The sequence below is a fragment of the Pongo abelii genome, chromosome 15 (assembly GCF_028885655.2).
Source record: "Pongo abelii isolate AG06213 chromosome 15, NHGRI_mPonAbe1-v2.0_pri, whole genome shotgun sequence".
NCBI lineage: Eukaryota > Metazoa > Chordata > Mammalia > Primates > Hominidae > Pongo > Pongo abelii.
The window spans coordinates 109,193,429-109,329,034 of record NC_072000.2 but is presented as its reverse complement, the minus strand read 5'-3'; the positions used below and the strand labels follow the sequence as shown (position 1 = coordinate 109,329,034).

Genomic DNA, 135,606 nt, shown 5'->3' with positions numbered 1-135,606 from the left:
ATGACAGATGTCCACCACCACAGTTAACTCCATGCTCGCCTCCCCGACTCCCATTCACTACAAACACTGGGAACACTTAGTGTCAACTTCTCTAAGCTTCACAGCAGCACTGGACACATGACTTGCTTCTGGCCAGTGAGCTGTACGTAGAAGCCTACCGGTGAGCCTCTGAGAATTTTGCTTTCATAATAAAGAGATAAACATCTCTGTAACTATCATTTCCCCATTCTTACAGCCGGAACATGGTGTGATGTCTGGAGCTGTGGCAATCCTTTTGTGACCACGAGGGAAAGTCACAGAATTGCAAAGCCTGGCCCTGCAATTGCTGGCCCTTACAGCACTGGGTTGCTGAAGTAATGCCAGTCACATCTACCTCAAGGATTCCTGTTATAGGAGAAAAATAAATCCCTATTGGTTCAAATCACCACACTTAGAGTTTCTGCTGTGAAGCCAAAAGTGCTTCTGATACATTATCCATCTACATATCCATCCATCCTATAGTTAACAAAGTTTTTATTTATTTATTTTTTAGAGATGGGGGCTCACAATGTTGCCCACCCTGGCTGGTCTCCAACTCCTGAGCTCAAGCGATCCTCCTGCCTCAGCCTCCCAAAGTGCTGGGATTATACATGTGAGCCACCACACCTGGCCTAGATTTTAAGCAAATGAGTGACATGGTTAAACTTGCTTTTTAGAAAGGATTAGAGGAGGCCGGTGTGGTAACTCATGCCTGTAATCCCCTTTGGGAGGCCGAGGTGGGCGGAACACTTGAGGCCAGGAGTTCCAGACCAGTTTGGCCCACATGGCGAAATTCCATCTCTACTAAAAATACAAGTGGCACTTGTAGTTACTTGGGAAGTACTACTTGTACTTGGGAAGCTGAGACATGAGAATCAGTGGAACCTAGGAGGTGGAGATTGCAGTGAGCCGAGATCACGCCACTGCACTCCAGCCTGGGCAACAGAGTGAAACTCCATCTCAAAAGGAAAAAAAAAGCCTCTCTGATCCCAGCACTTTGGGAGGCTGAGGTGGGTGGATCACTTGAGGTTAGTAGTTCAAGACCAGCCTGGCCAACATGGTGAAACCCTGTCTCTACTAAAATTACAAAAATTAGCCGGGTGTGGTGGCAGGCGCCTGTAATCCCAGCTACTCGAGAGGCTGATGCAGAATTGCTTGAACCCGGGAGGTGGAGGTTGCAGTGAGCCGGGATCATGCCACTGCACTCCAGCCTGGGCAACAGAGCGAGACTCCATCTAAAAAAAAAAATTAAGGATTGGAGGAAAGAATAGAGGAAACAGAGCGGGAACGCAGGTGAAGGAGCTTATTCCTGAGGTGTCAGCCTGTAGGAAGTTGTTAACTGTTACCAGGACTAAAGAAATTAAAGTGTTGAGGGATTCTCAGATTTGCACCAAACCAAGCTCTCTCAGCCCTCTAGAGTAGGGATATTTTTCCCCCAGACCTGGCGTATCTTGACCTTTTGAGACGGGGTCGGGATTCTCCCTCATCCCATTGCTGCCTCTAAACCATTCTTCTGCCACCCTGGAGAGAAATCCATGTTCCACCTGGGCATCATGCCGCTGGTCGCCTCACCTGGGCTGAGGGCCAGGGTCAGTCCAGCCAGCAGACAAAACCAAGAAGGTCTTCCCCAAAGCTGGGCCCGGTCAGGCAGGTGGACGGCTCCTCTCCACAGAGGCTTGGCAGAGCACAGTGGCAAGTGCAAACTCCCTTGGGCAATGCCGAGGGTCGGGCAGGAGTATCCCCTGGCCCGTAACCAAGAAGTGAGCAAGGGGAACGCCGTCGATGGTCACCCGCAGGGATGGAGAAGCAGCGCCACAGGGCAGCAGCGGGGCTCAAAAGGGGGCGTGAGGCCCCAAGAAGCTCGCTGACCTCCGGGAGGGATGCGGCCCGCGCCTCCCTGCAGTTCCCCTCTGCCCGGCCCTGCGGCCGCGCGGCGTGGCCTCGGCGTCCGGGAGAACAGCCCCTCTGGGCCGACTCCGTGTTCACGCCTCAGCGTCAGTGACGGCGCCAGGGGGACGCAGGGAGTTTCGCGTGGGGCTCGGGATCACCGCCGAGTGCGCCTATCGCACCAAGTAACGCGCAGCGGACAGCCCCGCGACACAAAGGCGAGGAAATCGCTGGCAGCGCCAATCCTCGCGGCGGCGCCTTTGGGAGGGGAGAGCGACAACACGGAAGTCGGCATGGGATGACTCCCGCGCAGCGCCGGCGATAGAGCCCGGCCCAGGCGGAACCCCGCTCCGCCACTGCTCGGGTTTCCTGGGGGGGCGCTTCCGGGAGCGGCGCCACTCGCGGCCCCACGTGACTGGCGAGCGCCGGGAGGGGGTGCGCAGGCGCGCGCATGCGCTCCCGCCCGCCGGGTCTCCTCAGTCTGGTGATGAGGAGGCGCGTCTGTCTACTCCGCGGGCAGGTCACGTTCGGCAGCAGGCGTTTGTCGCGTCCGTCCGGCCTTGGCATCAGCTCGGAGAAGGCGGGTGGGAGGAGCAGGCCGTGATGGGAAGGAGGGGAGGCCCAGGAGCCGGCGCCGGCCCTGAAGAGCGGGACAAGGAGCCCGCCCGCCGCCACGAGCAGGCGCCCGGGACAGGGAAGCCCCGGCGCGCTGGGGCCTTGGGGAGGCGAGGTAGGAGGCAGGCGGCCCGGGCTGCGCGGGAGCAGGGACGGCCCAGGGCTGTGGCGTGGGAGTTGCGCAGGCGGGATTCGAAGAGGGCTCCCGGCGGGAGGCGTCAGTCCGGGGGTATACGCGAGAGATGGCTGTGACCGCAGAGGGAGAGGACCAGGCTTCCTACAGCGCCGCCGCTCCCCGAGGAGACAGCCGTGGCCCGAAGCCCGAGGAGCACCGGCAGGTGGACGGGAGGAGCGAGACTCTGTCTCAGAAAACATAAGATAAAATCATAAAATAAAATAACGCGTTATGATGCTCCATTTGGTCCAGCCGCTTAGCGTGGCTGCTGACGAATGCAGACACAGCAAGGGAAGGGAAACACCTCCACACGTGGGGGAATTTATATGTGAGGTTTGCTCCCAAGTCAGCAGGGGTAATAAGTGACGTTGCTTGGCAGGGCGCGGTGGCTCACACCTGTAATCCCAGCACTTTGGGAGGCCGAGGCGGGTGGATCACCTGAGCTCAGGAGTTCGTAGACCAGCCTGACCAACATGGTGAAACCCCGTCTCTACTAAAAATACAAAAATTAGCCGGCGTGGTGTTGGGCGCCTGTAATCCCAGCTACTCGGGAGGCTGAGGCAAGAGAATTGCTTGAACCCAGGAAACGGAGGTTGCAGTGAGCCGATGCGGTGCCACTGCACTCCAGCCTGGGCTACAGAGTGACTCCATCTCAAAAAAAAAAAAAAAAAAAAAAAAAAGTTCCTATGTGATATGGAAAGATCTCTACAATCTCACTTTTTTTTTTTTTTTTTTTTTTGACGGGGTCTTACTCTGTCGCCCAGGCTGGAGTCCAATGGCGTGATCTCGGCTCACTTGCAACCTCCACCTCCCAGCTTCAAGCGATTATCCTGCCTCAGCCTCCCGAGTAGTTGGGACTACAGGCGCCTGCCACCATGCCTGGCTAATTTTTGTATTTTTTAGTAGAGACAGGATTTTGCCATGTTGGCCAGTCTGGTCTCGAACTCCTGACCTCAGATGATCTGCCTGCCTTGGCCTCTCAAAGTGCTGGGATTACAGGTGTGAGCCATCGCGCCTGGCCTACAATCTACTTTTAAGTGAAAAAAGCAAGGTGCAGAACAACATACATGGTATGCTGCTTTTTGGGTGGTAATGGGGGAAAATATTTGCTTATAGTTGCGAAAATAAACATTGGAGAATACACAAGAAACTAATAGTGGTTCCTTGAAGGCAAGGAAATGGAGTGGGGATGGAGGTACAGGGTAGGCAGAGAACACAGACCACAGGGAGTCTCAATGTCTGTTTTTTTAATGACAAAGGATAAAGATTAAAACAATACTTAGGAAAAAAGAAAAGAGAAAGTACACTGAAGTGGCCAGTCATGTGAGAACTCTTGCTGGAAAGGGCAGAAAAGTGGAAGGAGGTAAGGGATAAAGGAAGAAGTTTTGAATTTTATTTTAATCTAATCCATTGAATTGATAATTAGTGATTGGTAACATGGTTCAAAAGTTTAAAAGTTACCCTCTGTCGTTTTCCAGCCACCGAGTTCCCTCCCCACAGGCAACCAAACCTCTTTTGATCTGTCCAGAAATATTTCATACATGTGAAAATACATATTGTGTTCATGTGCATCCAATTTCCCTTCTCTTTACACCACGGGAGGAGAGGGTACAATCCTACTCCCTATTCTTCATACTCTTTTATACTCAGGACCCCATCTAAACCTAATGACCTCCCAAAGGCTGCAAAAGAGTGCCTTGGTTTTTGTGACTATAGTATTTGGCTCAATGGATGGACCATGATTTATTAGCTGGCCCCCTGCCCATGGACGTTGAGCCTTTTCCAGTGCTTTGCTGTACTGAACAATACTCCAACAAATACCCTTATACCGAGGTCGTATTGCTTATGTGCAAGTTTATGGGATAGAATTTCCAGAACTGCTGGGTCAAAACACTTATGTAATTATAATGTGGACAGCAGTGATCAAATTGCCATCTGAATTAGGTGTGTGCCCATTTATACCTTACCAGTAATGTAGTAGAGGGTGCTGTTGTCCCATAGCTCCCCCAGGAATGTATGTTTCAAAGTTATGGACTGCATGTTCGCGTCCCCCCAAAATTCACAGGAAATCTTACTATCTAATGCGATGATATTTGGAGACGGGACCTTTGGGAGGTCGTTGGGTTCAGGTGAGGTCATGAGGGTGGAGGGACTGATGTTCTTACGGGAAAAGGAGACTGGAGCTTGCTCTCTTTGCAATGTGAGGGCACAACAAGAGGGCTGTACCCACCAGACACCAAAGCTGCTGGCACCCCTATCTTGGACATGCCATCCTTCCGAACTGGGGGAGAAATTTCTGTTGTTTAAGCCACCCAGTCTGGTATTTTGTAACAGCACCATGAACTAAGGCACAAAGTGTTTATCTTTGCCAGTCTGATACCAAATGGTATCTATATTTTTTCTTATAAACATTTTATTAAGGAAAGTTTTTGTTGTTTGTTTTTTCTTTGTTTTTTTTTTGAGACGGAGTCTCGCTCTGTCGCCCAGGCTGGAGTACAGTGGTGGCGTGATCTCAGCTCACTGCAAGCTCCGCCTCCCGGGTTCATGCCATTCTCCTGCCTCAGCCTCTTAAGTAGCTGGGACTACAGGCGCCCGCCACCACACCTGGCTAATTTTTTTGTATTTTTAGTAGAGACAGGATTTCACCATGTTAGCCAGGATGGTCTCGATCTCTTGACCTCGTGATCCGCCTACCTCAGCCTCTCAAAGTGCTGGGATTACAGGCGTGAACCACCGTGCCCAGCCTACTAATTTTTGTATTTTTAGTAGAGATGGAGTTTCACCATCTTGGTCAGGCTGGTCTTGTATCCTGACCTCGTGATCCGCCCACCTCGGCGTCTCAAAGTGCTGGAGTTACAGGTGTGAGCCACCGTGCCCGGCCTCTTTTTTTTCTTTTTTTTTGAGATGGAGTGTCACTCTGTCACCCAGGCTGGAGTGCAATGGCGCGATCTCGGCTCACTGCAACCTCCACCTCCCAGGTTCAAGCGATTCTCCTGCCTCAACCTCCTGAGTAGCTGGGATTATAGGCACATGCCCAGCTAATTTTTGTATTTTTAGTAGAGACGGGGTTTCGCCATTTTGGCCAGACTGATCTCAAACTGCTGACCTCAGGTGATCTGCTCACCTCGGCCTCCCAAAGTGCTGGGATTACAGGCATGGCCACGCCTAGCCAAAATGCACGAATCTTAACTGTAAATTCTGAAAATGGCTGCACCTATGTAGCCCCCCCGCCCAAGAAAAATCTAAGCGTGTCCATCACCCTAGAAGTTCCTTTGTGTCCCTCCCTCCCAGTCCCTGCTCATGATCTTACCCTAAGGCAGCTGCTGGTCCCCTCTTTCTGCCGTGGATGAGTTCTGCCTCTGTGAGGACTCACCAGTGGGCAATCTTGCAGCAGGCTTCTCTCCCTCAGCTCAGGGAGCTTCATCAACATCGGGTGCACCGCCAGCTCCTCTCTTTCATCCACTCGTCAGATCCTGTTGTATGAATACTCTGCAGTTGGTCTATCCGTTCTCCTGTGGGTGGGCACAGGGATTGGAGGAAGCTCCTATGAGCGTTAGAGGACACAGCCTTTGTGGTCACACCTTTCACTTGTTTTCTGGATGACACCTGGGGGTAGAATCTTCAGGTCAAGTGGCAGGTGCGTGTTAACATGTTAACAGTGCTTGGTGTTGTCAGTCTTCAGAGCTGGTATGTAGTGGTATCTTGTTGTGGGACTTTTTTGTTTGTCTTTTGTTTTGTGACAAGGTCTCTCTCTGTTTCCCAGGCTGGAGTGCAGTGGTACAATCATGGCTCACTGCAGCCTTGATCCCCCAGGCTCAAGCAGTCTTCCCACTTCAGCCTCCCGAGTAGCTGGGACCACCGGTATGCACCACCACACCCAGCTAATTTTTTACTTTTTGTAGAGACAGGGTCTCACTATGTTGGCCAGGCTGGTCTTGAACTCCTGGGCTCAAGCAATCCTCCCACCTGGGCCTCCCAAAGTGTTGGGATTCTAGGCATGAGCCACCACGACTGGCCTTGGCGTGTTTTGTTTTGTGTTTTTGTTGTTTTCGAGACACTGTCTCGCTCTGTCATTCAGGCTGGAGTGCTGTGGCCTGATCCCAGCTCACTGCAACCTCCACCTCCCAGGTTCAAGCGATTCTTCTGCCTCAGCCTCCCAAGTAGCTGGGATTACAGGTGCACGCCACCACGCCCAGCTAATTTTTGTATTTTTAGTAGAGACGGTGTTGGTCAGGCTGGTCTCAAACTTCTGACCACAGGTGGTCTGTCCACCTCGGCCTCCCAAAGTGCTGGGATTATAGGTGTGAGCCACGACGCCCAGCCTCTTGGTGGATTTTGAGTGGCATTTCCCTGTGACTAATGATGTTGAGCACTTTCTCATGTGTTTATTAGCCATTTGTGTAACTTACTTTGTGCAAAGTCTATCAAATCTGCTGCCACAAACACAGAGACCTCACCCGCCGCATTTTGTTTTCGAGGGCAGCCTCCTCTCCAGCTTCCACCTGTCTTCACCCGCTCTCCAGTGCCTTCCAGGAGTTTTTTTTAACATGTCTATTTTTGTTCAGAATCATCTTTGTTATCCATGGGAGGTCAGTCCACCCAGGCTGCTCCACCATTGCTCCCTGTGGGGCGAGTTTACTTGTTAAAGTTATATTTATTATAGATGGTGTGGAGATGCTTGCCCTTCCTTTTCCCTGACCTGTGCAGTGAAGGGAATGTGTGGGTTCATCCAGGTTGGGTCTTGGGAAGTAGTTTGATAGAACAGGAGGCGAGGGCTCGAGGCAGGGGCTCGGGGTCAATGTAACGATGGCCAAGGCGCTGAGTCGAGAGGCAGGCAGGAGAGGGCAGGAGACAGACTCGTGAAGGTGGCAAGGCCAAGAAATGGAAAACCACGAAACGAAGGAATTACTGTATAGAGAAATTACCTGCTTGGTTAGGTAAACAGGAAAATAGCAGCTTGTGTCATGAGTGAGGGTACCTGAAGCTCAGATTCCAATGGAGCCGCGGCCACTGGAGACCTGGGAAAGACCACAAACCCAGGAGTGGGGGGCTGGGGTGGGATGGGAGATGAAGGAGATGGGGTGCCCAAAGCTGCAGCCTTGAGCAAATATGGGGGAGACAGGGGTGGGTCGAGAGCCCCTCAGAGAGGAGGAGGGTGTGAGCCTCTGGAGAGCCGGGCCTGGGTAAGCGGGAAGGGGTCAGGGATGCACCCACCTTCCTTCCTGACCTGTTGGTGGTGCAGGCGGATTCTGCAGGGGAGCAGTGCATGGGACAGCAGCGGGGGCAGCTGAGTGTCCCGGAGAACAAGCACAAAGGGGACCTGGACTGTCCCACACCCCGGTCTGCTCTGGGGATGCAGGGGTGGGGTGAGCAGCCAGGGAAGGGCGCTACTGGGAGGGCCTGGGCAATGGAGTTGCCTGGGTTTTCTTGGTGGGTGAGGCTGTACCCCCTGACTGTACCCAAGTGTCCGTGGGTGTACCTGGAATATTGTGGGACAAAAATGGAAACATGAACAAATGTTACTGATGAGAAAACTGCAGTGGCTGGCCCAGAACTGGCAGAGCCAGGATGGGATCTGGGCCTCTGGCTCCAGGCCAGCATCCTTGGGCCTCCATGTTCTTCTGAAACATCAAGGGTTATGGACTGAATTTTGTCCCCAACCAAATTCGTACATTGCGGTCCTAACCCCCAGTCCCGCAGAATGTGCCTGTATTTGGAGATGGAGCCTTTAAAGAGGTGATGAAGGTAAAATGAGGTCATTGGGGTGGGCCTTAATCCAATAGGACTTGTGTCCTTATAAGAAGAGGAGATTAGGGCCAGGCACCATGGCTCACGCCTATAATCCCGGGACTTTGGGAGGCCAAGGCGGGTGGATCACCTGAGGCCGGAAGTTCGAGACCAGCCTGACCAACGTGGTGAAACCCCATCTCTACTGAAAATACAAAATTAGCTGGGCATGGTGATGCATGCCTGTAATCCCAGCTCCTTGGGAGGCTGAGGCAGGAGAATCACTCGAACCCGGGAGATGGAGGTTGCGATGAGCCAAGATCGCGGCATTGCACTCCAGCCTGGACAACAAGAGCGAAACTCCGTCTCAAAAAAAAAAAAAGAAGAGGAGATAGGACACACACAGACGGAAGACCACGTGAGGCTGCAGGGAGAAGACCGCCCTTTGCAAGCTGAGGAGATAGGGCTCAGGAAGAAGCAACCGTGCAGATACCTTGAGACCTGTGAGACAGTAAGTGTCTGTTGTTCAAGCCACCCTGCCTCTGTCTGTGGTACCTTATTATGACAGCCAGAGCCAACTACTACAGCCAATAAAGAAACAAAAAACATACCCCAGCGTCTGCTTCAGAAAGCAAAGAAAGGGATGCCTTGGGCCTGGCGCGGTGGCTCACGCCTGTAATCCCAGCACTTTGGGAGGCCGAGGAGGGCAGATCACGAGGCCAGGAGATCGAGACCATCCTGATTAACACAGTGAAACCCCGTCTCTACTAAAAATACAAAAAATTAGCCGGGCGTGGTGGCAGGCACCTGTAGTCCCAGCTACTCGGGAGGCTGAGGCAGGAGAATGGCGTGAACCTGGGAGGCAGAGCTTGCAGTGAGCCGAGATGGCGCCACGGCACTCCAGCCTGGGCAACAGAATGAGACTCCGTCTCAAAAAAAAAGAAAGAAAGGGATGTCTTGACTTCAGACTCAGACTTCTGCTAAAATTAGTGAAAACAAAACCAGGAGGGTTCCACAGGGGGAGGTGAGTCCCTGGCTCTCCCCCAGATCCACTGCCGCCTCCGATACCAGGGCTATAGCTGGGCCAGCAGCAGCCTTGGTGCTCAATCATTCCTGCCTGGCAGGGGACAGTCCTCCATGGCCTGGGACCTTTCTGAACAGCCACCCTCTCCACCTCAGCCACAGGCTCTGGCACAGGCTCCAGAGGCAGCATTTTCTGCTGCTGCCAGCCCGTGTTGGGAGCGGCCCAGCCCTCCAGGCTGCTGTCCCTGGACTCCTCACCGCTGTGGTGTACCCCACCATCCTCTGCAACAGCTGGAGGTGAAGGGGTGTGGAGGGAAAGCAGGAGTGGGAGGGGAGCAAGAGGCTGCCCGGATTAGGGGAACAGAGCCAGGCCAGGGCCGGATTGCAAAGGTCCACAAACCAACAATGCCCAAGCACACCTGGCGCCCCGGGGAGCCTGGGGGTGCTCTGTACGGCCTTGTTGTCCTGGGGAGTCTGGGGGTGCTCTGTATGGCCTTGTTATCCTGGGGAGCCTGGGGGTGCTCTGTACGGCCTCGTCCCAGGGAGTCTGGGGGTGCTCTGTATGGCCTTGTTATCCTGGGGAGCCTGGGGGTGCTCTGTACGGCCTTGTTGTCAAAGGCTCCTCACCCTGGTTCCCTTCTGACCTGGCAATGGTCTCAGAGGGAGGCAGGCAGGTGTTACATTTGTCAGCAGCAACGCTGCCAACACTTAGTGTGGATGTTATCCTATTCACCCGTCAACGGTTGTCTGCCATTCCCATTTCACAGGCGAGAATGCTGAGGCTGAAGAAAGGGAGTGACATGGTTACGAGCACAGGACAGGTGGCTGACGGGACAGGCACTGGTGGCCCTGTGTGCCATGGAATTCCTGGGACTTGCAGGGGCGGCCTTCCTTCTGTGCTGTGTGTTCAGAGGTGCCAGTGGGTATGCGTGCAGAGAGGTACAGACCTACTTTCACAGAGATGCAGACTTTTCTTCTTGTGTATATGGAAGGGTAGTGGCGAGAGGGAGGAGGTGCAGGGAAACAGAAAATACCCTGGAACTAGCCAGGCTCCATGGCTCATGCCTAGAATCCTAGCTACTCAGGAGGCTGAGTGGGGAGGGTCACTTGAGTCCAGGAGTTCAAGACCAGCCTGGGCGACACAAGACCGTGTCTCAAAAAATAAAAATAAAAATCCTGGAACTTGAGGGCTACAGAAAAGGGAAGTGCAGATACTGAAGCTCCACTGAGTGAGGAGGGCAGATATTACCCCTTTCTCCAACCACTTCTCAGCTTGAACATAATCAAGCCCTACTTCCTCAGCCTGGAAGCTGACCTAGAATTGGCTCAATTTCTTTAGGGATCTTCCATAAAGGTGGTGGTGGTGGTGAAGGTGGAGGTGATGGTGATGGTGAAGATGGAAGTAGAGATGAAGGTGATGATGGTGGAGGTAATGGTGATGGAAGTGGAAGCAATGGTGCTGGAGGTGGAGGTGATGGTGGAAGTGGAGGTGGAGATGATGGTGGAGGTGATGGTGATAGAGGTGGAGGCTATGGTGGGGGTAGAAGTGATGGTGGAGGTGGTGGAGGTAGAGGTGATGGTGGAAGTGGAGGCAACGGTGGAGGTGGAGGTGATAATGGTGGAGGTGGAGATGATGGTGGAGGTGATGGTGGTAGAGGTGGAGGCTATGGTGGGGGTGGAAGTGATGGTGGAAGTGGAAGTGATGGTGGAGGTGGTAGAGGTAGAGATGATGGTGGAGGTGGAGGCGATGGTGGAGGTGGAGATGATGGTTGTGGTGGAGGTAACGGAGGTGAAGGTGATGGTGATGGAAGAGGTGGTAGATGTGGAGGTGATGGTAGTGGAGGAGGTGGAGGTGATGGTAGATGTGGAGGTGATGGTGGAGGTAATGGTGGTGGAAGTGGGGGCAATGGTGCTGGAGGTGGAAGCAATGGTGGAAGTGGAGACGATGGTGGAGGTGGAGGAGATAGTGATGGTGGTAGTGGAGGTAGAGGTGATGGTGGAGGAGGAGGTGGAGGTGATGGTAGAATTGGAGGTGATGGCAGAGGTGGAGGTGAGGGCAGAGGTAATGGTGGTGGAGGTGGAGGTAATGGTGCTGGAGGTGGAGGCGATGGTGGAAGTGGAAGCAATGGTGGAGGCGATGATGGTGGAGATGGAGGTGATGGCGGTGGAGGTGGAAGTGATTGTGGGGGTAATGGTGGAGGTGCAGGTGATGGTAGTTGAGGTGACGGTGGAGGAGGTGGTGGAGGTGGAGGTGATGGTGGAGGTGGAGGTGATGATGGTGGAGGTGGAGGTGATGGTGACGAAGGTGATGGTGGAGGTAATGGAAGTGGAGGTGATGGTGGTGGAAGAGGTGGTGGATGTGGAGGTGATGGTGGTGGAGGAGATGGAGGTAATGGTGGTAGAAGTGGAAGTAATGGTGCTGGAGGTGGAGGCGATGATGGAGGTGGAGGTGATGGTGGAGGTGGAGGCGATGGAGGTGGAGGTGATGGTGGCGAAGGTGATGGTGGTGGTGGAGGTAACAGGTGGAGGTGATAGTGGTGGAAGAGGTGGTGGATGTGGAGGTGATGGTGGTGGAGGAGGTGGAGGTGATGGTAGAGGTGGAGGTAATGGTGGTGGAAGTGAAGGCAATGGTGCTGGGGGTGAAGGCAATAGTGGAAGTGGAGGCGATGGTGGAGGTGGAGGAGATAGTGATGGTGGTAGTGAAGGTGGAGGTGATAGTGATAGAGAAGGTGGTGGAGGTGATGGTGGTGGAGGAGGTGGAGGTAATGTTGGATGTGAAGGTGATGGCAGAATTGGAGGTGATGGCAGAGGTGGAGGTGATGGTGGAAGCAATGGTGGTAGAGGTGGAGGTAATAGTACTGGAGTTCGAGGCGATGGTGGAGGTGGGGGAGGCAGTGATGGTGATGGTGGATGTGAGGGTGATGGTAGAGGTGAAGGTGATGATGGATGTGGAGGAAATGGTGCCAGAGGTGGAGGCAGTGGTGGAGGTAGAGGAGGTAGTGATGGTGATGGAAGTGATGATGGATGTGAGGGTGGTGGTAGAGGTGGAGGTGATGGTGGATGTGGAGGAAATGGTGCTGGAGGTGGAGGCGATGGTGGAAGTGGAGGCAATGGTGGAGGTGCAGGAGATAGTAATGGTGGTAATGGAGGTGGAGGTGATAGTGATGGAGGAGGAGGTGGAGGTGATGGTGGATGTGAAGGTGATGGTATAGGTGTAGGTGATGGTAGAATTGGGGGTGATGGCAGAGGTGGAGATGATGATGGTGGACGTAATGGTGATGGAGGTGGAGGTGGGGGAGTTAGTGATGGAGGTGGTGGAGGTGATGGGGGATGTGAGGGTGATGGCAGAGGTGGAAGTGATGGTGGGTGTGGAGGTGGAGGTGATGGTGGAGGAAATGGTGATGGAGGTGGAGGTGATGGTGGAGGCAGAGGAAGTGGTGATGGTGATGGTAGAGGTGATGGAGGTGGAGGTGATGGTGGATGTGAGGGTGATGGTAGAGGTGGAGGTGATGGTGGATGTGGAGGTGGAGGTGATGGTGGAGGTAATGGTGGTAGAGGTGGAGGTAATGGTGCTGGAGGTGGAGGCAATGGTGGAGGTGGTGATGGTGATGGAGGTGGAGGTAATGGTGGGTGTGAGGGTGATGGTAGAAGTGGAGGTGATGGTGGATGTGGAGGTGGAGGCGATGGTGGAGGTAATGGTGCTGGAGGTGGAGGCAATGATGCAGGTGGAGGAGGTGGTGGAGGTGGAAGTGATGGCAGAGATGTAGGTAATGGTGCTGGAGGTGGAGGTGATAGTGGATGTGAAGGTGATGGTAGAGGTGGAGGTGATGGTGGTGGTGGTGGAGGCGGAGGTAATGGTGCTGGAGGTAGAGGCAACGGTGGAGGTGGAGGAGGTAGCGATGGTGGTAGTGAAGGTGGAGGTGATGGTGGTTGGAAGTGATGGTAGAGGTGGAGGTGATGGTGGAGGTAATGGTGGTAGAGGTGGAGGTGATGGTGCTGGAGGTGGAGGTGATAATGGAGGTGGAGGCAATGGTGGAGGTGGAGGAGGTGGTGATGGTGGTAGTGGAGGTAGAGGTGATGGTGATGGAAGAGGTAGTGGAGGTGGAGGTGATGGTGGAGGTAAAAGTGGAGGTGATGGTGGTGGAGGTGGTGATGCTGGTGGAGGTGATGTGATAGTGGAGGTGATGGTGGTGAAAGTGGTGATGGTGGTGATGCTGGTGGAGGTGATGTGATAGTGGAGGTGACGGTGGTGGAAATAATACTGACGGTGGAGGTAAAGGTAATGGTGGAGGTGACAGTTGTGGTTCCATGGAGGGGGCAGTGATGGTGATGATGACCATGATGACAGCGTGGGATGTGTTCATTGAAGATGGGACTGAGGTGGGGATGAAAGAAGTCATAGAAGACCAGGGCAGAGCCTCTGGGGGCTTGGAGTTCACCCCTGAGAGCTGGGACAGCCAGGATTGGAGCCATGTCTGCACTGGGTTTGTTTGTTACCAGACTCCCCAGGGGTGTCTGTGGAGTGGAGCCTCCCACACCGGGAAGGATCAGCACCATTTAGGAACACTGGGAAAGGTAAGACCAGGTGTGTGTGGCAGTGGGCAGGAGCTGAGGAGGTGGCAGAAGGGAGGGGCCAAGGCTGCCAACTCACCTGCTTCCCACTTGCAAGGCAGCCTCCCCAGGGTGGCGTCCACGCACCGGGGCTGACATGATCGGGCCTCTGTGGGGGGCCAGCCCCTGCCTGGTGCCTGTGTCCGTGTTGTCCACTCGCAGACTCCTGAGAGGTCACCCTTCCTGGGGAGCCTCCTGGGATACCTCCTCTGCAAAGTCTGACCCTCTCCTTCCCTCTGGCCTCGTCCTTGCTGCCCCAACCTGCCACCATGCCTCTGACAGCATTGGTGCCCTGTGCCCAGCACTGTGGGTAAACAGCTTGAGGTTTCCTGGAGTTTGTGGAAGGAAATCCTGGATTTGCCACCAACTGGCTCTGGGACCGTAGACCAGTACTGGTCCCTTCCATGTGCCTCAGTTTACCATCCAGCCAAGGAAGCCGGCTGGATGGCCTCCAAGGAGGGTGCCAGGAGGCCCACCCTGGCCAGGAGTGGGACTGAAAGCTTCCGCGACAGCTCTAGCAGTCAGCTGAGTGTGAGCACAGTGTGGCAGAGCTGGGCAGGTTGCAGGGTCCCCAGGAAGCCCCATGCCCCCTAGGGGACAGCAGACCATCCTCCTTTCCTGCATGGTTAGCATAGCAACAGCCTCCTCCTCTGGGTTGAGAAGGCCTGGGCTGAGTCATGGGCCCAACTGGGAACATGAGAGGGCCTCCCTGCAGGACCGGGCACTGGTCCAAACTCAGCAGGAGGCACGGTGGGTGTGGGAGGGGATAGGGGAGGAGCCAGCACCACCTCCCAGAAGGAAGGACCTGCATTTGGGGTCAGGACGGGGAAGGCGGCAGGAGCTGGCCCAAGAGGGGCAGGCCCTTGCACACCAGCTCAGCCTGACTTTGAGGACTCTCTGGCCAGCACCATCCCCACCCTGTCCTGGGCCTGGGGCTTACCCTGGCTCTTCTCAAGCCAAGAGGGCACTGTGTTGACACAGCACATGTGGAGGCCCTGCCCCATCTGGTCTGGGAAGGAAGGCTGTGCTCCCCGCATGGAGGGCTCAGGGCTAACGACCCCCTGCAAGGCCTCTGGAGGGAGCAGGGCAGAGGAGGAGGCGTGGAACTGCCCACCCCAGCCTCATCAGCCCAGAGCCCAGCCCAGCCTGGCACAGGGCTCTAGAAATTTCTGTGCCTTCTCCCACCCGCAAGAGGCCAAGGGCGTAGGGTAGTGGGGAGGGCCATGGCATCGCCAGGTTCACAGGTTTCCTCCAGGGTCCAGCCTCCTTCCCCAGGGCAAGAAACCACTGTGGCCTCCTCTGCCCAAGCTGGCCTGTGTCCTGCGCCTCCCTGACAGATCTGCCTCCCTGGACTCCCCTCCCCCAAACGCTGGCAGTTGGGGACAAACCTGGGGAAAGAGGAGGTGCCACCTCAGCCCTGTCCCAGCCTCCCCCATCCACGAGCATGAGCACGTGGTGGCATCTGGGACACCTGTTCCCACCCGTCCTCAGGAATAGTCACTGCCGTTTCCACCGGAGGTGGGCTTTATTACTGTCACCATGATGTGAAAAGAGGAAGACAGCACCCATTCCCACGCCTCCTAGACACTGTGCACCAACAACTGTCTGCTGGGGTTAGCACGGAGCTGTCCCCACCCCCAGGGTCAGAGCACCCACAGGTGCCGAGCTGGCCCAGGAGACCCCCACACTGCTAACTCTGTTTGCCTTGTGTCTGCACAGGCCTCTACTAAACTCTCCCACACAATTAGTGTCTTAAATATATGTACACGTATATATTTCGTCCCAACTGTGTCAGTTATAAAATTAAAACTGACCACTTCTCCTTACGTTATCTTCACAGTAGCTGTGCAGAAGACAACAAATCCAGTGTTGATAGCTCAGGGCAGGCTGCCCACCCCAGCAAAGGGAAGTTCTTCCCCCATGGGACCCACTGGGGGAACCAGTGCCGCGGCCACATCTCCGTGCTTGGGCGGCAGTGTAGCTGCCCATCTACAGGGTGCCGGGTTGGCTTGGGCCTTGCCATGTGCCAGATGCACACACACACACGCACACACACACACACCTTGCCATGTGCCAGATGCGCGCGCGCGCACACACACACACGCACACGATTATGTAGCACATCACACTGAGCCCTTGCAGAGGTGGGGGCTGGGGCCCAGGACAATCAGAAGCAGGGCCCCTCCCCCAGCTGTCTTGAGACCAAAGCCATCCAGGGCCTCTGAGCCCTGGGGCATCACCCAGAAGCGCTGGGCTCCCAGGCTGGCACCCAGCACACCAGGAGCCCAGGGCACGTGGGAGATGCGCTAGGGATGGTCTTTCACTCCAGACCAGGCTGACTAATAAATATGACATCCAGTGTTGTCAGGAGAAGAGAAAATAATGTAGACTTGGCTGGACTCTGTTGTCAAGGCCATTCCCAGTCACAGAGGAAACATCCCAGGTGGTCTCCAGGCATCCAGGTGGCTCTGCACCTGCTGACCCCCAGAGGCCAGTGAGGTTCTGGCAGCAAGATGTGCTCGATTAGGCAGGCAAAGCAGGGCGACCTGAACCAACAACATGTGCGGGGGTCGTGGTCTCCACATTCTATGCACGTTCGAGGAGTGTCAGTCTCCCAAGGCTGCAGATGGAGGCCCCTAGGGTGCTGCAACTCGCCATGGCCACTTTCACCCATGCCTTGCCGTGGGGAAAGGAAGGCCCGCAAACCCTGCCCCTGGCGGACAGGGCAGCCTTTGCCTCTGCTCAGTCAGTGCTTGGAAATGCCCACAGCTCCAGGGAGACCCCTTAGCAGGCAGAGTGACCTTCAAGGTAAGGCCCACGGTGGCCCAGCAGCAGCACAGAGCTCAGTGGCCCAGGCCCCACCCTGGGGGATGCCCAGAGGCTTCCTACACCTGCACTCAGGCACACAAGCATGTGGCTGGGTGGCCACCAGCGGACATCTGGCCGCCTCGGGAAGCTCTTCCTCAGTCTAAAGAAAATCCAGTCCAAATTCCCACTTTCTCTGCTCAAAGTTACAGTGTGGTCATAACTGCACGCTGTCATGGACCCACGTCCCACCTGAGTGACAATGACGCCACAGCTACTCAGCTTCTAGCTGGCTCTACTCCTGCTGCCTTAGGATCCCTGCTGGGCTGCACCCCCCCACCCAGAGACACCAGCTGTGCCCAGATGGCCCCTGCTGGCACTCACTGTGCCCCAGGCCTTCCTGGCAGGGGTTCCTGCTGCCGCTCCCCAGGAGTGTCCTGTTCCCTCCCAGCGCCCCATTGGGACGCACACCAACAACTTTTCTGACATGTGAATAATTCGCCTAGCATGGGGCCAGGCTCATGAAGACCTCCCCAAGCCTGCCAGAGAGGTGGTCAGGCAAGTCCGGGGCCAAGAAATGGATGTGCCATCTCACACGCAGAAAAGGGGGCAGAGCCAGGTGCTGGTTGGACACCCCTCAGAACTTGGCTGGAGGGGACGGGAGAGGAAGATAATGTCACAGCCTAGGCAGGGCACAGCCTGGGGGCCGGGATGAGTTGGGGAGTGAGGGGAAAGGAGAGGCAAGACGAGAGGAAGGCTGCCCAAGTTACCGAGTCTGAGGCCAAGTTCCAGGAAGCAGCAGCATTCTCTCTGCCAGGCGGGTAGAGCCATCCGGCCTGAGCAGGGACCTCCACTTGGCCAGGCTTCACACCCCATGCTGTGTCCCACCTGGGAGGGCCCATCCCTTCCCTTCCACCCCACCCTCAGGACCCACAAGGATGCATCACACCAGAAGGGACTTGACGAGGCCACAGTGAAACTTGCGGATGTGGCGGTAGAGGTCCCCAGACTGCGTGAAACGGCGCTCACACCACCGGCAGGCATGCGGCTTCTCTCGAGTGTGCACTACGGTGTGCCGGCTCAGGTTGTGGGAGTACTGAAAACTTTTGCCACACTGCACACAGGTATAGGGCTTCTCACCCGAGTGTGTCCGCTCGTGCCTCTTCAGTGTGTATGTGCACGAGAAGGTCTTCCCACAGAGCGGGCAGGTGGGTGCCACGCCGTCAGGGGAGAGCCGGGCCCGGGTGCTGTCTCGCTCACGGAAGTGGGCACTGAGGTGCAGCTGCAGCACGTGGGAGCTAGGAAACAGCTTGCTGCACAACGGGCAGATGCAGAGCGGCCCACCAGGCCCCAGCTCGTCCTCACTCGCCAGTCGCCCTGCATCCAGCTCCAGCTCCCGCCTGCCCTCTCCGCTGACAGGCAGCGGCTGCAAGCCCACCACCAGGCCCTTGGCTGCAGGAACAGGAGGTGGCTTCGGGGGACTGTGGGGGCTCCTAGAGCTGCTGCTCTCCTCCTGTTCGGACAGTGAGTCCCGCTCGTCCTTCACCAGTGGCTGGGCCCCTGGCTGCAATTGGCTGCAGAGGGGTGTCTGGAGGACGCACGGTGGGTGGACCCGCTCCTGCCTTGGGCCAGACTTCAGCGACAGGTCCAGGGCCTGGTCTGACTCTTCTGGGACCTGGCAGGGAGGAGGCCCAGATGCTCGAGGAGGGAGGGCAGCCTTGACCCCAAACGGGGGGAGCTTGGCCTTTCGGGCAGCTGGGCAGAGGTCCGCGGTCCAGACAGGCCAGTGGCACGGTGGCTGAGCAGGTTCTGCCCCAGGGGCAGGGTTCCCCGGGTCCAGACTTCGATCCTTCTCCTGGAGCCTGCCCTTGCAGACCTTGACGATGTCATACATGTGCAGGTAGCTGGCGGCCGCCAGGACGTCCTCCACAGGCAGGCTGCGCAGGTCCAGGCGGCCCTCGTACATGAAGTCCAGCAGGCGGCCGAAGGCGGGCGCCGTGACGATGTCGCCGTTGAGACGCACCGTGTCGCGACTGCCCGCGGGCCGGTCCCTGTAGAAGAGATGGAAGTAGACGCTGCACGCGGCCAGCACGGCACGGTGGGCCGGGAAGCGCGCGTCGCCCACCAGCACGGTGCAGTCGCATAGGAAGCCCAGCTCGCGCTGCTGCCTCAGGCGGCCCAGCAGCCGTCCGCCGTGCTCAGGGAACTCCATGCCGCCGCCGTCATCACCTGGGCACAAACGGGACGCCCGTCAGCGCGCCTGGAGACGCCCACGAAGCGCCCTTCCCGGCTGCAGGCAGCGCGGAAAGAGCGGCGCGGGAGTGACGCGCGCAACCTCCCGTCCAGAGCCGCCGCGGGCACCTGCCCCGAGCAGGAAAAACTCGATCGAAAGTAAACAGTAGCGGCTCCGCCGCGGGGGCGGGTCCCGGGACTCAGGCGCAGGGGCCGGAGCCGCGCAAACCTGCGCGCGTCCCCGCCCGGGCGCTCCTGAACTTCACCGCCGGGCGGCCGCCCGCTCGCGGCGTCCCCGACGCCCGGGTGGCTGCGCCGCCGCCCGCCCCACGCCTCCGCACCGCCTCCAGCTGCCGCCCGGCCCACCAGATGCCGCCGCCGCCGGCCCCATTTATGGCAGCGCGGCCGCGGGGAGCGGGCCGGCGGGAGGGGCGGGCTGAGCCGGGAGCCCGCCCCCCGCGCTCACCTCCACCGCCCCGATCTCCTCTCCGGTCGCCGCTCGCGCGCGCGCCCTCCCCAGTGCGGCCCTGGGGCGCGTGGAGCTGCGGGCAGCGCGCCCCGGCGGGGAGGGCGCGGGGACGGCGAGGGCGCCGGGCGGGGCGCGCTCCAACTTGGCTGGCCCAGCGCCGCCCGCAGCTCGCCCCGCCCCAGAGAGAGCGAAACTCGGGGCGGGGGCCGGAGGGGGCGGGCCAAGCGACTTCCCGGAGCGGCGGAACCGCTGAGGTCACCCTCGCCCCCCCTTCCCTGTCCGCCCCACCCGGCCGGGCCCCGCGCGCAGCCAGCAGGGGCGCTGGGGTGTGAGGGGGGTTTAGGGCACTGCGCGGGGGCTGGGGGTCTCTCGCGATACTTGGCGCTTTGGCCTGGGTCCCCCACCTCCCAACCTTTCGCGGCATGGGGTCCTCACTGCGCCAGTCTGCAAAAGGAACCCTTCCGAGGGTCCGCTTCTATCCCAGCCCGCGTTGGGCAGTCACCCCAGGGTAAACCCGGGACCCTGGCCTCCCGCCACCTCGCAGGGCGCCGGCCTTGGGATGGGGTAGGGGCTGCGTGGATTGGGGGTCGTTAATTTTGCAAAGATGACACCTCCTTCTTCCTTGAAAGCCTCTTTTTGAATTTAATTCAGCTGGGACCCTCTTCCAAACATTCAAGCAGGATCTTGATCCTGGAGTCCAGAACGGGGACTTCCACCCTCTCCACAGACCCCAGCCAGCCCAGCGTCTATGGGGGACCCAGCGCAGAGAGGCACGGAAAACGGGCACCTCCCAGCGGACATGGTGGCATGGGGGAACAAACGCCATAATAGAGAGAGTTGGAAGCCCTCCAGAGCCCAGGGTAGGCAGGAACGTGTTCAAAGAGGAGGAGACTCCGGACAGGGGCTGGCGTGGGTGTGGGGGTAGGGAGGAGTGGGGGAAAGTGTTCCAGGGCAAAGAAGCATTGAGAAGATGTGAGGGGGACGCCTGGTTGTGGGAGAGGGAATCGCCAGAGGAGTAGAGAGTGTGTTTGGCGGGGTTAGGGTCCCTCCCAGGCAGGTGGAGCCTTTTCCCACGGGCGCAACCTGGGCCGCCCTTGACTGAGCAGGTTTGAAGGTACTCTAGACCACCGGGTCATCTTCACAACAGTCCCATTAACTAGACGCTCTTATTTTCATACCTTTTTGGTGAGAGAGGTTAGGTAAGGTACCCAGAGCCATGTATCAGGCAGTAAGTCACTGAACCACGATTTGAATTCAGCCAGTCTCATTCTTCTCTGCCTTGGAGTCCGGGAAATGGAGAATGTAGTGGAGGAGTCACCCCAGTCAAGGCCCAGCAGTGGGGTGCAGGTGGTGCTGGAAGAGGGGCTGGATCACAGAGGACAGGACCCAGCCAGGTATGTGTGCGCAGGAGGAGTGGAGCCCACAGTGCGATCTGAAGTCTGGGAAGGAAGGCCTCGTTGTTACACTAAAATATCATTCCTTGTTTCACCGGATGACCTGCATCTTTATTTCCTAAACGCGGCAACTGCAGCTTGGACTCCTGGAATGACACTGCACTTACAGCCACTGAGACCAGCTTAGGGACAGCAGAGGCCTGGCTCCCATTGCTGCCGGCCATCCACCCTAAGGACCCCTTCCCGAGGAAGGTCAACTCCCCTCTCTCCACCCATTTAAATAATGATCTGTCTTACCCTAGCCACTAGCAGGAATAGCTGAATTCGAGTAAGTTAAGGGTGAACAGATGTGACTGCTCCCTTCCTGCCCTGCCTGGATCAGAGCCCTGCCCCGGCCCCTCCCAACCTTGAGCACGACCAAACTTTTAACCTCTTTGAACCTCAAGAATCCTCATCTGCAAAATGGGAGTCAGAGTGCATCCCAGGGTCTTTGTGAAAATTAACTACAGGGCCTGGCACTCAGCAAGCTCTCAGGTTCTGGAATGTTCTTCCCGAAAGAACCCTTCACTAGTTTCTCTTCATTCCTGTCTCTGCTGAAAGTCCGCTCCTTAGTCAGGGTGGCCATTCCTGCCCACCTTAGCTAAGCTCCCTTGCAATCCCTTCGGCTGCATACCCTCCTCTCCAGCCCATTCCGGGTGTCCTGTGATTGTGGGATATCCCATCTCCTGAAAGGGAAGGGGCTGTTTTGTTCACTTGGTGCTTAAAAGTTGGCAGGACGCAAGTGGGTGTTCAGTAAATGTTTGTTGAGTGAATGCGTGACGGTTGCTTCTGTGAGTGATAACGATGGTTCCACCACCCCTAATCCTGAGTCCTCTGTGGCAACAGTCCAACTCTGCCTGCCCACACCCCCAGCCCCTGAGCCTTCAGAGCAAGTAGGGGTGGCCTGCCACACTGGGGCTCTGGGCAACAGGCTGACAGCTCCCCAGTGCAGGCTGGGAGCAAGCACCCTAGCCTGCCCTGCCTGGCTAGCGGGACAGAGAGAGCCTGGACACTTAATGGGGGTTGTGGTACACAGGGAGGGTCAGGATGCTGCCTTCAGGAGCCTAGGGTAGGAAGGCGGGCCCAGCTAGGAATGGGCTAGAGGAGGGGGAGGGGACAGTGGGAGAGAAGCTCCTTGTCCCTCTCAGGTCGGGATGTCTGGGTTCAAGTCCCTCCTGCCCCACACTGATCAGGGAAGGGGGGCTGTCCCAGGCAGAGAGCGCCCAGAGTTGGTGCTGGGATCCCGGCCAGCCTGTAGTCCTCAGAGCCCCTGTGACTGGCTGGGTCTCAGGTGCAGGAATGACAGGACACCGTCACACAGCCACTGTCGCGGCAGTGGTGGTTCAGGCAGAACCTCTGCAGACTCAGGCGGCCATCTGGCCTGGGAGCTGCCCTGAGGCCCCGCCCTGCAGCTGCTGCCGGGACCTACACAGCCCAGGGACCTCGAGTCCTGCCCCCCGCCAGCAGCTGCAGAAGGTGACAGGGCAGGAGGCCCCTGAGCTCTGGGAGGAGGCAGCCGGCGGGCCCTCCCCTGGTGCAGCAGTTTTTGTCGGAAACATCTGGCCACAGAGCACCCCAGCAGTCCCAGCAGCAGCCGTGGGGCTGGGTTCTCTCCTGACCATTCTGTCTGGGGTGGGAGGGGGTGTTCTTGAAGAGAGGACTCTGCTTTCCCTCTGGGAGGCCAGAGGAGAGGGAGCTGGCCCTGCCCACTGGGAAACCCCCGTCTTTGGGGGAGGGCAGTTCATGCCAAGGTGAAGAAGACAGGACTGGAGTGTGGGGCCCACTGCGGGTTGCAGACACCAGCGGATGCCAGGGCACCAGGCTGGGAAGACTGGGAGGCCTCCTTGGAGACAGCTGGTGCAAAATAAGCAGGAGGTCCGACCACTTCAAGAACAGCCCGCAGTGTCACTGCCTCTTCCGTGAGAGGGTGCCCTGCTCCCTTCCACACCCCCCCCAGCCTCGGCCACTTGCTGGCCTTGTCTCATGGCCCTCTCATCCTCTGCTTCCTCCCTGAATTCCTTTCTCCATCCTTGCATGGCAGAGCCCAGGACGGTAGACAGATACCAGGAAATCTTCCTGGGGGAGCAGTGGGCAGGTGGGACAGTCCCAGAGGGAGCCCCAGGTGGCCCATGGTGCAGGTTTGCTGGGTGAGAGACAGACACCAGACGCCCAGGCTCTGGGGGCAACCCTTGGGTCAGGTATCCCACCCAAGCGGCGCAGACCGCTGGGCCTCTGACTTGGCCCCCTGGAGGTAGGGCCCTTCCTGGGGTTACAAAGTCTGAGCTGGGAGGGAGCAGAGGTGCTCAGGGAAGAGGGCAGGAATGGGGAGTCCCCCGTCTGAGGAGCGAGTGCCCCCATGCAGGGGGAGACAGTCCTTCTCTTGGTCAGCCCCAAGAGGCAGGGATGAAGCCCCAGTTTTGGCTGCAGACTCTGTCCTGAGCGCTGGGCCGAACCTGCTGCCTTTGTCTACATCTCCTCCCACCCCCTCCCCTGCTGCCAGCTGAACTCACTCTGGCTGAAAATAAAAATGCTCCCCCCACCCCAATACTTAGCAGCCTCAGGAAGGTAACTCACAAGAGTCCCTCTTTCACAAAAGGGTTATTATCAACTGTTGGCCTCTGGAATGGGGGAGGGGCAGTTGTTGGAGGAACTTCTGGCTAGGAATGGGTCGGGGTGGCAGTCACCTGCATTGTCCTGTGAGTGTGCAGGAGAAAGGGGTCTGTGTCCCACTCACTCACTCCATACCAGGGCCATCTGCCTCCCAGTGGACTTCAGACTGGGTGTCCGGGCCGACCAAGTCCACCCAGCAGGGAGGGCCCTGGGCTCTCAGCTGTCACAGCCCACCCTAGACACTGCTCCTCCTCTGTCTGGTGTCTGCTCCCAGCTTAAGGTGGGACCCAGGCAAGGTGTGCCCCTCCTCTCCCACTCCCCAGCAAAGTCCCCCTTTTGTGAGTGTAGCTGCCAGTACCTAGGTGAATGGTTGAGTCCCCTCGGAGCCTTCCTGCTCCTTGGAGGCCCACCTCCAACTGACCTCCTGTCCTGGCATCCTCCCGCAGTTTCTCCAGAGGCACAAGGTCTTGGGATTGGGCCTTTTAGGACACTCTTGGCCGCCCCCTCCACGCCCCCCAGAGTGGGGCAGCGCACACGTGGGGCACAGCCTGAAAGTCAACCTAAGCCACCCCCGCCCCGCGCGCGGAGGCAGAAGTCCGGGATTCGTCCCTGACCTGTCTCGGGCCCCTTCTACTAGGGTCACGGCAGAGCGAGCCCAGAAGCGCCGAGTCACTTTACAGACGGGGAAACTGAGGCCAGAGAGGGCGTGGCCCCGGGACGGGCTGGCTCGTGGCCGGGCTCCGTTAGCAGCCCAGCCCAGGGCCCAGGTCGCCTGAGGCTGCCCCTCAGCCCGGCCGCGCGCTCCCCGGGCGCGCTCCGCCCTCGCCGCCGGCCGCGCGGTGGGGACGCCCCGGGCGGCGGAGGCGGATGTGGGCGGGCGGCTCCGGGCGCGGGGCGGGCGCGGGGCGGGGAGAGGGCGGGCCGGCGGCGGCGGCAGGACCGAGCGCGGCAGGCGGCTGGCCCAGCGCAGCCAGCGCGGCCCGAAGGACGGGAGCAGGCGGCCAAGCACCGAGCGCCGGGCACCGGGCACCGAGCACCGAGCGGCGGCGGCACGCGAGGCCCGGCCCCGAGCAGCACCCCCGCCCGCCGCGGCCTCCAGCCCGGCCCCGCCCAGCGCCGGCCCGCGGGGATGCGGAGCGGCGGGCGCCGGAGGCCGCGGCCCGGCTAGGCCCGCGCTCGCGCCCGGACGCGGCGGCCCGGTGAGTCCCCGCCCGCCGTGGCCGCCCGGGCCTGGATTTCCTCCCCGCGGGCCGGGCCGCTTTGTTCGCGGCCGGTCGGGCCGGGGCGCGAGCCGCGGCGCCGCCAGAATGGAGGAGCGGGAGCAGGAAGTGGCCGAGCGGGCCTGGGCGGGGAGGGCGCGGGGCGCGCGGGCCCGGCCAAGGGAGGGCGGCCCCACGCCGGGCGCCGGGGGCGCAGGCTGCCGGCCCCAGCCTCCCTCATGACCTTGGGGAGGCCGCTCCGCCGGGCGAGGCCGGGGCCCGGGAGAAGGGACGCTGCCGGGCCTGGAGCTGGGGCTCGGGGTGCCCCTGCGGGCCGTGGGGCTCCCCGGGCGCTGGGCCAGCGAGGCAGCCGGCGGAGGTGCCCCGGGGTTGGAGAAAGACTCGCCGCGGCCGGCCTTCAAGTTTGTGGGAGGGCCCCGGAAGGAGACTTCATTTCCCACGGACAAAAAGTTGTACGTGGTGGCGGGGTACCCAGGCTAGCCACAAAGGGCTGTGACCCTCCTGGGCCCCGGAACTGCTTCCTGTCTTGGGTGGGCCCTGGAGGTCCTGCCCGCCCATCCCAGAGGCCAAGGCTTGGAGGGCAGCTGGGGCTTGTCCCTTAGATTGAGTATCCTGGGGCGCTAGCGAGCTTGGTCGTGTCGGGACGGCCTCTGAGTGCTGCTGTGGTAAGCGGGTGGGCTTGGGCCCCTGCTCTGTAGCCAGAGGCCGCCCCACATTCACTCCTGGGTCTCTCGGCCTTGCTCCAGGTGGCCACTTCTTGACTGCTTTGAGTCCCTCATCCAAGCAAAGGGCGGAGTGCACTGGTGGGGGTCCGGTTCCCTCTCCCCGGAGCTGTGTAGACTTCTCATACACCAGGGTTCTGGAGGCAGATGGAGGAGCCCTTTCGAAACACAGAGTATTTTTTTTTTAAGTTGTGACTTAAATAATAATAGTAGCAAGAATATGTGCTTATGGTAAAGGCAGGCGGCAGGTACAGAGGCTGTGGGAAGTTGGGGTCCCTCCGCCCCCACAGGCAGCCCTGTGCTGGCCTGGTGTATACGTTTCTGTGCAGACGTACACCACCCTGCGTGTGCACAGATGTATTTTTACACATGGCTCTGGACAGCTGTCTGACTCTGTCAGCAGCGGGCCTTGGAGGGGCTCAGGCCCGTGTGGGGGTGGGGGGACATCCAGAGGTCTTTGAGTCCAGCCCTCTGCCTCCAGGCCACGCCCACTCAGTGTCGTCAGAGCCCCCTGTGCCTGAGGCGTGCGCGGCTTGGAGCCCTGCCCTCGGAGTCCTGCGGTGCCTTCCTCGAGTCTGGCCTGCTTTCCATCGTGCTGAGTACTTGGGGCATTTCCCTCTTTGGGCAAGGTGTGGTCTTCCCTGTCCTGGCATTAGACACAAGGCAATGGGCCTTCCTGCCATTCTAAATGTAGCTTAAGACAATCAGTGCAAAGCAACCCTCTGTGGGTGTCCAGCCCTTGCCTCAGGAGGCCAGAAAGGTGGCCTGGCGGGAGAGCATCTAGGCTGGCTGTGGAAAGACCCATGTTGGGATCCATTCCACAGAGGTTGTCAGGGGTCTCTGCCTGGCCTGGAGGTCCCAGAGAGAACCTTCCTCCCCTCAGGAAGGCCCATCTGGAAGGGTAGCAGAGGACTGCTCACAGGAAGAGCATGCCAAATGTTCTTTCTGGGGATGCCTGTAGTTGGTGATGTGGGAACTGGGTTTTGAGGGATGCCTAGGAGTTCATCCATCAGAGGGGAAATGAGGAAGCCATGCAGGATCAATGAATAAAGTGTGCTTAGGTGAGAGTTGGCTGGTGCAGGATCAATGGATAAAGTGTGCTCAGGTGAGGGTTGGCTGGTGGGCCACTGCAGGGTGGGGGCCTGTCCAGTGCTCCTCTACTTACTTGCTGCCTCCCGACTGCTGTAATTATGGGTCTGTAACCACCCTGGACTGGGTGCTCCTCACTGACAGACTTGTCTGAACCTCTCTTTGTCTCCAGCGCCCAGCACTGGGCCTGGCAAAACCTGAGACGCCCAGTACATGTTGGCCAAATGAATGAACCAGATTCAGACCGGCAGGGGCGCTGTGGTTTAGGAGGGGTCTGGGGTTTCTCCCAGGAGGTTTTTGGGCTTGCCCTGGAGGGCTCTGGACTCCTGTCTGCGCCAGTGGCCTGCATCGTGGTCCTGCCTTCCTCATGTTTGAATTTCTTTGCTTTCCTAGTCTGGGGAGCAGGGAGGAGCCCTGTGCCCTGTCCCAGGATCCATGGGTAGGAACACCATGGACAGGGAGAGCAAACAGGGCCATCTGTCACCAGGGGCTTAGGGAAGGCCGAGCCAGCGTGGGTCAAAGAAGTCAAAGGGGCTGCCTGGAGGAGGCTGCCTGGAGGAGGCAGCCTGTCAGCTGGTGCATCAGGTTAGGGAGGCTGGGAAGGCCTTTGGGGATGGGGGTGATTTGTCCAAAGCCTGAGGGAGGTGGGAATGGGGAGGTGAGCAAGGCAGCAGCTCTCAGGGCCTGACTGTTGGGGGTGGTGGTGGCAGGGGCTGGGGGCTCTAAGCCTAGAATGAGGAGAGGCCCAGGTCCAGGGAACTGTGTTCAATTACATGGATTTTACACTTGGCAGCCGTGAGTGTTTTAGGGAGAGGTAAGGCAGGCCGGCAGATGGGGGTCAGAGAGCCTAGAGGGATGGCAGCCCACCTGGGAAGGCAGATGCGGGTGGAGCCCCTAGGCACGTGCAGTGGGTCTCTGGCTCACCCAGGGCGAGGATCTGCCCTTAGCCGGGCATGGCCTCACACTCAGCTTCCTTTGCTTCTCCCAGAGGCTGTGGCCAGGCCAGCTGGGCTCGGGGAGCGCCAGCCTGAGAGGAGCGCGTGAGCATCGTGGGAGCCTCGGGCACCATGAGCGACGTGGCTATTGTGAAGGAGGGCTGGCTGCACAAACGAGGTTAGTACCCGCTGCCGGGGCTGGACCTGGGGAGGGAGGGACGGGGGTAGTGGCTGTGGCCCCAGGGTCTGTGAGTGCTTGTGCCCAGGCCTGCTGGGTGGGAGGGGCTGCCTCCCCTGGGGCTCCTGGGCTGGCCTAGGGTGAGTGTCCGGTGCCCCATGTCTTCCCATGGCATGGAGGGCACGGCCTCGGGGAGGCCAGGAGGATGAGGCCCTGTGCAGGGCCGGCCATCTGAGTGGCTTCCTGGTGTGGGCCCTGGCAGGCGGGGGAGCTGCTGCCAGCCTCTCTCCTGGCTTTCCTGGAAGGCGGCGAGGACACTGGGCTGTTCCAGGGTCTGGCACGCTGGCGGCCCAGGGCACTGCCCAAGGGCTCCTGAGGGCAGGGCAGGGCTGCTTGTCTTGGCCTGGTGCCTGCTTCAGGCCTGAGCTTTGGGGGTGGGGGGAATCCGTACCGCCTGGGCGCAGGGCATGTTTGCCTTGGAGCTGCAGAGCTGGCTGAGCCGAGGCCCCCAGCCCCTGTGTCCCCCTCCTCACTCATTTGGCCCTGCAGCCTATGGAGGGGGTGCTGCCCGAGGGGCCTGGCCAGCAGCTGGGTGGGACGGGAGCTGGGGACATAGCCCCACCCCTTCCAACCCTGCACAGGCCCTTCTGCCTTACCCACCCTCCATTGCTCAGGGGGGTGCAGTGGAGGCTGGGTGGCTGTTTTGCTCCTCTGTCCTGCTGGGGTGGGCTTCCTGTTCAGGTCCAGGTCCTCTGGCCAAGTCACTCTCTTCTGCCCCAGGCGGAATCGGTCCACCCTCTCCTGAGTTCTTTTTCCAGACTTGTTCCCTCCTAAGTTCTGGTGATCTCATGCCAGCAGCCCCCACGCTTTACGTGTACCCTCTAGCAGATGGGTTTCACATCTGGTAGTGGGGAGACCCCAAACACAACTGGAGCAGACAGGGAGGTGTGGCAAAAGTGGGTGTCACAAGATGGGGCATTGTGGGATGTATAGGAGCTCACAGAAGAGCAGGCCCGAGGAGCCACAGGAGCCTGGGGGTGGGGTGAAGGAGTGACGGAGATGAGATGCTGGGGGATCGGGGGTGTGGCTGGCTGTGTGTTTGGAGCGTTTGAGTGGGTAGCTACCAGTGACGGCACGCGGGGCCTCAAGATGAAGACAAGGAGGCTGCAGAGGCCTGTGGTCCTTGGGGAGCTTCTGGCCCAGCTTCCCCTGAAGACCTCCTGCCCCATCCTGCCTTCTCCATCCCCTCCCTGTGTGCTGTCCCCGGCTTGTTCCCCAGGAGTCCTGCCACCTGTGCCTGGAGGTGCTCTGTCACCTCACCTCGCAGCCCTCTTTGGTGTCAGGGACCCCCTGCCCCGACCCTGGCCCTGTTCCTCTCTGTGTCACACACAGTCTGCTGCCTGGGGCTGCTGCTTCTTTATCCTTGGCAAATGTTTGTTTGTTGATAGACTCTTGGATTTAGGGCTGACCCAGGAGATGCCAGGGCCTTGACTGCCCCGGGGCCCAGGCCTCAGTTACTGGGGCACCCATCAGCCAGCTGGGTCCAGGCAGGAGTGCTCCCCCGAGGCCAGGGTGATTTTCAGGTTGCTGCTGATGTCGTGCCTTCAGGAGGGGCCTGGCAGGGACAGGACATCCGGCCCAGTGGGGCGTCCAGAGAGCTGAGTTTGAACCCTGGTTAGCCACTCATCACCATGTCCCTTTCCAAGGGCAAGGTCATTGAGCTCCTTGGGCCTCAGTTTCCCCACCTACACCAGGGAGCGGTGGTGGGAGAGAGACCTGGTGGAGTGGAGAATGCCTTGTGGGGGGCCCTGAGCTGGGGTCCAGCCAGCCTCAGCAGGCTCTGGGCTCTGTCGCCTGGCCCCTAGCCTCAGGCCAGGAGAGAGGGTCCTGTACCTCTACCCCCGGCTTTTCCTCCTCCATCCCCAGTGTAGCGGGCGCTGAAGATGGGAGGTGTCGTGGATATGACATATGCCCTTGGCAGGCATAGCCCCTCTTGTTGCCGAGAGCAGGTGGGCGTCCACCCGCATGGCCGGCCGCTGCTTGCGGAGGAAAGCTTGTCCTCCAGGGCCTGCTGCATTTCCCCACTCCCGTCCCCAGGGTCCCCTGTGTGTTGCAGATGTGCTCTGCCACCCTGCTGGCAGGGCCAGCCCCATCCGCAACACTGGTTGGAGGTACCAGCTGCCTTCCTGTCCCTAGCAGGGCTGTGCTGGGCTGACCCCACCCCTGCTTCACAGTGGTCAGGCCTGGCTGGGGGTGGTGAGGGAGGGACGGACGCAGTGACTGTCCTCCAGGCCCGGCCACAGCCCCTTGCAGACGCCCTGTGCCACTCCCCCCGCTTCCTTGCTCCTGCAGGTTAGGGTGCTGTCCCGGAGGCTGGCTCGCACCTGTCCCCTTTGCCAGGACTCCCCACGGCCATGGCCTGGGGCACTTTGGTTCTCAGCTGAACCCCCAGGTGACAATCCCACCACGGCTACTTGGGCTGGCCACACATGGCGTGATGGTGCCTTCAGGGCTGATGTGCTCATTGAGATGAGAGGGGATGAGTATGCCCTGTGTGTGAGGGGTGGGGTGGCAGTGTCTGCAGACCCCAAGCCCAGGCTCCTTCTCCTGCTCCTTGGGAGGTGAGCGTCATCTCTGGGAAGTGGCCCAGGCTGCTTTCTGTTGTTCTGATGTGTGTGCTCTGAGTCAGAGCAGCTTCAGGGACAGAAGGGACCAGGCATGGGGACACAGGAGTTCCGGCTGCAGGCCTGTGTGGACCTGTGGCTGGACCCAGGCGAGGCCTCTGGGTCTGTGCATCTAACAGGGAGATGGTTCCTGGAGGGTGAGCTTAGGCTGTTAAGGGCAGGAGCTAGTGAGGAGGCTGGTGGGGCCTATAGGGACAGGGGGCCAGATGTCCCCTACTGTTTCGGCTGTCTCACTGGATAAGTGGCCCAGCTCAGCTCTGGCCATTGGTGGTCTGGTGGGCTCAGTGTTGCTCAGATGTTTGCGTTTTCACAGATTTGTTCTGTTGTGTGAAGTCTCCTGATTTTTGAAGGTTGACAATTTTCAAAAATCAACCCTGGGCCAGGGCACAGGTCTGGCTGAACTCGGCCTCCAGCCTGCAGTTTTCCTTCCTTTGATAGCTCCGTGCCAGGCTTTGGCCAGAGGCCACACGGCTCTTTTGAGGTGCTTTCCCCCAAGAGCTTGCTCACCTTGCCCGCTTGCCCCAGTGCTCCTGGGGCCGCGCACCAGCCTAGCTGCAGCCTAGCCCCGTGGAGAACTGCCCTGGTGCAGCCCCGGCCTGTGGCCCGTCCTTGTCCACTCGCGGCTGTCTTCCTGAGCGTCCCCCCGTCCACTTGGCTGGACCAAGTGGGTCAGGAGAGGGCTGAGGCGGGTGGCCGGGATGCTGGGACCCAGGATGAGGCGCTCTGGGCTCTCGAGAAAGGGCTGGGCTAGGCCAGGAGCGTGTGCCGGCCGCAGGGGCACCTCCTGGACTCCCTCAGGCTGGTCGCTGTCTGAGAGGGACCGGGGAAGAGCCGCGGGCCTGGCTGCCTTTGGCAGGCTATGACCCCGCAGGCCAAGGCCGAGTGGGTGGGGATTGAGGGAAGCTGCCTGTGGTGTATGGGTCTACGCGGCAGATGCTCCTGAGTGTGCGTGGGTGGCGTGTCCAAGCCACGGATCTGGGTGCCTGGCTGGGCCCGGGTGACACGGGACCGTGTGTCCACACAGCTCACGGAGGGTCCAGTCTCCGGACATCTGAGTCCTTGCCATGCCCCACCCCGGGCCCATGCCTGGCATAGACCCCCCAGTCCAGGCCTCAGGGCAGCCCCCTCACCACTCCTGCTGAGTTAGCCCCAGGCGTCCCGGTGGGGAGTATGGAGGCTGGTCTCTGACCCCAAGCAGGTGCCCAGGCTGGGCCTCCTTCCCACCCCCTCTCCCCGCCTTGAGGTCCTGGCACTGGCTATCCCTGTGGGGTGCACTGAGGCAGGGAGAGAGTGGTTCTACCCCAGTGTGTTACTTCACATTGGTGAGTGACACAGACCCTCACTGCAGCCCCAGCTGCTGCTCAGCCATCCAGCTGGTCCTGGGGTCCCTGCGTGAGGTGGGGGACCTCAGAGGGTACAGCCCATTCCCCTTCATCCTGGAGGAGGCCTTGGCTTTGCTGAGTAAACACCCTTGAGAAGAGGTCTGTGGGGGGCTCCGAGCCCACTCCAGAGAGCAGCTGCTGCGGAGGGCCCCGCAGGGCTAATTGTCTGTGTGCAAATGGAGGCTGCTCATTACCCTGCCAGGATGAGGGGCCCAGCAGGACCCTGAGGGAGGGAGCCCGCAGACTCTCCCCTCAGCCTGTGGGAACCTTTGGGCTCCAGGCCAGGGCTGCCTGTGCCTCCTGGGCCTCAGTTTCCCAGGCTGTCAGGTGAGGGTCAACCCCAGGCTGCGTCTGGGTGGCTTCAGTGTGAGTCCCGCGGGCCCTGGGCTGGTTAGTGCCAAGCTCCGCCTCCCCTGGGGGAGCATTGAGGGTCTGGAACAGCCCCCGTGGGCAGGCCAAGGACAGAGATTGGGAGGCAAGTGTGCTGGCTCCTGGTGGGAGGGCTGGGCAGAGAGTGGGGGTCCCAACAGCCCTGGGCCTACCTGGGAGAGGGGCAGGAGGCACAGGCTGGTGGAGGTCATGGTGTGGCTGTGGTGGAGGCCGCCAGCATCGGGGAGGTTCCTGTTTTGGGAGCTTGTTGAGTTCTCACTTCAGAAACAACAAAAGAGGAAGCCGAGGTAGCCTTGAGTGGGGGTGAGGGGTCACTGCTGGCCCCAGCCCTGGACCTCAGCCCCACGCCTGGTGGCTCCTGAGTGGACAGCTCTTCTTCCTGTTTCTTGGTCACTGGCCCTCTCTGGACAGGGATGCCCTGTGGGGGGCTGGACTCCAGGAAGGGAAACTGAGGCCCAGGAGAGTGGACAGAATGCGGGTGGAATAGTTCCTGCGCTGGGGCCTAGACCCCTGCACACCTTCCACTCTCAGAAGAAGCCTGGCTGGGTTGCATCAGGCCGGGTTCCTAGAAGTCCTGCAGGAGGCTGAGCGGAGGGAACTGGCGCGGCCCCTGCTGGCGTCCCCTCTGCCTGGGCACACCCGGCCTGGCTTGGGGCCAGCACCCTGCCCTCGGGCCCTCCCATAGCTAAGACTGGCGGCCGTGGCTCTCGGCCTGCTCCCCAGGCCACCCTTGGTGGGCAGATGCCTGCTGCTTCTCTCTGCTTGGACCACTGTGCCCAGTCCCATGGCCTCAGGAGAAGGTTCCCCCAGCCCAACTCTGGGGCCCCGGGCAGGTTGGCAGAGGGCCCTGGGGCTCCAGGCCAGGATGGGGCTGTTGGGCGAACCCTAGGCCCCTCACTTCCTCATCTCCAGTGGGAGTTCCCTTCCCTGCCATGCCGCCTTTAGGTGTGTTTTCCTTGAACCTTAAGGAATGATAGGTTTGGATTTCAGAAACATTGGAATTGAGGGGGTTGGGAGTTCATTGGTGACTCTACTGCCAATGTTGGGGGCTTTGGGGTGGGATCCTTGGGGCGCTGTGTTTGGGCTCACACACCCCCCGGCGGGCCCGGTGACCGCAGACCCCACCCGTACCCTGTAACCTGGCAGGCCCACCTGCCCAGGCCTTCAGCTGGTTGTCCAGCTCAGGGGTGGAGACACCCCCTGGGCAGGCCTGGCAGGGAGGTGGCTGCTCCCTGGGCCTGGAGAATGCAGAGAGGCCCTTCGGCTGGCCAGGGACTGGCTGGCTTCCCCACGGACTGGGGCCAGGGGCACAGCAGCCAGGCGTAGGGCGCGGAGATGCTGAGCTGCACAAGCTTGGTGGGGTGGGGGGTGGGGCCGTGGGGGTCAGGGCCACAATAGCCCAGCAGGCCAGGGGATCAGAAGGAGCAGCCTCCGCAGCTGGCCGTGCTCTGGGGGCCCTTCTGCCCCAGGTGTGGCTCCAAGTTGGGGCAGAAACAAGAGCAGGCCGATGGTGGGGAGGTGGAAGGCCCCTCTCCGGCGGGTGCTTCCTGTGGTCGGTGTGGAGGACGAGGTCCCTACTGCCTGGTTCCAGTCCCCCCGGCAATGCAGGGCACTTTTCCTGGGGTGTCAGGGATTGAGAGGCCAGTACTGGAGCCCTTCAACCGCCAGGGGCCCTGCCCGAGAGAGACGGGAGGAGGGAGGGGCTGTGGGCATGGCTGCGTGCCCCCGGCCGAGCCCCGGAAGGAGCCTGTGCCCGTGCCCACTGCCTTTCCCGAGGGCAGTGTCTACACGTGGGACACTGTGGCCAGCCCTCCCTCGCAGCAGGCACTGTGTGCTGTCCCCATGCCCAGCTTCCTCCCACACAGGGAGCGAGGGTGAGGGCCCTGGGAACCCACTGGGTGGAGGGCACTAGGCAAAGCCTGCTGCAAGTTATGGGGAGAGTGGGCGGGGCAGAGTAGGAGGTGCCAGGGAGGGGCTGCAGCCTCATCTGCAGGGGTCCTGAGTAGGCAGGGTGGGCCGTGACATGGGTGGGGCTTGTTTGGGGCAGACCAAAAATGAAGTGGGGGACAGGGACAGGGACAGGGCCAGATCCACAGGGTCTTGGGATGTGCCCCTGCTGGGCTCTGCGATGGATGGGTGTGTGGCAGGTGGGGTGCCTTTGCCGGCCCAAGGGGTGGGTGACGGGCAGTGCCTGTGGGGGAGGACATCCAGGCTCAGGTGGTCTGTCAGGGGCAGCACCAGGCAGGCCCAGTACCCCACCCAGTAGAGCCCCAGGAGAATGGAAAGCTGAGAGCCAGGTGCTGCCCTGGAGTGGCAGGAAGAGGGGCCCCAGCACCTCCAGCTGTGCCTCAGCGAGGTGGACGGGGTCATGGTGGTGCCGCCTGCCGGCACCCGTGTTCCTCCCGATATGTGTGTGTCGGGCTGAGGCCTGCTCAGTGGTGGAGCAGAAGGAGGTGAAGAATTTGCAGTTTGTGTCAAGTTACAACCCCTGCCTTGGCGGCAGGACCTGGGGTCTCTGGTCATGATGTGCCTCTGAGGGTCACCTCCCCTAAGTCTCAGTTTCCCCAGGGAGCTGATGGGCATGATGAGCCCTGCCCGCCCTGCCTGCCTGGTGGGCTTTCTGGGAGAGCAGAGTGGGTCCTGGGCTGGGAGAGGCCCAGGCAGGTGGAGCGCCAGCCCTCTGCCCGGCGGGAACAGACACCTCTCCTTGTGCAGACTGGCCACTTGTGCCCCCTCAGAAGGGCTTGTGCCGGGAGGAGCAGTGGATGTATTTCACCCACAGACATGGGGGCTCCAGCCGAGTGGGGTCAGCTGGCCTCCGTTGTGTGGCGCCTCCCCTGCCCCCACCCCAGCCTGGTTGTTTACAGGGTTTGAGGGCTGCTGGTAAAGGGGTGTGTACTCCCGGGCCCGGGCAGAGGCCTGGCAGGCCGGGTCCTTCGCGGTGAGCTGTGCGGTCTCCTGGCAGGCAGGGAGGGTGGGTTGCGGGCCCCTCATGGGCTGCCGTCAGCAGAGCCGTCTGCTCAATGTGCTGGAGAAGGTAAATGGGCCCCTGGCAGCTGTCGGGGCGATGGATGTGTCGGCAGTGGGGACCACGGTGGCCGCTGTCAGCTGGCGCCCGCTCCCAGGGCCTGCTGGGCTCACTTCGCTGTGGAGAAGCAGCTTGGTGCCGCCTGGCACCCTGCCAGCCGCTGCCACCACCGTCTCTGCGAAGTGTTTATCCAGCAGTTTCCTGAGAACTGGGGACTTTGAGAGAATGTTCACGGAGCTGAGGACGTGGTGGCCTAGAGGGGCTGACACACCTGGTGGCTCAGGAGGTGGTCAGTCCTGGGATGTGGAGGGCCACCAGCTGGCCCTCAGGGGCCCACCCAGTCCTGCCCATGGCACGTGGGTCCTGGCCCCCATGTCTAAGTGGGTGCTGCTTTGGGGGGCCTGACCCACAGTGTGGCCTGGGACACATGTGTGCGAGGCGTGGAGAGGGTGGGCTGCCTGTGACTGTCCATATGGTCCTCGTGGTGGTGGTGTGGGTTGGGGGAGGCCAGGCAGGAACAGCTTCCTCTCAGAACCCCGGTATTTGGCCCAGGAGGACTTCTGGGAAGGAACCCTCTTTCCTTGGGGGTGCTCCAGCCCCTTCCTGGGGATGAGCGGGGTTGGGGATGGAAGATCACTCCTGCTGGAGGGCCACCCGGGACATCGGGATGTCAAAGGGACCAGGGCTGGGGGTGTGTGGGGCCCAGGAGGTGCAGGAGGAGTCGAGGGAGCCTGGTCCCCGCTGTCCCCCCAGGCAGGGCACAGGAGTCTGGCCAACTGCCTACCCCCCACCGAGGGCAGCCACCTCCCATGCCTGGAGCCCTGGGCCATGGATGTGCTGGCTGGTGGGGAGGGTTATGGGTTTCATCAGGCACAGGAGCCCCTTCCCTCGTGGCTTCGCAGGACTTGGTCTTGGATAGGTGCGGTGCCCCAGGGTTAAGGGTCAGGGTGGCTCCCACCCGGCCCAGGGCTGGCCTTGAGAGAACCCTGAAGGGTGGGACCGGAGCTGCTGCCTCCCACTGCCCAGGGGACCAGCAGGAGGGTGGGACTGGAGCTGCTGCTTCCCTGCTGCTGAGGGAACCCACCACGGGGCAGGAGGGTGGGACCAGTCCCCAGTGCTGTCCTCCACTCAGTCCCCCACTCAGGTCTTCTGGCAGTGGTGTGGGGTCTCCCATCCGGACTTGCTGACATTTCTGAAGGGGCACCGAGCCCTCTTTACTGCTAGACCCTGAGGCCCAGGCCGGGGCTGCACTGGGACCCTGCCTGCTGCAGGTCCCAGGTCTGAAGCATGTGCAGCGGTTGGGGACTTGGGGGTTCTCGAGCCAAGCATGGGGGTGTGAGAGTTAGAGACTGAAGAGGCCCCCTGGGCCTGAATACCGGGCGGTCTCCACTGCCCTTGGGAGTGGCTGCTGGCAGGAGATGACTCTGGCTGTGTGTGGGGTGGGGCGTGCCCTGGGCTCCCCATTTGTTGCCTGCTTGTACCCGTCTGGAGTGAGGGCCTGGCATGGCAACCTAGGGGTCTGTGCCCACTCTGTGTTTGGTGCCCTCAGCTGTGTAGGCAGGTGGGTGGGGTGGGGTGGGGTGGGGTTGGGGGAGTGAGTGGGGTGGGGTTGGGGGGGGTGAGTGGGGTGGGGTGGGGGGGACACCAGCTGGCCGATGGTGGGGAGATGGAAGGCCCCTCTCTGGTGGGTGCTTCCCATGGTCGGTGTGGAGGACGAGGTTCCTACTGCCTGGTTCCAGTTCTCCCGGCAATGCAGGGCACTTTTCCTGGGGTGTCAGGAATTGAGAGGCCACTCTCCAAGTGGACCCACTCCTGCCTTGAGTGGGGGGCATCTGAGACCCACAACAGGGTGGGGAACTCAAGAAAGTCCTGGATGACAGGTTCCAGTTCCCCTGGGGACCCTCAGGATAGCGAAGGAGAAGACTCCATGTGGGTTGGTCTCTTTGTCTGAGGGGTCTGGGGGGGCGGCCCTGGCTGATGTGTCTGTGCTCCCACCCTCCTGAGGGACCCGGAGTAGGCAGGTGCTGGCCTGCAGGCATCCCGTGGCCATGAGGACAGTGATGCTGGGCCCCGGGTGGCTGTCTCCTCCACCTGCCCTGTCCTGTGTCACCCTAGTCCTGGATCAGGGAGTAGTGGGGCCCTGGGGCATCTGCTGTCGGGGCTGGCCGCCCACCCAGCATCCTGTCTGGGCTGAACTCGTTAAGATTCGAGACACGGCCCTGGCTGCAGCTGGCACCCCCGAAGTGGTCCTCTAGCTGACCCTCTGGGCGAGAGATGAAGAAAGAACTGTGTGTCTCCGGACCCCTTACCCCGGGTCCCTGGGGATTCTGCTCCTCCCCTGGGGGGGTCTGTGTGCTGGGCTGGGCTGCCGAAGACAGAGACCACGTGAGGCCCCTTCACTCACACCTGTCTCCTGGGCCAGGCCCTGATCCCCATCTGTTCCCTGGGTCTGTGGGGCGAGGCAAGGGGAAGGCACTGAAAACCCAGGGCCCATTTGGGCCTCTGCCCATCCCAGGACTCTCCAGGAGTGCTTGGGGCTAGGCACCTGTCCTCTCCCACCCCCCACGCCTGGTAAGCGCTGCTCCTGGGCCTGCCCCTCCCGCACCCCCAGATCCAGCTCCCAGAACCCCCCAGATGCAGCTCCCAGAACCTGGGGCTGGGCTTGTGGCAGCAGGGTCAGGGGCGAGGCTGGGGTTGGGCACGGGAGCTGCGTGCTCGGGGGCAGCACGGGGCCATGCTGGATACGGTGGGGGCTGGCAGCAGTTGGTGGATCAAGATGGGTTTCAGGGGTGCCGGGCCTGGGCGCTCATCAGTCTTCCCGCTCAGTTAGCATCCCGGGGAGTGGCAGCTGGCAGGATGGGAGGCACTCCATCAGGGGCCGACAGCTCCAGACTGGCACGCAGGCGGGTGGGCGTGAGCGGCAGGGTGGCCCAGGATGGGGGACGGGTGGGGTGGGCTGTATGCAGCCCCCTGAGCCTGCTCTGCTCTCACTGAGAGCCCCTGCCCTCCTGCTGCACCTGCAGGGGCCCTGTGGCTGAGGGAGGGGACCTGGGAGGCGGGGTGGAGCTGCGTGGCACATATGTGCGTGTGTGTGCACACTCGGGGGTGTGCGTGTGAGATCCCAGGTCAGGGACAGGAGCCAGCGCCCAAGGGTGGCAGGACCACGCCTGCCCGGCAGCCCACTGGCAGGGGCATGGAGGGCTTGTGGAATGGGTGGGGTCCCCTGATGAGTGCTCTTGGGCACAGGGGCAGATTCTGGGCCCTGGATCGTCCTCCCTGCAACTGGGTGTTGGCCATCCTCCAGAGGTGTCAGGCAGCTATGAGTGGGCTGTGGCTGTCCCCTTCCTGGTCCACCCCAGACCTGACAACAGCCTCTCCCCACACTCACGCCCTGCTGGGTGGGGTGTCCCCGCCCTCCACCAGCATCCCCCCAGCAGCCCTGGCTTGGGCAGAGAGAGGGCTGGTCTTGTGGAGACCTCGCCTCGTGGTGCTGGTGGGAAGGGCATTAGGCAGCTGGGACTGGGGTAGGAGGGAGAGGTCACCTGGCCAAGGGGTGGCCATTTGTCCAGCGTTGGTGGCTCACCTCTTAAAGAACTCGCCCGTGGCTCCCTGGAAAGTAGAATGCCTGCTGGGGTACCCATGGCCCATGTCCTCTGAGCTCCCCTGGGGCTGCTGCCCTTCTGGGACTTCCCTGTGCACCAGGGAGGGCTGGACGCGTCTGGGCTCACCACAAAGACCCAGCAGGACTGGGTGGTGGGTGGTCTGGTGATGGGACAATTGCTTGTCCCCCACATCCCTCCAGATGTCCCTGTCTGGGGCTCAGTGTGGCAGGAAAACCCGGGCCCCAGGGCTCAGGGACCCCAACCCCCTACCCTGGCCCCCTCCCCAACCCCTGCCCAGCGGCCCCCTCCCCAACCCCTGCCCAGCGGCCCCCTCCCCAACCCCTGCCCAGCGGCCCCCTCCCCAACCCCTGCCCAGCGGCCCCTCATATGAAGCAGTTGCCTAATTAGTAAGTTCCCTGTTGTTCAAACTCCTTGCTTGGCAAAATGTAAGTGCAACATTTTTTTCCGAGTGTCAGTATGAAAAATGGTACTTGCTGGGCTATCACCAAGGACAGCTGCTCTGATTCTGAAGTGTGAACGCTGCGTACGGCTGATGCTGCAAAACTTGAGGGAAAATGTTCCCGTGTACCTGAATGACCCACGGGTGGGACGCGGCAGGGCCGACGGCGGCAGGGCCTGAGTGTGGGTCTTAGCCTGGGGACTTGACACCCCCTGTGCCCTGGGGCCCCTGCCCAGCTGGCTGGGCCACCTCCGTGTCTGATTTCGTCGGCAGTCCCCAGGACGGTGCTCCAGGCCCCTAGACAGAGAGTGCGGTCCCACGGCAGTGGGCAGTCCTGTCCCGCTAGCCCGGCCCTCAGTCTGAGTGGTGCTGACCTCTAACTGCGGACGCCATGCTCCGTCCTCTTGGCGGGTGGCGGCGGGGGTGGGGGCCGGCCATGCTGGGCAGCCCACACATGCCACTGTCACCTGCTGTCGCCACCTGGCCGACCCTGGTTGATTGGGGAACGCTCTCAGCCCCGCAGCCCCTGTGGCCATAGCTGGAGCCCGAGCTGCTGCTGGTGCCTGCTGGGGACTGGCTGGTTTGGGGCTGCCTCCTCCAGGAAGGCTGTGCAGACTGGCCCAGACCTCTTCCTGGCCTCCTGTCCATGGTACTCCATCCCCTGCGTCCAGCTGGCCCAGCCCGTTTTCAGACACAGCTCGGGGTGGCTCTTCTGAGAGGGGCGCTGTGGTGGGGCGAGTCTGCCTTCCCATTGACCCAGGGCCGTTTCTGTCACTGGCCCTAAGAAACAGCTCCCGCACCACGCCTGCCCCCGGGGACTCAGGCGTTCCAGGCACATCTGTCCTGGCACACCCAGTTGCTGCCTGGCTGCCTGGTGAGGGTCTGACGGGTAGAGTGTGTGTGGCTCTCACCACCTGCACATCTGTAGGGGAGTACATCAAGACCTGGCGGCCACGCTACTTCCTCCTCAAGAATGATGGCACCTTCATTGGCTACAAGGAGCGGCCGCAGGACGTGGACCAACGTGAGGCCCCCCTCAACAACTTCTCTGTGGCGCGTAAGTGTCCCCTCGGCCTCTCGGGATTCAGATTTGGGGGTTGGCTGGAGCCCTCTTTGCCCACCGGGCCCCACGATCGGGGTCCCCTGGAGCCTCCATGTCCTGGGCTGGCAAGCAACAAGCACTGGCTGGGTGGGGGTCTCTGGGCCGAGTCCCGAGGCTGGCTGGGCAGGGGTCTCCGGGCTGAGTCCCAAAGCTGAGGCTGGCTGGGTGGGAGTCTCCAGGCTGAGTCCTAAGGCTGAGGCTGGCTAGGCGGGGGTCTCTGGGCCGAGTCCCGAGGCTGAGGCTGGCTAGGCGGGGGTCTCTGGGCCGAGTCCCGAGGCCGAGGCTGGCTGGGCAGGGGTCTCCGAGCCGAGTCCTGAGGCTGGCTAGGCGGGGATCTCTGGGCCGAGTCCCAAGGCTGGCTGACCCTGGAGCAGTTCCCTGGTGCCCATGCTCTGGAAGCTGGAGGGTCCGGACAAGTGGCAGCAGAGCCCAGTCTCAGGGTGGACAGCTGACCCGGGGGCCCCTCCTCCAAGGCGGGTAGATAGAGCCCATCAAGGCCTCTCCCTGGGAAACCCCTTGGGTGAGGGGGCAAGAGTCCATGGGGGTCTCCAGCTCTGAAGCCTCCATCACTCGAGGAAGAGCTCATGCCTCTCCCTGCACAGGCTCTCAGCCCCCAGACCCCGTGGCGGAGCCTGTGCTTCCCCTCTGTGAGGCTGCCTCCTTGCCCATGGAGGGGCAGGTGCAGAAAGGCCAGCGGGGGCCCTTGGCTGGAGCATCCCACAGAGATGAGAGACATGTGACACTCCTTGCTCCGCCCTGCTGTAGCTTTATTCCCTACCTGTAGCGGGGGCAGGTGCAACCCTACCCATGTCAGACGGGAACCCTGGCACGGAGACCCAGGCGCCCTGCTAGGTGGGAGGCTGGGGACACGTGGGCCTCCCAGCATGGTCCCCATTTTCTGTGTCCCTGTCCTGGAGCCCAGCTCTGCCTGTGGCAGCCAGAGACACGGGTTGGGCATGCAGGTGTGGCCGAGTAGCTAATTAGGGCCCAGTTGTGGGCCATCTGTATGTGGCAGGGCTGGGTAACTGCAGGCCTCCGGGATCTGTCTCAGGCAGGTCTGTGGTGCAGAGCGAGGTGCCCACCAAGGGCTGGCCCTAGGTTCCATCCCCATGTGCTGCATCGGCCCCTCCCCTCCAAGTAGCTCCGCCCTCCTTTCTTTGAGGCCTGTGGTCCGACTCCCTTGACTTCGCTGGACCCCCAGGTTCTGGTCCAGGGTCTGGGAGGAGGTTAAACGCAGGGAATCCGTCCCCAGGCTGGACAGGGAAGGACTCCCAGCCTTGGTGCCTGCAGGTATAAGGGGAGGTGGGGTCAGTCTGGCACCCTGGCTGCTAGGTGGCCTGTGGCCAGCAAACCCTGCCCTGAAGCTTCTAGTTGGGAGGGGCAGAGGCCTTGCCCTGCAAAGCCCCAGGCTGAGGGGCTGGGGTTGGGGTGGGGTTTACCAGGACCTGGTTCCTGTAAGCCGAGGTCTCCTTGCCTGGCTCTTCTAGCCTCAGGCCAGCAGCAGCAGGGCAGCCTGATACAGTAGGGCACCCCAGGGGTGAGGGGAGACCAAGAAGGCAGACACCCCTGACAGCCTCGTAACCACGCAGGAGACTCACTGTGACTTGTCCCACGCCCTCCCCAGTGTCTCCTCGGTTGGGGCTGGGGCTTCAGGGATCAGGGAGAGGCTGGGTACCAGCTGCGTGCCTGGCGGCACCTGGGACAGGGCCTTGCTGGGGGCGGGTGCTGTGGGTGTGCTCGCCAGGCCGAGGCATCGGGAAGGAACGAGGTGGGGAGCTCTCTGGAGAGGCACACGGGTGTGTACCAGCTGGAGGTGTTGCCTGAGCAGCCGGCAAGGCTGGGGCCTTCAGATTAGGCCATAGGTGGGTGGCCTGGAGCGCCTGGCCAAAGAGCAGAGCTGGGCAGGGGCCAGGGGCCGTGCTGGGCCTCTGTCCAGGGGCTTTTCTCCGGGGAAGGGTTCCGGGGCAGTGGGCTCGAGACCCTGGCCCTGGGGATTGCATATTGGAGCACATCGGACCATCCAGGAGCCAGTGGGAGGTGGGTGTGCCGGGGCTTCACACCGGTTTCCACTTCTCTGGCCTGTGTTGACACAGGCCACCCTCCCCACCAGGCTGGTCCCGAGCCCCCTCCTGGCCCCCAGGCCTGGAAGACAGCTCCCTTGCTGCCTGGCCAGGCCCCCTTGTGGTTGCCAGGGCCCCGATGCTGGAATGTGAGAGGCCCCCCACTGGCCTCTCAGCCTCCTCCTGCCTTGCACAGGCTGGGCCAGAGCCTGCCATGGAGCCCCAGCGGCTACACACTCCACTCACTCACACCTCTCAGGGCCCTGCACGTTCCCACAGCCCTCAGGGTGTACGTGCTGTAGGTGTGGCTGTGCCCCAGGTATGTGTTCCCCAGATGTGCATGTGCCTCAGGTGTGGCTGTGCCTCAGGTGTGGCTGTGCCCCAGGTGTGCGTGTGCCTCAGGTGTGGCCGTGCCCCAGGTGTGCGTGTGCCTCAGGTGTGGCCGTGCCCCAGGTGTGCGTGTGCCTCAGGTGTGGCTGTGCCCCAGGTGTGCGTGTGCCCCAGGTGTGGGTGTGTTCTAGGTGTTTGTGTACTCCAGTGTGGCTGTGCCTCAGGTGTGGCTGTGCCCCAGGTGTGGGTGTGCCCCAGGTGTGGCTGTGCCCCAGGTGTGCATGTGCCTCAGGTGTGGGTGTGCCCCAGGGGTGCGTGTGCCCCAGGTGTGCGTGTGCCTCAGGTGTGCATGTGCCTCAGGTGTGGGTGTGCCCCAGGTGTGGCCGTGCCCCAGGTGTTCGTGTGCCTCAGGTGTGGGTGTGCCCCACGTGTGTGTGTGCCCCAGATGTGGCTGTGTTCTAGGTGTCTGTGTATTCCAGTGTGGCTGTGCCTCAGGTGTGGGTGTGCCCCAGGTGTGGGTGTGCCCCAGGTGTGGGTGTGCTCCAGGTGTGGCTGTGCCCCAGGTGTGCATGTGCCTCAGGTGTGGGTGTGCCCCAGGTGTGGGTGTGCTCCAGGTGTGGCTGTGCCCCAGGTGTGCATGTGCCTCAGGTGTGGGTGTGCCCCAGGTGTGCATGTGCCTCAGGTGTGGGTGTGCCCCAGGTGTGCGTGTGCTCCAGGTGTGGGTGTGCCCCAGGTGTAGGTGTGCTCCAGGTGGCCGTATTTCCCAGGTACTCAGGGTGAGGTTGGGAAAATAGGACATTTCTACACTAGGTGGGACAAGCTGCTTTCTGGGGTGCCCCCCTCATGCCAGCCCCTCTGTGGGATCTCCATATCCCTCATCCTCTGAGGCCTGGCGCACAGTGGGGCTCAGAGACTGAAGGAAGGACTGTAGGAGTGGATGATGGTGGGGGTTTGACCTGACTCTGGGCCAGATACCCTGTGGGGCTGCCTCAACCTGGAGTAGAGTGTCTGAGCTGGAACGGGGGTCCTAGCCCCACTCTGTGAGGCGAGAAACAGGCTTGGAGAGAGGAAGAGATGGGGCTTCCCAGGACCTGGGGGGTGGTATGCAAGGGGAGCTGGCTGGTGCGGGGGGGGCCCTGGGAGGGGCAGGGGAATGCACGCAGACAGAGGCTCTGCCTGCCCGCAGAGTGCCAGCTGATGAAGACGGAGCGGCCCCGGCCCAACACCTTCATCATCCGCTGCCTGCAGTGGACCACTGTCATTGAACGCACCTTCCACGTGGAGACTCCTGAGGAGCGGTACGTGGGCTGTGGCGGCCAGGCCAGGCGCTTGGGCAGCCCCAGCGCTTAGGAGGGACACGGGGATGGCGGGGTGCTGGCACCTCTGCCTGTAGCCGTCCTCACTCCCCAGTGCTCCCAGGCCCTCCTCAGAGCCCAGTTTGGAAACTGGCCCAGTCCTGCCTGTGGGGTTTGGGTGGGGAAACTGAGGCTGGAGTTAAAAACTGGCTAGCGACCGGGTGCAGTGGCTCACATCTATAATCTCGGCACTTTGGGAGGCCGAGGTGCACGGATCACTTGAGACCAGGAGTTTGAGACTAGCCTGGCCAACATGGTGAAACCCCCGTCTCTACTAAAAATATAAAACTTAGCTGGGCGTGGTGGTGCACACCTGTAATCCCAGCTACTTGGGAGGCTGAGGCACAAGAATCGCTTGAACCCGAGAGGCGGAGGCTGCAGGAGCCGAGATTTTACCACTGCACTCCAGCCTGGGCGATAGAGCAAGACTCCATCTCAAAAAAAGAAAAACCTGATGGAGAGGGCCAGTCATGCTTGGGGGGTGGGGTCCTGCTGGGGGGCTGAGTCCTGCTGTGGGCCTGAGTCCTGCTGGGGGTTGGAGTCCAGTTGTGGGGACAGAGCCCTGCTGCGGGGCTAAGCCTGGGTGTCCCCCACGTCCAGGAGGGCTTCCTGACCCTGAGTGTGTGTGGCCAGCCCAGGTCAAGTGGTGGCCTCCTCAGGGCTGTCTCTGGGGACCCCGACAGCTGCGGGGCCATGCTTGTGAGGCTGGCGGGTGGGCGAAAGCCATGGGGTGGAGCTCCTGATCTGGTGCAGGGCTGCAGCCTCACCTGACCTCCTGCAGGGAGGAGTGGACAACCGCCATCCAGACGGTGGCCGACGGCCTCAAGAAGCAGGAGGAGGAGGAGATGGACTTCCGGTCGGGCTCACCCAGTGACAACTCAGGGGCTGAAGAGATGGAGGTGTCCCTGGCCAAGCCCAAGCACCGCGTGGTGAGGCCTGTCCCCACTTCTGCCTGTTCCTGGGGCTGCCTTGGGCTGTGAAGGGCTGGGTGGGTCGTGGGGGTCCCAGCTCGGCCCAGGAGACACTCAGCACTCCACGGCATCTCCACCTAGGCCGGTTTTCTGTGTAGGGTGCAGCTGCCTCCCAGGTGGGTCCTCTTCCCTATGTCAGAGGAAAACTGGGGCTGCTGAGCCCTGCCAGGCTTGGGCAACGTTACCCCACCCTTCCCTGAACCCCGTGCTCTGAGCTGGGGCCGCAGCTGTGTGTTCCCTGTAAGCCCGGACTCCCCGCTGAGCCCAGCAGGCCACCAGGTGTGAAGCGGGCGCCTGTCCTGGCTCTGCCTCCAAGACTCTGGGGCCCCTCATGCCACCCCACGCATGCCGACGAGCTGGGCACTGTGGGCAGCGCCACGTGCTGACCCTGGTGCCTGCCCACAGACCATGAATGAGTTTGAGTACCTGAAGCTGCTGGGCAAGGGCACTTTTGGGAAGGTGATCCTGGTGAAGGAGAAGGCTACAGGGCGCTACTACGCCATGAAGATCCTCAAGAAGGAAGTCATCGTGGCCAAGGTGAGGCCGGGGCGGTGGGGCAGGGTGCAGACGAGGGTGCGGGGCGGCAGCTCACCCAGCCCTGCCTTACAGGACGAGGTGGCCCACACACTCACGGAGAACCGTGTCCTGCAGAACTCCAGGCACCCCTTCCTCACGGTGAGTGGGAGCCCAGATGGGGCTGAGGGGCTGAAGGGCTGGGGCCAGATAGCGACTCCTGGGACTGTCTCTAGGGGACGATGTCCTGTCTTCTTGGGCACGTGAGGGCTTTACACACTGTGGACTCCACCGCTGGTGAGACGGGCCTGCCCTGGAGGGTCAGGCTGTGGAGGTGCCCAGTGTGGGCTGGGGGCTGTGCTCGCCGCTCCCGTGTGCAGGCAGGTGGGTGGAGCAGGTGGCCCTGGTCTTCCTTGCACTCTGCCGAGGCTCCAGGAGGCCCCAGCTCCTCATGCCCTGCAGCCCTGCCTGCCAGGCTTCTGTTGAGGCCCGGGCTCTGTCCTGCGGAGCCTGTTCTGGGGACTCAGCCCAGGAGGTATTTACTGTGAAGGGGGCCAGGCTCCAGCCACTTGGTTAGTTCCAGGTCACTGTGTTTGGGGACGATTCTCCTGCAGATGGGGCCTTTGCTTTAAAAGCACAGTCGCCTGTGGTGGAAGGCCGGAAGGTGGGTCTCGCCTGGGAGGGTGTGTCCTCCCCTTGCCAGGGCCCTGGTGCTGGGAGCACTGTCCCCTGCTGAGGTCCCAACTCGCCCTGGAGGACCTGAGCCCAGGCCGCCTTGCTCACCTTTCAAACACTCCTTGGCGCCTCAGGGGCTGCTGGGGCCCAGCCTGATGGTGGCGTGGCATGAGGCAGTGTGGTGTGGGGCAGTGGGTGTGAGGCAATGTGTCGTGGGGCAGCGTGTCGTGGGGCAGCGTGGCGTGGGGCAGCATGGCGTGGGGGCAGTGTGGTGTCGGGCAGTGTGATGTGGGGGTGTGTGGTGTGGGGCAGCGTGGTGTCGGGCAGTGTGGTGTGGGGCTACGGGCGGTGTGGTATCAGGCGACGTGGTATCAAGCAGCGTGGTGTCGGGCAGCGTGGTGCAGGGCTGCCGTCCTGCCTGTGGGGCCGCAGTTGCAGCTTCGCTTCCTTCCAGGCCCTGAAGTACTCTTTCCAGACCCACGACCGCCTCTGCTTCGTCATGGAGTACGCCAACGGGGGCGAGGTAGGGGCTGGGGCTGCGGGGGATGGACTTTGTGGCCTGTGGGCCGCCCATGGTGGGGCTGGTCCTTCCCGGAGCCTCGGCTACTCTCCATGGCGCCAGACGGTGCTCCCTGCTGGGTGGGTGGTGTGATGCCTGCCCAGGCAGCTGCCTGCTGTGGGGTGACTTGTTCCTGCTGAGTTAGGGCTTCTGAGACTTTCCAGGCCCCCGTGCCCTCTGGGGGCTGGTCCCTTCCCTGTGCCAATGCCCTGAGACCCTGTCTGAGAAGCCCCAGCCCTGCAGGCCGTGGGGGCGGAGGCCCCAGCCACGGCTGTGCCTCAGGTCGCGCCTCCCGCAGCTGTTCTTCCACCTGTCCCGGGAGCGTGTGTTCTCTGAGGACCGGGCCCGCTTCTATGGCGCTGAGATCGTGTCAGCCCTGGACTACCTGCACTCGGAGAAGAACGTGGTGTACCGGGACCTCAAGGTGCACTGGTGGGCAGGCGGCGGGGCAGGGCCCCGGGGGCCTGGTGGCACTGACCTGAGGCCACCTTTCCCCTAGCTGGAGAACCTCATGCTGGACAAGGACGGGCACATTAAGATCACAGACTTCGGGCTGTGCAAGGAGGGGATCAAGGATGGTGCTACCATGAAGACCTTCTGCGGCACACCCGAGTACCTGGCCCCTGAGGTGTGCGCCCCACCTGCGTGCATACGCGTTGCTGTGTCCCCGCGTCCTGAGCACACGCAATGCTGTGTCCTCTCTGTGCCCCAAGCACATCACACCTCCCTCGGCAGTGTCCCGGACACTCCTTGATGCCGAGTCCTGCCCATCTGCCACCCGTGCAGGTGCTGGAGGACAATGACTACGGCCGTGCGGTGGACTGGTGGGGGCTGGGCGTGGTCATGTACGAGATGATGTGCGGCCGCCTGCCCTTCTACAACCAGGACCATGAGAAGCTTTTTGAGCTCATCCTCATGGAGGAGATCCGCTTCCCGCGCACGCTTGGTCCCGAGGCCAAGTCCTTGCTCTCGGGGCTGCTCAAGAAGGACCCCAAGCAGAGGTGAGGGCCGCCCATCCCGGCTGCAGGCTCCACCTCCATCCCCTCATCCCCAGGCTGCACCTGCCCCTGCGCCAGGCGGTCCTGGCACCTCCCAGACTACACTGATAGCCAGAGCTTGATGTCCTTGGCCAGGGCTGATCCCCAAAGCCTCAGGCCCAGGCAGAGTGGCGGGCAGGCCGGGGTCAGTTGGGCCTCTGTCCCCAACCCTGCAGCCCCCACACACCCACTCAGGAAGCCCCTGCCCTGCCGTGAGCTCTGTAGTGCTTTGCTACCCACAGCTGCTCAGGGACGCTGCACCACCGGCTCCCCTCCCTGGCCCCAGAACGTCCTGTCTGGCGGGCCCTACATCACAGGAGGAAGCGGCCTGAGCCCAGGGCCTGGGCAGGTGGCGGTACCGACACTGTAGCCTTTCCTGCCTGCAGGCTTGGCGGGGGTTCCGAGGACGCCAAGGAGATCATGCAGCATCGCTTCTTTGCCGGCATCGTGTGGCAGCATGTGTACGAGAAGAAGGTGCGGCTGCTCCCCGCATATCCACGCACACGCGTGCACCCCACATAGCCACACTCACGCATGCATGTGGCACACTCGCTGGATTTCCCACACACTCGCCCTCACCTCAGGAGCCTGCTGCAGTCCTGGTACAAGGAGGGCCTTGCTGCACCAACCTCAGCGCCTGGTGCTCAGAGGCTGGCACTGCTGGGCTCCACCAGGAAACTGGCCTGGTCCTCCTTATTTTCTCCTCCCCTCAGAGGTGTGTCACACTCTGAGTGCCAACCTTGGGGGTCCCTTCCCTGACGCTGTGCAGTGAAGGCTGGCTGGTGGTGGACCAGGGGTGCTGCCCCTTGGTCTCTATGAGTTCCTCCTGTTTGACCTCAGTCCCTTCTGCCACAAGGAGAGCCCAGCCCTACTGTCTGGCTGTGCAGGGACAGGGGACAGCACCTACTTTTCTGGCACATGGGGGAGTCCGTCCTGGAGGGAGGCAGCTCTTTCTGCATGAGTCGCCATCCTGGGTGCTCATCTTTCAGGGACGCTAGGAGCCCTGGCCATCACCCCGGCTGATGGGGTCTGCCAGCTGGGTTCGGAAGCCTGCACTCTGAGGTGCTGGGTGCCCTGTCACCAGGTGTGCTTCTGTCCCATTCCCAGCGTGCCCCTCCCTGAATGCCTGTCCTAGGCCATGTGCAGCTGGTTGGGCTAGGCAGCCCTGGGACCCAGCTCGGCACCTGTCCTCCCATTAACACAGGGTGCCCTGGCCCTGGTCCCAGTTCCTGCCTTGAGGCCTGCCACCCTCCAGCCCTGCCCTGCCCTCCAAGGGTATGGGGGGCCTGGGCAGCACTCAACCTCTGCCCAGCCATGACCAGAGACCTTGCTAATTGACAATGGACAGTGCTGGTGCCCAGGCCAGACTCTGGGGTGGGGCAGTGCTTGAGAGGGTCCTTGACTGTGGGACCTGAGGGGCTCTCTGGCAGCTCCTCAGGTGGGCACATCACCTTATAGTCACCCTTGATCCTGGGTCAGTGAGAGTCCTGTCTGCAGCCAGATGCCAGCAGGCTGTGGTCCTGTAGTCCCTGAGCTGTGGAGGCAGGGTGGGCTCATCCTGTGCACCTTGTTCCACAGTCTCCCTCTTTCCCAATTTACAAGAAGACCAATAAGAAAAATAAAACAAGAAAGAAAAAGGAAAAATAAAGTCATCACCTCCTGGTAGCAGGGAGGGTCTCAGAGCTGGGCTGCACTACCTCCTGTCGCCTGCTGGGGCTGCTGTGAGGGCAGCTTTGCGTCTCAGCTGATGAGGGTTATCTCCATGCTCCTGCACCCCTCATGTCCCTCCCCTCCCAGAGCTGCCTCTGTGGGGGGCTGGTGGCTTGCTGCTCTCTGACATCAGTCCTGCCTGGAGACCCCTTGGAGATCCAGGTGCTTTGAGGGTCTTGAGCACACTTGAGGGTGTGTTGGGAGTGGGGAGCGAAGCTCATGACTGTCCCGTCTGCCCACCTCTGCAGCTCAGCCCGCCCTTCAAGCCCCAGGTCACATCGGAGACCGACACCAGGTATTTTGACGAGGAGTTCACGGCCCAGATGATCACCATCACACCACCTGACCAAGGTGAGAGGCCACTGTGCCTGCCCCTGCCCACTCCCTTTTCTCTCCACACTCAGAGAGGCCTGCAGTGTTCAGCTTTTTTGGCTTCAGATGTTTTAAAATCTAAATCTTTAAAAAGGTTCCTTTTGGAGAGTGCCAGTTATCAGGGTGGGAGGCAGTGCTCTGAGGGCCCAGGTCCCTGTGTTAATCTGTGGGGCCCTGCCTCAGTTTCCTGGCAGTATGGCAGCGTGCTGGCCGCGCTTTAAGAGGTTGGCTCCCTACTGGAGCTGTGGGTGGGTGGAGGTGGCAGAGAGGTGGGGCGCCCGGGTCTGAGCTGTCTACACCCACAGATGACAGCATGGAGTGTGTGGACAGCGAGCGCAGGCCCCACTTCCCCCAGTTCTCCTACTCGGCCAGCGGCACGGCCTGAGGCGGCGGTGGACTGCGCTGGACGGTAGCTTGGAGGGATGGAGAGGCGACCTCGTGCCATGATCTGTATTTAATGGTTTTTATTTCTCGGGTGCATTTGAGAGAAGCCACGCCGTCCTCCTGAGCCCAGGTGGAAAGACGTTTTTGTGCTGTGGGCAGCACCCTCCCCCGCAGCGGGGTAGGGAAGAAAATTGTCCTGCGGGTTTTAATTTATTTCATCCAGTTTGTTCTCCGGACGTGGCCTCAGCCCTCAGAACAATCCGATTCACATAGGGAAATGTTAAGGACTTCTGCAGCTATGCGCAATGTGGCGTTGGGGGGCCGGGCAGGTCCTGCCCACGTGTCCCCTCACTCTGTCAGCCAGCCGCCCTGGGCTGTCTGTCACCAGCTATCTGTCATCTCTCTGGGGCCCTGGGCCTCAGTTCAGCCTGGTGGCACCAGATGCAACCTCACTATGGCATGCTGGCCGGCACCCTCTCCTGGGGGTGGCAGGCACACGGCAGCCCCCAGCACTAAGGCCGTGTCTCTGAGGACGTCATTGGAGGCTGGGCCCCTGGGATGGGACCAGGGATGGGGGATGGGCCAGGGTTTACCCAGTGGGACAGAGGAGCAAGGTTTAAATTTGTTATTGTGTATCATGTTGGTCAAATGCATTTTGGGGGTTTTTAATCTTTGTGACAGGAAAGCCCTCCCCCTTCCCCTTCTGTGTCACAGTTCTTGGTGACTGTCCCACCGGGAGCCTTCCCCTCAGATGATCTCTCCACGGTAGCACTTGACCTTTTTGCCGCTTAACCTTTCCGCTGTCGCCCCGGGCCCTTCCTGACTCCCTGTGGGGGTGGCCATCCCTGGGCCCCTCCACGCCCTCCTGGCCAGACGCTGCCGCTGCTGCTGCACCACGGCATTTTTTTACAACATTCAACTTTAGTATTTTTACTATTATAATATGAAAATTTCCCTCCAAATTCTTCAATAAAAGTTGCTTTTCAAGTTTTTGGCTCACTTTGCTGGGTGCAGGAGTGGGTGGCCAGGGAGGGCAGTGGGGCATCCTGGGAGGCAACCAGCATCCTCAGAGCAGCTGGTCCTCCCCAGCTCCTCCTGGTGGGCACCGCCACCCCAGCAGGTTTGGGGACAGGCTGTGTGGTGGGCTGAGGTGGGAGTCTGCAGGCCTGTGCCCAGGGGCAGCCTCCCATGGAAGGTGTTCCTCCCCCATCTCCAGGCGGGGCCTGAGAGGAGATGGGAGGCCCTGGCTGGCCCTGCCCCCGTTGGGAGCCACCTCTTCTTCCCTTGACCCCACCCAGCTTCGCCGCCGCCATGAGGGAGACCACTGGACCACGTGGCCATCTGCCCCCAGCCCCAGCTGCTGTTCCCCTGGGTAGGAAGTGAATGACAGACCACCAGGAAGGACAGACAGGGCAGGGCCCAGAGTTGGGGCCAAGGTCATGACCTGGGCCACGGTGGAAGAAAGGCTGGGGGGCCTGAGTGGCGTGTTGGAAGCTGGACAGAGCGGGAGGAGGGGCTGCCGGGGTTGGGAGGGGATAGTCTGGGGCCCAGGTTACCCCCAGAGCACCACATCGAGCTCTGAGCCCGAATAGCCTGCAGAATGTGCTGGTGCTGCCACCTGGTGGACGCCTGCTGGAACCGCTCCCTGAGCCAGGAGAGGAGTCCACTGCCAAGCAACTGACATAGCGGGTTGGCCACCAGGTTCCGGGCGGTTGGGTGACCAGCAGAGGGGGTGGGAGCCAGGGGCCTGGAGCCTCAGCTTCCTCATCTCTCAAATGGACTCCCCGTAGGTGTGGACGGTTGCAGAGTCAGGCCCCTGGCGATGGCAATTGGCCCCTCTCTAAGGCATTCCCAGGGGTGCATGGCTGCCCTCACTTCCACTGGAGGGGGTGCCCCATAGGGAGCACAGGCTGGCGAGGATGTTCTGGGTCTGTGGGAGCCAAGAACAGCCACATCTGGAGCAGCCCGAAGCTCTCCTCTGAGTGATCCCTTATTGCTTCAGTTCTAACAGGCTGCAAAACTGACACCGCTTTTCAGGAAATACACGAAACATGACACAGTGATGTTCCGAGGGTAAGAGGCATCTGGATTTCAGATCTATCAATAATGTGACTCTTAGAAACAAAAAAATACAGCAATGCCCTTCCAATATCCTCAAACTTTGAGCAAAGCATTACTGAAAGTAACCAAGGTATGGAAATGGTTAGGCAGAGGCAGCATCTCCCAGACAGCCCGGCTAAGGAGTATGAGCTGCTTCTCCCAGCAGGGCCCCCTCTGACAATGTAGGACTGCCTTAGGGCCATTTCTTACCTTTTTTGTGGTAGAGACAGGGTCTCGCTATGTTGTTCAGGCCGGTCTTGAACTCCGGGCCTCGAGTGATTCCCCTGCCTTGGCCTCCCAAAACGTTGGGATTACAAGGTGTGAGCCACCACACCTGGCCTCTTAGGGATAGTTCTATAGTCCAGAGAGAGAGAGGCTTCAATGTCATTGGCATTAATACAGACATGACCCTGTGTTATGTCCCCGTTACAAGTGGCTGAGGACCTAACAAAATGAACGCAGAAATGGAGACCCTCTGAGAATTTCCCGACCCTCCTAGCTGCCCCAGACAGAACCATCTACAGCAGGAGGCAGCATCCCAGGGGTGGGGTGGAAGGTGTCAGTGAGGGGTGAGATGTGCAAGGAGATGCACATCTCAGAGGGAAACTCCAGGAGGTGCAGATGCCCTTGCAAGGGGCAGTCCAGTCCTGGCCAGCAAGGCCAGAGCAGGTGGAGAGGACCAGGATCCTGCAGCCCCACCAGGGCCTGCTGAACAGCAAGGGCTGTCTGGAGAGGTTATAACAGGAATACGCCAACCAAGAGGAAGCTCTCCTTCCTGTGTCGGAGGTACCCCGAAGGAAACAATGCATAAAGTGTCCATTTCCAAGACAAAGTGCCTAAAATCAGCTTAGGTCAGCAAACTACAGAAGCAACAGGATACACTAGGCCCCTGCTTGGATAGCCAATGCCTGTTTGTCGCCGCCATCCCCCGTCCCTTAGTTTCCCTCACCTGAACCAAAGTTTAGTCTAAAATGAAAGCTTACTAGCCTCCAAAATAGCTCGCTTCGTCTGTTCTTATCAGCCTGCCCAGCTACTTAGGTCGTAAGTCAAATACTTGAAGAGCCCCTGCGCTAACTAGGATTGCAGTGCATTGTGGGCTGCAACAGAATGCAACAAGACAACCCTAAAGAAAACACTTAAAGCCCCTACCCAACAACCAATAGGTGACGTCCAGGAAGGTTGTGACCCCATAGTACTCAGCCTATGTGGAACCAGGGGAGGGACCTGCGCACTAGGGGATGAATTGCTTGTTGAAACTGTGCTGGGTGTGCCAGCTCATCAGACACCCAATCTTGCAAGACCATCATTAAAAGTCTCACTTTCACTGTTCTCCGGTCTCTGAGTCCGTTCTTCGGGTGTAGATGGGTGAGTTTGTTTCTCACATACCCACGTCGTGCTCTTTCCAGCACAAGGCTGACCTGGAAGGGAGGAAGATAATAAAAGTGACTTTAGCACTTAGACCTCTCACGTTTCAGCCGGTGTGGGTAACTGAAGGCTCTGCAGGTCTCTGGGTCTGGGGGCCTCAGTGTTGTAGACGAGGTCCCAGGAGCTGAGAGTGCTACTGGGGCATGTCAGGATAAGGGCTAGGCCTGCCTTCCCAGAAGATGTCACTTCCAGTGAATGTCTGTTCAAAGGCTGACTTTATCACACAACAGATAATTATTTCATCCTTTTGCTTCTAGCAAGTCTGGGAAAGAGCTACAGAAGGGGCTGACAGCATGTAGGCTTTTTTGTTGTTGTTGTTATTTTAAAAAAGTCTAACAATCATTGCCCGTTAATTAAGGTGTCTAGACCATTTACATTTAATGCAACTATTGATATGGTTGAGCTTAAATGTACTATCTTGCTCTTTTTCTATACGTTCCATTTGTTCTTTGTTCCTCCTTTCCTTTCCTGTCTTTTTTTGTATTAAATAAGTATTGTCGATTGTCTCATTTTATCTCCTTCATTGGCTTATTTTTTGGATTTTACCAGTTTTCCCACTGATGTTCTTTTTCTATTCCAGTATACACATACAATCCAGGATACTGTGTTGCATTTAGAATAAATATATTTTGAATAAATGAATGAATGTAGCTCCCCAGCCCTCTGGGGATTTCATATATGTGAGATCATGCAGTGTTCGTCTTTTTGTGTCTGGCTTATTTCACTCAGCCATAGTATCTTTAAGGTTCATTTGTGGCCGGGCGTGGTGGCTCATGCCTGTGATCCCAGTACTTTGGGAGGCCGAGGCAGGTGGACCAAGAGGTCAGGAGTTCGAGACCAGCCTGACCAACATGGTAAAACCCTGTCTCTACTAAAAATACAAAAAAAAATTAGCTGGGTGTAGTGGCGCATGCCTGTAATCCCAGCTACTCGGGAGGCTGAGGCAGGAGAATCACTTGAACCCAGGAGGCAGAGGTTGCAGTGAGCCGAGATCGCGCCACTGCACTCCAGCCTGGTGACAGAGCAAGACTCTGTCTCGAAAAAAAAAAAAAAGTTTCATTTGTGTTGTAGCATGTCAGAATTTTATTTCTTTTTAAGGCTGAATACTATTTTATTGCATGTATAGACCACATTTTGTTTATCCATTTGTCCCGTGATGAACATTTGGGTTGTTTCCATCTTTTGGCTACTGGGGATAATGCTGCTACAAACTTGTGTACAAATACCTGTTCACGTCCCTGCTGTCAATTATTTTGTGTCTGTACCCAGAAGTGGAACTGCTGGATCAAACAGTAATTCTGTGTTTAGTTTTTATTTTCCTTTCCTTTTATTTTATTTTTTTGAGACAGAGTCTTACTATGTTGCCCAGGCTGGTCTCAAACTCCTGGGCTCAAGTGATCCTCCTGTCTCAGCCTTCCAAACCACTAGGATTACAGGCATTAGCCACTGTGCCAGGCTTATGTTTAATGTTTTGAGGAACTGCCTACTGTTTTCTGCACTGGCTGCACCATTTCACATTCCCACCAGCAGTGCACAAATGTTCCAATTTCTCCATATCCTCCCCGACACTTGTTTTGTTTTCAAATAGTAGCTGTCTTGATGGGTGTGAGGTGGTATCTCATTGTGGCTTTGATTTGCATTTCCCTGATAATCAGTGATGTTGAGCATCTTTTCATGTGCGTGCTGTTTTTATATATTCTTTGGACAAATGTTTATCAAGTCCTTTGCCCATTTTTGGATTTTTTTTTTTAATTGTTGAGTGTTAGGAGTTCTTTATGTACAGATGGTCCCTGACTTGCAATGGTTCAACTTATAATTTTTCAGCTTTACAATGTGCAAAAGCTATACACATTCAGTATGATCCTTAACAATATTTTCTCTTTTTTTTTTTTTTGAGACGGAGTCTCGCTCAGTCACCCAGGCTGGAGTGCAGTGGCACGATCTCGGCTCACTGCAAGCTCTGCCTCCTGGGTTCACGCCATTCTCCTGCCTCAGCCTCCCGAGTATCTGGGACTACAGGAGCCTGCCAACATGCCTGGCTAATTTTTTCTATTTTTAGTAAAGATGGGGTTTCATTGTATTAGCCAGGATGGTCTCGGTCTCCTGACCTCGTGATCCGCCTGCCTCGGCCTCCCAAAGTGCTGGGATTACAGGCATGAGCCACCGCGCCTGGCCCTTAACAATATTTTCAACTCGTGATGGATTTATCTGGATGTAACCCATTGTAAGCTGAGGAGCATCTGTATAGACAATTTTTTTTCTTTTTTTTTTTTCTTTGAGACAGAGTCTCGCTCTGTCACCCAGGCTGGAGTGCAATGGCGTGATCTAGGCTCACTGCAACCTCTGCCTCCGAGGTTCAAGCGATTCTCCTGCCTCAGCCTCCTGAGTAGCTGGGATTACAGGCGCCCACCACCATGCCCAGCTAATTTTTTTTTTTGTATTTTTAGTAGAGACAGGGTTTTACCATGTTGGTCAGGCTGGTCTTGAACTCCTGACCTCAGGTGATCTGCCAGCATCAGCCTCCCAAAGTGCTGGAATTACAGGCATGAGCCACCACGCCTGGCCTTTTTAAAAATTAAGATAGTCTTGCTCTGTTGCCCAGGCTGGAGTGCAATGGCGCGATCTCAGTTCACTGCAACCTCCGCCTCCTGGGTTCCAGTGATTCTCCTGCCTCAGCTTCCTCAGCAGCTGGGATTACAGGTGTGTGCCACCACGCCTGGCTAATTTTTGTATTTTTAGTAGAGATGGGGTTTTTGCCATATTGGCCACACCTTGAACTCCTGACCTCAGGTGATTCGCCTGCCTCAGCCTCCCAAAGTGTTGGGATTACAGGTGTGAGCCACTGCAGCTGGCCTAGGCAATTGTCTTTTAAAGAGATTATATTTTGTAGGTTGCCTGTTCACTCTGATGGTAGTTTCTTTTGCTGTGCAGAAGCTCTTTAGTTTAATTAGATCCCATTTGTCAATTTTGGCTTTTGTTGCCATTGCTTTTGGTGTTTTAGACATGAAGTCCTTGCCCATGCCTATGTCCTGAATGGTAATGCCTAGGTTTTCTTCTAGGGTTTTTATGGTTTTAGGTCTAACGTTTAAGTCTTTAATCCATCTTGAATTAATTTTTGTATTGTAAGGAAGGGATCCAGTTTCAGCTTTCTACATATGGCTAGCCAGTTTTCCCAGCACCATTTATTAAATAGGGAATCCTTTCCCCATTGCTTGTTTTTCTCAGGTTTGTCAAAGATCAGATAGTTGTAGATATGCGGCATTATTTCTGAGGGCTCTGTATCTCTGTTTTGGTACCAGTACCATGCTGTTTTGGTTACTGTAGCCTTGTAGTATAGTTTGAAGTCAGGTAGCATGATGCCTCCAGCTTTGTTCTTTTGGCTTAGGATTGACTTGGCGATGCAGGCTCTTTTTTGGTTCCATATGAACTTTAGAGTAGTTTTTTCCAATTCTGTGAAGAAAGTCATTGGTAGCTTGATGGGGATGGCATTGAATCTATAAATTACCTTGGGCAGTATGGCCATTTTCACGATATTGATTCTTCCTACCCAGGAGCATGGAATGTTCTTCCATTTGTTTGTATCCTCTTTTATTTCATTGAGCAGTGGTTTGTAGTTCTCCTTGAAGAGGTCCTTCACGTCCCTTGTAAGGAGAAAATTTTCGCAACCTACTCATCTGACAAAGGGCTAATATCCAGAATCTACAATGAACTCCAACAAATTTACAAGAAAAAAGCAAACAACCCCATCAAAAAGTGGGCAAAGGATATGAACAGACACTTCTCAAAAGAAGACATTTATGCAGCCAAAAGATACATGAAAAAATGCTCATCATCACTGACTATCAGAGAAATGCAAATCAAAACCACAATGAGATACCATCTCACATCAGTTAGAATGGCAATCATTAAAAAGTCAGGAAACAACAGGTGCTGGAGAGGATGTGGAGAAATAGGAACACTTTTACACTGTTGGTGGGACTGTAAACTAGTTCAACCATTGTGGAAGTCAGTGTGGCGATTCCTCAAGGATCTAGAACTAGAAATACCATTTGACCCAGCCATCCCATTACTGGGTATATACCCAAAGGACTATAAATCATGCTGCTATAAAGACACATGCACACGTATGTTTATTGCGGCACTATTCACAATAGCAAAGACTTGGAACCAACCCATATGTCCAACAATGATAGACTGGATTAAGAAAATGTGGCACATATACACCATGGAATACTATGCAGCCATAAAAAATGATGAGTTCATGTCCTTTGTAGGGACATGGATGAAATTGGAAATCATCATTCTCAGTAAACTATCGCAAGAACAAAAAACCAAACACCGCATATTCTCACTCATAGGTGAGAATTGAACAATGAGAACACATGGACACAGGAAGGGGAACATCACGCTCTGGGGACTGTTGTGGGGTGGGGGGAGGGGGGAGGGGGGAGGGATAGCATTAGGAGATATACCTAATGCTAAATGACGAGTTAATGGGTGCAGCACACCAGCATGGCACATGTATACATATGTAACTAACCTGCACATTGTGCACATGTACCCTAAAACTTAAAGTATAATAATAATTTAAAAAAAAGAGATTATATATATACACATTTAAAGACAGGGCCGGCCGGGCGCGGTGGCTCACGCCTGTAATCTCAGCACTTTGGGAGGCCGAGGCGGGCAGATCACGAGGGCAGGAGATCAAGACCATCCTGGCTAACACGGCGAAACCTCATCTCTACTAAAAATACAAAAAATTAGCCGAGCGTGGTGGCGGGCGCCTGTAGTCCCAGCTACTCAGGAGGCTGAGGCAGGAGAATGGCATGAACCCGGGAGGCGGAGCTTGCAGTGAGCCAAGATCAGGCCACTGCACTCCAACCTGGGTGACAAAGCAAGACACTGTCAAAAAAAAAAAAATAAAATAAAATAAAATAAAATAAAATAAAATAAAGACAGGGTCTTGCCATGTTGCTCAGGCTGGCCTTGAACCCCTATCAAGTGATTCTCCCAGCTTAATCTCCTGAGTAGCTGGGACAATAGGTACTTTTAAAAATCAGAAAAAACCCTGCCTTTTGTGTCCTCCCAAACAGTGACCATTTCAGGTGCTCGTCATATCTTTGTGTACACGCAGTTTCCATCTGGTGTCATTTTCCTTCTGCCAGAAAAGCTTCTTTTGACAATTTTTGTAAATCTTTCAGCTTTGTATGTCTGAAAAGTCTTTATTTCACCTTCATTTTTGAAAGATATTTTCACTGGGTACAGAATTCCAGGTTGACACTCTTTTCTTTCAAAACTAAATTTGGATAAATGTTTATTCAAGCTGGGCTTGGTGGCTCATGCCTGTAATCCCAGCACTTTGGGAGGCTGAGGCAGGCAGATCACCTGAGGTTGGGAGTTTGAGACCAGTCTAACCAACATAGAGAAACCCCGTCTCCACTAAAAATACAAAATTAGCCAGGTATGGAGGCGCATGCCTGAAATCCCAGCTATTTGGGACGCCGAGGCAGGAGAATTGCTTGAACCAGGGAGGCAGAGGTTGCAGTGAGGTGAGATCGTGCCACCACACTCCAGCCTGGGCAACAAGAGCGAAACTCCGTCTCAAAAAAAAAAAAAGTAAGTTTATTCAAGTTCTTTGCCCAACCCACAGGTGTTCACTGTCTGCTTGCAGTTTCTAGTGAGAAGTCTTGCTGCCATTCTTTGTTCCTGTAAACACAAAGTGTCTTTTTTCTCTGGCTGCTTTTAAGATTTTTATTTGTCACTGGTTTGAAGGAATTTCATGATGATGTGCTTCATGTAATTTTCTCCATGTTTCTTTTGGGGTTTGTTGAGCTTCCTGGATCTGTGGCTTAATGTTTCCACCAAATTAGGAAATTTTACAGTCATTATTTTATTTATTTATTTATTTAGAGATGGAGTTTCGCTCTTGTTGCCCAGGCTGGAGTGCAATGGCACAATCTCAGCTTGCTACAACCTCCGCCTCCCGGGTTCAAGCGATTCTCCTGCCTCAGCCTCCCAAGTAGCTGGGATTATAGGCACCCGCCACCACGCCCGGCTAATTTTTGTATTTTTAGTAGAGACGGGGTTTCACCATGCTGGCCAGGCTGGTCTCGAACTCCTGACCTCAGGTGATCCGCCAGCATCAGCCTCCCAAAGTGCTGAGATTACAGGCATGAGCCACCACGCCCAGCCTACCATTATTTTTTCCAAAAGTTGTCTCCACCCTGCTATGCCCCTTGTCCATGGGTCTCCAGTTAAAGGCACGGTAGGCTGCTTGAAGTTGTCCCACAACTCAGAGGGACTCTGCCTTTTTCCTCATTTTTTTTCTGTTCCCTTTTGGATAGTTTATACTGCGATGACTTCAAGTCCACTAAGTTTTTGTTCTGCAATGTCTATTTTGGTTTTAATCTCATCAGTGTATTTTCCATCTCAGACACTGTATTTTTGTCTCTGGAAATTGGGCCATTTTTATGTCTTTCATTCCTTTTCGTAACATGCTCGTTTTCCTCTATCCTTCTTAATAATGGCCATTCCAATGTCTTTGTCTACTTAGTAGACAGAATTATTCTATCACCTTGTGTCATTTCTGGGTCTGTTTCTACAGACTAACTTTTCTTCTCATTGTGTGGTGTAGTTCCTGCTTCTTTGCATGTTTGATTGTTTTTTTTTCTTTTTTTGAGACAGAGTCTCACTCTCTCGCCCAGGCTAGCATGCAGTGGTGAGATCTTGGCTTACTTACCTCCACCTCCTGGGTTCAAGTGATTCTCCTGCCTCGGCCTCCCAAGTAGCTGGGATTACAGGCACACGCCACCATGCCTGGCTTATTTTTGTATTTTTAGAGATGGGGTTTCACCATGTTGGCCAGGCTGTTCTCAAACTCCTAGCCTCAAGTGATCCATCCGCCTCGGCCTCCCACAGTGCTTGGATTACAGGCGTGAGCCACTGACACCCGGCCTCGTTTGTTCTAAAAAAAACAAAATGTTTTCCCCCTTGAGTTTTGTTCTGGATGCTATTCAAGTACTTGCAACCATTTGGTCTTTTTGAGGCTTGACTTAAATTTGTTAGGAAGGCACAGAGCAGTCTCTACTCTAGGGCTAATCTAGCCTGAATATGGCATCAATATCCTTTTGAGTCCTCTACCCTGTTCTCCATGAATGATGTTTCTCCACACTTAGTGCTGGGAATGTGACTTGCTTCCCGCTTTCTTCCAATGGCTCTTTCCCCAGCCTCAGGCAGTTTCCTCACACACAGGAGCCATCAGTCCTCAGCAGGAGCCTTAGGGGAACACTGAGGCAATTTCTACTCCAGTGTTCCAGTGTTCCAGCTGCCCTGGGCTCCTGGCATTTGTTCCCTCTCTCAGGCGTTACTATCCTGCACTGGCTGCTGTCCGATGTCTCTCTCTATATATAGTCATCTATGGGCCAGTTTTTGTTGCTCCACCACAGCTGGAAGACCGACAATATTTACTGCAAACATATATGCCAGGTACTGCTCTAGGCAAAGTCCCACCCCTCACAGAAGCGATACCAGTTAGTAGAGTTAGAGTAAGTACCTTTGCATATTTACTTAAATATGCATTATGGCCAGTGGTAAAGTTAGCTAAGGTGAGAGGGAGAGTGATGGAGGGGTTGTCCTACACATTAGGGCACTGGGAGGCTTCTCTGAGCTGAATCCGGGGGAGCCCTATGGACGTCCAGAGGAAGAGCTCCCCAGGCAGAGGGAGCGAGGGGGGTGCAGGGGAAACATGCTGAGCATTCTCAGAACAGCAGGAAGGCCTGGCTGGGGCAGAGCAAGCCTTGGGATGGGGGAGGAGGGGTGAAGCCAGAGGCCGTGGGGCCACAGACTTTTACTTTTAAGGACACGTTTAGCCACTGGAGTGTTGGGACAGGGGAGTGACAGATCTGGCTGCTGTATAAGGACAGACTGCCAGGTGCAGGGCAGAAGCAGGGAGCCTGGAGGGCACTATGTAGTGACCCTATAGGGGAGCGAGGCAGGCTGGCTGGAGTAGTGTGGTCCTGTGGGGCAGGGATGCGGCCAGAGGATGTGAAGAGAAGAGCCGACAGGCTCGAGGGGGCAGTGACAGGAGTAACAGAAATGAGGGCTTGGGTGGCAGTCTGTTGTGGAAACCTGGAAGGAGTCAGCACGTGGCTGACCATGGCTACTTGCTCCCGCTGCTCGCAGCAGGCGGTCAAGGCCATCCTCAGTGCAGGAAGCCCCCGGCCAGTCCTCTGCAATCCCCTTCTAAGTTGCCCCCTGGAATTTTACCATGCTGACCACCTCTCTGAGCGCCCCCTCTACCCGTGACACGGGAGTGGTATATCCTTGGCCCCAGGGCAGCAAATCCCTCTGGGCCTGGCTCCAACCCACCACTTGGGCACCACTGACTTTTCTCTAAGAATCAGCATAATTTGCTCTTCTAACAGCTCCCCAGGAAGAGCGAAGGCTCTTCTCAACTGTCCCCAGCACACGCTCCCACCCACCCTCTGCCCCAAACCTTTACTCTAGTCCAGAGCTTCTCAGAGGGGCTGTGGCTCAACTGCTCACTCATCCCTGGAGGGGCTGGGACCTGCCTCAGTGGACTTGTGTGGGGACCAGCACTCAAGCAGCCTGCCCTCTTCTGTCCTCCAGGCCACCCCACCTCCTCTCGTGTCAACTCCTCTTCCTTCAAGGCCCCACACAAACTACACCGACTCCAGAGGGAGCACTGCTGGGCCCATCTCCCCTGCTAGAGCAAAGCTCCTGGAGGGCAGGGGCCTATCAATCACACGGGGCCTGACCACACAGGCATCAAAAAAGTAAAGTGGACACCAAGATGTGATGGATCAGGTGTGCATGACAGTGGCGTCTGGGGATGGTGTGCGAGTATCACCTCTCTCCGTGAGGGTCTAGTATACTGGTTGTGTACCCTGGAGCCAGACCTGGGTCCTTTCTCCCCATTTACCAGCTGGGCGAGCTGGGGAGGAGCGTGCTCTGGGCTGAGCCTTCCCATCTGTAGCAGGGGGAGAGTGAGGGGCCTCACACAATGCACAGTGGGGTCTCTAGGAGCTGGCGGGTAGACAGCAGGTGCAGCAGGCCCTGCCCACTGACTGATCCTTTGGCCTTCCCAGGTGGAGGGTCACAAACTCCACCCTCAGAAGTGCTGACAGACAAGAGTCCTCTTGTGCAAATATAAAGAGGTTTATTCATTCTGTTATTAGGATACAAAATAGAACACGTAAAAGGCACCCCTCCCGTCGACCCCACAGTTCAGTGTGAACACCGAGCGCTCGTCCAGGGAAGGCTGCCATGCACGGCGTGGCTCTCGGTGAAGGCAGCCGGCTTGAGCCAGCCTCAGGTCTCGAACACGGCACAGCTGGTGCACAGCACTTTCTCGTACATGTCACTGCAGCTGCGACAGCGTCAGGGAGGGGAGAGAAAAGCTGCTGTCAGGGGCTGAATTGTGTCCACCACCCCCCACCATTCAAACGTCAAAGTCCTAACCCAGAACACCTCAGGACATGACCTTATCTGGAGACAGGATCACTGTGGGCATAATCAGTCTAAATGACGGCACTGACACGGGGGCCCTAAGGCAACACGACCAGCGTCCTAAAAAGCCTATGTGAAGAGAAGGATACAGAGAAGGAAGACGACATGAAGATACAGGGAGGGGGCAGCTGTCTACAGGGAACACCAAAGATAACCAGCAGATGCCAGGAGAGAGGCCAGGACAGGTTTCCCATTGCAGCCTCAGAAGGAACCAGCCCTGCCAGCACCTTCCTCTCAGACTTCTGGTCTCCAAAGCCATGTGGCAGTACCTCTTTGCTGTCTACGCCACCGGGTCTGCGAACTCAGTTACAGCAGCCCTAGCTGATTCCCACTGCCGATCAATCCACATGGGGCCCAACCTGGGTTTCCAGTAGGATAGAAGCTCTCCAAAGAAACCTCCAGATGACCTGCCAGAATTCACCGAACCACAGTGGTTTACACTGAAGCACATCAAACAGTGCTTTTCTGATATATCAAGACTAAGGATAGGGCCGGGCATGGTGGCTCACGCCTATGGTGTGGCTTACCTCAGCACTTTGGGAGGCTGAGGCCGGAGGATCACCTGAGGTCAGGAGTTCGAGACCAGCCTGGCAAACATGGTGAAACCTTGTCTCTACTAAGAATACAAAAATTAGCTGGGCATGCTGGCGCACGCCTGTAACTCCAGCTACTTGGGAGGCTGAGGCAGGAAAATTGCTTGAACACAGGAGGTGGAGGTTGCAGTGAGCCAACACTGCACCACTGCACTCCAGCCTCGGTGACAGAGCGAGACTCCGTCTCAAAAAAAAAGAAAGCTCTAAAAGTAAAGCCTAGGGAACCCGCAAAACACAGGGAGAAAGTGATTAAGAGAGATGTTGCGAGGAAACAAGACTGGCAATGGCTACCCCAAACACGACAGGACCGTGGAGTCAACAAGGCAGCCAGAACTGCTTGCCACCTGGTGTTGCAGAGTTTGCCAGTAGTATTGTGGGTGAGCCGTGAAGACGCCCCCTCCCTGCCACCAGCAGCCAGCTGGAGAGCCCTGCAGAGGACGGGCCAGGCGTGGGCCAGTGCAGGCCATCAGGCAGGATGCCAGTGGCTGCTGGGCTGCATCTGTGTTAAACCAGAGCCATGTGGACAGATTCCTGTTTTCCCCCACTCACGCAACTCCTGGTCCTGAACTAGGAAATGGCAGGGGAGGGGGTACAAGACTGCGGGTGCCACGGGCCGGGCTGCCTGGCCTGGGAATGCCACTTCTGGCTTGTGACCTGGAACAAGTCATTTATTTGTGAAAGAGGGCAGAGCCCACCTCCTGTGCTGTGGCTGCAATAAAAGAGTGTGTCCACGGTGGGGACAGCGGCCCACTCAGTTCAACGTGAACTCTGCGGGTATGGAAGGAAGAAGCAGCAGAAAGTAGGTAGAGGCCAGGAGGAAACGGGCGTGAGGGAGTCCCTCAAGGATGGTGTGCAGGGCAGGAGGGGGAGGCCAGCCACGCAGGGCTCTGGGACCCACCTCTCCGCTGAACCTGCCCATGGCTGTGTTCACTTCCGCTTTGGTGAGAGGGCCGCCAGACACTGAGAAAACCCTGCCCTTTTCAGTTTACATGTAAGTAGGAAAGATGAATTCAGTGGGTGAAAAGCAAAGACAGAGTATCCCACATTCATAGCTAGCCCTGCAGATGATTCCCAACCTGGATGGGGTGCGTTACCCCACTCCTGCCCGTGCTGAAGCCATGGGAGCCGATCACTGGCATGCGGTGCTTCTCCCTGGTGCTGCCCACCCCCTGCCCGGGGCTCTCCATCTCCAATGAGCCTGGGCCTCTGCCCCGACTGAAGAGAGGCTCGAGAGAAAGGACTCGAGATGTAACATGTGGTTTCTATTTTAGATGGACAATTTCAGACATTGTTTGGACTAAGCTTGCTTTGGGTCTATGGAGCCAGTTCCACATGTGTCTGGATGAAGTCATCTTTCTCACGGGGCAGGGCAAACAGGCTCCACACTGTCCACTCCCACCAACCAACTGAGTAGCCCCTGGGGTAAGAACGCCCCTCCCCACCTTATGAGTAAGGACGGGATCCAGCCAGCTGCAGCAAACCCATCCACAAATGGGAGACTACGCAAACACTCCACTTCCTGCCTGAGAGGGTCTACAACCAAATGGCATGCATGACTGTGGTGAAGCTGCAGTGTGCACCTGCGTCACCAACCAGGGGCTCCTCGGACAGTGGGGGGGGGGGGGAGTGCTCAAAGACCAGAGGAGGAGGAGGTGGGGGGCTCAAAGACCAGAACAGGAAGTGGCTGAAGACAGGGACTAGAGCTGGATACAGAGCAGGTCATCTGTGAGGTTCAGCTTTCCCTTAGAGAGGATTACTAACCACTAAAGTTGGGCCAAGCATCTATTGCCACCATGTCCCGTTAGGCAATGCCAAATGGCACTGCATCAGGAGCCACACATGTGTGTGCTCTCGGCCCTTCCCCACATGGGTGACCCACCCATCCCCCATCACAGCTTGCTGGGGCTATGGGATCTCAGCAGCTCCAGGGACTGAAGTACTTACTCCACGAGGCCACACAGGGTACAGGCCACGGAGCCGCAGCCCCAGCAGGTGCGCACACACTGCCCGCACAGGGCTCGCTCACACTGGCCGCAGACCGCCTTCCCATCCACGGCTCGCACACATGAGGAACAGGCGATGGACGCTACCCCGGATGGGTCTGTGAGGAAGAAACGCCATGCTGTCAGGCTGCAAGGAGACTGGAGTTTCCGGGACTGCCGGGCTACCTGCCTTCATGCACACCTGAGGGCAGAGGGCTCTGACCTGCCTACCCCATCCCCACCTACACTGGATCCTTCTGACAACCCGTGAGCCTGGTACAGTGCACAGGACCCCTGTTTTACTAGAGAGATCCAAGGTGAGATATGCCTGTAGTTGACTCCAAGTTCAGTGCTCCTTCCCTTACCAGGTCCCTCTGCTACCTGGAGGCCAGTGCTGGAAGGACCATTCTTCCCCTGTTGCTTGTCAGAACTCCATGTGTCCCATCCGGGTCTCAGTGTGGCCTACTGCCTTACTGGTTAACAAAGAGGTGCCTGGGCTCCTTCTAGACACACCAACCAGACTTGAGGTAGGGTTGGCGACTGCGTTTCTAACCAGCAACACAGGTGATGCTCTGAGACCCACACTGCACAGGGATGGGACCGGCGTGTTTCCAGCCTTGTGGGACTATCTGAGGGGGCTGCAGGCGGAAAGCAGATGGGATACTCGTGGAGTCTCTGCTGCTTTTTTGGCTCAGCTTTTTTTAGAAGCTGTTTAACAACTTCCAGTCTTGAATGTGAGACCTCCTGATACCAGGAGCCTTCTGAGCCAGAAGGCCAAGCTCTGGGTCAGACTCCTGCTTGCCCAGGGAGGAAAAGTCTGAGCTTGCAAATGAAGAAAAATGCTCGTGCCACCACCTGCCCTCAGTGCCACAGCCACGAAGGGCTTCTGGTGCCACTCACCAGCTTCGGAGGCCTGCCCAAGGCTCCTGATCAGGCGGCCGTCTGGTCCAATCAGCATCTGCCCACGTGCAGCCCTCGGGGCCCCTGTAGGGCCAGGCTTTGGGGACTCTGGCAGGTGAACGACGGCACAGCCTTCATCCCACACATGGTCCAGGTAGGCCTGGGCCCCGAGGAAGAGGAGTCGCTTGGTCTTCTCTGGGGGAAGACAAATCATTCTCACGTCCTTCACTGTGTACCAACGAAGCCCCTGCATGGCCATTGAGTCTTTCTAGCCTCACATGAACCCCATCGTCCTCCTGTGTGCCATCTGTCTCCCAGTAACCCCAGCCTGCGTTGTGTCCTGGAGAGCTGGGTCCTGCTCTGCCTCTATGCTGAGAATGCTCGTGCCTCCTTTCCTTACCTGGCTTAGCTGTCATCTCCTCCAGGAAGGCTCTGGCCCTGCAGCCCCACCTGTGTCTGATGCAAGCGTTCCCTCTCCTATCACTCGGTTCATTTTCTGCAATTCACGGCTGGCCTCGCCTCACTGAGCTTGCTCCCCTTTCTCCCTTTTCTGCTTCCCCAGCACTCCCCACCTGGAAACCAGGCTCTGTGGAATGCACAGAGGGAGCTCTGCACTGTGGGGCACTAATTCACAAAACTCGTCCCCTGCCAAGGAAGCAGCCAGAGGCTTGGAGCTGGGCCTGCAGCCTCTGGCCAGCGCACACCCCCTTCACCTGCTACAGAGTTGCTGGCAAGACAAGCATCTCAGAGCCTTCCAGACCTCTTGTTCTAGAACACCCACCCATCCCTGGGAGCAGTGGTTTTCCATCAGGCCACAGTTCAGTCACCTGGGGAGCTTTGAAAAATCAGCTGCCCAGGGCCAGACCCAAAAATGCTTTGTTTTTTGTTTTGCACCCCACCGTAACACAGTGAAGGCAGAGATCCCAGAAACTCTATGTGGCTCTACGTGAAATGGGCAGCAATAATACTGACAGGGTAACTCAAATGGAATAGCTGATGCTAGCCCACAACACCCTGCACCTCTTCCTCCTGGACCCCCACACCTTCCCCCCTCTATAATGGGAAAGGAATGGGACAGACACGTGGTGAAGCTAATCCTTGTCCTCAAGGCCTTGTGGACAATTCGAGGTTAAGAGATAAGGGTAACAGCTGTGGCCTGGAATTTGGAAACTGTCACACAGTTCAAAGTAGGTGTCCTGCATTTACCATGGAAGGCCCACTGCACCCAGCAGACCTCCCTGACCTGACCCGGTGAGTGGCACACACCTGCCAACGCCCAGGTCAGGGCACTCGGGAAGAGTAAAGAGGCAGACTGAGCCAGGCCCCATTTCCATCTTCCTCTTCTTGCCTGCAGTGTTTGAATTTTTCAACTGTCCTGAGAGGGCACACGCTTGCGGTCCTGCCACAGTTCCCACGGCACCATTCCTCTTACCTCCCCAAGGCCCAGGATAGCACTCGCTTTCACAGCCCTAGCACACTGGAGACACGGCACAGAAGAACCTCGGGAGGCAGAGTCTTTCCCTCATTCCCAAGGCACAAGCGGCACCAGGTAAATCACACACCCCGGGTCATCCTCTAACTGCTCTACAGGTGCAGACTTTGTGCCCCAATCACTAGGCAAGATAAGCTCCACTTTTTACCTGCCCCAGGATATTAATCACCCCAGTCAGAGTGATGATCAATAAGATCAACACGCCTGAAATCCACAGGAGAAAGCCAGAGAAGGCCTAGGAGCTCACTGCCCTCACATCCCACCCAGAACTGGACATTCCAGCCACACGGAGTCCTATTTCGCTCTCCTGCTGCCTGGCTTCTGCCTCGTCCTCTTCCTTCCCTTCCTCTGCCTGGCTAACTCCTACTCGCCCACACAGGATTCCGCTCAGACTGTTCTTCCAAGAAGCCTTCCGTGCCATCCCTGCAGGTGCGCCTGCACAAACCTGTGCCTGCGCCGATCACCTGTGGCGATTCCTTCTCCTGCTGGTCTCCCCAACTAGGCTGGGAAGCTCCCGGGAGACGGGGCACATCTGTCTTGCCTGCCTTTGGTCTCCCGAGACAGCCGCAGTGCCTGGCAGGGGCGGCGCGCTCCATGAATACCTCTTGGGTGAGGAGGGGCACTCTTCGGGTTGACTCCATGCAGGACGCCCCGCTCCCCAACCTCTCCCAGGACATCCTGCACGGGACAGTCCTGAGGAAGCACCAGGCGGGTGCCGCTCACTGCAGGGCGGCGACTAACCGGGATCGTGGAAGAAGGCGCGGGGGCTAAGGGCAGGGACCCTTTTCTTTCGGGCTGTTGGACAGGGTGGGTGAACGCTGGGGTCCTCACATCCCCCTCACTGACCCCAGCCCTGGGCGTGGCCAGCTTGTGTCCCCGCGGCCTCCCAGCTTCTGGGAACGCGGGGCCAGAAAGCAGGGCCCTCGAGCCCCCCGCTCAGGCCTCAGAGGGGACGCTGAGGCCCGGCCCGTTCCAGGTCCCGACGCAGCGGACCCTCGGCAGCCCGCCCGGCACTCACCGAAGACCTCCTGCGAGTAGCGCTCGGCGCACACGCCGCGGCTCAACTCCCTCTGGCCCACGCGGACCTTGAGCTGTAGCGGGGCCGCGTCCGCGAAAGGGCAGCCCCGCTTGGGCATGGCCGCGGGGCCGGGAGCTACGCAGCTCCCCTGCAGCCAGCCCCTTACCAACGACACCGTGACGTCACAGCCGCGCGCCCATCCGCGGGCGTGGCCGGGTTTGAGGCGAGGGAGCGACGCAGCGCGTGACAGGCTGCGGGCGAAGTGGGGGGCGGGGCTCCTGCGCGGAGCGGCGCGGGATAGGCCGAGGGAGAGATCGGGGGTGGGACTCGTGCGTCGGTGTACTGGACTGGACGCCGCGGGAAAGGCCAAGGGGCCAGGTTGAGGATCAGGGTGGGCGGGTCCGTGGGAGAGGTTTGTGCGCGCGCGGCTCAGGATAGGCGGGAGGAGAGACTAGGGGCGGGGTTCCTATGCGGCGCGAAGCGACGTAGGGTGGGAGCCAGGTCGCGGCATTCGGCAGCGCGGGAAGAGCCAGGGGGCGGGGGCGAGGCCGAGGGTCAGGACTGTGCAGCGAGGGCGGAGCTTGTGCATCGGGGGCGGGCCTCGTTTGAGGATCGGCGTGGGATAGGCCAGGGCGACGTCGGGGCGGGTCTAGTTTGAGGAACGGCGCGGGATAGGCCAGGGCAACGTCTGGGGCGGCTGGGTCGGTGGCGGGATTCCTGTCAGCTTTTGTTTGGTTCCTAAACGGTAGACACTGGTTATAGTTCCTCATTTACTTCTCCGAAGTTAAGAGGCAGCCCGCTTCTTCCTAGCTCTTTTTTCCTTTTAGAGACAGGGTCTCGCTCTGTCACCCAGACTGAGTGCAGTGGCACAGTCTCGGCTCACTGTAGCTTGCGCCTCCCGGGCTCAGGCGATCCTTCCTTCTCGGCCTCCCAGGTAGCTGGGTCCTCAGGCGCGCGCTTTTTGGTTTTGGGTAGGAACGGGGTTTCGCTGTGTTGCCTCAGCTGGTCTAGCTCCTCACTGTGGCGGTCCCCGCCTTCCGGAAGTAAAGGCGTGTGGGGGCTGCGCTCTGAGGGCCGCGTGCGGCTGCCGAGCGCCCCCGGGCGGGGGTATGCGCCGCTGTGTGGAAAATGTTCTTGCACAGCGGGTTCGTCTGACTTGGTGTCCCCAGGCTGCGCGGTGCACCCGCGTCGTCCCTTCTCTGGGGTTCTGCTCACCAGAGGCGGCTCTCCCCTGCCCCGACGGGTGCAGAACCGACCCGTCCTGTGGCGTGGGCTTCGCCTGTGAGAGGTGACAGCGTGCTGGCAGCCCTCGCTCGCTCTCGGTACCTCCTCCGCCTCGGCGCCCACTCTGGCCGCACTTGAGGGGCCCTTCAGCCTGCTGCACTGTGGGAGCCCCTCTCTGGGCTGGCCGCGGCCGGAGCCGGCTCCCTCAGCTTGCAGGGAGGTGTGGAGGGAGAGGCGTGGGCGGGAACCGGGGCTGTGCGCGGCGCTTGCGGGCCAGTGCGAGTTCCGGGTGGGCGTGGGCTCTCGGCGGGCCCCGCAATCGGAGCCACCGGCCCCAGGCAGTGAGGGGCTTAGCACCCGGGCCAGCAGCTGCGGAGGATGCGCCGGGTCCCCTACCAGTGCCGGCCCACCGGCACTGTGCTGGAGTTCTCACCGGGCCTCAGCTGCCTCCCCGTGAGGCAGGGCTCGGGACCTGCAGCCCGCCATGCCTGAGTCTCTCCCCTGCTGTGGGCTCCTGCACGGCCCGAGCCTCTCCGACGAGCGCCGCCACCTGCTCCGTGGCACCCAGTCCCATCTACGCCCAAGGGCTGAGGAGTGCAGGTGCACAGCATGGGACTGGCGGGCAGCTCCACCTGCAGACCGGTGTGGGATCCACTAGGTGAAGCCAGCTGGGCTCCTGAGTCTAGTGGCGACTTGGAGAACCTTTATGTCTAGCTAAGGGATTGTAAATACACCAATCAGCACTGTGTCTAGCTCAAGGTTTGTAAACCCACCAATCAGTACCCTGTGTCTAGCTCAAGGTTTGTGGATGCACCCATCGCCACTCTGTATCCAGCTAATCTGGTGGGGATTTGGAGAACCTTTATGTCTAGCTGAGGGATTGTGGATGCACCAAATCAGCACTCTGTGTCTAGCTCAAGGTTTGTAAATGTACCAATCAGCACTCTGTATCTAGCTAATCTGGTGGGGACTTGGAGAACCTTTATGTCTAGCTAAGGGATTGTAAATACACCAATCAGCACTCTGTGTCTAGCTCAAGGTTTGTAAAGACACCAATCAGCACCCTGTATCTAGCTCAAGGTTTGTAAATGCACCAATCAGTGCACTGTGGGGACTTGGAGAACTTCTGTGTCTAGCTCAGGGATTGTAAACACACCAATCAGCACCCTGTCAAAACAGACTAATCAGCTTTCTGTAAAACAGACCAATCAGCCATCTGTAAAATGGACCAATCAGCAGGATGTGGGTGGGGCCAGATAAGGGAATAAAAGCAGGCCACCGGAGCCCGCAACCGGAACGCACTCGTTTATTTTCCACATGGTGGGGGCTTTGGTCTTTCACTCTTTGGGTCCACACTGTCTTTATGAGCTGTAACACTCACTGTGAAGGTCTGTGGCTTCACTCCTGAGGCCAGCAAGGGCACGAACCCACCGGGAGGAATGAACAGCTCCAGACGCACAGCCTTAAGAGCTGAGCTGTAACACTCGCTGTGAAGGTCTGCAGCTCCACTCCTGAAGCCAGCAAGACCGTGAGTCTTCCAGAAGGAACAAACTCCAAACACATCCAAACATCAGAAAGAACAAACTGTGGACATACCACTTTTAAGAACTGTAACAGTCACTGTGAGGATCTACGGCTTCATTCTTGAAGTCAGTGAGATCAAGAACCCACCACTTCTGGACACACCTGGACTATGTTCTCACGGCTCCATTGGTGCTGCCTCCGGTGTGAGGAGGTGATGGCTGGAGCCCTGCAAACGCATCCCACGTGACTCCCGCATTGCAGCTGCCCACACCACCTCAGAGGCAGTGTACTCTTTCCTGGCCATGGGTGGCTGAAACCCTACCAGTCTGCAGGTTAGATGTCCTTTCTCCTCCTGCCGTGTGGGGTTCCCTGCGGTGGGGACGGGATCAAGTGTTCTCGGCTCTTCCTTGCCACTTTGCCACTTTGTCGGCATAATGGAGAATTTCTTCTGCCTTAGGGAAATGACTTGAAAGTTACTCAGTTGGAGTCATGTGTGACTAAACACACATTTGGTTTATCCCAGGAATAGATGAAGTTTTCAGAGAGGAGGGTTGTTTTCAATCTTATAGATCATGGGGATTTCTAAATATTTCCCTGTGTTTAGACTTACAACTACCCTAGGGTCTCATCACCATCATGGACAGATACAGAACATCGGGCAGCTTGTGGAGTGGGGCTGTCCCCCAGGCCACATGCCGGTTCTTCAGGCTGCTGGGTAGGATTCTGCTGCTTTAACAAACTTGCCTGGCTAACACCACTGGCTCGCCCTTGAATGCCTTCCTGGGTGAAGCCATGAACCCTCCAGGGTTAAGCCCCAATTTTGGGGCTCACCTGCCATGCATCAGATTGATGCTTAACTTGTAAAGAAACTGGTAGCTTTCCAGAGTGCTAGGAAAAAGGAAAATTATCATTAAACAAAATTATTGTCATAGATTTCCTCTAATTGGTCTTGAGGTCTCTCCTGGAGAGTGGCTGTAAACTTTGGCCCTTCCCTGATGGGGCTCTGGGGGCGGTGGGTGTGGGGTTACAGTGTGTGCTCTCGTGGGATACCTCCTGACCCTGGCTGATGGCCTCAGGCCTGAGTATCCAACTGTGCTGGCATTCCTCTCACCAGCGGCTTGTTTCTAGGCCTTGGCAGGCAGCCTGTGGCTTTTGTCTGAGCAGTGATCAGTTCATTCCTACCATGATGGTCTCTCTGGGAGAGTCCTGACCAGGAGGAGAGTGAGGTTTGGGTGCGAGGGTCAGGTGAGAGCTGGAGGAGGCAGCACAGCAGGACACGTGAAACTGCAGAGCACGTGTGTAACTCACGGGGCAGGAGAGAGGAGGCAGCGTTCCTCACAGGCCAGTGGGGAGGGGGAGCCATGGGGAACAGGCAGGCCCAGCCAGATGGTGGGGAGCGAGCCAGCGGCCTGTGCAGCAAATCTGTATTCGGGTCCAGGGTGTTGTTACTCAAGTGCATTTCCTGTGGGGTGTGGTTTCGAGCCGGCAGGCATCAGCTTCATGGCATCTTGCTGTGACTGGGTGGTGGTCACTGTGGCATGTCTGCACAGTCTGTGAGGGGTGTGGGGACCAGGGGCTGAGTCCAGTAGGTTGTATCCAGGTGTCCCATAGGGAGCTGGTCACCAGCAGGCAGGTGTATAAAGCAGAGATCTGGGTGGACCACCCTGGGCAACTGGGAGGAGGTGAGGAGCTAGAAACTGTGTCAAGAATGACTGAGCCCTGCTTCTGTACCAGAAAGTCCAACTTTTATTCAGAATGGATGGCATTGTGAATAAATCTTGTCATAAAATGATAAGAATTCACTACAATTATCATTAATTTGTCTTTTACCCATGTATTCAACAGAGACCACTCTGACCCCATCTACACTGGGGCTGTGTTATTGATGCAAAGTGGAGAGAGCCCCTTACTATAACCACTCAGACCCTCCAAACATCTGCTACTGAAAGGAAGGGGGTGGAGACCCGAATGATTGACCTGGCTGTCTGCACTAACCCACCGCTCAGACGCCAGAGCCTCTTGTCTCTGGTCCACGTGGAAGTGAGTGAGTTGGTACTAGGGGAGAAATATTTCCCCTCTGCATTGGTGTCTTTTTACCCTGTGAAACGCCTGCCTTCCATCCCGAGAGGAAGGAAAACGATGACAACTTGTGTTCTGGTGGAAGATTTAGCAGCTACTACAAAACAGAGGTTTGAAAACCTATTTTGCAGCTCTCAAATTTCAATTTAAATGACTTGACTTTGAGGGCCCAGTGTAGATGTGAGGGCTGAGTGGAGAAAGCCCTCAGCCCCCTCTCCTCAGGAGCTTACCCCTGCTTCGGGGCTCCCTTTTTGTCTCTCTTGCTATGTTATGAAAGGAGAGCATCTGGGAACACTCAAAGACTGGCTTCTGCCTGTGTGTCCCACCCCATCTCAAGGTGGCTGTGCTGCTGAGGGACTCCAGCCCGACGAAAGAAGCGCCCGTGGCCTGGGGCAGGGCCGTGACGTTGCATGGCTTTCCTTTCACTCAGGTCACTGAGGGCTGTTTTTGGTACTGTCTAGAAAAGTTGCTTGCATCCCTGGAGTCACAGGAATCTCATAACCCAGCCTATGCCCCCAGGCCCCTGCCGTGTCAGTAGAGCCTGCTGAACTTCCTGGGCTAGCCAGACCAGCTGACAGCCCACAGTGCTCAAAAGTCAGGGTCTAACCCCGCCAGACTGGCCTCTCTGTAGGATTCTCTGTCTTTGAAAGGATACTGGAAGGGCAGTTGTTTTTCTAAACTTACTCCGAACTTTGAGCCACTGCATCCAGCCTAAATATCATTTTAAAAACTAAACACGCTGGCGTGGTGGCTCCCGCCTGTAATCCCAGCACTTCGGGAGGCCAAGGAGGGCAGATTATGAGGTCAGGCGTTCGAGACCAGCCTGGTCAGCATGGTGAAACCCCATCCCTATTAAAAATACAAAAATTAGCTGGGCATGGTGGTGGGCGCCTGTAAGGCCAGCTACTCAGGAGGCTGAGGCAGGAGAATCACTTGAACCAGGGAGGCAGAGGTTGTGGTGAGCAGAGATCGCGCCACTGCACTCCAGCCTGGGTGACAGAGCAAGACTCTGTCTCAAAACAAAACAAAACAAACAAACCATAATTTAATTCACTTGGTCTCTTATATGGGCTTGTTCTATTTAATTTTCTGAGTAAACACAAGGCTTGGCTTTGTGACCCAAAAAACATGGGCAGCTCTTAGGAAGCTACATCCTCCAGACTCCTGTCGCAGTGAATTGTTGTCTTTCAGTGTTTAAAAGCAAGAAAGATAAAGTCAAATCAAACATGTAATGACTGCTCCCATTCGGCGGCCATTGGAGATGTTTATTACGCTGCTTCGGCTGGACACGCAACCATGTGACACTAAGGTGTCATAGAAGGTCTCTGCTTTGAGCACTTTGGCTCATTTTAAATATAATTTTTAAAAATATACACAAGGCTGGCTTTCCAATGTTTAAAATCATTGTAGAAACCAACAGGTTGAACAGAAATATAAAAGTACAGAAAATGGTTTTCCTGCTTTGGTGTTGGTTGTGGTGGCCGAGGAACGTGATTGCTGCTGTTTATACAAGTCCAGACGCTGCCAGGGCCTGTTGGGATCAGCTCAGTCTGCGACTAAAACAGCTGGATCATCGACTCTCTTGACTTGCCAACACCAACCCATTTGACTGAGAGAGCAGAAAAGACTGTTACGATACACACTGGAGGCAGAAAGTTCAGAAAAAGTTTTCTTTAGTGTTGTATCTTTCTGTGTAGTTCAAATGGTAAAAGGGGCAATTTTCTCTCTAAACGGAGGCAGTTGTAATTTTTAAGTTATGAAGGTAGTGCATGTTGGGGGACTGATCCTCCCGCAGCGGAAAACAGGAGTCTCTTCCTTTCTGCCTTGGAAATGGCAACATTAGTTACTTAGTGACTCTCCCTGCAGGCCCTTTCTCTGTAGGTGCAAACACCTCTGGGCTATGAGAGGAAACATATGACACACTCATACGGCTGGGATGTGTCCCATCTGTTGTTCTGGATGTGGAGAGGCAGGGGCTCCTGGCAAGGTCACACCCACACCCTAGCCCGGAGCCACACTGCCCCAGCTCTGAGTCCTCCTCCCCTCCTGCCATGCGATATATTCACTTGGTGACCACACTTGGTTTTCTTATTGCTCACCAGGCCCTGCGCTGGGATGTGGGCCCCTTGGGGCATCCAGGGTGCACGGAGGGTGGCTGGGGATGCAGGGCACCCACCTGCGACTCCCACGTGATTCTCCACAAAGCGGATGTAGTTCTGGGCCTGCGGGGGCAGGTCCTCCCACCTCCTGGCGCCTGTGGTGTCTGCTTTCCAGCCAGGCAGCGTTTCATATTCGACTTCGACCTTCTGAAGCATCTCCTGGTTAGCTGGGGGAAGCACACAGGAGATGAGTGGGGCCCACAGACCTCCTATCACCAGGGAAGCAGATATTTGGTGACACGGCCACCCCCATCCAGGGCCTCCTTGCCTAGGGACTCAGCTGCGAGGAAGGCAGCAAGTGGGCACGTGGCCCAGTTTGATTTTCTCAGTGTTGGGTGGTGAGCAGGGGACAGCAGTGGGGCTCAGACACTGAATACACGCCTTCCAGACCAGAGGGACGTGACACATGTGCTACCCACTCTGCTAGAACTTCCACTGTGACATCAGCTGAGGCACTCCAAGCCTTGGCTTGGAAATTCTAAGAGACTCTAGAATCCTGAAGCACTAAGGGATCCTGAAGCATCTGTGTCCTCCCACCCCAAGAGCATCAGCTCCCAGAGGGCAGGGATCCCCGCTCTGTGCGCGACTCTGTGGCTCCTGGTAGAAGACAACCACCCTTACAGATGGAAGATGCTGGAACACGGGTTCTCGCTGCAAGTGTGTTTGAGCCTTGGAGCCAGGCAGTGTTTGCATGTCCTCCTGGGACCCTGGACCACCATGAGGAGAGCTTGCAGTCCTCAGAAGTGCATCCTCTCAAAGGTCAAGGGTCAGGAGGGTCAGGGACACTGCCTGCAAGGACACACATGGCTCCTGTAGCCAAGTGGCCCTCTGTGGTCTACAAAGATGTGCTGAGTGGAGACCAGCCAGGAGCAGCTCACCCAGGGCCACTGAGGAGGAAGTCATTGTGGGGGACAGGGTCAGAAGATGACCCAGGACTGAGGTCGAAGGGGCACATCCAGATGTACACGAACTGAAACCTGTGAAAATGGCATCTCTTTCATGCTTTCCAGAAGAAGGGTTGCACGGGAGCAGGGATCCCGGTTAGGTCTAAAAATCTCACCACAAAGCATATTTTCTCAGATGAAATAGTCATCTTGTACATCTGCATAGAGCTTTAGGTTTTCCAGAGCCAACCGCATCCACTAATTCCTGTGTACCTCCCATGGCCCCCTGCAGGTGGGCCTTTTCCTCAAGGCAGCTGAAGGTACCCCAGGGTCCCAGGCAAGTAGTCTCTCCCCCTGAGCCATTCCCAAAGCACTGGAAGGGGCCTACAGCCACCCCTGCCCAGCCAGGCCTCCTGGGGAATGTTGTGGGGAGAAACCCGTGAGAGGCAAAAGCCATGATGGAGGCTGATCACTGGAGACAAGTTGCTTGCCCTGTGTCCTGTGAACGTGGGAACTCACCCCTCTCTGAGAAATCACAGGTCCCATCTATTCCAATGCCATGAAACGGCCCAACAGGCAGAACGGTTGCCCTACTTCACATACCTGGGAAATAGGGAATCCTTTTCCCGTTCAGCTTGTATGAGACGCCGACTTTAATCTCACCCAGTACGTCCAGGATGTCCAGCTTCGTCAGGGCCAGCCTGTGGAAAGCCAAGGGGCCGGGCAAACCCAAGAAGTGGTCAGCAATGCTGGGGTTTCTTCTGTTTGCTTTTCACCTCTTGCTTCTGTTATTTACAGCAGGGGTCCCCAATCCCTGGGCTGCAGACCAGTACTGTTTGGTGGCCTGTTAGGAACTGGGTTGCAGAGCAGATGAGTGGCAGGCAAGCTAGTATTGTGGCCTGAGCTCCACCTGCTGTCATTCAGTTCTCATAGGAGCCTGAACCCTATTGTGAACTGTGCACGCCAGGGATCTAGGCCACATGCTCCTTGTGAGAATCGAATGCCTGATGATCAGAGGTGGGACAGTTTCATTCCGAAACCATCCGCCGCCACACCCCTGCCAACTGCCCTGTCCATGGGAAAATCATCTCCCACCAAACTGGTCCCTGGTGCCAAAAAGGTTAGGGACTGCTGATTTACACTGAGTGGAAAAGAAAGGTTAAGTGATCCCAAAAAAGTGCCATTGACAAACATGCCAGAGGGTGGGGGCTTCTGCTCACGCCCTGCACCTCGTCTCTGCCCTTCCAAGTCCCCTGTACCTCAAGTGCCCCACGGGACCCCTGCTCCCACAGGCTGGATCCACTTTCTCCCCTCCCGTCGCCACACATGGTGGCTGCTGCTCACCTGTGTCTCTGGCTGCCCTTTCCCCACAGCACGGCCGTGTTTAGGGTCCCCGCACTGCCCTTTCCCCACAGCACGGCCGTGTTCAGGGTCCCCGCACTGCCCTTTCCCCACAGCACGGCCGTGTTTAGGGTCCCCGCACTGCCCTTTCCCCACAGCACGGCCGTGTTTAGGGTCCCCGCACTGCCCTTTCCCCACAGCACGGCCGTGTTCAGGGTCCCCGCACTGCCCTTTCCCCACAGCACGGCCGTGTTTAGGGTCCCCGCACTGCCCTTTCCCCACAGCACGGCCGTGTTTAGGGTCCCCGCACTGCCCTTTCCCCACAGCACGGCCGTGTTTAGGGTCCCCGCACTGCCCTTTCCCCACAGCACGGCCGTGTTTAGGGTCCCCGCACTGCCCTTTCCCCACAGCACGGCCGTGTTTAGGGTCCCCGCACTGCCCTTTCCCCACAGCACGGCCGTGTTTAGGGTCCCCGCACTGCCCTTTCCCCACAGCACGGCCGTGTTTAGGGTCCCCGCACTGCCCTGTGTCCAGCCCATGAGCATGGCACCCTTGTCCTAGTCACCTTCCTGGCCCCTGCCCACCCACCCACCAATGCCAATGATAGAAGCCTCCCTTCCTGGTCCATCTTCCGCACCAGGCCCTGTGCCATGGGCTCTGTTTTTCCTCCCTCCGTGGGCAAAGCCTGAAGGAGCACCAGATGCAGCAGGCTATGGATGGGTCTGCTGCACGCTGCTGGCCCTGCCTGTCCTCCATGCTGGCCCTAGCACGTGATGAGGCTGGCGCCGTGAACCCTGCATTGCGCACAAGGAAAGTGAGGGTCAGGGACCCGAGACGCCACACCCTCAGCTACTCGGTTCCTCTGCTTCCCGTTGCCGGACTGGCTCTATACCCACCCAGGAGGGGACTGGTTAATTCTCCAGGAATTTTGGCTTATGCTCTCAACCCTGATGAAAGATGTCCGACTCACAGCCTTGGCCTGTCTGAGTGAGCTGGAAAGGAAACCGTGAGCCCACCCATCGCATAAAGCCTCTTTCTGATCCCTAGGAGACAGCCTGAACAGCTGGGCAGCCTGGGTCAGTCTGTGGAAAGCAGAGGGGCCTGCAGAGTGGATGCCTCGACAGGCCGGCACCCATGCTTCCATCCTCCTAGCAGTGCATCCTTTCGTCCTGAGTACTTCCAGTCTCCACATGAAGCATTTTAACCTTTCACAAGTGCCGGAATGCCCTCATCCTTCATGGCATCAGCCCTGGGGTGGGAGTTTGTGCTCTTAGGGCTGGCTCCAACACACCCTGCACAGGCCTCCATGCCGCTAACCCCTGGGCCGTGCTTTGTGGAAGGGTCGAGATCAGTGGAAACCTTGTCCAAGGAGACTTGGTGGCCCTCAGCCCCTGCGTCAAGGGCTGCTTGCCTCTGCAGGTGTCGGGAGTCAGGGACGGTGCCAGTGGGGATGGCAGCATGGGTTGCTTACGCAGTGAATCCGTTGACCATGTGAGCATATCTCAGAATCATCAGGTCGAGCCAGCCACAGCGCCTCTTCCTGCCTGTGGTCACTCCCCACTCGTGACCGCGGGTCTGCAGCAGGTCTCCAATCTCCTACGTGAGAACAGGGCGGACGTCACGTGAGCTGTGGTGGGAGCCTTGTGCGGCCTGGCCCTGCTGCTCCCCCTCCTCCCTGCACACAGCTCTCAGAATCCCTGAGGGTGGCCCGCCTCCGCCGACAGTCCTTACGTCCAGCTCCCTACATCCCCACGCCCCTGGTAAGCCTGTCCAGCAGCTGAGGCTCACGACGGGCAGGGCCTGGCCCACAATGCCACCTGAGCCGGCGAGCGCTCTTCCTGAACACACCAGACCACTAGGCTTTGTGAGCTGGGGAAGGCACGGGCAGCCTTGCTGTCTTCCCCTCCTGCCATGGGCAGCTGGGGGAGGCGGGCCTGGCCCTGCAGCTTGGCTTTGGGGGTCAGGGGTGTGTGTATCTCCTGACATGTATCCCTGCACCCTCTCAAGCCTCTCTGGATGGTGTCTGCCCCTCCCCATGTTGGCTCTCCCAGCACCTGCCCTTTCTCCTGCTCAGGCACAAGGGCCGTGTCCTTGCGCTACCAAGGGTCACAGGTTGAGGCTGAAAGAGGAAGGCTGGGGCCTCCTGAGGATTCTGGGGCCACAGCAGCTTCCAGAAACCTTCCTGAGGCTGGAGAGCTGGGCAGGGTTGTGGGGGTTGGCTTTCAGCCCCAATTCTAGCTTGGTTGTGACAGAGGACCCCCCCAACCTGGGGACAAGACTGAGGGAAGGTGCTTAGTGTCTTCTCTGAGCCAAGGTGAGTCCACCAGCTACCCCGAATGAGGGTGTCCTGAGGAACTGCAAGGCGTCCCTGCTTGCCTGTGGGCCTCACACACTCCGAGGGGAACGAGGTCATGTGTACGTGTGTGCATGTGCACACCCTGTGTGAGCTCACGTGCTGCGGCCGTGGGAATAGGCCCACCCCAGCGCCTCTTACTAAGCTCCCCACTGGCCTGCACAGCACGAAGGGCCCTGGTGGGAGATGGGGAAATGGTACTGGCAGGGTCCCCACAGCCCCTACCCTGGCACTGCTCACCCCACCCCTGGCACCCCTGCCTGGCCTCCCTGTCCTCCCATGGGGTCCTGAGGGGCTGGGGACTCACGTTAATCTGTTCAGTGGGGAAGGCCCCGATGCCCACGCGTGTGGTATAGGCTTTCACCACGCCATACACGTCACCTATGTTCTGTGGGGGGATGCCCAGGCCCGTGCACACGCCGCCCACGGTGCAGTTGGATGAAGTCACAAAGGGGTAGGTCCCTGCAAGACAGAGCAGGTTAGGGGGCTACCTGTCACCCCCTGTAGATTATTCCACCCGGCCCAAGAGGCCTTCTCGGTAAAGGGCAGTGGGCAGTTCAAACCGTGGGGGGTCCCCTCCGTGGGGGTCGCCAGCCTGGCCTGTCCTGGGGGAGTGGCTGAATGGGTGCTGTGTGCTGGGTCATGTGGCTCACATAAGAGTCTGGGATGAGGGGAGGGAGAAAGTTGCCCACAGCATGGCCTGAGGTGGCCAGGCCACCTCGGGGGTGAGGGTGAGCTGGTGCGCCCGTGGGGGTGAGGACGGGATATGGCTGTACAGACCATCGGAAGGGCTGGCTCTGACCCACCTTGCCGGGCTCACTGGCCCCACCCCTGACCTTGTCACCCTGTTCTTTCATCTCTAGCCCAGCCCTTTCTCCTCTCCCCTCCCTTGCTGACAACAGGGACACTAAAGACACGAGGATCATTTCCGCAGCCATGCATGGCACCATAGCCTTGGAAGGCCGGTCTGCCCCTCCCTCCGCCATCGGTTCCCACGGCTCTCCCACCGCTGGGTCTTCCCCGGCAGGCACGAAAGGTTGTTGGCACGCACGCCCTCCCGGACATACCGAAGTCAATGTCGAGGAGGGCGGCGTTGGCACCCTCCACCAGGATCTTCTTGGGGGGGCCGTGGAGTGCCTCATACATAAAGTAAACACCATCTCGGACCATGGGTCTGATCCGCTCAGCAAAGCCCTGCAAGGAAGGGCCAAGCAGCAGAGTGAGCCTGTGGCCTGGGGCAGGGGAGGCCTGTGTCCCAAGAAGCTTGGCCAGCCCATAACAATGCCTAGTATCGGGTGTGCCCCAAGGGTGTTCAACGAGCACCAGGTAGGACAGCCAGCCTCCCTGGAGGGGCACTTCCGCAGCCCCCACACTGTGGCCCCAGCTTCACCTTGAGTCTTTTGAGTTGGCCTTCAATGTCTATTTCCAGGGTGGGGAACATCGACTGGTGCTGGTGGGCCAGGTTCTTGAATCTGCACAAGGGACAGTCATCGTCACCCCCTGTCATGGTCCACGCTGGTCCTCAGGGCCCTCCCCACTAGCCACAGTCCCTTCCGGCAACTTCTCCCCATCCTCCTCCGGGACTGCAGATGGCTCAGGTACCTGGAGGAAAACTCATCAAAATCTGACAGGAGGTCGCAGATGCGGAGGCCCGTCCGGGCAGCTTTGGAAGAGTAGGTTGGTCCGATTCCCTTCTTGGTGGTGCCTATACTGAAAGATGGGGAGTGGGTGACCATGAGAACCCAGGAGCCCCGAGGAGCTCAGGCATCCCACTGAGGCCATGACCCCCGCCGGCTCATGACTCCAGTGCTCACCATTGCTGCCTGTGTCTGGCTGAGCTGTGAGGGTGTGCATGTGTGGGTGTACGCACTCGCATGGATGTACTGGTATGGTGTGTGCCTGTGTGTGGATGTGTGCACGTGTGGGTGTGCACGTGTGGCTGTGTGTACTTTTGTGCATTTGCGTGGGTGTGTGGGCTTGTGTGTGCACATGTGCATACCTGTGGGAGCACGCGTGGGCGTGTGGTGTGTATGTAAGAGCACGAGTGTGTGCCTGTGCCTGTGTGAGAGTGTGACCATCACCTCTCTGAGGCAGAACACTCATCTGCTTCACTCCCATGTCCTTGGCACATCTGAGGTTCTACTGAACTGCTTTAGTGTTCTTCTTGTCTTCCCTGGGGCCGTGTGGAGTCAGGAAAGGTGGTGGGTGTGACAGGTGATGGTAGGGCTTATGCACTCCTGGCGGGAGCTGCGTGGCAGTGGCAGCCAGCAAGGACAGTGTGCAACCCCAGAGAGAGATGGGCTAGCTAGTCCGGGGCTTGGGTGATGCGCTGTGGAATTTTGACGGTGCCATTCTCCAGGGGCTTTGAGTGGGCTGAAGTACCCTCCTCGCTGTGCCCAGGACCAGACACGCCCCACAGTCTACCGGCTTGCAGGCCCAGAAGACTCCCTGATGGTGAGAGTGTCCCGGCAGACTTACTTCTTCCCCTCTTGTGCCTGGCGTTGCACTTCCTGAAGTCCGTCGACAGCCTGGTGAAAATCAAACACTGTCGGGCGGGCCAGGTGAGGGCAGCAGGGAACAGGAGAGAAGCAGAGGACAGATGTTTACACATGGAACTCACCTCCTGCTGGCCTGAGTCTCCTGGGAAGGGGGTGGTTGAGATTTCAAAGAGGACAAACTGCAGTGTGACCATGAGTGTCTGGGGCTCAGTTTCCCCATCTGCAAATGGGCTAGTGATGCCTGACCCAGCTCCCAACTTGAAGCTCTTTAAAAAGGGTAATGTACAAGCTAATGCAGCCATGTGGAACAAGAAGGCCTTGGAGACTTCCCTGATTTCGGTGGCCATGTAGGAGCAGGGCCGGCTGGCAATGGTGGGGGCAGGAGGGGCTTATTCCCTGTGCCCCAGTGGGAAACGTACCAAGGTGAGCTCTGTCAGAGATGATGAGCCTCTTCTCCCAGTCCTTCAGGCCTGCAGGGACACGGCACACAGGTGGGTCAGTGTTCACAGGTGTGCTGCAACTCACACGTGAGGGGCCAAAGCTGGGCTAGCTCACCCAGCTCCCATCCGGGTAAGGCACGCGGGGAGGAGGCTGACAGGGCCACCTCTGTTGTGCAGCAAGCAGCAGACCCGCCCCTCGTTGCCTCCTCCCCAGCTGAGGCTCCCGGACCCTCACTCCACCCCGCCGCCGGGATGCCCACTCTCATGCCTGCAGGCTTCACCCACTCCGGGCTGGGGAGCCAGAGCTGGTGTGAGTGCCTGGCTTTCCTCCCTACCTGCAGCCACTCTGAAGGTGACCTGCCCCCTCGGCCTCAGTCTGGGTACCCCCTGGTGCCCATGTCCCCAGAATCACATTCTTGCTCTTTTTACACCCATCCCGCCCTTGAGCCTGAGGCTGCAGCTCAGCGTCCTCCCAGACCCACTCAGGCTGCCATCTGTCCCTGCCCACACTAGGTCTGACTTGCCCACAACCCCAGCTGGTGGGTCTGGCCTCTGTGTGCCTGGCCAGATGCTCCGCAGAGCCCCGAGGAGCCACGTCCTTCCCTGCAGGCATAGTTAGCCCAGCAGTCCCCACTTCCCACTGGGTGTCTGGTCCAGGTCCCTGGCTCCTTCCCGGACTTCCCAGGTGCTACCTGGACCCGTGATGCCGAGGCCGCCAGCATCTGAGGCCTCTGGGTTGCCCAGCTCGCTCGCTTTCTGCGCAGGTAGAGCCAGCGGGTGATGAGCTGGGCCAGCTGTGTTGGGAACCCACCCCCGCCAGTCCCCTCTGCAGGAGAAACCCTCAGGAAGGCTCCAGCCAACACAACCGCTCAGGGCACCGCGTCCGGGACAGGGCAAGTCTGCAGGAGCTTGGACCTACCTTTCTTTTCATTCTTCTCTGCTTCCTCAAACAAGCCTGGCAAGTGAATGACCACCCCGTTGCCTGCATGAGAGACAGAGGCATGACAGACAGAGTTGTGTCCCAGACATTGGAAAACATACCTTAAGAACAGTATGAAATGGGTGGACGTGGTGGCTCATGCCTGTAATCCTAGCACTTTCGGAGGCTGAGGCAGGAGGATCACTTGAGGTCAGGAGTTCGAAACTAGCCTGGCCCACATGGTGAAACACCATCTCTACTAAAAATACAAAAAATTATCTGGGCATGGTGGCGTGTGCCTGTAATCCCAGCTACTCGGGGGGCTGAGGCAGGAGAATCGCTTGAACCTGGGAGGCGGAGGTTGCAGTGAGCTGAGATCCTGCCACTGCACTCTGGGTGACAGAGCAAGACTCTGTCTCGAAAAACAAACAAGCAAACAAACAACAACAAAAAACAACCCAGCATGAAATGGGCACACCTATGTTCATAGCAGCATTATTCACAGTAGCCAAGAGCTGTCCATTGACAGATGAATGGATAAGCAGAACATGGTGTACCCATAGGATGGAAGAGTATTCAGTCTTAAAAAAGGAAGGAAATTCTGACACGGGCTGCAATGTGGAGGGGCCTCGAAGACATTATGCTGAGTGAAATAAGGCAGTTACAAACAGACACAAACAGGATGATTCTGCTTATATGAGGTCCCTGGAAGAGTCAAATTCATAGAGTTAGAAAGAATGGGAGGCGCCAGGGGCTGGGAGAGGGAGACTGGGGAGTTGTTTGATGTTTCAGCATTTCAGTGTGTGAAGATAAGAAAGTTCTGGAGGTGGATGGTGGTAATGGCTGCAAAACACATTCCTTGGTATTTAAGGAGCTGAAAATTGATGTCCCTGCAGAAACCTGCGCATAGATGTTTAGCAGCTCTATTCATAATCGCCGAAACTCAGCAGCAGTCAAGAGGCCCGTCAGTAAACAAAAGGAGAAATCAACTGTGGTCCATCCAGGCAGTGGAGTATTATTCAACAGTGAAAACAAATGAGCTATCAAGGCATGAAAAGACATAGAGGAAAGTTAAATGCATGTTACTGAGTGAAAGAAGCCAATCTTAAAAGGCGACATACTGTACAATTCCAACTCTGAGATTCTGGAAAAGGCAAAACTGCGGAGACAGCATAAGATGAGTGGCTGCCGAGGGTTGAGGAGGGAGAGATGAATAAAATGGGTGGAGCTCAGGGGTTTTAGGACAGTAAAAAATTCTGTATGATACTATAGTGGCAGATACACAGCATACAGTTGTCCAGACTGGTAGCATGTACAGCACTAAGTGTGAACCCTGAGGTGACTATGGACTCTGGGTGATCATGACCTGTCAGTGTAGATTCATCGATTGTCACAAATGCACCGCTCTGGTGGGGCATAGTGGCTCATGCCTATAATCCCAACATTTTGTGATGCTGAGGCAGGAGGATTGCCTGAGGCCAGGAGTTGGAGACCAGCCTGGGTAACATAGCAAGACTTCATTTCTAAAAAAAAAAAGCATATATATGTATATCAGCTGGGTGTGGTGGCATAAGCCTGTAGTCCTGGCTACTTGGGAGACTGAGGCAGGAGGATCCCCTGGGCCCAGTAGGTTGAGGCTGCAGTGAGCTAGGACTGTGCCACTGCATTCCAGCCTGAGTGACACAGCAAGATCCTGTCTCAAAATAAACAAAAAACAAAAAAACACAAATACACTCCTGAGCTCTAAACCCCTTGCTTGAAGATGAAGCCTTCAGAAACCCCTGCTGCCTCCCCAAGGAACCCCTTTCCCTTTGCCAGTTCCCGCTGAGGCTGGCCATGGCACAGGCTCAGCTGAGAGAGACGGGACTTCAGTCCAGACGAGAGCGACCCGGAGACGACGCAAGCCATGGTGAGCACAAAAGGTCACCCAAATGCCACGGCATCCTGAAATAAACACGCGGCAGAGGCCCAGAGTGTTGCAAGCTCAGGGTGTCTGTGTGAGCCCTGGCACGTCCTGCCGCTTGCTAAGCGGTGCCTCTTTGGCCTTGTTTCCTGCCGTGTGGGGCCCAGGGCTGGGCAGGACAAGGCTGGCGGCTGGAGAAGGCTTCCTGCAGCACAACCCGCAGCGGCCAGCCAGTGCTACTGCCCAGTCTGCCAGGGCCAGGGGCTCCCGCGACATGGCGGGCAGGCCACCTCACTGCTTAGGGCATCCCTGCTGTGAACTAGGGACCGCCCCCACACTGTCCTAGCCCCACTGCTGGGAGGGCCAGGGACTGGGTCTGCACCCAAGGGGACAGTCTTGGGTGAGTCACTCCAGCTCAGCCCCTGACCACACATGGCCCCTGCGGCAGCCACCTCTGCGCTATCTTCCTCCCTCTGCTCACATTGAATGGGCCCAGGCCCATGCCATCTGCTGGGCACACACCTGAGGTGCCTGAGCCCCCACTTCCTGACGGGCTGGGAAGGGGTCAGATACATCACAAGGATGGCCTTGCTGAAGTCTGGAAAGAGCTGGAAGGGAAAGTACAAGAAGGGGCCTGGCTGGCTTGGCCACTGGGATCAGGAAAAGCTTCTCTGAGCAAGGGGGTCTTGGGCTAAGAGCTGAGGCCAGGGTGCACAGAGCAGGCTTCTGACTGAGAGAGGGAGGGAAAGAGAGGCACGGAACCCTGGGGGCAGAAGTGGCTCCCCTCTCGGAGCACTGAGGGGTCACCGGGGGCTGCAGCGAAGTCCACGGGGAGGGGCTGTGTCCAGACCCAGGATGGGGCAGGTGATGTGGAAGGAGGTCCGTCTGCAGCACGGACTGGGAAGGGGCTGGAACCAGGCTTGCCAGGTGGCCACAGCAGCCCAGGCAAGAGGACGGCCCGGCAAGGCCAGGGAGGGCACGGCCTTGTCCACACAGCCTGATCGCCACACAGCAAGAAGCCAGGCCTGTCGCAAGCACATGCTCACTCACAGGTATGCACATGCAGTCACGGGCACATGGGCGTGTGGTCTCCATGCACACACAGGGAGTATGGGCGTGTGGTCTCCATGCACACACACGGAGTATGGGCGTGTGGTCTCCATGCACACACACGGAGTGTGGGCGTGTGGTCTCCATGCACACACAGGGAGTGTGTGCATGTGAGGGATCAGGGATCAGGGATCAGGCACTCCCGCTCCTGCGCGGTGGATGTGACTGCCCTTCCTCCCATCACCCCGTGTCCTCTCAGCTGCGTTCCCAGCCCAGGCCCGGGCTATGCAGGTTTCTGTGCACCAGTGCCTGGTGGGGCGGGTGGAGGCTGGGGTCCAGCCTACTGCTAGAGCCGTCATCACCAGGCTCTGGTGCCCCGTTCCCCCGTGCATGGGGCTCCTGGGCTGGCTGACATCCCCTTTCCTGCTCACACACAGGTGGGGGCAGGGCACTCACCAATGAAGGACACGGCCTTGGTGTTGATGATGCCGCTGGGCAGCAGGTGGAAGTCGTACTCCTTCCCATCCACCACCACCGTGTGGCCGGCGTTGTTGCCCCCCTGGAACAGAAACCCAGCTGAGCTGAAGGCACTTGGGTACTGAGGACCCCCCGGACATGGACTGACCCACATGGGGCTTTGTCTGTCCCTGCAGGGCACTGCTGTTGGATTTTGGGGTGTCTGGTTTGGTGGCCAGCTCTGCTACGTCTGTGCGGGACTGAGATGTGGGCATCCTGCACCTTGGAAGGAGGGCAGCAGTTTGGTCAGGGGCCTGGGTCGGGGAGGGTCTGGCCCAGGCTGGTGCCAACACCTCCAGGTGGCTTGGTGCAGGTTTCTCCAGCTGCAGGCCCCGCTCTGGAGCTCGCTCCTCTCATGCAGGAATGAGGAGGCCTAACCCTTCCACAAAGCATGAATTCAGCACCCCCACGGCCCAACCTGCCCTCACCCACTTTAGCAGAGACCCCTCCCTTTGGGCAGGCACCTCCCATCTAAGAATGAGAAAGAAAAAGCCATTCTGAGCCAGCCCTGTTCTGGGGAACACCCAGCCACAGGCTCCCCTCTCTGGGGGGACTCCTGCTGATGGTGGAGAGAGGGCCTGGAACTAGGATGTGCAGGCTCCAATTCCCCTCCTACCATGAGATAGCCACATGATACAAGCAAACTGTGCCACCGCCCTGGACGCCACTGCCTTAACTTCCTCAAGGGCCTCCTGTGCCAGCGGAAGCTGGAGAATAAGGTAGGGACCCTCTCCAGGTGGGGCAACAACCAAAGCCCTCCTGCCTTTTGCTTGACTCTGCTCAGCAGGGCACAGGTCCAGTGGGTGTCCCCTGCTGCCCCCAGCCTCTGCTCCTGCAGGGCAGGTGGGCTGGTGGTGTGACGGATACAGGGACACTCCAGTCCCAAGGCACGGCTCATAGGGCTCCCCTACGTGCAGGCAGGAGGCCCCACTTCACAGCTGAGGAAGAGGCAGCATCTCTGATGGTCCATGATGGCCCATTGCCCCTGAAGCCAGGCCCCCACCAATGGCAAGGGGTGTCCCTCCAGCACCTTTTGGTCTTTATGCCACCGTAAGAGACCCCTGTAGGCCAGGTGTGGCAGAGCCTGGAGGGAGCCCCAGAAGGTCTCTGCCCCAGGAAAGAAGGCCAGGTCTCCAGCCCCACTTCTGGCCAGCCGCTGGATGGCATGGGGGACCCTCCCTGTTGCCCTCTCTCCTTGAGCTCCACCTGGAGGATAAGCAGGGTCCCGGTGGGGTTGCGGGGGACATACATGGATACCCTGCCCCACAGACTGGTCTGGCCTCTCCTTCACTACTGCCCTTTTGGGGCCCACTCTGTCCCCAGGACCCCAGAGCCCAGATCCAGCCCCACCTTCCTGCCTCACCTCCCGGCAGAAAAGCCCTCAACTTGTCTACCCATGGGGGATCCTCCCAGCCACACCCCCCTGCTCTCTGCCCAGCAGAGGGGTCTCAGCTCCCCTCCCACCCTCACAAGCCTGGCAGTGGGGTGTCCCACATAGCCTTTCCCCGCCTGCCCAGGCAGGACCCTCAGTGATGGCGGCCCCCTCCCTCTGCACTAGCTCCTCACGATGCATCTGGACAAGAGTTATACGGAAAGAGCCCTGGCGGCTGGTGGCAGGGCAACCCTGGGGACAGAGAGGGGGCAGATCCGGAGATGCCAGGCAGGGGGCTCACCCTCCTGGGACCTAACTTCACACATTGGCAGATTAGGCAGCAATCAGATCCCTGAAGCCCCTTCCCAGGGCAGGAGTCCCCACCTCCATGCCCCGACTTCTGCCTGGCCCTGCCTGGCTGGGCCCAGTCCTTATAGGAAACCAGTTCAGGACAGTGGCTATGGGCAGGGCGGTGCTGGGTGAACTGCGTGGGGATCCTGGGAGGTGGAGAGATGCAGGAAGCCTGGTGGCATGAGGGAGGGTGGTCTGAGGGCGCCTGGAGGCCCTGGGGGAGCTAATGCTGCCAGGCGCCAAGGCAGGGTGGAGGTGGAGAGGCAGGCTGGAGGTGGAGGGTCAGGACACTTCTGCAGTCTGGGCAGATGGGCAGGGCTCTCAGCCTGTGCTGCTCAGCAGACGGAGTCAGCCCTGGGCACACAGGTTCAGTCCATTGGGACGGGGCAGGCCCTGGCGTGACTCGAACAGACTCTGGGTTTGGGGGTCACTGCACCCTCCTGGAGACCCCCACCCTTACTCTGTCTTTGCCTCAGCACATATGTGGTAATTCCTCTCCGCTGGGGTCACGGAGTATGTTCATGCCCACGATTGCATCTGCTGCCTTTTGGGGGCAGTCAGGGGTGAGGTCTCTGAGGACAGATAGGGAAACTGAGAGAAGGGAAGGCTATCCCTCGTACACAGCCCTGCCTGGGGTGGGCAGGTGTCGAGGGATGACCTGGCAATCAGGCCAAGTGCTGCCTGCCATGGCAGAGTGCCCAGGGCCCATGTCAACAGGCCCAGGAACGCCCCGCTGGGCACACCCTGGCTCTGTTGGGGGCAAACACAGGCTCCTAGGAACAGGCGCGGCTTGTCGTAGGCCAGTGGGTGTCCAATGACCCCAGGGCCAGTGCCAGGCCACCCCCGGGAGCAGGAGCCAGCCCAGGACACTGAGCCTGGGGCCTGCTGATATGCAGGGGCTCCCAGTTCTGGGGAGCCCAGGATGATGGCCCCGGAGAGACCCCAGTCTGTCCTCCCCATCACCAGTTGAGGTCTCAGGATGTCAGGCTGCACAGGCACGTGGTGAGAGGTTGGGGACAAGAAGTCCTCCTGCCTTTCCTCCAGCTTCAGCCTGGGATTCCCACAGCAAAGGCATCCAAGGAGGACTGGACAAAGGGGGACAAAGGGAAACTGGTACAGTCAGGCTGGGGCTCTGCACAAAGGCAGAGCCTTCAGGTCCAGGCCAGGGTCTGCCTTGCCATGGGAGCCACCAGCCAAGGCTGACCATGAGGCTGGCCGATGAGGAGGGACCAAACATCAGGGCCAGCCTCGCCTCCTGGAGAAGCACCAGGACTTTCCTTTGGGACTGCCTCAGGCTGCAGGTGGACGCCAGGCCCCTCAGCATGGTGTGCAGGGCAGTCCGGAGGCTGCTGCCCTCTCACAGGGCTTCCTCCTCTTGCACAGACGCACTGGCGCCTCCAGCCCCACTGGTCTCCCTCTTCTCCTTTCCTGGCCCCTGCTGGCCCAGTAGGTGGGTCCATGGATCCTGCTGCAGGGGGCCCCTCAGGGTCTGCTTGTTCCAGGCAGCCCGGCCCTGAGCCCTGAATCCTGTCACCATCCCCCCAGTGCCGAGCCCCCAGGGCAGCCGCACTCACTCTGTCCTTCCTGCCTCATGGGGATGAGTGATGGGCAGAAGACCTAGGGTGAGTGTGTGCCACGGGACAGCCCTGCTCAGGCACAGCTCCCACCACAGCCCCTCAGGCCAAGCTCCAGGGTCCCCACGTCCAGCTGGCAGGCTTCTCTGCTAGGCACCCCTCAGCTGCCCTGCTCCTCTGAAAGCAGAGCTGAGGCACCTGAGCTCAGGGAAGGCCATAGGCACATCCACCCTTCAGCCACCACTCAGGGTCCTCTAGGGGCTGCAGAGTCCTGCATTTACCTAAGATGCCCGCTGCTGCCCCTACAGGTGGAGAGGAAGCCCAGCCCTGCTGCTCCTAGGAAAGGAGCCCCCTGCATGGCCAACGGGCTGAGCCACATGCTGTGAGCTGCCATGGACGGTCACCCATGTTGCACACTGCACAACTCTAGGGAGTGCTATCACAGAGCCATGGCATGAATGATGGCCCCTAGAGGTGTAGCAGCTGCAGGGGCACATCATGCCATCTTTCTACTGTTTGCCAGGTCAGAGACAGCAGATTAAGGTAAGCCCCCAACTCTCAGAAGCACAGTGATGCAAGGGTGCGAGAGAGAAGATACGAAGACGGACAGTGCAGAACACCTGCCTTGAGTGACCTGTACCCAAAGGCTCAGACGAGGCTGGGGGCCCAGAGTTAGGGGCAACCAGGGAGCCTGGTGGCCCCCCGGCACTCTCTACCTGCCTCTAGGTTTCTCTTGGGGTCTTCCCCTCTGTGGTGGAGCCTTGGGTCAGGACACAGCTCTGAGCCCCCACGGACACTGAAGCCCCCTCTACCACTCTCTGCCTAGTCTGGCTTGTCACTCACAGTCCCTAGGACACATCCCTGCCAGCTGCCTCCCTGGTGGCAGGGAGTTTAGGAAAAGAGGCTCTCTCTATCCTGGACAAGGGAAGAGGGGACAAGGCCCACTCAGGAACCAAACACAGCTCTGATCCCTGCTTTGTCCCTGTGGGTCCAGCCAACTCACCCCTCTGGGGGCCAGGGAAGGTACGGCCCTGTGGCCAGCCCTGTCTCCACTGCCCCACTCAGGCCCCTCCCCTCCAGGAGGCTGTGCGCACCCTCACACCCGCAGCGCCTCTCGGGGCCACTCCTCAGTCCTCCCACCATTGCTGGTTCCTCCAGGCATTTTATATATGTACCTATATTTATAAGTAAATATCTCTCTACATCTCTCTCCATATCATCTATCTATCTATAGTCTCCAGGGCTGCCAAAACAAAATACACAGCTTGGACAGCTTAAACAATGGGATTTTTTTTTTTTGAGACAGGGTCTCACTCTGTCGCCCAGGTTGGAGTGCAATGGTGTGATCCCGGCTCCCTGCAACCTCTGCCCCCTGGGTTCAAGCGATTCTACCCCCTTGCCCTCCCCAGTAGGAGGGACTAAGGCGCCCACCACCATGCTCAGTTAATTTTTGTATTTTTAGTAGAGACCGAGTATCACTTGGCCAGGCTGGTCTTGAACTCCTGACCTCAAGTGATCCACCCGCCTCGGCCTCCCAAAGTCATGGAGTTACAGATGTGAGCCACCGCACCCACCCGCTCCCCTCCAGGTGTTAAGGATCCGGCTCCTGCAGTCCTCCTGGGCAGGCAGGTGCGGCCTCCTGCATTCGACCCGTGGCTCCTCCAAGCCCTCTCCTCTCCCAGCGTCACCCTGGTTGGGCCTCCACAGGCACTGGGAAGGTGAGGGGTGGGCTGAGCTGGCATGGAGTGGCCGCTCAGTAGCTGGAGACTCCTTGGATGCAGCCAGCGGAGGGCTGTGCTGTGACCTGGGGCCGGGATGAGGGTCAGGGCCAGTTCCGGGGGCCTCTGGCCACCTCCTTGCCTCTGGGTTGCCACCCCGCAGCTCCTCCCCGCCACGCCGACGCCACGCCTCTCCCCCCCACGCCCACGCCACGCTCCTCCCCACCAGGCCGACGCCACGCTCCTCCCCGCCACGCCGACGCCACGCCCCTCCCCCCACGCCCACGCCACGCTCCTCCCCACCACGCCGACGCCACGCTCCCCCCCCCAGGCCGATGCCACGCCCCTCCCCCCCAGGCCGACGCCACGCCCCTCCCCCCACGCCCACGCCACGCTCCTCCCCACCAGGCCGACGCCACGCTCCTCCCCACGACGCCGACGCCACGCTCCTCCCCCCCAGGCCGACGCCACGCTCCTCCCCACCACGCCGACGCCACGCTCCTCCCCCCTACGCCCACGCCATGCTGCTGACACCTGCAAGGCCTCCCCACACACAGGCTTTGTCCTTGCTCCTCACCTCCACACTGCCCAGATGGCACATGTCCTGCCCCTGCACTGAGCTTGTCACCCGTGCGTGTCTCAGCCTTGCACTGCAGCCATCGTCCTGCTCCTGTCCACCCCGTCCCTAAACCTTGGGATGCCACCTGCCATCTGCCTGGCTTGGGGGCTGTCCGTTGACCTTTGACCTGCCAGGGCCCTCTCCACTCCCGGCCCACTTGGCCACTGCCCTTCTCTGCCCTGCAATCCACAGGCCCCTCACTGCCAGGGATGACTCCTCTGGCCACAGCGTCTGCTTGGTTCAGGGTTCCCAAGGAGGCCCCTTTCTCTCCTGCGATGCAGCCCCCATCGTCAGCCCTACCTGCAGCAACACCTGGGACGAGGCTCGCTACCTCCCATGCTCCAGAGCCCTCTCTTCCCCACAGCGTTAGCGGACTGCATCTCTGACGGCGCCGTGCCCCAACGCCACTGCACTCTGCCTCCTTCCCCCTCGGCCCTAGCTGTGCCCGGCCCACGCTATACCACCTCCTGGTTCAGCTCTCGTGCAGGCTTGGGGAGGGGGGGACAGTGGAGTGGCTGTTTGCACCTCTCCCCCTGGAATGGGAGCGACCAGCTCTCCTGCCTCTGTGTCCATCCCCAGCCCTGGCCCAGGGCCTGGCTGTCAGCGAGCTCACGCCAAGCAGTGAAGGCAGCAGAGTGGCAAGCGCAGGGGGAGGCCGGCGGTGCTTTTCAGAGGCCATGAGGCTCCTGGGCCCAACCTCTTGGCACTGGCACCCAATGGCAGTTTGTACGACGACTGTGCCTGGCACAGAGCAAGGGGCCCTGGTGCCCAGTGTGCACGCACCTGTGACTACCAGTCTGGAGTGGTGGGTTCACCCACTTACACTGCTTCACTCCCTTCTGGGCTCTGCTTGCAGGCTCCCACCATTCATTCATTCCTTCAACCCAAAGGAATTGTTCTCTGCCCCTTTTGGTAGTGGGGTGAGGCCTGGGACAGAACCGAGGTCACTGGTACAGGTGTGCAGGTCTCAGCTGCCTGGGACTGGTGTTCCTGCAATGAGGCAGGGCTGTGTGTAACTGCAGGGACCTTCTGTCCTGGAGCCACGGCCCAGTAACCAGCACCATCAACAGTGCAGAGGTGGGGTAGGGGAATATCTCTTTCTGGAAGCAACCCCAGGCATTCCCTGGCCAAGGCAGCTGCCGCTGTGACTCCCAGAAGGTCTCTGGTGCGCCCTGGAGCCTGAGGCAAAGTGTTACCTGATGGCCCCTTGGAGAGGGTACCCAGAGCCCCGACAGCCACAGCACAGGGGCCCTCAATGCACAGGATGCCAGCTCCCACCTGGCACTACCACACCACAGAGGACACTGTGGAAACACCCTGTGATCTCACACCCCTGCATACATGGCCATAGCTTTCCACCCGTCTGCCGGCTGGACACTGGCTCTAGCTAGACCTGGAGGGCACGGGAGGCTGGGAGTGCGCTATGGAGACCCAGGGCAGGCCCCTTCAGCCCGTGTACTGGGCATGGCCAGACATAAACAGCCCAGTGCCCTGAGGTCAGCATTGCAGCAGAAGGATGGGGATTCTAAACTCTGACCAGGGCGCACTGGAGCCCTGTGGTCCTCGGCAGGGAGCCCAGTTATCCAGAGGAAGTATCTTGGAGATGGAAGGAGGAACTAGGGGGTGAAGGCCAGGCACTGCCAGCCTGGGAACAGGGGGCAGGGGAGACCCCGGTGCGCCTGCCTTCAGCTGCTCATTTGAGGAGTAGGAGCTGGACATGCAGGCGGGGCACGCAGGGGAAGGAAACACCATGGACACGAGGGAGGAAGCACAGGCGGAGGTGCCTGGGGACCCCTCGGAAGTAGGATGGGGTGTCCGTGCCCAGAGAGAAGAGAGGGAACACAGGACCCCAGCACAGACAGGCAGACAATGTGATGTGGCCGCAGAGCAGGGAGGGCAGACCTGGCTCAGAGGAGACTCAGCCTGGAGGGGAGAGAGGCTTGGGAGCAGCCAGGGGAACAGGCAAGGAGGAAGATGGCACAGTGGGGCCAGGGGGCATAGTGCAGCCGAACAGACCCAGAGCCGCCCTGGAGTGGAGGAAAGACAGCCGAGGTGTGAAGGTGGGGGTGTGGGCAGAAGGTGGGGGACGCAAAATGTAGGCTCAGCCTGGAGAAGGGAGGCTGCCCAGGAAACAGGTCCTAAAGGTGGACCCAAGGCGGGAGACTGTGGGAGGTGACGACACTCTCAGGGGCCCCCAGGTGCACTCTGACCACAGGCCCCAAACCGCCGGGATGGGAAAAGAATGAGGCGAGCCGTGCGGGGCTTTGGGCAGCCCCAGATCACCTCTGGGCAGAGTGGAAAGTCCGTGTCCAGGGTGAGCAAAGCAGCGACTCTTGCCAAGTGCCAGGGGCCACCAGGGGGCTTGGGAGCTGGGCTCGAAGTGATGGCTCTGCTGGTGCAGGCGTCAGCAGAAGGCAGAGCCAGAGCCTGGGTGTCCAGAGGCTTGGGCAGCCAGGGAGGGAGCATAGTCAACACCCAGGGTGGCCCCAGGCCCAGGTGACCCTTCGGGGACTGGGGAGCAGAACAGGCTTGTTACCAGGGCTGGCAGCTTCAGCACTCCTGGCAGCCAGCCTGCCTCCCAGGTGCGGCCCAGCCCGCTCTGCCCACTGCATGCACTTTGACCACCTGAACCACTCGGCCCTCGCTCTGTCCTCTGCTCAGCCCCTCGAGTGAGAGGGTGAGGTTTGGCCTCTGTGCACCTGGAGACCTCCATGTCGGGTACCTTCATCTGGCTTCAGGCATCCACACTCCAAGTAAGAAAGACGCAGTCTTCCCTGGGGAGATCCAGCCAGACCCTCACTCTGCCAGCCTCTGACAACATGGGGTGGTCAGACATGGTGTGCACAAGAACAGGGGAGGTGCTGGGAGCCCGGTGGTGGGGGAGAACCCCCACCGCTAGGAGGAGAGATGGGCACTGTGAGGTAGGGGTCACTGAGCACTTGCAGAGAGCCTGGGGCTGGGGCCCCAAAGAAGACCAGTCCCTGACCTTCCCTTGCAGAGCGGCGCCCTGCTGAGATCCAGCTCGGTCCCCGCACTCGCGTGTGGGGACAAAGGGCCGGGCCCTGGGCTATCATGGTGGGCACGTGGCACCCGTGAGGGCTCCAAATGTGGCAGTGACTCATTCCTCCATGCCTGAGCCTCCGTTCCCCTGTGAAGGAGCTCTTCAGGATGATCCTGCCTCACTGGCTTGTGAGGAGGCTGCAGGGGGACAGGTGTGGGCTCCCTCGGGCTGTGGGGTGGCCTGGAGGGGGTGGCCTGGTGGCCCGAGTGTGGGATGGGCTCCAGCCTGCTGCATCCTCCGCGCTCCCGTCTGCAGCTGCGAGTGAGCGGGGCTGTGGGGGGACTGGAAAGGGAGCACAGCAAGGAGTGCCCAGATCTAGAACCATCTCCACAACTGGGAGCGGAGCCGGATGAACGCTGTGTACAGCAGCTGTAGGGGCCCCAGCCCGCCCTGCAGAAGTGCACAGCGCCCACCAGAGCTGGCAGCTCATAGGGAGGGGCATGGGCCTCACTGGAGCAGAGAGGTCTAAGGAGGGTCGGGGGCCGTGGCTGCCCCACGCTGAGGGCGCTCTGGAGGGTGAAGAGCGGTAGAGCGCTGGACACGCCCCCTGGTGGCTGGGGACAAGGTGGCGGGGCAGAGGCAGTGTGGAGGGAGCATGGGCTGAGGACCACCTCTAGGACCTGGGGGATCTCTGGAGCGAGGGATGAGCTTGCCTGCTGCTTAGGACGGAGAGCGAGGGGGGAGGTCCCCCACCGTTCCAGGAAGAACTTTCCAGGAAGCCACAGTCCCTTCCGGCAGGAGGGGCTCAGACAGCCCTGAGCCACACAGGGTGCTGGGCTGACTCCCTTCTCTGACAGGGATCATCGCGGGCCAGCCCTTCTCTCTGGAGCTCAGGAAGGAGGCCACCGAATCCTGAGAAGGGGCGGTGCAGGGGCCCTTGTTCCATTATTGGCAGCAGCCCCAGGCAGGCTCCAAACCCCAGATGCGTGCATCCCAAAGTTGACCCCTTTGTGCCTGGAGCTGTAAGTCAGCCCATGGGCAGCAGAATTGGCTGCCCTGGCATGGGGCATGCAGCCCCAGGGTGGCGGCCCGAGAGAGTGCCCAGTGTCCAGCTCAGTCAGAACAGATGGGGGCGCTGAGAGCCGCTGCCGGCTGGCAGAGGCCCCGCCCTGGGCCCTGGGGGACAAAGCAGGTCTGGCCTCCTCGGTGGCACTGCCAGCCCCAGGGTCACCCTGGCCAGAAGTCTGTGGCCCTTCCTTTCCCATGTCTGGCTAGGATGGTCCCAAGCCCCCTCCCTCAGGCCCGGCCCCAATTGCCCCCCAGGACGGCTGGCCCCCTTCCACCTCTGCCTCTCCTTGGCTGGCTCACCGGGGTCACCCCCACCCAGTGGGCAGCTTTTACCCCTCCACCACCTGCTGACCCTGCGGGGAGCCAGCTAAGCCCTGTCCCAGACCCAGACAGGCCCCAGGTGATCACTGTAAATGAGGAAGGGGGGTGTCTTGGGGGTCCTCAAACCATCCTGGGGCTGGGTCCTCTGGTTCCCCCATGGAGGGTCCAGCGTCACACCCATGGCATGCGCCACCCCCTGAGGATCGGGTGTCCCCAACTCAGCGACTTGTATTTATAGCTGTGCCCTGGCCCGCTGCCGGGGTGGTGGAGGAGCGGTGGGTGGAAGGAGGGCGGTGTGTGTGGGTCGGGGGTTGTGTGAGTGGTGCGTGTGTGTGCGTGGGTGGGGTGGCCCTGGGAAAGGTGCTCCCGGAAGGAAGGCATCCAAGCGGGTGAGTGACCGGCCAGGGCATAGGAGGACAGGGGCCGTCTGGGTCGGGGGAGGGGGGCTCGCTGGGCGGTGGGGGAGGGACCCGGCGCCCCAGCCCGCACCTGGCAGCGGCTGATGATGTCGGCGTCCGTGGCCAGCAGGTCCACCACCTTGCCTTTGCCCTCGTCCCCCCACTGCGCGCCCAGCACCACCGTCACGCGGGAGCCGGTCGCCGCCGCCTCCTGTTGCAGCCTCCCCCGCTTGACGCCGCCTGCGCCGGGGGGCCGGTCGTTGGAGGCTCGGGTCCCCGACATGCTGGCTCGGCTCTTCCGCTGCGCTAGCCCGGCCAGGAGCCCGCCGCCGGCGGCGTCCGCGCCATTAAATGGAGCCGGGCCGGGGCAGGGGGCGGGACAGGGGGGCGGGCCGGGGGCGGGCCAGGGCTGGCGGAGTGACGCCCCGGTGACCTCCGGCCGCCAAATCCCCGCCCCCTCGCCGCTGCCCGGGAAGCCCAGTTGAGTCTCGAGCACTTTAGGGGTGAGGGGCCGCACGGACCGACGGCCAGGCAGGCAGATGGCCTGGGGCGCCCCACGAATTTGCCAACGGAGACAGTTTCTCGCTAGCCCGTCAGGAACCAGGGCTTGTGCGCCGCGACCTCACCCGCCCAGGCCCTTGCCGGGCCCAGGACTTCGGGATTCCAGCAACTGCAGGGGTGGTCGTTCCCTCCAGGAAAGGAGTGCGGTTTGCAAAAGGGGGGCTGCGTCCTGCACCCCACCTAGAGGGTCCGCACTCTCGGGGAGCGCACCTGCCCCCCGCGGAACCCCCAGTCCCCTGGGCGCGGGCGCGCCCCCTGGCGGCCACGAAGAGCCGCGCAGCGCGTCCTCGCCGAGGACGTTGTGTCCCCGCAACTGCCCGCACCTCGGCCCCACGGCAGGGGCCCCGCGTCCCGCCGGGGCGCGCTGTGGCTCGGGCCTGGCTGTAGCGAGCAGGCGGGCTCCAGCATGGAGCTCCGGCCCTCAGCACCCAAGTCTGGGGTAAAGGGACCCATCCTGTCAGCGTCACCTGGCTGGCATGGGAGCAACCCCCAGGGATGCACACCACCGTGGGACCCAGGTTCCCAAGAGGCCCCACCCCAGACCTTCCCGTCCTAGCCTGCGGAGGGACTAGGCCCCAGAGGGAGGCCATGGTCTGCGAGGCTCCCGTGTTCCCGGCTGGTTGTCCTGTCTCGCCCATCCCGCCCCACCCCTCCTAAGTGGATGAGGCTGGGAGGAAGCCAGCCCTGGTGGCCAAGAGAAGGGTCCTGGGGTCCCAAGGGCAGAAAGGAGAATCAGGTTCTTGCTTCAGAGCAGGGGGGCGGGGCCGTTGGTTCCCTCCCTGAGTGCTCTCAGTTGCCAGAGCCTGGAGCCACGAGGCTCCTTGGGCTCAAGGCAACTCCAAGGCTAGTGACAGGGAGACCATGGAGACGGGACACTCTCTATGGGGAAGGAGTGGAGCTTAGGCCTGTCACAGCAAAGGTCGCTCACACTGAGTTAGTGATTCAGGCGCAGCCAAGGACACCGCTGCCCACCCCTGCCTGCAGCCTCCCCACCCCTCCTTTCTGGGCGCCTGACCCTGCCCCGGCCTGGGGGAGAGGGGCTGTTCGAAGCCTGGCCTCCTGCCCCCTGCACCCATGTCCCCAGTCCCCTCTTCTTCCACCGGGCACATGGACGCTTCCTCTCCCTCAGCATCCTCGCATGAAAAATGCCGTTATGTGGGTTCCAAGCAGTCAGTGGGGCCTCAGTAGAAAAGCAGTCTTCATGCATGAACTCCTAGTGCCACCTTGGGGGTGACAGCTGGTGGGGGGTGAGCAGACCACCTCCCCCAGCTTGGGAAGGGGCTGGAGCAGGGTTGGAGGGCTCCAAGATTTGGCAGAACCTGGAGCCTGCTGAGAAGGGGCTGCACCTGAGGGTGGGGCAGTAGGTCTGGGGGTGTCAAGGAGGGAATCTGGGGCACAGCAGATGGCTGTGCAGGTAGGGAAGAGGCGGACTGCAGCAGGAGAAACCAAGAGGGTCACGGGAGGTTTGTTTCTAGGTGAGAGAAACTGACAATGTTAAATGCCTACCAGGAACCACAAAGTCCCATCAGACAAGGGGGTGCTTCCAGGGCCTGGTGGGGACCACCAGCTCTGAGCCCTTCCTGGGGACCCCTGGGGCTCTGGGCTAGCAGATGTCAGATAGAGGCTTGGGGGACTGGGGGACATGCTAGACCACCTCACTAAGGGGGCTTAGACTGAAACTGCAGAGATGAACGCTAGTGACTCACTGACTTCTCCAGGCCTGGACTATAAATAGCCACGGGCCCGGGTGGGGGCAGGGAGTTGGGGATTTTCTAAAAACAGCCCTGCCCAGGCCCAACAGCTGGGGCCCCTGCCAGTCACACGGCCCAGCCCGAATTAGAACACCCCCACCCCATACCCCCCACAGTGGGCCGGTCCCCAGGTGGTGGGCAGCACAGGAGCCACCGAGCTTGGGTGGGGCCATCCATCTGGGCCCTGCTGTCTTGATGTGTGACCTTGGGCAAGAACAAGGGTGCATGGGCGTGTCCACCTGTGGGTTCCACTCTTTGGGGGCCACACCTCCCAGTGGGACCATCATACACGGTGGCCCAGGACACACAGACACCCACAGCCGCCTGCATACACGCTTGCAGCCACGGAGCCTCACCATGCAAGGCACCCCCAGAGCTCCTGTCCGTTTTGGTTCCTTTGCTGGCTGTAGCCCACTAAACTGACTTCTCATGGAGCACAGAGGAAAAAGAAAAACCAGGCTCCAGGAAAGGCAGCGCCTCCTGTCACAGGGTCCCCAGTCCCACCTCTCCAGGCAGGAGGGGCGATGGCCTCACTTGCTGCAGGTGACCTCGTAGGTGACCCCACCCAACACTCCATAGTCCAGTTTTACTGGCAGATCCGTGGAGGGCGGGGAGGGGGAGGCGTTGAGCTATTTAACTTAAAAACAATAGCACAGATGGGAATGAAAAATGGTGCAGCTGCTTTGGAAAACAGTTTGGCAGTTACTTAAAAAGTTAAACATAAACTTAGCATGTTGCCCAGTTGTTCCTCCACTAGGAATCTACCCCAGAGAAACGAAAACTCGTATCCACAAGAGGACTATGCAAATGCCCACAGCAGCAGGATTCACAGAAGCCCCAAACTGGAAGCAACCCAGATGTACATGGACAGAAGAGCAGACAAAATGTGGTCCATGCATCAATGGAATGTGCTTCACCCATGAAACGGAATGAAGTCCCGACACGGCCTGCAGGGAGGATGGCGCCTGAAAACAGCCGAAGGAAGCCAGGAGACATGCATGACATCTGGAGCGTCTGGAGCAAAGGTGAGTGGCTGCCAGGGCTGGGGAGGAGCACCGGGAAGGGGTCGGACTGATGGGTGCGAGAGAACTTCTTGGGGTGACAGAGAGATTCTCAAAATGGATCACTGCACAACCTTGATCTGCTGGAAAGCAAACACCACCACAGCACGCACTTAACCAGCGAGTCTGGTGGTTTGTAAATTATGCCCCTGTAGAGCTGCACCCATCTCACCACTGTTGGGTGCGGTTCACCATTGGGTCTGCCCTCTTCTAGATGTTTCTTACTGCCTCCTGAGGGCTCCAGGGACAGCCCCTGGCCTGGGGGACTGGGGGACCCTCAACAGTGAATGTTCACACGGGACCTGGGGACCCCTCAACAGTGAATGTTCACACGGGGCCTGGGGGCCCCTGGACAGTGAGTGTTCACACGGGGCCCGGGGGGCCCCTCAACAGTGAGTGTTCACACAGGGCCTGGGGGCCCCTTGACAGTTAGTGTTCACACGGGGCCTGGGGGCCCCTCAACAGTGAATGTTCACACAGGGCCTGGGGGACTGGGGCCCCTCGACAGTGAGGATTCACATGGGGCCTGTCCAGCGCTCACCACGTTTGTGGGAGCCCACGTCCACCGCCCTCCCACAGCCTCTGAACATGACAGTCGCACACCGGGCTAGGTCTGCTTTTTATTGGCCACGCATCCAGCCGCCAGCCTCAGGGCACACACCTGGCAGGGGGCAGGCTCGGGCAGGCTGCCCTCCCTGGGTGGGCAGTGAGGGGGCAGCGGCTGCTGGGTGTCACCCTGCAGCCTCTCAGGTGGACCTGTATTGTCCCCAGGGCCTGCCCACACTGGGCAGCTGGCACTGGGAGGGGTTTTCTGTTGATGTGATGGCCAAGTTTCAGCTGCAGGGCAGAGACCTGGCATTGGCAGCAAAGGCAGACCGCCCCTCACTCCAACTTCAGGGGCTGGACATGCTGGAATGGGGGCCAGACCCCATGGGAGGGGACCCTGGCCTGCCATGGCACTGCCTGCCAGCTTACCCCTGCCCAGCACCCCCAACTCAGCCACCTCCAAGCAGTAAAGACTTGCAAAGCATTGCGTTTTGATTAAGCCCTGCTGGGCTGAAGGGCAGGCAGAGCTGTGGTGGACACTGGCAGGACGCAGCACCCCCCGACTGGCCCTTGGCAGGCTGCACCGGGCGCATGCGGGTGTGGGCCAGGGTTGTCTTTAGGAAGCAGGTGGGAGGCTGGCACGTGCAGGCGGTCCAGGAGGGCACCAGGCCTGGCAGGGCACTGGTGCCTGTCGGGGTCCCAGCCACAACACCCCAAGAAGGCTCCAGGAGGGCCCCGGCTGGGTAAGGCACGGAGTTTTGGTTTCCGGGGCCCAGTCCCAGCCTGGCCCCCAGAAGAGCCTCTCTTGGCAGAATGGCAGCATATCCTGTGGCCTGGGCTATCTCACTTGGCCTTGGGCCTGGGCCTGAGGCCTGTAAGAGAGAGAAAAAAATGACATTATTAGGAGCAGTTTTGCTGGGTACAATACCAGGTGCCCGCTTCTGGGTCCCCAGGTCCCTGAACCCCTCATCACCACTGTCCAGCAGGTTGTGCCATGCATCTCAGGTCCACTCTGACCCCAGGCTCTTTCTCTGGAGCAGCACAACTTATCTAGGTGGAAGGTGCTGGGATGGCCTGGCCAGGCTGGGTTTTGGCAAGGCGTGGCAGCCTGAGCCTGTCTCCTCTCTGCTGAGATGGGGAGTCTCTGTGGCCTGTCCCCCACCCCCTGTCTGAGACCCAGGATGCACTCTGTCCTTACTCATTCATCCCCACTGCCACCACCTGCAGCCCTCCATCACGTCCACATTGGGCCCTGGGCCCCACACGAGGACCACAGCAGCGCTTTCTCCAGTGGGCTGCTGAGGGCGCTCAGCCCTGCCCCAACAGCTCCCGCCACCCAGATGGCCCCCACACACGGCCCCACAGGCCTCCTGCCCCCAACGCCCTCTTCGCTTTCTGGTCCAGGGGCCCTCGATGGCCCTTGTCTGAGTGCCACCCCCACTGCCACCACAGTGCCAGGTGGTGTCGCAGCTCCCCAGTGGGATGGCCCAGGCAGGGTTTGAGAATCACTACTCTAAAGAGACAGCAAGAAAACAAAAACTGTCCAAAACAATCACTCAAAGGGGAATCTCAGCACCATTCCCCACTCAGGGAACCTGGAGAAATGGCCAAGACCAAGGCCTGGGCAGGGATGGGGGGGATCAGCAAGTCTGGGGTGAGCTGGGAACAGGGGCTTGTGCCAAAGATGGGAAGCGCTCAGGGGCTGTGGGTCAAGGGCCCCCGCTGGCCCCCATCAAATGCACGGCAGTGGCAGTGAAGGATTACTGCACATTCAAAACTCACGTGATGGAAAAAGGGAGGGGAGAGGGGAACGCTCGGAGGAGGGGCGGCGAACACAACCGCGCTGCAGCGGTTTGTTCCACAGGTCACCACCGGTGCTTATTAACCAGACAGCATGGTGTTCGTGCAGTGGAGGTTCAGAAACCACCCCCGCAGCCGTGGTCAGCACTGCTGCCACAAACGTCCCCACCCAGCTGGGGAGGACATGGCATCCCTTGGGGTAGAACTCCTGCCCCAAAACTCAACCTGGACCTACTTGGGGGGCGCAATCAGGCAAACCCAAAGTGAAGTTATCTTCCAGAATGTCAATGTCATACAAGATAAAAAGGGGCATGAATGTTCTAGAACAAAAGAGACTGAAGTGATATGACAACCAAACACAGCATGTGACTCTGGATACAATCTTGTTTGCAAAAACAACAAAGCAACAACTAGAGAAGGAATTATTGGGACAAGTGGCACATCCGCACTGGGACCAAGTATTAGAAGCATGTGGACTTGAAGCGCCCCGCAGCATACCCTGCCCGGGGGGGACTGGGAGGACGGCAGCGCACCCTGCCCGGCGTGGGGGGGACTGGGGAGGATGGCTGTGCCCTCAGGTGTCTGTGGGCGAGTTTAGGGCTCCAGTGCCATGATGTTTATAAGAGACTCTCAGATGGCTCAGTTGGAGGGGGGCAATGTAGCAAAATGGTCACAATTTTGGTATTTTTGGCAAATGGTTGTAATTTTGGGGAGAAGGTGTTGTTCATTCTGATCTCTATGCAATTTCCTGTGGTGTTGAAGATTTTCTAAATAAAAAGCTGGGGGCTGGACACGGTGGCTCATGCCTGTAATCCCAGCACTTTGAGAGGCCAAGGCGGGTGGATCACCTGAGGTCAGGAGTTTGAGACCAGCCTGGCCAACATGGTGAAACCCTGTCTCTGCTAAAAATACAAAAAATTAGCCATGCGTGGTGGCGCGTGCCTGTGGTCCCAGCTACTCGGGAGGCTGAGGCAGGAGAATCACTTGAACCTGGAAGGTGGAGGTTGCCGTGAGCTCAGATCGCACCACTGCACTCCAGCCTGGGCAACAGTGAGACTCCGTCTTGAAAAAAAAAAAAAATAAATAAAAAGTTGGGGAGAGAAGAGGATTCCTTCCTCTTGCCCTCAGCTGCCTGCATGGCAGGAGCTGGGGCGGGTGGAAGCTAAGCACGTGTAGCAGGTTCAGGAGGGAACCGGGTGGAGCGTGGAGCTGGCACTGGGCACGTCCATCTTTCACTGGACCATTGTCAGATGTGGCCGCCCGCCCCAGGCCTGCATGCTCCACTGTTCCTCACACTCAGGGCCAGCAAGTCCAAGTTCCAGCCTCTAAGGGAGATAGATGCCAGCACCTTTCTAAAAAGTACACGTGGGTGCTTCACACCAGAGAGCCACACTCGGAAGATGACCCTGGAAGCAAAAGCTGGAACCCAGGGTGAAGGCCGTGCCCCAACAGCGAGGACAAGCTGTCCGGAGAAGCTTCTCCGGGCTCACGACTGCTCTTGGCTCTGACGGGCACCAGCAGACCTCATGTGTGCACCTTGAGCCTAAGCCCCAGGCCCAACGGTCAGCATATCTGTGATACACGGACACCGGGCTGGCTCTGAGCAAGGCTGGAGGTGCTGGAAGACGCCACGACCTGGGCTCACAGAGCTCACGACTGGCCAGGCTGGACCTTCTGGTTCTCTGCTGTAGCCCCTCCTCCACCCAGTGCAGGCTGGTCTGTCTAGCTGGATGCATCAGCCTCTCCAGCCCTGTGGACGGACCTGGCTGACTGACCTTTGGGCTGGGGGCCCCCCAGAAGATGCGGTGTGCTGGGGGTAATCTGCTTCTCCACAGACCCACCCATGGCCTCGGGGTGGGAGGACACTGTCCAACAGGAGGGGGGTTGCAGTGTGCTTGTCCCTGGCAGCATCTGCCCTTGCGACTGTCCCGGTCTCCTCACAGACTTCCTGGGGACATGCCCCAGGAGGCCCCACGCCATTGACATACTCAGAGTGAAGATATCCCTCCACCGACAGACAGAGCAGGAAAGCCACAGGGTTACTGGAACTGCAGTTAGGGCCAGGACACCAGACAGGAGCAACCTCAGCCTGTCCTGCCAGCCAGGAGGTCCCGCCCACACCCCGGGGCCCCGGATCCTGCTCGCTAAGGGAGCCCGGCTGGCCCTGCCACCTGCCCTCTCGAGGCCCGCATGCCCGGAGCCAGCACTGAGGTTGCGTCCTGCCCGCAGGAGGCACCAGTTGAGCAGGTAACCTGCGGAGAGGGAGGGGACTGGGCGGGGAGCCACCACCAGGGCTGCGGAGAGGCAAGGCCGCACTGACGCACCGCGCGGGCTGGAGAGAAGCCGGGTTAGTGTCCCAGAGGGGAGTGGGCAGCAAGCTCCAGCCCCACTGCCCTGCAGCTGCCGTTAGCCCCCACGGAGTGCCAGCTGCGTACATACCTTACTGGATCACACACAGTTTCTTTGTTTTATTATCATCAGAATCAGGGGGAACCTCTGCTTCCAAATAAAAGAAACGCACTCAACGGCTTATCACACAGGAGCAACCCTGACTTGGAGTGGGTGGGGCTGGGGGGCCCGGGACAGCCATGCCAACACCCTCTGAGGGCTGCCTGGTTCTCTGGCCACTAAGCCACATGGCAGCCACTTGCCTGGGACCTGGTGCCCGGTGTCCGCCCCCTACTCCCTAACGGAGGTGACGTGAAGGTGGGAATTGGTAGGTTGGAGGAACGGTTGCACGGGCCGCGGCAGCCCACAGTCGCCCTGTGGTGGACGCGCTGCCGCCTCCTCTCCCGCGCTGCACCCAAGTCACCTCTCCTGGGTGCCGCTGGAACTTGCAGTACCCAATGGGGAAGGGGAGGGACCGGCTGGGTGCCAGCGCCCTGGCGTGGGACGGTGCCCGGGGCCCCTCCCTGAGTTACCTTCCTGGCTCCTGGAGGGACGCTTCTTCCTTCGCTTGCCGGTCCCCTTTGAGGCCCGGCCCCGGGCCCTGGGGAGTGTGCCCGACCCCGAGGAGTCGGTCACCGCATCCTCGGAGAAGGACTTGTCCAGGGATGTGTCCAGTGCGGACTCTGGGGCCGTGTCCTCCTCGTCCTCGTCCTCATCCCCACCTGGGCCTGCTGCAGGAGGTCTGGCACCACGGCTATGGACAGCGTCCTCCAGCCCCTCACTCGTGCTGTCGGCTTCGGCCTGGAGGACGCCCAGCAAGGACGTGGGATCCTTGGCATCTTGCCTTGAACTTCCGGCTGCAGGGGGCTGGTTGCTGGAGAACTTGAGGGGCTTCAGGGCCTGAGCATCTCCCAGAGTCACCGGCCAGGCCCCCTCCAAGGGCTGGGGGCACTGGGGATCCTCAGTGGTTAGGACATCGCTGGCATCCACATACCAGGAAGAACGCCTCTCCAGGGGCCGGGGACCACCCTCTTCCGACTGCTCCAGGGTGGGCTGAGGGCCAGGGGTCACGGCGTCTACAAGGTCCCAGCCCTGGGACTCACTGGCCATTGTAGCATCAAGGCTGGGCTCAGAGGCAGGACAGCGTGTGCCGCCCACGGAGTCTCCTGCAGGGTTACTGGTGGCCACTGGACAGAGGGACACACCAGTGAAGGGCAGGCACCCTGCCCCGAGCCAGCGCAAGTGCAGCCTCCTCCATCCCGCTGTCTACCTGAATACCCTGCAAAGCCTCCTCCCCAGGAAGCCTCCTCTGATGTCTCAGAGCAGGACTCGGCCTCAGCGTCCTTGGTCTGTCTACACTGTGGCAGGGTGGGGGACACTGGGCCACGCCATTCCCAGCACCCTGAGGCAGCCACCCCAGGAATGGGGTTCTCCCACCAGGGCCTTGCTGCCTGCCTTTCCTGCCACCTCTAGCACCCGCCGAGCCCGGGGGCATCTGTCAGTGGGCGTGGCCTCATCTCTCTGGAGCCCAGCGGGCTGGATCGCTGCTTCAGCACTAAGGGCAGGGCCTGTTGTTACGGTGGAGGAGCTGGAGTGAGTGGAGGGAGGGATGAGGGATGAGGGCTGAGCGGCCACCACCTGTCCCCTTGGCTGTCCCCAGTCTTAGGGGCCTCCAGGGTGGCCCAGGGAGAGGAGAGGGCTTTCCAGTGAAGTCAGGAGGACTTCCTGGAGGCACATGGTAGGGACAGTGGCAAAAGGACCATGAGGAGGCAGTGGGAGGGGTCTTACCAGGCTCTGTGGCTCTTGGGGGATCCATGGAGGCTGCCCTGCTGCCCCCTTCGGTGTCCCCGCGGCCCCGGGCCGTCTTCCGCAGCTGGAAGCCCTTCCTGATGTCGGCCAGCAGAGCATCGATGACACACACCTCCTCTTGCTTCCCGGGCCCCTTCCTGACTGAGGAGCGTGGGGCACTCAGAGAGCGGCACGGGACCCTGGAGCCCACCTAGAGGGCTGGGGGTGGTGGGGAGGCTGGAGCACAGACAAGGATCCCGGAGCCGCCCCCTCCCCGCCCAGCCGGCCCAGCCTCACCAGGCTTCCCGTCCTCTCCCCGAGGCCGCCGCGCCTCCTCCTCCGCCAGCTGCTGCTTCCTCCTCTCTGCCTTCGCCGCCTGCTCCTTCCGGTCCTTGTTCTCCTGCACTGGCAGATGTGGCCCCGTCACCCCAGCGTGGCATCCCTCAGGGGCTCCGTGGGCCTGGGCGTCCCCCTCCCTGAGCCGCAGCAGCGCACGGCCCACATGGCTGTGTCAGCCCGGTGAAAGGTGCCTCTGCCCGTCCTGCTGGAGGAAGCCAGACAGGCTGTGCCCCGCCGGGCTGCCCCACCTTCAGGGCGCGGAGGAATAGGTCCCGGAAAGCCTTCATGGTGCTGAATGTGTCCTCCAGGGACAGCTGCTGGGTGTCCTCACACAGATAGTCAGCCAGCTCCCGCTGCTTCTGCTCGATGGCGTCAAACAGCTCGTCCAGTGCCCGGAAGGCCGAGATGCTGGCCTGGGGGCAAGGGCACGTGTCAGTCCTGTGAGAGCCCCGCGCGGGCACCACCTGGGGTGAGGCTCTGAGTTGCGGGAGGGTGGCGGCCACAGGGACAGGCCCTGAGGATGGTGGTCTCTGAGAAGGAGCAGGGGCCTGTACCCTGACCATGCACACCTGGGGAAACTCGGTCCCCAGGATCCACCCTGGAGCCGGGAGACAGCACAGCCACTCGCCCGGCTCGCTCTATCAGGGCAGCCTCTCCTGCCAGCCCCAGGCCCAGGTACCCACTTGCCTGGAGGCGCTCGGTGTACTGCTCCTGGACCTCGGCCACGGAGGCAGACACCTTCCGCTCGGTCTCCAGAAGCTTCTTCAGGTTGGAGCTGGCCTCTGAGCGGATGATCTCCAGGTTGATCCTGAAAGGTGAGGACGGCCGGGCAGAGACAGCAACAGCTGATGTCAGCCTCTCTGGGACAGGGGAGCCCCTCCTGTGCACACCCCCCACCCCGGGTGCCCCACTGTGTACACCGCAGGCTGTACTCTGAGGCTGCACGTGCAGTGTTGGGGTTGAGCGCCTGTTCCAGCCGGCCCTCAGCCCCCTGTGAACATCTGGGCGGGGACCCTAATGGTCAGCCTGTCCTGCTTGCCTAGTTCTCCCCAAGGCTGAGCAGCTCCTGAGCCAGAGAACCTTCCAGGGCAGGTGGAGCCCAGGAAGGACCCTGTGCTAGGGGCCCAGACTGTGTAGTGGGGTGGCCCAGGCTGCCCTCCTGCCTGGGTTGTGTGACCCAGGAGGTGACACTGCTTTCCTGGGCCTCCGTTTCCTCATCTATACGATGAGGGAGGCCCGAACCTGCTCACGGCTGTCGTGAAGGTTCACCTTGTGAAGGGGCTGTATTAGACCTGCCCCTGGCGTGACCCTGACCTGGCCAGCCCTTGCCCCCTCTAGGTCTGTTTCCTTGCTTAAGTCAGAAGGGCAAAGGCCACGGCAGACCCGGTCCTGTCCCAAAAGGAAAGTGTTCTATTGGGCAGGGCTCCGCGGCGCCGGGGCTGCGCTGCGGCTGTGAGACCCAGCCCTGGCGGGCAGCCACCTCACTGGCTGGGGACAGAAGTCAGGCCCCCGCCTGGCTGAGGTGGGTGGGCTGGCAGGAGTTGCCTACCCTGCTGCTTGCGAGGGCTGCTCCAGGTCCCGGGGCAGCTGCAGGAGGTCGGGGTGGCTCTTTTCCGCTTCCTGCAATGGGACACGTGCAGTGAGGTCCACTGTGGCCACACTCTCCACCTGGGGATGCCCCTGTTCCCACTCCCCCAGCTCCACCCCTTAGCAATTAAGGTCCAGAAAACCCCCAGCACTCCAGACCCTCAAATCTTTCCCTTGGGCCTGGCTATGACTTTGTGATGTTTCTGCTTTTCCTAGGGACTGTCCCCCAGACCAGGGACAGATATCCTGGGGAGGGACAAGGCTCGTGCAGGGAAGCCAGTGCTGCAGGAAGGAAGGGGTGCTGGAAGGGGTGGGGGCGTGGCTCTGATTGAGGCTGCTGGCTCTAGACGGGGTCCTGAGACAGGGAGACCGGCGGCCTGAGTGGTGAGCACAGGGGGGTATGGCCTCTACGCCTCTACACTGCAGGTCCGGGGGGACTCGAAGCCCTCCCATCATGCCCCCGCTGGTGCCCGCCGCCACGGCCCACCTCCAGCACGTGGTGCAGCAGCGTCACGCGGTTCTGCTGGGACTTGGTCTCCGTGAGCTTCAGCAATGTGCTGATCTTGAAGCCGTCGGCGTCACCGGTGTGGCTGCCCTGGGAGGGGCAGGGAGTGAGTCTCGCCAGCCCCCGGCACCAGGTGGGATGGGGAGCTGCTCCTGACTTACGTAGTTGAGGAAGTTCCCAATTCTCAGGATCAGCTGGCAGAAGATGGGCAGCTGGCGGCTGGTGAGCAGGCCTGCAGGGGCAGCCAGGGCTGGAGAGGGGCTCTTGGTTTGGAGCCCCCAGATGCCCTGGCGGTGTGGTCCTGCTTGCCAGTGCCGCTGCACTCCCTGGCTCCTCCCCAGGCTCAGCCCAGCACCGGAAGGGTCACAGGACAGGGCTTGGGGGCTGCAAACCCTCCACCGATGGGAGTGGACACCTACAGTGTGCCTGACAGACGTGAGCTGTGCCTCACTGGTCTGTACCTGTCCCTCTCCCTGCCCAGTGGCTGTGGCAGGTCTCCGTGGATTCCCCTTTCAGAGATGGTGCCCGTGTGTGTGCACTTGTGTCTGTACATGTATGTGAGGGTGTGTGTGTTGGGGGGGCGTGTACATGTGTCTGTGTCCTGTGTGCATGTGTGTGACTGTGCTTGTGGGCTTCTGTGTGTGCACGTGCCCGAGTGGCAGTGTGCTTGTGTGCACGTGCCCGAGAGTGGCGGTGTGCTTGTGTGTGTGTGTGCGTGCCTGAGAGTGGCGGTGTGCTTGTGTGTGTGCATGTGCCTGAGTGGTGGTGTGCTTGTGTGCACGTGCCTGAGAGTGGTGGTGTGCTTGTGTGCACGTGCCTGAGTGGCGGTGCGCTTGTGTGTGTGCATGTGCCTGAGTGGTGGTGTGCTTGTGTGCACGTGCCCGAGAGTGGTGGTGTGCTTGTGTGTGTGCGTGCCCGAGAGTGGCGGTGTGCTTTTGTGTGTGCACGTGCCCGAGTGGCGGTGTGCTTGTGTGCATGTGCCTGAGAGTGGTGGGGTGCTTGTGTGTGTGTGTGCATGCCCGTAGCGGTGTGCTTGTGTGCACATGCCTGAGAGTGGCGGTGTGCTTGTGTGTGCACGTGCCTGAGAGTGGCGGTGTGCTTGTATGTGCGTGCCCAAGTGGCAGTGTGCTTGTGTGCATGTGCCTGAGTGGCGGTGTGCTTGTGTGTGTGCACGTGCCTGAGAGTGGCGGTGGGCATGCGTGTGTCTGTGCGTCCAGCAGGTGTGTGCACCGAGGTGGCGGCAGCAGGGTGGTTTCCGGAGTGGTGGTGAAGGCTGGCACCCTTAGGTGCTCTTAGCCGCCATTATGATATTGGCAGTAGCAGGGGCCCCGAGCAGCCCTCCGGCCCCAGTTCGGAGGCCTGTCCCTCCTGCACACGTGCCCTGCTTGGCCCCACTCACTTTCGCAGGCAGCCAGCACCAGCTGGGCCTTGGGCCGCACCATGTCCAGCACGGCGGCCGCGCCCTCACACAGCAGCATGCACTCGATTCGCAGCTGGTAGCTGGGGATGGCACAGACAAGGATCAGTGGCCTGCACCCTCCACCTGTCCCTGCCAGAGGGGCACTCAGCACAGGGCTCTGGCTTGGGTGGTGGGCAAAGGGAGGGGGTTTCCACCGCCAGCCCCATCCAACAGGCACCCTCCTGGGCCTGTGCAGAGCGGGATCCAGTTCCTCCAGAGGCCTCCAGCCCCATACTTTGAGGGGAAGGACTGGGGGTGGGGCACGAGTGATGTTTAGAAGCCCGACCGCTGCAACGCTGCTTCTGGAGCCCAGGGCAGCCATTGGCACAGCCCCTTCTCCTCCCTGGCTGGGCCCTGCTCCCTATTCCTGTTCTCCTCCCACCTGGGGCCCAGGCCCTGGGATCTGAAGGCGGCCGTGCTCACCAGGGAATGGCCAGCAGGAGGAGGTAGAAGTGGTCGGCGCTGGCCAGCTTGGCTCGCTCCTCTGTGAATGCCCGCAGGTTTTCAATCTGCCAGGAGGAGAACGGCGTGTGGGATCCCCCCACGCCAGCTTCCCACCCTCCCGGACTGCCCGCCGGGCTCAGCCCCTCCAGTGCCCAGCATGGCTCCCTGTGGCTCACGGTTCAGGGCAGAGGTGGGGCTGGGGTGCCTCCCTTCTCTCTCCCTGCTGGGAGCCCCCAGGACAGCCTCTCCCTTGGTTGGTGGCACTAACTGGGGGCGGGGTGTGGGGGTGGTCCTCTCACCTCGTGCTTCTCCGGAAGGAGCTTAAGGAGTTGTTTGAGAACCTCCACATCAAACTTGGTGGTATCCCCGGCCCGGATCATAGCAGCGACCTCCTCGTTGGAGCTGGAGCAGGGAGAGGACCAGGCAGGGGTGAGTGAATCATGAGTCACCCCCACCCAGCCTCTTTGGGACCCCGCCTGGCAGGGTCTCCCCACGTAGTCATGGGGTGGCCAGGGCAGGTGGGACACAGAGCGGTCGAGTTGTTGCCCACGGTCACGCGGTGAAGGGGACCCAGGCTGACTCCCATCCTCGCTACCCTCCATGGGCCCTGCTCAGAAGATGCAGGATGGGTCAGGTCCAGCCAGCTCCCTCGGGCCAGTGCTGGACACCCGCTGCAGGAAAGGACTCGGGGGCTGACAGTCAGGGCCCACTGGTTTAGCTGCTACTTGTCTGTGGCCTTGTGGGGGGAGGTCCCAGCGCTCTGTGCCTGGGAGCCTGGACCGCCCCTAGCTGGGGCAGCATAGGGTTATTACCCGCCCACAAGCCTGCCTAGGGGGTGCAGTGTGCACTTCCCATGGTGGCCTGCAGAGGGAACTGCTGGGCCCAAGTCAGGAGGCTCAGGTGGAGGTGAGGCTCCGTGGCCTGGGACGGGGGCCACCTCCGTCACTCACCACTTAAATTGCTTCAGGAAGATGTTGAGGTTCAGGCTCTTCTTGGCATCGAGGAAAGTGATCTAGAAAACCCCCCACCCAACAGGCTGGTACCGGAGGGTGGCCAGGCAGGCGGCCCCGGTCTGAGTCCCTTCCCCGTCCCCACCTCCTTGGGCTCCTTCCTGGCTCGGGTGGCCGCTGCGGTGGGCTCCTTGGGCTTGGCTGCAGGGAATGAGAACAGCCGCTCGATGCTGGAGAAGTCGGGCTCCACAGCCTCGGCGTCGGGGCTGCTCAGGGACGCCCACATAGAGTTGTGCTCTGTCGGGTGGGGACACGGCCAGTGAGGCTCTCGCAGCCCCGGGGCCTGGCGATCCAGCAGGCAGGGGCTGGAGCCTCCCAGAGGGTCTAAAGGATGCCCTGCCTGGGGCCCAGCAGGTCCAGCACACAGCAGGCACCCTACCTCCCTACCTGAGCACCTGTAGCCCGGGCCCCAGGGCACCATGGCACCCCGGATGCACTGGCTCACGGGAGCATGTGGAGGGGGGTCCTCAGAGGTAGCCCCTGCCCTGCTCCTCCCCCGTCCCCACCTCAACCACAGGCGCCGAGCCCAAAGCAAGGGCCAGGCTGCCCTGGCCACGCACGGGCAGGACGCGCACACAAGTTCCATGTGCCACCTGCCCCTCTCCCCAGCAGAGACCAGCCCCCGTCCTCGGAGAAGCTTCCCTTGGGGGTCTGGGGACCCTCACCACGTGCCACGTTGGATGGCAGCTTCTGCCAGTTCAGTTTCTTCATGCGCAGTGTGGGTGGGTTCACCCGCCGATGGCTGGGGACCCATGCTGAGCCCAAGCCGTGGTCTACCTGGGCCACGATGACCTCCTCCATGCCTCCTGCCACAGGGCGGCTGCAGGTGCAGGGCAGTAGTGGAGGTGGGGGTGGAGGAGGGCCCCAGCCCATACCAGGCAGCAGGGGTGGGGGTGGGGGCGGGCATCCCATGCCCGGGAGTGGTGGAGGTGGTGGGGGCAGGAACTCACAGGAGCCTGGCAGGGGTGGTGGTAGAGGAGGTGCTGGGGGGGCCATGGCCCCCAGGCCTGGCAGGGGTGGGGGTGGCGGTGCTGTTGGGAGGGCCTTAGCCCCCACACTGGGCAGGGGGGGTGGTGGGGGAGGGGGAGGGGGCGCGGCACTGGAACCAGGGAGCAGGGGTGGGGGTGGGGGTGGGGTGGACGCCTGCTGCTCCAGGGCTCTGGGCTGTGAAACTTTCAGGATGCTCTCACTCTGGGTGTGGTCCACGGGCTCGCAGGCAGCAGCTGCTGCTGGCTGCTGGCCCTCCACGCTGGGCTTGGGGGTTGTAGTGTTTTGCGGGGAGCTGCCCCTCTGGCTCTGGTCTAGGTTGGCTTGGACGCTTTTATGGGCCTTGACCAGGGGGCTCGGTCTGGGTCGCCCCTTGACAGACAGGAGCCGCTCAACCACTTCCTCCAGGGTGCATTCCTGAGCTGCAGTAGGGGATGTCCAGGGTGAAGGGAGAAGGGAGCAGGGGAGGGAGGCATGGGGGCTTGAGGAGGAGGCAGGAAAAAGCGGCCACCTCCCCTGGGCAGAGGATGGGTTGGGGCCAAGGACAGGCTCCCTCCCCCATGGTCTGAGACCCCAGTGTCTGCCCACCAGGCTGTGCCTATGCCCCTGCCCCGCCCCCTCACCATCGCTGGCCAGGAGCACGGCCCGGTTCACGAGGCTCTCCAGGGCCTCCCAGAGCAGCTGGCTGGAGCGGAGGGTGGGCTCCAGGTGCAAGAGGCCCTGCAGCACCGACAGGAGCTGGGCAGACACCGGGGAGCAGCTCACCTGGACGGGCGAGTGTGGGGTGCAGGTCAGCAGCCGGCCCCTCCCTGGTGGGCTAAGGACTGTTGGCCTGTCTGCCAGGGCGTCCAGCCCCATCACCCCCTCTATTCCCACGGATCCCTAGAGATGAGAGTCTCAGCGACTGTGGTACTGGTGACATGTGGGACTGTCCTGTGCATTATGGGATGTTAAACAGAACCCCTGGTCTCTACCTACTCAATGCCAATAGCACCCCCTGCCCAGCCGTGGCAGCCAAAAATGTCTTCAGATGTTGCCAGATGAGAGCTGCCAGGTTCAGGGAATGAGGGGAGGGCCTGAGCTTGATGAGAATTCAGCCTCTTAGACCCTCCCCAGGCCCTGAGGCCTCTGAAGCCCACCTCATGGGGACTGGACAGCTGGGGCCCAGGACAGTACGGCCGGCTGTGGGCCGCACTGGTCTTTGGAGCCCTGTCCTTCTGGGTCCTCTGGCCCTGGCTTTGCCCCTAGGGCCCAGCCCAGCCCCCAGGCTGCCTGCTCTAGGCGCCAGCTCCCTTTCCAACCCCTGGGCCCCAAAGCTGGCACCATGGCCCAGGTCACAGCAGGGTCTGACCAGGGCAGGGAGGACCATTCCAGGCCCAGCATCTGGACCTCAGGGCCACAGCCTGCCCTGCAGGGCTGCCCTCCGCCCTCCGGCCCCCAGCCCACCTTGTGGAACAGGGAGGCAAAGACCTCCTGGTGGCTGCTCATGTCGACCCCGCCAGAGACTCGCAGCAGCTCCTCCTCGTCCTCGGCTTTAGCCTCCTCGAAGGCCTCCAGCTGGATCAGCAGGTCGGCGTCCTCCAGGTCTCTGTGCAGGAGGGGCCAGGTGGGCTAAGCCTGCTGCTGCTGCTGCTGCCGCCACCAACATGCAGGAGGGGCAGCCCGGGTCGGTGCCAGTGTACCAGCCCCGCTCAGCCCACCTGGGACTCTGAGCCAGGCCGTGGCCAGCTGTGGCTGACATGTGACCCACACAGCCAGGGATGGCGACCTAAGAGTGGCAGCTCCCAGGTCAGTGCCTTGCGCCCTGCCAGGCTGCCCCCGGGTCACCAGGCATCTGCACGCCCCTGGGGAAGGGGTAAGGGTGAGTATTCCCACTCCCATCGAGTAACGTGCACCAAGGCCTGGGGAGGTGGCACACAATGGAACCGGGCCGTGACCTTGGGGGAGGGAAGGCCCTCCCCTGGGCGCTGTGTGACCACAGTGAAGACCACACCTGAGGTGGGTCCACAGGGCTGCATGGATACAGGAGGCACAGGGCTCTGGCCTGAGCAGGAGGAACCTTAAGTGTTCACTGGGCCTAGGACTTGCCAGTCATTTCAGTCTGGTCAATGAGCAAAGCCCTCCGCAGGCAGGGCCGGCCCCCTTCAGCCCACACTGGTGGGGCACAGGCACCCATGTGGGCAAACTTTGCCTGAGGCCATTTCTTTTTTTTTGAGATGGAGTCTCGCTCTGTCACCCATGCTGGAGTGCAGTGGTACGATCTCGGCTCACTGCTACTTCCACCTCCTGGGATCCAATGATTGTCCTGCCTCAGCCTCCTGAGTAGTTGGGATTGCAGACACATGCCACCATGGCTGGCTAATTTTTGTACTTTTAGTAGAGATGGGGTTTCACCATGTTGGCCAAGCTGGTCTTGAACTCCTGACCTCAGGTGATCTGCCCATCTTGGCCTCACAAAGTGCCGGGATTACAGGTGTGAGCCACCGCGCCTGGCTCTTGAGGCCATTTCAACACCAGGCATTCTAGCCCTGGGCTCCTCCAAGCTGATTTCCCTGGGTGTCGGGACACTCCCCTGAGTACAGTCCTGACTGAGGCCTGGGATAGAGCTTCTCAGCTATGTGGGTTCCCAGCAGGGCTGCAAGATTTAGCAAATGAAACTACAGAGTACCTGTTCAATTTGAATTTCAGACAAACAATGAATAACTTTTGGCATAAGTATATCCCATGCAACATCTGGGATATACTTACACTAAAATATTGTCTGTTGTGTATCTGAAACCTGAATGAACTGCATGTCCCATACAGTACCTGGCAACCCTAGTTTCTTTTTAAAAAAAATTTTTATTTTAGACTCAGGGGGTACATGTGTGTGTTTGCCACATGGTACACTGTGTAACGTAGGCAATGGCCTTCTAGGGCAGCGGTCCCCAGCCTTTTTGGCACCAGGGACTTGTTTTGTGGAAGACAATTTTTCCATAGACCGGGGTGACGGGAATGGTTTAGGGATAAAACTGTTCCACCCCTGATCATCAGGCATTAGATTGCCATGAGGAGTGCGCAGCCTGGATCCCTCACGTGCGTGCGCAGCAAGAATCTAATGCAGCGCTGATCTGACATGAGGTGGAGCTCAGGCAGGAATGCCCGCCCACTGCTCACTTCCTGCTGTGTGGCCGGTTCCAATAGGCCATGTACTGGTCCGCAGCCTGGGGGTTGGGGACCCTTGTTCTAGTGGGCCTGACACCAAGTAGCGACGAACACTGTACCCTGGAGGTAGTTTTTCAACTCTCGCCCTGGAGCCCGTGTCCCTGTCTCCATCTTGTGTCCACGTGAACCACCCTATAGTTCCCTCTTACTGGCATTTCATTTTCTGTTTCTGGGTTGGTTCACTTAGGATCATGGCCTCCAGCTCCATCCACGGTGTGCAAAGGATATGAGCTCATTCTGTCCTTTCTATGGGTGCTGCAACCCCAGTTTCTGTGGGCAGCTGCCAGGGACAGTGAGCTGGATGCTAGCCTGAGACCTGGCTTCTGGCTGGACCCCTGGGGTTACTCCAGGGGAGCCACCTCCCTGCCATCTGGAGGTGCTGCTTAGGTGAGGTGGCTGAGATCCAAAGGGCAGGTGGGCCTGGCTTTGGGAGCAGGAGAGGCAGCCAGCAAGACCGCTACAGTGGGGACTCACCGCAGGCGAGCCAGGACGTCCAGCAGCTGCAGCCCTAGGAAGGGACGGACAGGGTCAGAGGGTTTGGAGGCCACTCCCCGCCTTCCCCATTTCACTTCTGCCACCCAGAGCACCTGGCCCTGCTCTGCTGCACTCATGGGACACCAAAGACCTGAGGCTCCAGAAAGGAGACATCGTGCTGGACACAGTGATGCTGACTCAGGGCTCGCCGCCAGAACAGGCAGGGCTGGAACGAGGTCTCAGGCCCTCTGGCCCGCTCCACTGCCTGGCGAGCCTCATAACTGAGAACGGTCCAGGGTTGACCCCCAGGCGTTCTGAGGCCTGTGTCCATTGAAGGGGCAGGTGGTGGCAGGCCTGAGATGGCGCCTTCCTCTGGGGCCCTGGGTCGGGGGCAGGTTTTGTGGCGCTCCCACCTCCCAGGTGGATGCAGCATGGGATGCGCTGGCCAAGAGGCGGGCAGAAGCGGGCATGCAGCCCAGGGCGGGTGCTTACCAATAAACTCGTTCCGCAGCTGGGTGCGCGTGCGCAGGTCCTCGGGGCCCAGGATGACGGCGTTGATCACGCTAAGCAGGGTGACCACGTAGGGCACGTTGTCGCTGCCGGAGAGCTCGTTCATGACAATGCTGAAGCGGTACTGCTGGCTGCACACCGTCTGTGGGGAGGGCGGGGTCAGGGCACACCCAGGTAGGGAGCCCCATGTGCCCAGGCCCAGGCCCTGCCGCCCACCTTGTAGTGGTCCAGGGCGTCCAGGGTCAGTGCGTGGCCCTCGGGAGAGTAGATGCACAGGGCGGCCAGTAGCTCAAACACCTGCTTCTTCACCATCACGTTGGATGTGTCCAGGGCTGCCAGGGTGGAGTGGGCAGGCTCAGCAGGGCCAATGCACCCCTTCCCATGCCTGTGCAGCTGGGCTCAGGGCTGGGGCTCTGGGCCTGGCAGGCAGATGCCAGGGGGTGCCGGGCACTTGTCTGTGGCCCACAGCAGTGCTGAACAAAGGGCTGGGACCCAGCGAGCTGCCCACTCCTCGGTGTCCTAGCCCTGCTCCTGGACCACAGGGCCAGACCCTGCAGGGAAGGGCTTGGAGGTAGCTGCCCCATCCTGTCACTGGCTCTGGGCCCAGGTTTTCTCCCAATGCAGCACTTACTGTGTTTATGGCAGACACAACCTCATTCCTATGAACCCCTGCCTCCCACCCCATCTGGAGCTGTGAAAGTTCTGGGGGTGTCTCTCATCTGACCCTGCTGAGAACAATTCACAAAAGACTCCACAGAGGGGCTCTGCCAGGCCCAGGTTGGGGAGACAGGCTGAGAGTGGCTGGCCTCTACACCTGCCTCTGTCCCCTGGGTCCGACAGAAACGAGGCGCCTCTGGCTTGCTTGCCCGCACAGGTACCTGCCGCCCCCATGGGCCCAGCCCCGCCCATCACTGCCCACCCTAGCTCATCCCCAAGCATCGGTGGGACCTGGCAGCAGCCATGGAGTGGCACAGCAAGGGTTTCTCTCAAGGGGCCGGGACTAGCTTTGGGCACAGCCTGGGGAGACTTCCTGGAGGAGGGGAAAGTGAGCTGGGGCTTAAAGGCTTAGCGCAGGACCTTGGAGGACGCAAAGGCAGAAAACACGAGCAGAGGCAGAGACCAGGGGCCGGCCTGCCTTCCTGCCTGCCTGCCGGGGACGAGTCCCCTGGGTGCTGGAGTAGGGGACAGGGTGGGGAGGAAGGCGCTGGGAGTGGAGGGTGACACCATCAGTAGGTGTGGGCCAGACCTGAAGGGCTCTGTCTGGGCTGAGGCTGAAGGGCTTGGAGCCAGGCAGGTGTATGTAGGAGCCACTTGGGTGGATTCGCATCTCTGACTCAGGTGTCAGGTGACTCCTGCCGCCGAGGTGTGGACAAGGGCAGAGAGCCCATAGGGTGGGAGCCAGCACAGGACGTGGAGGAAGGGTGGGGCACAGCCACCGAACAGAGGAGCACAGAGGGACCGCTGATGCAGCAGTGCAGGGACTGGGATGACCTGGAAGCCTCAGACTCGGAATCAATGTGAAAGTTTTTCCTGAGCCCAGGAAGCCCTCCTTGCCTGTCTGGCTGCGCTTCCTCCCGGTGGGTCCCCAGGCTTCCGGGGGCCTTTTGGGCCTGAAGCCTCATACCAGGTCCCTAGCGTCCGCCTGGGCGGCCCTCCCGCACTGCGGCTCACCCTGGGAGAGCTGGCGCACGTAGCCCTGGTTGCTGAGGATGTACTCGATGCCCTGCCGCGAGTTCATGACGGCGCGCACGCAGCTGACGCAGGTGAGCTGCAGCAGGGCGTCCGAGATGCGTGCGACGCCGCGGCCCGACAGCCGCGCCAGCGCCTCGAGCAGCAGGTCCAGGCCGCTCTGCTCCAGGAACTGCACCATCCAGCCGCCGTCGCTGCCCTCCAGGCGCTTGCGCAGGCCGGAGTAGTTGACCACAGAGGGCATCTGGAGCAGCCGGATGCACAGCTCAGGGTCCGCGCTCTCCAGGTTGGCCTCCGTGGGGTCCGAATCCTGTGGCCCCAGCTTCTCCTTCAGCGCTGCCCACTTGCGCTGTGCGCCCTCCTTCACCGACATCTTGCCGAGCTGCGGGCAGAGGGCAGGGAGCCGTCAGAGGGGAGGGGATGGGGGCTGTCCTCCTGGCCACCAGTGCGGGCGGGGCCACTTCTCTGGGTCTCAGTTTCTCTGCTGCAATTCCTGCTCACGTGCCATGCTGAGGGTTAGGGGTAGCACTGTGTCCCTCACTATATCTTAGGCTTCTCTGTACCCATCCCTGACCGAATTTCAGCAACTGAGGCGGCAGCAGGAAGGGCCCCACTGCGCGCATGAGGACCCCGGGGCTCAGGGCTGGGAGGGGAGGAGTCGGCTCAGAAACCTGCACCGCGAGGCCAGCACGGTCCCTGCAGACTGACGGGACCGGATGAGCTTGGGGAGGACTCGGGGGAGCGGGAGGCTCCACTGGCTGGAACATTATCCATGGTAATGATGCAACAAAACGGCGCATCCGAGGCTGCCTTATCTCACCCCAAGGCACTTCCCCCGCCCCAGTGGACAATATGGACAGGGAGATTCCAAACCTCAGGCATGCCTGAGTTGCCCACAGCGTCAGCAGCGTGGCTGGGGAGGAGGGGCGGCTCCCGGGTCTCCCCTGGGCCTCAGTCTGCCTATCCGCACGTGGGTGGGGGGCTCACACCAACAGGAAGACAGAGACCCTTGGCACTCAGGGTTTTACCAGGATTCAGTCGCAACAGGTCTGACACCAGCCCTGGGAACACTCGGGTAACAGGCCCAGCCCAGAAGAGCCCCAACACGTGCCTTTCCCCAAAACAGAACAGCAGGACAGGCGGGTTGCACCTCTGACACCAGCTCCACGCCACCACATCCCCCCAGCCGCTGTCCCCAACCACAGACCCTGGGAACTGGCCTCGAAGGTCAGGGGCATCCCAGGCCCTCCTGCAACCATGTATGGCTCAGATCTTATATTTAGCGTCTGAGAACGGCAGCGTGGAGCCTCGGGGAGGGAGCTCGGGGCCGGGCCTGGCAGGGACACGCTCTGAGCCTCCACCCTGGCCCGGCACTCTCTACCCTGGCCCTCGGCTTCCTACCACCTCCAAGGCAGGCACTTTATACCTCCCTCAACAGGTGGGGAACTGGAGGCGGCTGGGTCCCAGAGAAGCTGGGTCTGTGCCCACAGTCCCACATGGCTTTTCTTCAAGCGCTGCCCAACCCGGTAAGTCAGGGGACCCCAGGCCGAGGGGCATTTGAGGTCACAGGAGCTGAGCGGGGTCGAGCACCCAAGCGCCTGCCTCCCCAGGAGGCTCTGGCCCCAGCCCCACTGCTGTCCTCACCACTGGAGGCCCTTCTTCCCCTCCTGCCTAGGGAGTGTCCTGGAGCACCTGCCCTTGAGGTCTCAGGCCCACTCTCCAGACTGGCCCACGACCACGCCTGGTGTTTCTGCAGTCCAGCCCCTACTCCCCGCACTGCCCCTCAGCCCTCCGCCTGTCCAACTGCCCCGGGGGGCCAGTGAGCTCCTTTGCGGAGGCAGCCTGACAGGTGTAAGCCAGAGTTCTGATCTGCATGTCCCCAGCTCGGGCCCTCGCCAGCAGACCTGGGCCCAGTCACTCATCCTGCCTAGGCCTCAGTTTCCTCCTCTGCACCTCCAGCATCAGGCTGCCAGGAGCATCCTGAGAGGCTGTCCTTGGGCTGCCCCTCCTCCCTGAAGGGGGTCCTGGTCTGGGCACTGTAGAACGGAGAGCCCAGAGCCCCCGGCCCACTGTGGTTTTAAGCCACTCACCCAGGCCCAGCCCTCTTGGTCACCCAGTGGCTGTCCACTCACCCAGATGCGCAGGACCTTCCGGCCGCCTCTGCCCACCCACTCTGGGCCCTGCCCTGGGCTGCTCCTCACGCTCCCCTGGCTTCTCATCGCTGCTGACCGCTGAGCTGCCAGAGCCACCCGGGTCCCTCCCAGGCAGCCTCAGGTCCCCAACGCCCCTCCTGGTGGCAGGAGGGTTGCTCCCACCACTGTGAAGAGCCAGGCAGCCGGGCCTCTGCATATATTCCCACCCACCTTGGCTGTTGCTGCCTAAAGAGGCCCCAGAACTGACCCTCCTTTCCCCCCCCGCCTCCATTGGCCGGAGTCCCTGTCCCCTTGGCACAGGCTGAGTGGACGGAGTTATGAACTCTCCCAGGCCCGGCCCCTGGCATCCAGAGTGTCCTCTCCAGCCAAGAGCCCTGGGGGTCCCTCCATGCAAAAAATCCTGACCTTTTAGAGACAAGCAGTGCTGCTGACAGCCACCGTGCCCCAGGCCCCAGGGTGTCCCTGGACACAGAAGGAGCTCCCTGAGCTGAGTACTGTCCCTCTTGGCACTGCCCAGCGCTCCTTGCCCTGTGCAAGCCCCTGAAAGACCCCAGTCAAGAGGAGCCCCCTTGGTCAGTGGGGTGGAGCCACGGTGGAGGAAACTGGCCCTCCTGCCCATCAGGTTCCTGTACCCCCGTGCCTGGGTGCCCAGCTCTGTGTCTGAGCTGCCCAGCTCTGTGTCTGAGCTGCCCAGCTCTGTGTCTGAGCTGCCCAGCTCTGTGTCTGAGCTGCCCAGCTCTGTGTCTGAGCTGCCCAGCTCTGTGTCTGAGCTGCCCCAGTGGGCCGTGCCCCACCGGGTGCTGTCTGGGGGCAGTGAGTGTAGCAGGGCCTTGCTGGGCTGCGGCCCGGCATAGACGGGGCTCCGGCTGAGGACCCGGAGGCTGAGGCCAGAGCTGCTTTCCTTCTCCTGTGATGCCACCAAGGCTGCCCGATCTCATCCAGGCCCCCCGGTCAGGCTGGACACGGGGAATGTTCCAACTGCTTTTCAGCATGAGGCTGAACCTGCAAACACACTATGGCCAGACCGTATATGCAGCACTGTGACCTGCAATCTGGCCACTGGCCCCAAATGGCCGGGACCTGGTTAATAACTGACAGCTTCTGTGATTTTTTCCCATCTCATAGGAGCCCAACTTCCAGCCAGCAGCCTCTCTCAGGGCATCCCCGAGCCTTCCCTGTGTCTATAAAAAGCTTTCTATGTATAGAGTGAAGTATCCATATGAGAAAACCATGAGGCTTCCCACTTCCCCGCCCGCCTGTGAGTCTCTGCTAAACGCGGGTGGCAGTGGCCGACTCCCTGCTACAGTGAGCTCTGCACAAACAGCCTTGCCTGTTCTCACTGGGGGGTGGTGTCCACTTCTGCAAGGATTCCAGAAGGAATCCACAGTTTACTGATCTCAGGGGCACGGGGCTATGGGGAACAATACGCTGGAAGGCGCCAGTGCCAACTGAGAAGGGAAGGGGGCGGGAGTCTCATTGCTGAGCTGTGTGCCCCTGGGCAGGCTACCCTTCCCCTCTACTCTCCATCTGGAAAGTGGGTTGGCGGGGCCACCAGCGTAGGAATGTGTCCTCAGAGCTCCCCAGCCCCGGCTGTAGGGCGTGGCCACTTCCCCACAGGCACAGGAATTTGCGTTCTTCGCAATCTTTTCTACAGCCGGCACCAGCTCTGGCTGAGGCAGGGCAGGACCATCCAGGCTCTGCAGGGCCCAGTACCCATGGCTCAGACCAGACACCATGCCTCGGACAGCAAAAGGGTCAGGGCACCAAGAAGGGGTGTCCCATCCACCCCACCCCCGGCAGTCCACCAGCACCAATGGAACTGCACAGGGCAGGGTCTTCTGCAGATGAAGACTCCGAGGTCTGAGGGGCTCACCCCACGCATGCTAGTGGGACATCACCACGGTTCTTCAGCACTTGCTTTTGTCAACCAATAGCATGGGGCTTCCAGAGGACGGGGCCATGCCTCTCCCCTCAGACTCCAGCTCCGGCAGGCAGGGTCCCCCTCTGGGCCTGGGCCTGGCCAGCCTGGTGTGGTGATGCCAGCACCTCCATCCGAATGCCTACACGCTAGGGCAGCTGCACTGACTCTCGGGAAGCCACCGGGCCACCGCCCCGCCTGGCAGTCAACAGTCAAGCTGAGTGTGTGTGGTGTGGGTGGGGATAGGTCCATGCTGGACCTCACTAGACCTGCGGCCATGTGCCTAGCCCCTGCGGTGCAGACAGAAAACCAGAGCCAGGGAGTGTGGGCTCTCGAGGCAGGCCCAGCACCGAGCTGTGGAGAGTAGCTGGGGGCTCCTGCATGGGCCCATGGCCCTGAGCGGCATGCAGGCGGGGTTAGGGTACGCAGGCTTGAATCCCAGCATGTGAGGGACCTGAGCCAGCCACTGAAGCCCCCAGGTCTCGGCTCCCTCACTTGCCTCCCAAAAGCCAGGTGAGGATGGCCTTCCACAGCACAGTGTGGGGGGTCCTATGCCCTCGGCCAGCACCAGTGGGCCTGGAGGCCCCGCTGTGACATGTTCTGAGTCTGCCTGGGACAGCCCCCTCCCCTGTGAAGGCCCCACTGGTAGGGAAGGGAGAGGTCTGCCTGGGTCCAGGCCCCCACGAGGAACAGGCCAAGCCCTGAGCCTGGCAGCCCTGGGGCGGCAGGTACTGCCTTCTGTGGCTGGGACGAAGGGGCTCTGGGGACCCTGAAGCAGTGGCGGGGGTAGGGCAGGCACCGGCTGGGCACATGAGCACCTGTGGGGGGCCACTGCCTGGGAGTGGGCAGGCAGCTATGGTGTTGCCCTTCTGGCACCGGCACAGGGCTGGGTGCTTCTGGGCCCTGAGCCAGCGTTGGTGGTGGGGGTGCAGGGAGGGAGCTTGTCTTCCACGGGGTGGGCGGGCAGAATGGCAGGAGAGGATTCCGGAACTAGGAGGCAGGGGCTGCCACACTGTATTTTTAGCTCCTCCGAGAGCCCCAATTTTTCCACTGCTTGGCAACCCATGGATCTCCAGGACTGCACGCGTTCCTGGCAGCACCCTGGGGTTCTCGGCAGCCCAGGCCCTGCAGGGCAGTGGAGGCACCTGGAGCTGAACCTGTCCTGCCATGATTCCCATTCCCCTCCCTCACACTCAGACTCCCAGCTCCTTTGAGCCTCCAGCATGTGTCACCTTCCCCACCAGGACAACAGCCCCTTGAGGGACCTTTACTGACCTGGTGGCTCACCGACTGCCGGCAAGGCCCAGGGAGGGCCTGTGCACAGGGGGCCTCAAGGCAGGTGAGGATGGGGGTCCACCCACTGCCACCTGTCCAGGGGCATGGGGCGCACTGGGCCTTGGTGAGGGCTGGCTGTGTCCTCACTGTCACACCCAAGAAGCATTTCAGCCTCATGCCGCCTGCAGTCCCCAAGATCTGGATGGAGTGCAAGGCTCCTGCCTCCAAAGCCCTCCAAGATCTTGAACTCCGCTTGTTGTGCAAAGAGGGCCCCCGGGTCACTGTGGGGACCCACAGCAGGACAGAAGGGTCCCCTGGGAGCAGGTGGGCAGAAAGGCGCTCTCAGCAGCGTCATGATCAGAAGACAAAGATGGGAAGCAGGCGGCATGGTGACGGATTTCAATCACATGGTGGGTGTGATACCACCAGGACACCTGCCCAATCACTAACTGAAGCTGCATCTCGGATGAATATGGTCGTTTTATACTGAGGAAGAAAGCAAGCAAAATGATCAAAAGACAGCAACATCTCACAGAGGGAAGCTGGGCTCAGAGCAGTGGCAGCCCCTGCTTGGGTCACCCAGAGAGCAGAGCTGGGAGCCAGGGGTCCTTCATGGCACTCTGGCAAGTGTCGGTGGAGGCGGCTGGGGGGTCTGGGCTGGCCAACACTGAACGCCAGGGGACACCACTGGTCCGGGAGCCAGGCTACAGCTGGGCTCTCTGTGTCCCCAGGATCTAGGGCAGACAATGGGCCTGGGGGAGGTGCATCTTCCTGGGTTAGGAACAGAGCCCTGTGGAAGCCACAGGGAGGAGGGCTCTGTAGGGGGGGTGGGGGGATGCAGCAAACAGGAAATGCCCCGGCTCACTGGGAGGAGGGCTCACTGGGAGGAGGGTCGGAAAACGCAGCCCAGGCAAGGGAGGACAGGAAGGGCGGAGGCCCCATGCCAGGAAGCCCGGCTCTTGCTTCCACCTGCACTGAGGGTATGCAGGGCCTGGGCGGGTGGGCGGCTCACCAGTCACCGGATGGGCCTTCTCCAGGCCACAGTGTCTCCACTGCACAAAGAGCAGGGCCAACGGGGTGCTGCCTGAGGGCCTGGTCACCTCTGGCATTCTCAGGGGTCTGGGCTGGAGTCTGGGGGCCCAGGGAGAGGCGTGGGGGGACGAGCGGCTGCATTGGAAGTACTTCCTGAGCCTGAGGGCCTGCCAGCACCTACCATGGCTGTGGCTGGGAGTGGCGTGTGCAGATCTATGGTTAGGGACTGGGGAGGGCACAGGGCCTGATCAGGCCCTGCAGGTGGCATGAGCCCAGGGCTGGCCTATCACAGGCCCCAGACGTACCCTGCAGGCGGTCTGCTGGGCAATGAGGGCAGGTGGCCAGGAGCACGAAGACCAGGAGCTCATCACCAGAATCCCCCCACCTGGGTTTCCTCCCCCCAGACCAGACACACTCAGAGATGCCTCCTTCGAGGCCCCCGGGTCCCCCTGTCCTCAGAAAAGGCCTCCCTCAACCTGGGAGGGGGAAGGGCAGCAGCTCGTTGGAGCCAGGCCCCGGCTTCAGGGATCAGGTCCTGATTGCTGTGTGCCTAGCTGGGCCCCAGGGTGCCCAGCCCCCACCCTGCCTGTGCCAGGACAAGACGGCTGCCCGCTGCCTGCCCACGAGCCAGGCTCCATGGTCCCTGCCCCCAGCCCACATCCCCACTAGCAGCTGCCTTCCCAGGAGCAGGGAGAACAAAGACAGATTGAGAGTGGGGGAGAGGCTGAGCCTGCGCACCCAGCATGGCCAGGGGCTGCTGCCAGGGCCCAGGGTGGGGGACAGCTCTGATTCTGGGTGAGACCGGGCTCTGCCGCTGACCGGCCTGTGACCCATAGGATCTCCTGGTTCCCGTCCTCAAATGCAGATGAGTGTGCCAATGCCAACCCCACAGCTTACTGACAGATCGACGAGATGCCGCCTGTAATGCCAGTGCATAACCACGCACTGACCACCCGCCTTCCCGCTCAGCCCACCTCCTGCTTGGCGGCTGGGACGGAGCTAGGACGTTGCATGAGTCTTCCCAGCCCCTGCTCAGCATCTTTTGACCTCTGCTCCAGGCAGCCAGTGCCAGGGAGCCCGTCAGGCCCAACTGGGCAAACAAGATCCTCAGTGTGGGTGCAACATGCCGCTTGGCAATGCTTGCTGGGACACGAGGGTGCCAGGGGCCTGGGACAGCCAGGCCCATTCTGGACTCAGTTTTCTCATCTGTAAAATGGCCAGGATGTTCTCCAGGGCCCCGTAGCTCTGACCTGGGTTGGCTGAGCCAGCACCGCCCATGTGGCCCCTCCTGGGTCCAGCCCATGGCTCTGCCAGCTCCTGCAGGCAGACCCTCACTGTTCTGCCTACGCCTCCACAGCCTGGCCTGGCCCAGGCAAGAGGCAGCCGGGGGGGGCCCTCTGCACATGGAAGCATAGGCAGGGGCCCTGGGTGTCCCCAAGGGGCTCCCGTTCTCAGGCCACTCATGTCTGTGCACAAGGTGGAAGTAGAGGCAGGTGGGGACAGGTGGCTACTCCCTCACCCCTGCCCTGTGTCCTCCTCCCAGTGTAGGCTGGGTGCAGGCGACAGTCTGAGCTGTGCCTGGAGCAGGAACAGGGACCCAGGGGCACAGAGGGTGGGACAGGCAGGCTGCACACCGAGGCCATGTCCCAGGGCCTGCAAGGACCCAGGTACAGATGGGGAGATGGAGGCCAGTGGGATGCTGGCCCTCCTCGCACAGCTGGCCACGTCCACCCCCGACCCGGCGAGGGCCAGGACAGCTCAGGCACGAACAAACCCCTGCACCACTGGCCATGCCCACTGGGATGCCATGCGTGCTGGGTGGCCGGCCACTGGCTGGGCAGAGTGAGGGGCTGGGGCTGGCCTCTGCCCACAGCAGCCGAATGGGGGCTTGGAGATGATACAGAAAAGCCACTACCCAGGGCTGTGTGCTCAGTGGCCACTGCTTCTCTCTCCCTCCCTCCTCAACTGTGCCCTCGGTTAGCCTCAAAGCTAGGCTTTGACACTAGCCCTCATCTGCAAAATGGGAAGCAGACAGCCTGCCCTCCGCCCCCGGTGTGGCTCCTGGTTGAGTTCTGGCCACCAAGGGCTGCCTGGGGGCCTCTGCCTTCACTGTGAGGTGGGCCCGGGGCAGAGCCCTGTAACAGTAGGGCAGCCTCCAATCCACCCCACCCCCTCTCCCCCACCCCACCTCTCCCACTTTGGACCTTGGGGTGCTCAGACTGTGTCCAGGTCACAGGAAGCAGGTGGGGTGGTAGAGCGCTGTCACAGCATGGGAGCAGGGGGTCCCTGCCCAGGGCACCAGGGCCAGGGGCCTTGGCAGCATCTTCCCGTGTCCCTCTGACCCTGCGAAGGCCTTGATCGGCGGCCGGGAGCCTGGCTAGGCCTCCAGTGGTGCCCATCTGCTCCTTCCGGGTCTCCATGCCATTTCCAACAGACAGAGGTTGCGGCTGAGGGAGACAGAGGGTGCCCCAGCCACGGCCAGTCACTCTTCTGGGGTGAGAACAGGAGTGAACTGAGGGCACAGAGGCTCGGGGCGGCCCAGCCTGGCCCTTCTCTCGGGACTTTCCTGGCCCCTCTCTCTCCCTCCCTGCTGCCTCTGGGAAAAGCTGCAGGCGAGAGAGGAAAGCAGTCTTGGCCCTTGCCCTTGGCCATTCTGTCCTCAGGGCCGCCACGCTAGTCATCCCATCCGGGCTGCGACCACGCTGGTCGTTCCACCCAGGCTGTGACCGAGGCCGACTGGCCGGGAGGGCTCCGGGGTCCAGGCTGGCCCTTGGGCAGTTGTCTGTCTGCATGGGCTGCTCTGGAGTGACACAGGTGGTTGCCTGGAGGGCGGGCCTATTCCTGCCCCACCAACCCCTGAGTTTGGAGGCCCGGTAACGGCTATTTGACCAGGACAGGCCTGTCCTATTCCCAGAGTGGCAGTGCCAGCACCCTGAGCCTACCCCAGTGGTAGCAACAAGGGGTGGGGGGCCTTGACCTCCAGCTACTCTGTGGGGCCAGCCCATTTGCACCCTGGCCCCCAGTAAGTGCCCTGTACCTGCCTGGCACAGTGCTGAGTAGGGCTGGGCTCCAGGCTCTGGGCACAAGGGCAGATGCACACAGTAGGGGCTTTATCAGCACCTCCTGGCAGAATGGATGGCACTGAATGTAAAATGGCACTGACTGTCCCATGCCTCATCTGTGAAATGAACACTCCTGCAGGACCCACGCCGCGCTGGGAGGGATGAGGGTGGGAGACCGTGCAGAGGGACTCGGCAGGTTGGCTCATTCCTTCCCTCCTCACCCACTCACCCACCCAGCCCACAGACCCTGCCCAGGCTGGTGTGAATGGTGAGTGGACAGGCCCGGCCTGAGGCTGGCCCTCAGGGACTGACATGAGCCCTCAGAGGGGTGACCCTGAGTAGCCCCTGTGGTTCCTTATTTAATTACAGCTTAGAAAGGGCTGTGAGAGAGGAAGGCCCCTCAGGAGAGGACAGGCACCACCAGTCTGCCCTGCTCTCCTGGCCTGGTGGTCACCAGGGTATACTGGCACTGGGCTGGGGGGCAGCTGTGTGAGCAGACCCCACCCCAGCTCAGGACTCAGGCTGTCTGGGTGCTCAGAGGCAGACCAGGCAGGACTCTCTCTCCTAGGGTGAGGCTGGCAGGAGTGGAAGCTTCTCTAACAGGGGGCCAGGTGGTTGGACCCTGCTCACCCCTCCAGCAACAGGGAGCCCGCGCCCCTGCCCTCTCTCCTTCCCACCGTTGGTAGGACTTTGTCTTTGACTTTAGGTGTCCACTAGGCCTGGGTCTGCTGTGGCCCCTGGAGACTACCCTCCAGAGACTGGCTCGTATGTGGCCTCCACCTCCCGGCCTTCCCATCCACCATCCTGAAAACAGAGGTGGGTGTGCCTTCTCCAGTGTAATGTGTCCACTGGGCCATGAACCACACACCTATCAGACACCTGCTGTTTGCAAGATGGAGGTAGGGGAGGGGCTGGCAGCAGGGAGTCAGATCTCATTCCTGACTACAGGGAAATTTGACCTCCAGGCACCAGCAAAAAGCCAGGGGCTTGAGCTTACTTCACTGTCCCCGTCCAGAGCTGGGCCAGCTGCGTCCTGCCCCACACCCACAGGCAGCACCACATCACTTTCCAGTCACCACCCACCCCTCCCGCAGCCTGCACGAACCCCATAACTTTTCCAACCCAGGAAGTAACTGCACTTTGATGGAAGGCGCAGAGTCTATTTCAGGTAGGAGCTTCCACGTCCCCACATGTGCGGTGTGTGTCATTCACTTGACAGCCGTCAGCTCCTCCACAAAGTGGGCGCTCACCTGAAGGTTAACTCTTCACTGCTCAGGAGCCCTGGAGGTGGAGGCTACAGTAGCACCTGGCCACTTGGTCTGTCCCCACTAGTGACACCCCCTTTGCCAGGCTGCAGGGCCCATGACAGTCCAGGGATGGGAGGGCAGGGCCTGGGCAGGGTTCAGCTCCCTCAGGTTCCAGGAGGGCCCACTGCACCAACCTGGCTTTTAGAACAGAAAATTGCTGCTGCGCTGGTAGGGGTGGGAGCAGTGTGAGGTCTCAGACCCCAGGCCTGGAACCCAATGCTGCTATTTGCTGCACTGGGGGCAGAGCACCCACACCCTGAAAGCCCCTGGCTGGGTGGCACCCTCGGGGTCTGAGGCGCTGCTCTGGGACCCCACCTTCCCAGTGCAGGGTGGCAGGGAGCAGATCCCAGCCTGAGCTGCTGTCCCACCCTTCAGAGTGCAAATGTGGAAACTGAGGCCTGAAGAGGGCAAGTATCCTGCTCCATTCCAGTGCCAGAGAGAGGGGCAGGGCTGGCAGTAAGGGAATTTCCTACGTCCAGCGCCTTCTGGGTGTGCCTGACCTCTGGCCCGGTTCCTGGGTTCCTGGTTCCCTGCCTGGGCAGGGTCTCTGCCTCTCTGCCTCCTGGTGAGTCCAGCTGGAGTGGGCAATAATGCTGTGGTCACAGCTGAGCTGTGGGAGCCCTGGGTGGGGAGCTTGAGCCCCGGAAGGCCGAGACAGACAGACAGACCACCCCCCACGCCTGTGCTCCCCAGGGGGGACTGGGGGTGGTCAGGGACACAGCTGGTCACCCTGGCTTCCCCTCCTTAGTCATGGTCACTCCTGGGGCGACTCCCCAGTTAGAGGGTTGACGGGTGGGTCTGGGGGCGCACAGGGATTGGCTCCTACCCCACCCAAAAGGAACAGAGAGCTGTGATGGAGGCTGATTCCCTAAGCCTGCCAGCGGTTGGGGGTGGGGAGGGCCCCCTGTGCGCCCACCTGCGAGTGGGCAGCTGGAAGCCAAGCAGTCAGGGTGGGGCCGCAGGCCGGCGCGCACCTCGGGGTGCCACCCGGGCGGCGGACCCGAAGTTGAAGTTTATTTTCCCAACTGTGGCTGATTCATGGTCAGGATGTGGCAGCCGCGAGGCGCAGAAATCCCGCCTGCCCTGGGAGTAGGCCCGGCCGACCCTGGGCCCACCACTCTGCAGGCAGTGCGCGTTCGGGCGGTGCCTCGGCGCGGAGGACCATAGTCCCGAGCGGGGCGCGCGGAGCCGGGGGGCCAGGGGCGCCCTGGGGTCCCCGCCCGGGAACTGTACCCTGCGCCGCGGGACCGCCCGCCGCCACCTGGGCACACACGCCGCAACCCGGAACCTCACTCCTGGACCCAAGCACGCCCCTGCCTCCTCCCGGACTCAGTTTCCCCTGAGGCTCCTAGCGGACCCCGAGGCCAAGGACTTACCCGGTGAGGCAACGGCCAGAGGGCGGTGGTGCGGCCGGCGCTCCGTCCGGGGCCGGGTCAGGGGCTGCGGGCAGCCGGTGCCCACTGCGGCGCTCCGCAAAGCTCGGACGGTGGCTCCTGGCGGGCGCGGGGCGGGCGGGGCGGGCGGGAGGAAGAGGAGGTGCCGCCCCGCCCGTCAGCGGCCACGTGGGGAGCGAGCGCGGGCCGGGGGCGGGGCCTGGGGGGGGTCCCTGGGGGTGGCCCCGCCCACTGTGGCCGGTCCCTGAGGGCGCTTTAAGGGGTCTCCCCACGCCCGTGAACATCCTGGCCGCCCCCTCGCGGTCCCCGCTGGCCTTGCTCCTGGTGGGCGGAGATGGGGGTGGGACGCGCAGAGCGGGGCCGTCCCCCGCCTCAGCCCCCACTGTCCGCCCCGTCCCTGCCCTCCACCGCCTCCAGTCCACCTACACCCCCATCCTCCCGGTGGCACTGGCTTCCCAGGCGCCGCTCACCTCTCTCTGCCCCGGCCCGGGACTCCTGTTCCAGCCAGCCGGATCCGCAGTCCCCGCGTCCGGGGATCCCTCGGCAGAGATGGCTCTTCCCAGGCTTTGGGGAGAGAGAGCCTACCCATCAACCAGCCCGCCCATGTGGCCTTCTCTCCGCAGCCCTGCCTGACCCCCTTCCACCCTTGATGGGGTCTCGGCGGCCTTGGGCAGCCGCACTTCGCCGGTTGGTGGAGGCAGTTGCATGAGGGCCGCGGAGGTGTCGCAATGGGGTGGGTTTTCTCTGCCACCCCTCTGCAGTCCGGCCTCATCTGTCTCCTAGATTGAGGGGGGCACCCATCCCCCCACCGCCGACATTGACCAGCGTGGGGCGTGCCCATAGTCGGCTCTGAAAGCCAGCCTGGTTGGATGAGAGCCAGGCCCCAGCTCTGGAAGTCCCTTCTGACGTCTGACCCTCAGTCAGAGCTGCAGGAAGCAGCGCACCAGGCCTGGGGTTTGGGGGCCCCTGGCAGCTAGAGGGAGGGCAGAGGGAGGCAGGCCTGGGGGAGCCCCCGTGTGACGTGTGACAGAGCAGACACAACCCCTGCCCTGAGAACCGGCGGCAGCACTCCCTGTGCGGCCTCAGGCTCGGATATGACCCTGTGGAGCCTCAGTTTCCCCATCTGTAAAATAGAATAAGTACCCATAAGGGCTGGATGAGGCTCACGAACATGCAGATAGTGTCTCCACTCGGAGTCCTGACATCTCTCTCCAGAGGGCCTGCTGTGTGGGCCGTGGCGGCCAGGGCTCAGGGTGAGGGTGAGGGGAGAGAGAAGGGCTCATGAATGGCTTCCCAGCCCCAAAGCAGCTTCTGCTTTGAGGCCAGCTGCATGTCCTTTGGCTTCGGTGTGCCTCCACTCTGGTGGGGATAAGCCCGGAATTGCAGGCTGTGTCTGTCTGCTCCCTGTGCGGACCTTGCCCTGCCCAGCAGCCCCAGCCCCGGAAGTTTGCTGGCTCAGCCCCAGTGCAGGAGCAGCTGCAGGCAACAGCCCCGGGTGTGCCTAAGGAGCCAGCCAAGGCAGGCGCTCACTGGACACCCTCCAACCTGGGCGGCGGCTGCTCCTAGACAGGCAATCTGCAATTCTTGGAATGCACCTGGAAGGCCTGCCGCCGGCCCTCCACACCGGGCTCCAGGGCCCCTTCCAGAGCAGGAGGCCTTCCTGCCCTCCCTGAAGCTGGGCTTTGGGTCTCCTGGTGCACTCCTGGACCCGAGCATTGGTGCCTGCCCTGGCACCACCTGAGGGTGGGGTGGAGGGCACGGGCGGGGCTGACTCATCTGTGTTGGGAGCTGATGCCTGGCAGCCCTGGCCAGTGGGTGTGTTTGTTGATCCAGTGAATGGAGGAATGTGGGGAGGTTGGTGGGGAGTGAGCTTTGACCTGCAGCCGCCTCCCCTGTCCACCTGCCTGGGGGGAAGGCAGAGTCCTGAGCCTCACTCAGAGGCTGGAGCAGGAGGCCAGGTGTGGGCGAGGGGTCCACCTTTCCTGCCCTGATGGGGGAGGGAGGCCCAGCGCCCCCAGGGCCGCTTCTGCCTGGGGCTGTCTCCCTTGCGCCCAGTCATGCTTCCGAGCTACACACCTGGTCCAGAGAGGCCAGCACAGGCCGGAGCAGGGTGAAGAAGGTGGGGTGAATGTGATTTAGTTGGAGAGAGGTTGGAGAAGTCCCTGGGGTCGGCAGGGAGCGCAGAGGAGGGCTTTGGGCCCTGATTAAGAGTGTGTGTGCGCGTGTGTGTGTGTGTGTGTGTGTGTGTGTGTGTGTGTGTGTGTGTGTAGTGGAGGCCGAGGTCAGAGGTCTGGGTGGGTGGAACTGTGGACACTGAAAGGGGGTTTTCCGTCAGGCTTGAACCCACCATGCCCGGGGCAGCAGGGTTCAACCCGGCTTGAGCACTGATGTTTTGAGACATACAGAGGCCCCCTCCTCTTTTCCTTCAGTGGCTCACCCTCAACCCTCTGCACCTCCAGCGCTCCCAGACTCCATCCCGGCCCTATTCTGAGCTTGCTTCCTGGACATGAGGTTGAAGGGAGGACCAATTTGGCCTCAGAAACACACAACCTGCAGCCACTGCCTGCGGCTTCCGGAGCTGCTTCCTGGAAGCCATGGCCTGCCTGGAGCCTCCCCTCCTGGGTGTCGGTCCTTCCTCGGAGCCAG

The 135,606-nt window shown here is 60.0% G+C and overlaps 5 protein-coding genes and 2 long non-coding RNA genes across 20 annotated transcripts; 1 reads left to right on the top strand and 6 right to left on the bottom strand.

The window, feature by feature from the left end:
- Positions 1-15,557: 15,557 nt before the first annotated feature.
- On the bottom strand, positions 15,558-19,673 carry ZBTB42 (zinc finger and BTB domain containing 42). Its single transcript, XM_024231573.3, has 2 exons — positions 19,560-19,673; positions 15,558-19,090 (listed from the first exon to the last, which is right to left on the bottom strand). The coding sequence occupies exon 2, from the start codon at positions 19,071-19,073 to the stop codon at positions 17,805-17,807; it is 1,269 nt and encodes a 422-aa protein (XP_024087341.1). The 5' UTR covers positions 19,074-19,090; positions 19,560-19,673; the 3' UTR covers positions 15,558-17,804.
- Positions 19,674-24,530: 4,857 nt separating this feature from the next.
- Positions 24,531-51,350, top strand: AKT1 (AKT serine/threonine kinase 1). 5 transcript variants are annotated; one of them, XM_024231566.3, is made up of 15 exons: positions 24,531-24,804; positions 27,030-27,221; positions 27,625-27,749; positions 40,224-40,352; positions 43,974-44,085; positions 44,924-45,071; positions 45,519-45,650; positions 45,723-45,788; positions 46,756-46,824; positions 47,159-47,284; positions 47,360-47,488; positions 47,647-47,861; positions 48,284-48,371; positions 49,856-49,958; positions 50,285-51,350. In XM_024231566.3, exons 3-15 carry the CDS (start codon positions 27,704-27,706, stop codon positions 50,362-50,364), a joined length of 1,443 nt encoding a protein of 480 aa, XP_024087334.1. In that variant the 5' UTR covers positions 24,531-24,804; positions 27,030-27,221; positions 27,625-27,703; the 3' UTR covers positions 50,365-51,350. The 5 variants fall into 5 exon arrangements, with proteins under 5 accessions (XP_024087334.1, XP_024087335.1, XP_054386564.1 ...); XM_024231567.3 differs by lacking the exon at positions 27,030-27,221; XM_054530589.2 differs by lacking the exon at positions 27,030-27,221 and having other exon boundaries at positions 24,572-24,804; positions 46,696-46,824.
- LOC134760103 (uncharacterized) lies at positions 44,982-49,859 on the bottom strand. The gene is made up of 2 exons (XR_010137034.1): positions 49,349-49,859; positions 44,982-45,243 (listed from the first exon to the last, which is right to left on the bottom strand). It is a non-coding gene; the product is annotated as an uncharacterized LOC134760103 (long non-coding RNA).
- On the bottom strand, positions 50,850-62,396 carry LOC129049863 (uncharacterized). Of its 2 annotated transcripts, XR_008513243.2 has the most exons (4): positions 60,631-62,391; positions 53,783-53,881; positions 52,674-52,817; positions 50,850-52,293 (listed from the first exon to the last, which is right to left on the bottom strand). It is a non-coding gene; the product is annotated as an uncharacterized LOC129049863 (long non-coding RNA). The 2 variants fall into 2 exon arrangements; XR_008513241.2 differs by having other exon boundaries at positions 51,157-52,817; positions 60,631-62,396.
- A 653-nt stretch (positions 62,397-63,049) lies between these two features.
- SIVA1 (SIVA1 apoptosis inducing factor) lies at positions 63,050-73,548 on the bottom strand. Of its 3 annotated transcripts, none has more exons than XM_002825158.5 (4): positions 69,405-73,548; positions 66,895-67,089; positions 65,957-66,113; positions 63,050-63,279 (listed from the first exon to the last, which is right to left on the bottom strand). In XM_002825158.5, exons 1-4 carry the CDS (start codon positions 69,520-69,522, stop codon positions 63,222-63,224), a joined length of 528 nt encoding a protein of 175 aa, XP_002825204.1. In that variant the 5' UTR covers positions 69,523-73,548; the 3' UTR covers positions 63,050-63,221. The 3 variants fall into 3 exon arrangements, with proteins under 3 accessions (XP_002825204.1, XP_024087347.1, XP_063571827.1); XM_063715757.1 differs by lacking the exon at positions 63,050-63,279 and adding an exon at positions 63,290-64,988 and having other exon boundaries at positions 69,405-69,614; XM_024231579.3 differs by lacking the exon at positions 66,895-67,089.
- Positions 73,549-75,475: 1,927 nt separating this feature from the next.
- On the bottom strand, positions 75,476-99,108 carry ADSS1 (adenylosuccinate synthase 1). 3 transcript variants are annotated; one of them, XM_002825157.5, is made up of 13 exons: positions 98,808-99,108; positions 88,235-88,337; positions 84,826-84,888; positions 83,886-83,936; positions 83,447-83,513; positions 82,571-82,678; positions 82,359-82,440; positions 82,036-82,162; positions 81,276-81,430; positions 80,087-80,211; positions 77,878-77,975; positions 76,408-76,557; positions 75,476-75,840 (listed from the first exon to the last, which is right to left on the bottom strand). In XM_002825157.5, exons 1-13 carry the CDS (start codon positions 98,997-98,999, stop codon positions 75,788-75,790), a joined length of 1,374 nt encoding a protein of 457 aa, XP_002825203.1. In that variant the 5' UTR covers positions 99,000-99,108; the 3' UTR covers positions 75,476-75,787. The 3 variants fall into 3 exon arrangements, with proteins under 3 accessions (XP_002825203.1, XP_009247822.1, XP_054386565.1); XM_009249547.3 differs by having other exon boundaries at positions 75,476-75,873; positions 98,808-99,091; XM_054530590.2 differs by lacking the exon at positions 75,476-75,840 and adding an exon at positions 75,895-76,050 and having other exon boundaries at positions 98,808-99,075.
- A 3,588-nt stretch (positions 99,109-102,696) lies between these two features.
- INF2 (inverted formin 2) lies at positions 102,697-134,381 on the bottom strand. Of its 5 annotated transcripts, XM_054530587.2 has the most exons (24): positions 134,104-134,381; positions 133,431-133,524; positions 132,943-133,059; positions 120,802-121,201; positions 119,347-119,462; positions 119,113-119,272; positions 118,621-118,654; positions 116,389-116,530; positions 115,566-115,707; positions 114,621-115,364; positions 114,041-114,192; positions 113,896-113,957; positions 113,245-113,347; positions 112,925-113,010; positions 112,442-112,542; positions 111,204-111,274; positions 111,025-111,132; positions 110,500-110,570; positions 109,638-109,758; positions 109,199-109,363; positions 108,909-109,011; positions 108,612-108,773; positions 107,357-108,010; positions 102,697-103,507 (listed from the first exon to the last, which is right to left on the bottom strand). In XM_054530587.2, exons 4-24 carry the CDS (start codon positions 121,190-121,192, stop codon positions 103,479-103,481), a joined length of 3,717 nt encoding a protein of 1,238 aa, XP_054386562.2. In that variant the 5' UTR covers positions 121,193-121,201; positions 132,943-133,059; positions 133,431-133,524; positions 134,104-134,381; the 3' UTR covers positions 102,697-103,478. The 5 variants fall into 5 exon arrangements, with proteins under 5 accessions (XP_054386562.2, XP_063571825.1, XP_054386560.2 ...); XM_054530585.2 differs by lacking the exons at positions 133,431-133,524; positions 134,104-134,381 and adding an exon at positions 106,875-106,931 and having other exon boundaries at positions 103,308-103,507; positions 132,943-133,079; XM_063715754.1 differs by lacking the exon at positions 102,697-103,507 and having other exon boundaries at positions 106,889-108,010.
- Between the last annotated feature and the right edge of the window lie 1,225 nt (positions 134,382-135,606).

Coding starts and splice junctions, on each gene's coding strand:
- ZBTB42 (XM_024231573.3), bottom strand. CDS start 19,073: ATGGAGTTCCCTGAGCACGGCGGACGGCTGCTGGGCCGCCTGAGGCAG.
- AKT1 (XM_054530589.2), top strand. CDS start 27,704: ATGAGCGACGTGGCTATTGTGAAGGAGGGCTGGCTGCACAAACGAG. Junction 44,086..44,923: donor GTGGAGACTCCTGAGGAGCG/GTACGTGGGCTG, acceptor GACCTCCTGCAG/GGAGGAGTGGACAACCGCCA. Junction 46,825..47,158: donor AGTACGCCAACGGGGGCGAG/GTAGGGGCTGGG, acceptor CGCCTCCCGCAG/CTGTTCTTCCACCTGTCCCG.
- SIVA1 (XM_002825158.5), bottom strand. CDS start 69,522: ATGCCCAAGCGGGGCTGCCCTTTCGCGGACGCGGCCCCGCTACAGCTC. Junction 67,090..69,404: donor CTACTCGCAGGAGGTCTTCG/GTGAGTGCCGGG, acceptor GTCTTCCCCCAG/AGAAGACCAAGCGACTCCTC. Junction 66,114..66,894: donor TGGGCAGGCCTCCGAAGCTG/GTGAGTGGCACC, acceptor TCTTCCTCACAG/ACCCATCCGGGGTAGCGTCC.
- ADSS1 (XM_009249547.3), bottom strand. CDS start 98,999: ATGTCGGGGACCCGAGCCTCCAACGACCGGCCCCCCGGCGCAGGCGGC. Junction 88,338..98,807: donor ACATCATCAGCCGCTGCCAG/GTGCGGGCTGGG, acceptor TTTCTGTTCCAG/GGGGGCAACAACGCCGGCCA. Junction 82,679..83,446: donor CAGGCACAAGAGGGGAAGAA/GTAAGTCTGCCG, acceptor CCCATCTTTCAG/TATAGGCACCACCAAGAAGG.
- INF2 (XM_063715754.1), bottom strand. CDS start 121,192: ATGTCGGTGAAGGAGGGCGCACAGCGCAAGTGGGCAGCGCTGAAGGAG. Junction 115,365..115,565: donor CGTGCTCCTGGCCAGCGATG/GTGAGGGGGCGG, acceptor CCCCTACTGCAG/CTCAGGAATGCACCCTGGAG. Junction 111,133..111,203: donor TTGGGAACTTCCTCAACTAC/GTAAGTCAGGAG, acceptor TGCCCCTCCCAG/GGCAGCCACACCGGTGACGC.